Below are 121,062 nucleotides of genomic sequence, written 5' to 3' on the forward strand. Positions count from 1 at the left end.
GGAATTTTCTGAAGAACAGCAGGCAGTTTAACTGTTCAGGACAAATAAGGGACTCATGAACAACTATCACTAAACAAAAAAAAAAAAAAGTAAATCATCATGCAGTGACTAATTATTATAATTATGCGGTCCTAAAGACTTGTTGCTGATTTTATCATTCACCAAGCAAAACCTGAAGTCAGATCACTTTGAAAAGTAAGAATTTATAACAAATTCTTGATCTGAAGTGTGCAATAAAAATAAGCAATAAAATAAGCAATACAAGTGATAGCAAACATTACAAAATGGACAACCTCTGTTAAACTGATATTTCTCTCTCCTTTGACTTATCTGTTGAAAATAAAATAAAATAAAATCTACATTTATTATAAAAAGATTTACTTCATTAAATATTTAAAAATATATTTTATTTTTATTATTATAAATGCTATAAGCTTGTGAATGCTTTAATCATCATTCTTCAAAGCTCATTGCCTTTAAAGAAATCATGACTATAAAATGGGAATGAAGGTGTTCAGAGAAATTATTTGATGCTGGAGTTGCATTTTTCTCGAACAGGCTCTCGCTTCCAACATCATAAAGACTGTAATTTCTGCATAATATACATAGATCACTGTCTTGGTTTTGGTTACACAACAGATTTGTTTCAGGATTTACGTCTTTGAGTGCTTCTGCTTTAGCTCCACTAATAGACATACAATTACAAAATATGCCATCTATAACTCTACTCAGCTCTGAGAGAATAAACAACATATCTAAGACAGACACAGAACTAGAAGAAAAATGAAGCTCAGAGAACTGAAACAAAGCATTAAAACTCAAGTAGAGATCCCTTAAGTCGCTAATGAGCATCCAGAGTCAGTATCAGACAGCACAGCTCGCCCACAGACCGTCTGATGCACTGTACACACAATAACGCTGAAAGTAATTTTAAATGGAAAGCTTTTTGCTGATTGGCTGAATACTACATGTTTTTAAATTGACTAGTGGTGGTTGCCTGAATGCCTAGTCAACTACTTAGTCAGTATTCCAGATTTTAAATCATGCGTTTAAAGGGATAGTTCACCCAAAATTGAAAATTCTCTCATTAATTACTCACCCTCATGTTGTTCTAAACCCGTTAGACCTTCGCTCATCTTCAGATCACAAATTAAGATATTTTTGATGAAATCCGAAAGCTTTCTGACCCTGTATAGACAGCAATGCAACTACCATGTTTAAGGTCCAGAAAGGTAGTAAGGACATCGATAAAATAGTCTATGTGACTTCAGAGGTTGAACCGTAATTTTATTAAGATACGAGAATACTTTTTATGCACAAATAAAACAAAAATAATGATTATATATTTTTATTGATTAAAAATACAATTTCTTGTATTTGCTGTCAGTCTTCGACGCACATTTACAACAGTACCATGCATGCAGGGTCAGAAAGCTCTCGAATGTAATCAAAAACATTTTTTGTGTTTAGAAGATGAATGACGGTCTTACAGGTTTGAGAACGACATGAGGGTGAATAATTAATGATAGAATTTTCAATTCAGGGTGTACTATCCCTTTAACATAGGACATGTTCAAAAACACCTAAGTGGAGCACAACAAAAGGAACAAACAGCTTATAAAATATATTTTAATGCTGTTTTTAAGGATTGTATTTTAAAATGTATTTTAAAAGCTAAAAATGTACAGTTATAAATGGATTACTGTATATTTATAGATTTTTTTTTACATTTTTAAAAAAAAATGAAATTTAAATAAAATATAGAATAAATGTTAGAGAGAGAGAGAAATAAGATATTTAATTTTATATACATTTTTAATTATTTTTTTTAATTTAAATAATTTATTTTATTTTATTTTGTTTTAATTTGTTATGTTATTTTATTTTTATTTATTTATTTATTTATTGATGGAAAACATTTTTTTCTTTTGAGCCACAAAATACCAGGCTGTTGTTGAAAATAAGACTTGTTCTTAAATGACTTACTTGGTTAAATAAAGTTTAATTTAAAAAAAAATAAATAAATAAATAATAATAATAATAATAATAATGCTGTTCATACAATCACTTGCAGACATTGTGCTATTTACATACATGTTGCATAACAGTCGATTATTGTTCCAATTTAAAATTTTACCTGCTTCTAATTGTCATATTAAAAATAAATAAATAAAAACAAACCATCGCCGGTCGTTTTACATGCAAGTCAGATTCTTAAGTGGGCACTTCTTGGCCAGACGAAAGCTGCAAAGTGCACCAGACGTTATGCTGATAGTCAAAGCCTGGCTCTGCGAGACTAATGAGCATCTGTCTGCAGGATACTCTCGAAAGCACGTTTAAATCACACACATACAATGCAAATGGCTCCTGAAGTACCAGACACGGACTCATTACGGAAAATTACCATCAGCTGATCTTTGATCTTTACAAAATCTTCACTTCCTGCATTGGTGAAACGTGAAGACTTTCTTTGCAATGGCATATTTTACTGCTTAAAGCAAATGTAAAAGGTCAGGTTTACTCTACACGCAATTGCTTAACGAACTCGTTAACACGGAATCCGAGATCAAACGACGACCTGGAAGGAAAGAAGTCAAGTGGCTGAAGTTTGGCTACGTAATATGGCGAGATGATGAGATAGCATCCTTTCCCTCAGGTGTCCAAGCTGACTCTGCACCGCGGCCAGGATTTAACGCCACAAGAATCAATGCGGCGTGCCAAATGTATCGCTGGCGATGCGGGCGTGATGTAAGGGCCTGCTCTTCTACCGCCTCCGCCAGCAGGAACGCAGCCAGATTCAGTTAAAGTCATCTAACATGGCCGCCGGTCACTGGGGCAAAGATAATTGTCTTTTTGAGACATGATAAATAAACAAAAAACAAAAAAACAGCTTGGGACGGAAGCAAACTGTCGAGTGAGAGAGAGAATATTTCAACAAAGGGCAAAAGGGAGAGATTTTAAAGCATCTCACGGATTGTCATTCCCTTCCCTCTCATTCGCTATCTCATTCTCTCTCCACCTGCCTTCATTACTCTAATACCACACACACTCCTGCCAAACTGAATGTAGGTCATCTCTGGACGGGCATGTGAAAGTGAATGGTAAATCAAAACAATTTATCAATGTGCAGATCCCTGTGCACTACAGCAGAAATGAGCATGAGTGCAGGGTCACATAACACACCCCTCACATTTAATGCATAATTGCAAATCACACCACACACACAAGCATATGGAAGTAGATTCTACATTTACTAAAAATGTGAGAAGTGCTAGACTGTGCAGAACTCATGTAGCGCTGAAACCTTACTGTAATTGTTAGAATGGCCAAGGATCGGGAATCTCCACTTAAAACTGTCACGCAGACCAAACCGTAAGTCGTAGAGACTTGAAACTTGGAGGGATGGTACTCACACCGCGGACAACATCACCAAGGCTCACCTGACGGGGGTGCTACAGTGATCAAAAATTACGAAAATCACTCATAAATCCCAAACGTGTGAAGTGAAGTGACAACGTATTGTCAAGTATGGTGACCCATACTCAAGACTGGTCCTCTGCATTTAACCCATCACGAGTGCACACACACAGCAGTGAGAAGTGAACACACACACGCACACGCACACACACACACACACCCGGAGCAGTGGGCAGCCATTGCTCCAACGCCCGGGGAGCAATTGGGGTGCTCATGGGCACTTCAGTCATGGTATTGAAGGTGGAAAGAGCACTGCACATTCACAATCCCCACCTTCAATTCCTGCTGGTGTGGGAATCGAATCAGCGACCTTTGGGTTACAAGCCCAACTCTCTAACCATTAGGCCATGACTGCCCCCATTGCAGGCTCAAGTGTCTTATGTCATTGGAATCCTTGAACCAGTCCTAGGGTTTTCACCTGAACCAAACCAATCTGTGAAGGTTCTCTGGAGAGAAGATCAATAATTATTGAAAAACGTAAACTTTCGACCTTCCTCGCAAAGGGACACCACAACGTTCGAAGGGGCAGGCCTGCCTTTACTAAAACAGCTATAACTTTTTGAACGGAATGAGGTATCTTCACCAAACTCATAACGCGCATGTAAGAGCTCAATCTGAGGTCACATGAAAAAAAGCGTGGCCACTTGGTGGCGCCATAAAAGGGAAAAACCATAAAAATGGCTATACCTGCGCAACTATTTGTCCAATCAATGTGGAAATCGCTGAGCATGGTCTTGGTCTAAAGTGACACAAGTGTCTATAAGGCCATTTGCATATCTCAAAAAAAAACATGGCCGCCATTAGCTGATGAAGTTTGAGCACCTATTAAACAAGGTTAACGGAGGCCAATCGGAACAAACCTCGTTGGGACTGTTTGACTCGTGCACTAAAGGTCTGTAAAAAATTTGAAAGCAATCGGCCACTGGGAGGCAGTATCGCATCTTTCAAGCCCATAAACGGGCATAAAACGTTGCACAGTTTTTCACACATACACATGATATTTGTATCAGATGATAGAACTCCTCATTCCGAACAACTTTGCCTCTAAAACCACTGCTGTCAGTTTAATCGTTTGCTAACTAAATGAGAAGATTTAAAAAAAAAAAAAAAAAAAAAACACTTTTGTGAACTATTCCTAGATTTTTCGCTCAATCTGGAAAAAAAACACTGCAGTACAATTCACCCTAGGTTAAAAATGTTGAAATTTACCATTTGGGAAGCTATAACCGGGTCATTTAGAAAAGGGGCCTGTCCAAATTTACCCAAAATCCTATAAAGCCTAAAGGAAAACTCAAAACCTGCTGAGGACATGCGACAGGTGATTCTAAACAAGCATGTATAGTTTTAAGGAGATCGGACACAGCATAATAATTCTATGGTAAATTACCTGGATTTGACAAAAATGTTTTAAGTCATTGATTTAGGTGGTTACAAGCTTGCTAAATATTGTATTATAATATATATTTTTGCGCTTAAATGCCCTAAAGTGTTTGAACCTTGCTAATCGCTGCTTGCAGTTATGTTGCTTATTTCAAATAAATGCTGTCCTTCTGAGCTTTATATTATTCAAAGAATGAGAAAAAAAATGTAGCATAGTTTTCAGAAAAACATTAAGCACACTTTGCTAATCAGAAATGTTTCTTGAGCAGCAAATCAGCATATTAAAATGATTTCTTAAGGATCATGTGACACTGAGGACTGGATTAATGATGCTAAAAATTCAAGTTTGCATCACAGAAATAAATTTAATTTCTATCTATCATCTATCTATCTATCTATCCCAGTTAAAAACGTCTTCAATGTTCTTCAATAAAATCAATAGGTATTAAGATAAATAAAAACGATTTTATGTGTGGATAGCATTTTAATTTCAGATTAGAGGTTAATTTTAATTTGATTAATATATTAATAATAATTCATTAACTTCAATACTTTCATATCATCCCGCAGCCCCCTTGGAAATTTGCTGAGGGCCCGTAGTGGACCCCGGCCCCATGGTTGAGAACCACTGATCTAGTGTTCTCCAAAGAGTGAGGGTTCATGCATAATAAATCTTACTATGCATGAAATGCTTTGAACAGAGACCATTATGTTAATTAATTCCACAAGTCTGCACATTTTTGGCATTTCCTAATTCAAGCGTATTGATTTTGTAATATTTCTTCCTCCTGCACTGAAATCTTCTTCAGGTAAGGCCGTCTCACCACCCCATCTCTCACTTGTGCGCGTGTGAATGGTGAAGGCAGTGCAATTCAAATGCAGAGCGTGTTAGATTTCCTTCTCTCCCTGAAAATCAGCACTGACGTTCACCTCCTCCAGCTAGTGGAGCAATCTATTTTATCCCCCATTCATTTAATTGACTGATTGTCACGTTGTATCACAAGCAAAGCAAGCACAGGGTGATGTAAAGGACAGTGGCCGGACACTGCACCCCTACTCTCACTGCCTCTAATGAGATATTAATGGTCGAAGCCATCAATCGCTGCAGCTCCAGTGTGCTGGGAGACTACAGTGAGCTCCAGCGCTTATGAAACAGTGACCCACAGTGGTAGACGACGGAACTGCAAGCAGATGGACATTTCGAGTGAAATTGGACCTTTGCAGAACAGTGTTTTGCTCTCAAATACAGTTTGAGAGTCCTCTGTACACAGCTAAACTGCACTTTTTGACAATTAGATGCTTTTAAAATATCCACAGAAATGTGAAATTAGCCAAACACCATGTTGAAGATGAAGTTTATGATTATGACAGATTACCTGCCATTGGTTGGTCATACATAATATTTAATTTAATAAACTTTATTTCTATTTGCATATATTTTAAAATGTAATTTATTCCTGTGATCAAAGCTACATTTTCAGCATCATTAATCCAGTCTTCAGTGTCTTACGATACTTCAGAAATCATTCTAATATGCTGATTTGCTGCTTAAGAAAATTTATTGTTATCAATATTTAAAACAGTTGAGTACATTTTTTCAGGATTCTTTGTTTAATAGAAAGATCCAAAGATCAGTATACTATTCAAAAGCCTGGAGTCAGTATATATTTTTTTTATTTTAGAAAGAAATTATAGAAATTAATACTTTTATTTAGCAAGATACTTTAAATTGATCAAAAGAGATGATAAAGACATTTATAATGTTTTTTTGTTTTTTTTTACAATTTATACAAGATTTCTATTTCAGATAAATGCTGTTCTTCTGAACTTTCTATTCATCAAAGAAACCTGAAAAATTCCACTCAGCTGTTTTCAACATAATAATAATAATAATAATAATAATAATAATAATAATAATAATAATACATGTTTTGTGAGCAGCAAATCAGAATATTAGAATGATTTCTGAAGGATCATGACTGGAGTAATGATGCTAAAAATTCAGCTTTGAAATCACAGGAATAAATTACATTTCAAAATATATGCAAATAGAAATCAGTTATTTTAAATAGTAAAAATATTTCATTATTTTACTGTTTTTGATGTACTTTGGATCAAATAAATGCAGGCTTGGTGAGCAGAAGTGACTTCTTTTAAAAACATTAATAATCTTACTGTTCAAAAACCTTTGACAGATAGATAGACAGATAAATTGTTTGTGTTTATTTATTTAATTTTTTTTTTTTGTTTTGTTTGTTTTTTTGTTTTTGTTCACTAAAATTGTTGATATAGCCTAGTATTGATAATATAATCATAATGACAATCTGTATAGTAAAGAATGCAAAATTAAGGCATTTTAACAATGCTAAAACTACTTAATTTCTTTAATACAGAGAAATAATAGATACATACATACCATTTAGGTTATTCCCTTTCATAAAAGCTTGATTTTTCAATGGTAAGGTTTATATTTGCATGAAATTGCTTAGCTTTATTACATTTTTGTCACTGTTTTTTTAATGATAAAATTTCTTGCCCCATTAAAGGCATTAAACTGAGGCGTATCTTGCACAAATATGAAAATAATATTAATATGTACTCACCCTCATGATGCTTCAGTGAAACATAAATTGATAAGTTTCGAATAATGTTTTCGATGTTGTTGCTCAAATAACCACTGAGGAATGTATATTCCGTCAAAAAAACACAAAGAAACAATCATAATACACACAAAACATCCATTAAAACCGAACTTCGTGATGCACACACGCCGTTTCTCGATAATAAACTACATTTCCCATCAGCCCCCTGACCGCGTGACGGTGATCACATGATCCACACGGAAAAAACATGAAAGACTCCGGCGATGTTAATGACAGCAATAAACTGCGAGCAAAGGACCTGGAGCTCCTAACAAAGCGTTCGTAACAGCGAGCAGGAACTGTCATGCTACTTTAGCAACGTTTTATATAAATTTTGAAGATTTTTAAGCTGTGAATGAGATAATGGATGTCATGTATATAGTCGCGTTATTTGCACTGATCACAGCCCAGTGTGTTCGGGCGGTGCCGCCCAACTTTGTGTTGCTGTTCGCCGATGATTTGGGTTACGGTGATCTGGGCTGTTTCGGACACCCGAGCTCTCTCACCCCGAATCTAGACAGACTAGCAGCGAACGGGCTCCGTTTTACCGACTTCTACGTCACGAGTCCCGTGTGCAGCCCCTCCAGGTAAAACCAAAACCATCATTTAGCCTACTAAATCCACCTGTTACCCAGTCTATCAATATCCTTTAATTTATATTCATGCATTCATTTGTACACCTGCTTTTGAGAATCTTTAAATCACCTTACAGCCTCCAAGTATTTGATATAATAACGTTAGAAATTGTACATATTATTTAAAAATAATAATATTATAAAATTATTTTAAAGTGATTATTTTTAATTTATATGTAGTTATTTTAGACTGGTCTGAAGTTGTTGTTTCTTGATTTATTGTCCCATTGATTAGTTTTTATATAATTTAATGTTTTCACTAACTGATTAGATTTGTTAATGTCTTACATATCATAAACTGTGGGCCTACTATTTCTGCAATGATTATACAATTATTATTATTTATTTTTTGTTATTTTATTCTATTATTAATTATTTTAAATATACTACTAGCAGGTCTACTACTACTGTTTATTTGTTTATTTATTAATTAATTCATTTTTAAAATCAGAAAAGCACTGTTCTTGCTTTACTGTCAAATTGATTAGATATCTCTTATATAATCACCCACTTTACATAATAATTGATCATTTAATGTCCACCACAGAAGATGGCGCCAGAATACAGGGTAATATTTATTAGACTCGAAAATAATTTCTGGATAAATTCTAATAATTATTATTTTAAACATACTACTAGCAAGCCTACTACTATTTAAGCTATTATTACCTTTTTTGTTTGTTTGTTTTTTTGCTATCAGAAAAACATTGTCCCTTGATTTATTGTCAAACTGATTAGATATATATAACCACTGACTAGTCCATAATTGATAGTTTAGTATGGAAGAACACAGGGTAAATGTTCATCGACCTTGGGTCAAAAATATCATAAACATACTACTAATAGGTCAACTATTTCTGCAGTATTCAATGTGTTTATTATGAATAGTATGTTGATTTTCTGTAAGCAAGAAATGCTGTACATACCGACATTGATAAACACAATGTGCTCAACTTGACCTATCACTTCCCTTAAAATGAATGAAGCAATTATCTACCAGGTTGGAATATATCCTTTACCTTTTATCACACTAATATGCAGAATACTGTTTTTTGTTTCAGGGCAGCGCTGCTGACAGGTCGCTATCAGACTCGTTCCGGCATCTATCCGGGTGTGCTGTATCCAGGCTCAAAAGGGGGTCTCCCACTTAATGAGACCACTATTGCAGAAGTGCTGAAATCTAAGGGTTACACCACAGCCATAGTGGGAAAATGGCACCTGGGTGTTGGTCTGAATGGCACTTACCTCCCCACTCGACATGGCTTTGACAATTATCTCGGTATCCCGTACTCACACGACCAGGTCATTACGTTTTCTTGTGGTATTTTGATTGTTATCTGGAAATCAGCAAGGAAATTGCATACCAGTATGATAATATGTTATATAATGCACGTGTCATCTAATTTCTGATTTTGTTGCTGTCTCTCATTGCTGTATGTTTCTCTATCAAAAAGGGTCCCTGTCAGAATCTCACATGTTTCCCTCCGGATGTGAAGTGCCATGGATACTGTGATCAGGGCGTTGTAAGCGTACCTCTCATGTTAAATGAGGACATCAAGCAGCAGCCTGCAGACTTCCTGCAGCTTGAGAAAACCTACAATGAATTTGCCTCTCAGTTCATCAGTGTTGCTGTCCAAAACAACCGCCCGTTCTTCCTGTACCATCCTTCACATGTGAGTCAAAACAGCGATCTTAATCAAATCATTTTTGTAATGTTTTATGCAGTTGCTTGCATGTTTCTAAAGAAGTATGAAAAGGAGTATTATTTCAGTATTTCATACTACATAATTTATACAGTATAATGCTTCTTATTGTTTTAAAAATAAGTAAAATATATGGTTATTTGTAATAAATTTAATTCTAACTTTAAGTAAAAAAAGCCTTAAATAATGAGTCAAGAGAGACAACAATTTAAATAAAGAATTTCATTAATTTTTAAATTATTTAATGAAGGCATCCCAAAAAATCTAAATAAAGTTGTCCCAATGAAGTTCCTTACTTAATATCCTAATGATTTTTGGCATACAAGAAAAAATTATAATTTTGACCCATACAGTGTATTTTTGGCTATTGCTACAAATACACCTGTGCTACTTATGACTGGTTTTGTGGTCCTGGGTCACAAACAGATATACAGAACACATAAATAGATAAGTTGTTTAGGAGTATAGGGAGGATTACTTATTTATGTCATTCGCAATGCTTCATGGGAGTGTCTGATTACCTCTTTTGGCACAGTTCCCATTTCCATGGTAACAGTGACTTTTCTGATTGGATGAGGATTGTACCAAAGAGGATATAGTTCTTCACTGAGAATTAACATGACTTAAACTAAACTAAATTATTATTAAATAATAATGAACCAAATAATTAAGATTAATAAATAAATTATTTATTAAATTAATTAATATTTAAATATTAAGATAAATAATAAAGATGAATTTAACTTTAAGTTTTTTTTCCATTTTAAAATCAAAATCAAAAGTGGAAATCACACTGATTTTCTAAAGGTTTCTATAGTGATTAGCGTCATTCTCCTAGTATAAAAAACCCATGCCATCATTTATTTAAAATACATTTATTATACATTAAAATACATTCAATTATACATTTAACATTTTTTGACATATCACATATATTATAATAATTATAATATATATCATAATATAACCTCATTGGATTATCACTTTATTGCACAATGCAAATATCTTAATATTATGCCTAAAATGTGTTTTAGTATGACTATTAATAAGGATTGTATGATCTCTATAAAATCAGTTTTTAAATGCAAGATATTTAAAGTGTAGCTGAAGTATACTTGCAATAGTTCCACGTCAGCATATCTTTAGAAGGACTTCAGCACTTTTTCTTGACAATTAAAGTGCATTAACACAAAATTTAGTTTAGCTAATTCAGCAGACTTTAAGTATACCAGTTAAATATACCAAAAGTACAACTGGAGGATATTTTAAATAAGCACATATTTGTAGTAGACTTAGCACAAAAAATTTTTACTTCCAGAAAATGTTATGATCTCTTAAAAACACACTAGTATGTACGAGTATGTACTGTACTTAATGACTTTTTGCCTGGTCTCTGTCTTTCTAGCACACGCACTACCCTCAGTATGCAGGTGTAGACTATGCAGGGAAGTCTCCTCGTGGGCCGTACGGTGACGCTCTGATGGAGTTTGATGGCACTGTAGGGAAGATAGTGCAAACTCTGGAGCAGACAGGTGTGCTCAACAATACCCTCATCTTCTTCACTGGTGACAACGGGTGAGTTTTTCTCCTTAGTGCACACTTTGATGTGGGTTTCAGTTTTCCTCAACATTTATATTTGCGTGCATTCCCAGGCCAGAGCTCATGCGGCAGTCTCGTGGAGGAAGCGCAGGACTGATGAGATGTGGCAAAGGCACGACTTACGAAGGAGGAATGAGAGAGCCGGCCATCGCATACTGGCCTGGATCTATCCAACCCGGTAAATGGCCCAGCTACAAGAAATATACGTTTCTATGAAATGTAAGACAGTTAATTTATGTTTTCCCATCATTCAAAGGTCTCACCCATGCTCTGGCCAGCTCTTTGGACATTCTGCCAACCTTTGCCAAACTGGCTGGAGCTGCGTTACCTGATGTGCAACTGGATGGGGTCGACATGACAAACATCCTGTTGAATCGCGGACTGGTGAGAGACAAAATCATCAAAACTGAAATATATTTACATATATGGGACGTTAAGATGTCCACATCACAAGAAATTTACAAAAGTGATTTTATGTCCATAGAAAGCACATTAAATGGGTCTACCTATCCGTTAGATTTTGTCAGTAAGATCAACGTCATCAAAACAAACTGCTATACCTATTTCAAGCTTTGCCAATAGAGATACCTAGACACCAGTTTACAATCTGGGATAAACTTATTTCCAGGTTTATTTGGGATGGAAAGAAGCCCAGAATAAGATACACAACACTCCAGTTAGCCAAGCACAAAGGAGGATTGGCCTTGCCGAATCTCAAAAATTACTTTTATGCAGCTCAGTTCCGTCCCCTTTTTCTTTGGTGTAACAACAATTATTTTGCTAGATGGAAGGAAATTGAGACATATATGGTGGGTTATCAGATCCAGTCAGTTCTTGGAGAAAAAGAAATTCCCTCAGTAGTCAAAAGTCAATTGGATTCAATAACCTCTGGAGCAGTGGAGTTTTGGTTTGAATTTGCTAGACAATTTAAATTAAGCAAAGACCAAAAAGTACTTCGATGGATAGTCTTTGATACTCAATTTAAACCAGGTGAAAATGATGCCACATTTAAGCAATGGGCAACAAAAGGCATTAGAGCAATATGTACAGTAGTGGAAAACGAGGAATTACTTACTTTCCAAACACTCAAAGAAAAATTTTCTCTTACTAATCGGGACTTATTTAGGTATATACAATTCAGAGATTACTTTAACAGAGAAATAAAAATGGAAACTTCACACGAAATTAATCCAGTTGTGAAGATTATGATGAATGCATACAAATCAAATAGTAAATGTGTAAAAATAATCTCCATGTTTTACATAAGTATTATGGAAAGTAAGGCCAACTCAACATTATACCTTAAATCAAGGTGAGAAAAAGAATTAAATGTAGAAATTCTACCAGATGTATGGTTTGATATGTGTGAAATCCAACATTCCTCCACAAGCTCGCAACAATTGAGGGTATTCAATTGGAAGAATTTAGTACGATTCTTTATTACACCTAAAATCAGCAGTAAAGCTTCTTCTACACCCCAACAATGCTGGAGACAATGTGGCTACTTAGGAGCACACCATACACACATTTTTTGGAGATGTGAAAAACTGAAACCATTTTGGAAAAATGTACATTTAACCTTAACAAAGGTGCTTGGATATGAGATCCCATTTTCATGCATTGTCTTGTACTTGGGTCATATTTCACTGGTTACACTTCAGGAGGACCGATACCTGGTAAAAACTCTCCTTACAGCAGCAAGGAAAACCATAACCAGAAACTGGTATAAGCCTGATACACCTAAACAGCAACAATGGCTTGATGTAATTCAGGAAATAAGGACGTTGGAACATATGACAGGTGTGATACGTTTGAAGGTGGACTTGTATGCCAAAAGATGGCAAAAATGGAATCTTTACTTCGGCAAACCATAAGGGCACTGGCTCTCAGACTGTACTAGCCAAAGTTTTAGGCATAAATGTCAACTGTGCCTACTCTTTTATACCCAATTGTCTTTTTTTTTGTATGCACCATGTTTATACTACTTCTACAGTATTCTCACCACAGGCTCTGTTTTTTGTTTATTTTATTTATTTATTTTTATTTATTTATTTTTTTTTTAGTTATTTGCTTGTTATTGAAATGGTATGTCATATCTGACTCGAGTTAGCCTTTTCTGCTACTTGGAAAATTGCATTTGATTGTAAACAGTTGTGACGTACTAAAAATGCAATAAAAATTAAAGTGGAAAAAAAAGAAAGCACATTAAATGTAAGTAAAGTGTCTACTTTTAAGGTTTCAAATAAGTTTTTGGAGAATAAAATGTCAAAATTTGGTTGAAATAATGTTAGGTTGTCATTCAGTGTAACAATATTTATGTAAAAATTCAAACAATATGCTTTTTCTGACTTACATATTAAAAAAAATATCTAAAAGAATAAGGGAGCATATTAAATTTTATTGTTTCAAATGAGTAAAAAATTCTTACTTACAAATGGGCAAAACCTAGGATAGTGTCAAATTAAAAATGTAGAATGTAGAATTACAACTATTTAGTATTTGGGGTGAAAGTAATTCGTCTTTTAATGTCATACATTGATTTTTGTTGTAAATCTGCCTGACAAGATTGTTACACTGAATGGCATTTTAGTGGGTGTCTTCTGTAAATAAGAGAAAAATTTATGATATTTATTTTTTGCTCAGAAAAACAAAAGCAAAAATGCAATTAAATTAAACAGAAAACTTTTTTTGGGGGGGGGAAACAACAACAATTTAAAGCACTATTACAGTTATTGTTTTAATGCTTAAACCTTTTTTCGTCTTTAACCCCATATGCATAAATATATACTTGCATTATGGTTTTCAGTTGGTAAGATTTGTAAAACAATTCTGCAATGTTCATTTATTGCATTTATTTTGACAGCAATACAGGAAAAACAGTAATAAAGTGAAATATCAAAATATTAAGAACGACTAAAAAACATTTTGTGCTGCTTAATATTTTTGTGGAAACAAGTTTATATATATATATATATACTTTATTTTTTTTTTTTTTTAAGTCTTTCTGTAAGTGTGCCTACATATATATTCATTAGACATGCATCTTTGATCATCACAGCAACACAGAATCTAATTTTTTAACAGCGTATTGTGCTATTACAGATTTTTACCAAATATCATCATTTATTTTACTTCATTACTTGGTATTTTAACCTGATGCTGTGCTTTAAAAATGCTCTTTGAGACCCTTTTCTACTGTTGCACTATTCTGTCTAGTTTTTTTTTTTTTTTTTTTTTTTTTTTCACTACCTCTGTAAGTGACAAATAAACCTGAAATTGTATGTACTCCTCCAAAATGAGCCACACTGCTGTTTCGTCCAACCAACCTTGTTATTGATGTTTCAGAGCGAAAGACAGACCTTCTTTTACTACCCAACTGAACCAAATGAGAAGAATAGCGTGTTTGCAGTGAGATGGAAAAATTTTAAAGCACATTACTATACACAGGGTAAGTTCACCATTTCTTAGACTATATGTATACTTTCCTATTTATTCTTATATATTCTGTCTTTTTCCGCATAACCCAGGTGCGTTGCACAGTCTTGGCACGCCAGACAGCAACTGCTCATTACTTGCCCTCCTGCGTCATGATCCTCCTTTACTATATAACTTGGATGCAGACCCTGCAGAAAACTATAACCTTAAAGGCGCCGACTGGGACTCTGTGCGCAATCAAATCCAGGCCGTCAAGGAGAAGTTTGAGGCTTCTATGGTGTTTGGAGAGAGTGAGATCGCCAAAGGGAAGGACTCTGCACTCGAGCCCTGCTGCATTCCTAATTGCACCCCTAAACCCAAATGCTGCCAATGCACTTCTGCACTTTAATGGAAGCAGCGGCAGGCCAGCACACTGCCAATTCCCAGCAGCATCACAACAACATGAAATTACAATTCACAAGCCCAATGAAAGACTGATTGTGTTAACAATCTTCCATTGATTTCATTCTCAAAGCAAAATGTGATGATGCCAAGAAGAAAAGAGCAGAGCCATCAGTTGAAAAGCGCCCGGCCGCCCAGCAGACAAGCGTGCTAACTACAAAACAACCTAACATTAACGCCAAGGACTGAAGCAGTGTGCAAATGTGTGCGAGCACAGAAATAGTCATATTGAAGATTAAAGCCACTACTGACACAGCAAAATAGCTTCCAGTATTAAAAAGCATTAAGAAACAACATTAAGAAACAACTTGAAGGACATAAAAGAGATGCACTTACTTCTGAAAAATGAAGATGCCGATGACAATCGCCACAGATATTAAATCTGAGGTGATCCATATCAGGCCATATTCTTCCGCACTCTACAAAACATGTTAAAGCAGCATTTAGCCATTAGATATCAATATAAAAAAAAGCTAATTAGGAGAAAAAAAAACAAGCAGAATCCTAATAAAATAAAAATCGCAATATATATAAAACTGTACACTACTAGTCATAAGTTTTTGAACCGTAAGATTTTGAAATTTTTTTTTTTTTTTTTTTACAGAAGTGTCTTCTGTTCACCAAGCCTGCATTTATTTGATCCAAAGTACAGCAAAAAGTAAAATTCTGAAATATTTTTACTATTTAAAATAACTGTTTTCTATTTGAATATATTTTAAAATGTAATTCATTCTTGTGATTTCAAAGCTACATTTTTAGCATCATTACTCCAGTCACATGATCCTTCAGAAAGCATTGTAATATTCTGATTTGCTGCTCAAAAAAACATTTATTATTATTATTATTATCATTATTATTATGTTAAAAACAGCTGAGTATAATTTTTTTCAGGTTGCTTTGAATAGAAAGTTCAGAAGAACAGCATTTATCTGAAATAGAAATCTTTTGTAACATTACAAATGTCTTTATCATCACTTTTGATTAATTTAAAGCATCCTTGCTAAAGAAAATAATTAATTCCCATTATTTCTTCTCCTAAAAAAAAAAAAATACTGACTCCAAGCTTTTGAATGGTATAGTGTATAAGGTTATAAAAGCTTTTTATTTCAGATAAATGCTGATTGTTGGATCTTTCTATTCATCAAAGAATCCTGGGAAAAAAAAAAAAAAAAAAAAAAAAAAAAAAAAAAAAACTGTACTCAACTGTTTTAAATATTAATAATAATAATAAATGTTTCTTGAACAGCAAATCAGCATATTAGAATGATTTCTAAAGGATCATGTGACACTGAAGACTGGAGTAATGCTGAAAATTTAGCTTTGATCAAAGGAATAATCAGATTTTTAAAATATACAAATCGAAAACAGTTATTTCAAATATTAAAAATATTTCAAAATGTAACTGTTTTGCTGTAATTTGGATAAAATAAATGCAGGCTTTGTAAGCAGAAGAGACTTCTTTAAAAACATTAAAAATCTTACTGTTCAAAAAAACTCTTTTGATTGGTTGTGTATATCTCATAAGTCTAAATGTGTCTAAAAGCACTATTTCCAGGGAATTTTTGAAGTATTTTGAAGCTTTTGGAGCCCACAATCCCTTTCCACTACAGATTTTTCTGATGCAAATGTATGCAACTATTTGCAAAATTAGTTAGTGATCTTGCATCATATATAAAGCATGCCAACATAAAATCTACAGTATTCTGTGGAATGGGTGGTAAAATGTGTAAAAGTGGGCCAAGATTCTCTACATCCTTCTTGGAAGCTGACAGCATAATTGAATTAGCCATTCAATGAACATCCGGCCAACGTGTAGGACTTCATGAATGACAGGCGTTCCAAATCTGGCCTGTGTATTTGAATGTGATTATAGCCGATTGATAAAAAAAAAAAAAAAAAAACTGAAAATTTACTCACCTTGCAAGCTGTCCAGATTGTAGATGAGCTTGTCTCTTCAACACAACAGATTTGTAGAAATTTAGCATTATATCACTTGCCCTCCAATGGATCCTCTGCAGTGAATGGGTGCCGCCAGATTGAGAGTTCAAACAGCTAATAAAAACATCAAAATAATCCGTAAGTAATTTACACGACTCCACTCTATCATTTAACATCTTGTAAAGTGAAAAGTTGCATGTTTGTGGAGTGGGCCCTTACACTTATAGGGCATTGCAAGCCCTCTGAGGCGTAAGCCAGGGCTATTTTTGTAGTCAACAATCTCACGAGAAGCTGTCTTTGACACCATCCGTCACCCACCGAGCGATGCCTCACTACTGATCTCTCACTGACAGTGCGAGAATTTAGAGCAGCGTCTCGCTATGGTAAGAGTGCTTCAGGTGAACGTTGGGCGAGTGAGACAGTCACACCACCTGATGCCTTGGCTCATTCCCATAGATATGGTGTGATGGGACAGCACTCACCACCCAACGTTATCCACCACCACCATCCAAGACAGCAATCCCATGAAAAATTGACTACAGATGCAAAAATCCATTTTTTTTTGTTTATTTTCCATATGACTAGATTTTTTTTATTTTAAAATTGACAAACGGCATTATTTACAGCATTTTAAACGTCAGAAAGCACCGTCAGTTGCAGCGCTCATTATCCCCTAAACAGCATAATTTAAAATTTTTTTTTTATTTTGCATTTTACTAGTTTCTTCACTTGAAAATTGTCAAACGGCATTATTTACGGTGTTTTTAACTGCAGAAAACGCCGTCAGTTGCTGCACTCATTATCCCCTAAACCAGACCTGGGCAAACTCGGTCCTGGAGGGCCGGTGTCCCTGCAGAGTTTAGCTCCAACCCTGATAAAACTCACCTGTTTGTAACTTTCTAGTAAACCTGAAGACACTGATTAGCTTGTTCAGGTGTGTTTAATCAGGGTTGAAGCTAAACTCTGCAGGGACACCGGCCCTCCAGGACCGAGTCTGCCCAGGCCTGCCCTAAACGGCGTAACTTAAATTTATTTTTTTTTTGCATTTTTTTTTTTTTTTTTTTTTTTTTTTTTTTTTTTAAACTGTCAAACAGCGTTATTTACGGCATTTTAAATGACAGAAAGTGACGCCAGTTGCAGCACTCATTATCCCCTAAATGGCGTAACTTAATTTTTTTTTTTTTTTTTATTTTGCATTTAACTAGTTTCTTTATTTGAAAATTGTCAATCGGTGTTATTTACGGTGTTTTAAACTGCAGAAAACGCCGTCAGTTGCGGCATTATCCCTTAAACTACAAAATTATTTTTGTAGTCAACAATCTCACGAGAAGCTGTCTTTGACACCATCCGTCACCCACCGAGCGATGCCTCACTACTGATCTCTCACTGACAGTGCGAGAATTTAGAGCAGCGTCTCGCTATGGTAAGAGTGCTTCAGGTGAACGTTGGGCGAGTGAGACAGTCACACCACCTGATGCCTTGGCTCATTCCCATAGATATGGTGTGATGGGACAGCACTCACCACCCAACGTTATCCACCACCACCATCCAAGACAGCAATCCCATGAGAAATTGACTACAGATGCAAATCCAAAAAAAAAAAATTTTTTTTTGTTTATTTTCCATATGACTTTTTTTTTTTTATTTCAAAATTGTCAAAATGGCGTATTTAATTTAATTTAAATTAGTTTATTCATTTTGCATATTACTAGTTTTCTGTTTTGAAAATTGTCAAACGGCATTATTTACGGTGCTTTAAATGGCAGAAAACGGCATTAGTTGTGGCGCTCATTATCCCTAAACGGCGTAAATTAACTTTATTTTTTATTTTTTTTTTTTATTTTGCATTTTACTAGTTTTATTATTTGAAAATTGTCAAACGGCGTTATTTAATGTCAATTTATTGTCAAACGTCAGAAAGCGCTGTCAGTTGCTGCACTCATTATCCCCTAAACCAGACCTGGGCAAACTCGGTCCTGGAGGGCCGGTGTCCCTGCAGAGTTTAGCTCCAACCCTGATAAAACTCACCTGTTTGTAACTTTCTAGTAAACCTGAAGACACTGATTAGCTTGTTAGCTTGTTCAGGTGAGTTTAATCAGGGTTGAAGCTAAACTCTGCAGGGACACCGGCCCTCCAGGACCGAGTCTGCCCAGGCCTGCCCTAAATGGCGTATTTTTTTAAATTTATTTTTTTTTTTTTTTTTTTTTTTTTTTTTTTTTTTTTTTTTTTTTTAAATTGTCAAACGGCGTTATTTACGGCATTTTAGACAACAGAAAGCGACGTCAGTTGTGGCACTCATTACCCCCTAAATGGCGTAAATTAACTTTTTTTTTTTTTTTTTTGCATTTTACTTTTATTATTTGAAAAAATTTATTTCAAATTGGTGCATTATTTAATGTCAATTTATTGTCAAACGTCAGAAAGCGCCGTCAGTTGCTGCACTCATTATCCCCTAAACCAGACCTGGGCAAACTCGGTCCTGGAGGGCCGGTGTCCCTGCAGAGTTTAGCTCCAACCCTGATAAAACTCACCTGTTTGTAACTTTCTAGTAAACCTTTCTAGTAAACCTGAAGACACTGATTAGCTTGTTCAGGTGTGTTTAATCAGGGTTGAAGCTAAACTCTGCAGGGACACTGGCCCTCCAGGACCGAGTCTGCCCAGGCCTGCCCTAAACGGCGTAACTTAAATATATTTTTTTTTTTTTGCATTTTTTTTTTTTTTTTTTTTTTTTTTTTTTTTTAAAAATTGTCAAACTGCGTTATTTACGGCATTTTAAATGACAGAAAGCGACGTCAGTTGTGGCACTCATTATCCCCTAAACAGCGTAACTTTAATTTTTTTTTTATTTTTGCATTTTTTACTTATTTTTTTTTTGAAAATTGGGTCAAACGGCGTTATTTGCGGCATTTTAAATGACAGAAAGCGACGTCAGTTGCGGCACTCATTATCCCCTAAAAAATTTAATTTTTATTTTATTTTTTTTATTTGAAAATTGTGCGTTATTTAACGGCATTTTAAAGGGGATAATGAGTGCTGCAACTGACAGCGCTCTCTGTCGTACAACACCGTTTAGGGCAGAACTGGGCAAGCTCTATCCTGGAGGGTCGGTGTCTCTGCAGAGTTTAGCTCCAACCCTGATAAAACTCACCTGAACAAGCTAATCAGTGTCTTCAGGTTTACTAGAAAGCTACAAACTGGTGAGTTTTATCAGGGTTGGAGTTAAACTCTGCTGGGACACACCAGCCCTCCAGGATAGAGCTTGCCCATTTTCTGCCCTCATTTTTTTTTTTTTTTTATTTTTTTCAATTTTTTTATTTTTTATTTAAAAATTGTTGTGCGTTATTTACGGCATTTTAAGACAGAGCGCAGTCAGTTGCAGCACTCATTATCCCCTAAATGGGCGCAACTTAATTTTTTTTTTTTTTTTTTTTTTTTTATTTTACTAGTTTTATTTAAAAATTGTCAAACTGCGTTATTTACGGCATTTTAAATGACAGAAAGCGACGTCAGTTGCGGCACTCATTATCCCCTAAATGGCGTAACTTAATTTATTTTTTTTTTATTTTGCATTTTACTTTTTTTATTTGAAAATTGTCAAACGGCGTTATTTACGGCATTTTAAATGACAGAAAGCGACATCAGTTGCGGCACTCATTATCCCCTAAACCAGACCTCAAATTCCTGGAGGAAAATTCATTTAAGTTACGCCGTTTAGGGGATAATGAGTGCCGCAACTGACAGCGCTCTCTGTCGTACAACACCGTTTAGGGCAGAACTGGGCAAGCTCTATCCTGGAGGGCCGGTGTCCCTGCAGAGTTTAACTCCAACCCTGATAAAACTCACCTGAACAAGCTAATCAGTGTCTTCAGGTTTACTAGAAAGCTACAAACTGGTGAGTTTTATCAGGGTTGGAGTTAAACTCTGCAGGGACACCGGCCCTCCAGGATAGAGCTTGCCCAGTTCTGCCCTAAACGGTGTTGTACGACAGAGAGCGCAGTCAGTTGCAGCACTCATTATCCCCTAAACGGCGTAACTCAAATGTTTTTTTTTTTTTTTTTTTTTTGTTTTTTTTTTTTTTTTTTTTTATTTAAAAATTGTCAAACGGCGTTATTTGCGGCATTTTAAACGACAGAAAGCGACGTCAGTTGCGGCACTATTATCCCCTAAACAGCGTAACTTAAATTTTTTTTTTTTATTTTGCATTTAACTAGTTTCTTTATTTGAAAATTGTCAAACGGCGTTATTTACGGCATTTTAAACGATAGAAAGTGCCGCCAGTAGCGGCGCTCATTATCCCATAAACGGTGTTATTCAATTTTTTTTTTTTTTTATTTTGCATCATACTTTTTTTTTTTTTTTTTTATTTGAAAATTGTCAAACAGCGTTATTTACGGTGTTTTAAACCTAATTTAGGCCTTCAGGTTACGTCGGTATTTGGTCATGCAGCAATTTAATTGAGGTTACCACTACTAACGTTACTACTTTTGTTGCGGTTGTTGTTTAACGTTACATTTTCTCACTCACCACAAGACAGGAGCGGCTGACTCTTCTTCTTCCATCAAATCCGCGAATCCGTGAGTTGCTGGCCTCTAGTAGACACTCATCGCACATGGCTTTGTGTACTCATGGTAGTAGCCGCATCGCTTAATCGCTCGTTTGCAGCGTTGATTCGGGCGTATTTCTTCTCTTCTCTATAATCATCGTGTAGCGTGCGGTGGAGAGGAGATTCTCCCAGTCGATACCACTTTTCGTCCCATTGACTTCCATTCAGAAAAGCAAACGCGTGCAAAAGTTTGGCGTTTCGCTGCATTGCACAATTAAAGCTTCCTGAACTCTGACCTGCCAATTCGTATCACGTGAAACCGTGTGACCAATAGCAGATCGATACGTCACCGCGTGACCTCGTAGCTAGGTGTTGGCTAGAAAGAATACAGCTCTTGCTACTGGGCATGCGCACATAAATCTAACGTTATTTTGTCACACTGTACAACAATAATACTTTTTTTTTATTATAGTAAGGGCTACGTTTATGGTTGGGGTAGGTGTAGACGTTATAAAACACAGAACAATTCATTTCATTGTTAGTTTCCGGTCGGAGTTGTACCCCTTGGGAGAAAAGTTTTTTTTTTTTTTTTTTTTTTTTTTTTTTTTTATTAATGCTTGAACAACATGTACAAAAGTGCCAAGGGTATACACAAAAAATATAACAAGTACTTACATGTATTATGAACATAAGTACATAAACTACACAATAATATAAAGAACCAACAAATAAAATGAATAAAAAAAAATAAATACAAGAAAATAAAATACATACAAAAATAAATTAAATAAATTAAAAAAAAAAAAAAAAAAAAAAAAAAAGAAAAAGAAATGACAGGCCTTGCTAAATCACAATAACTTAAATGAATCAAACAAACACAGAGTTTTTATAGCTTTTTTGTTTGTACTCTCCTTAATAGTACTTCTATAAATATCTAATTCTTTAAGTACCACAGAAAAAAGAGGTTTCTGATTGCTAAATTTACAGCGATGAATATGAAACTTAACAAGTATAATCAAGAGATTGATAATGTAAGCCTCATTTTCCAGCTTCTTGTCATAGTTCAAAAAACCAAATATTACATGTTCATAGTAAAAAAAAAAAAAAAGTTGGACAACACTTTGTCATTTATAAATCTAGAAACCTCCCACCATAGCCTCTTTGTATACTGACAATGCCAGAAAATATGAGGTACTGTTTCTGGGTGTGATGTACAAAATGAACAATTTACATCTATTTCTTCAATAAATCTGTTTTAAAAATGCTTAGCAGGGTAAAACTTGTGCAGTATCTTAAATGAAATTTCTTTAATTTTATTTGTAATAAGATATTTATTAGGTAATACCCAGACTTTCCTCCAATCAATATTTCTGATAAACTTAGACCAATAGAAAATAACATGTGGTTTACTAACAATTTCTTTTTGAAATAATGAACGTATAGCCTTATTATTATTAACATAGAACAACACATAGAACAAACATAGACAAACAGAGAACTTACCAGCATAAGTCCCACAAGCGGCGAAGTCTCACCTTTGTCAAACAAGCTCAGTTAACTGAAAATTAAATAAAATTAAATAAAATTTAATTAAATAATAATGCTGCTTGAAATAAAATAACTGGAAAAACAAACAGTTTATTTTAGAGAGTTGCTCATTTTCATTTACTTTACCTTGGTGTACTAAAATAACTACAACTAAAAATTCTAGCATAATTAGCACGTTACTAGCATATTGCTAGCATGCTTCTAGCATGATTAACATGTTTCTGACATGATTCTACCATGATTAGCATGTTCCTAGCATGTTGTTAACATGTTTCTAGCATGATTAACAAGTTACTTGCATGTTGTTAGCATTATTCTATTATGATTAGCATGTTATTTGCATTTTGTTAACATTTTTCTAGCATGATTAGCATGTTACTAGCATGTTAGCATTTTTCTAGCATGGTTAACGTGTTACTAGCTTTATGGAAGCATGTTTCTAACATGATTTTAGCATGATTAGCATGTTGTTAACATGATTTTAACATTATCAGCATGCCACTAGCATGTTGTTAGCATTTGTTAACATGATTAGTTTGTTGCTAGCATGATTCTAACATGATTAGCATGCTACTACCATGTTGCTAGAATGATTAACAAGTTACTAGCATGATGATAGCATGTTTTTAACATGATTAGCATGTTATGATGATTAGTATGTTATTAGCATGTTGCCAACATTTGCTAACATGATTAGTAAGTGCATGTTGATAGCATGATTCTAGCATGATTAACATGTTTCTAGCATGATTAGCAAGTTACTAGCATGCTGTTAGCATTATAAGCATGTTACTAGCATGTTGTTAGCATGATTAGCATGTTGTAGCATGAAAACAGAAAATATTAAAATAATAAAAACTCAAGTAAAAGAAAATAAGTTCAGAATATTAACAGAAACTATAATATTATCTAAAATACATGGAAATAACACGGCTCAGAAACACTTTGGTGACATCAAGCATATAGTATTTTATTCATAAGACCAAATTCATGACAAGGCAGTGAGATTTTTTTTTTCTTTACAATTTTCATTTTTAAAGATACAAGATACATAGTTTTGTCATACTGAAGCTGTTTCCGTTATACAGTGAAGGACTGAATTATGTACGTTTAAGTCCAGAACTTTGTATTTCTTGTAATTGTATTTCAGCTACCCAAGCTTAAGTAATCAAGAAGTATTAGATGCTCTGCCTGAATGTGTTAGGGGTTTCACAGCCAATTTGTCACTACAAATTGCTAAAGTGAAGGCTAAAATATTTAAGATACTCATTTACTGAATGAACACACAAAAGATGTCATGTAACAGTCATAATAACTAAGGATTTCGAGCTCTGATTGAGAGAAATGACTTGGATTTGCTCCTAAATGAGACAAAATTGCTGATCTGACCCATTAAATGCAATGACGAATGAGTTCTTGGGCATTCGGTGCGTTTCTGTTTGTGAATGAAGATCTGAGTGACACGGCGGATCTGTTAGAACGTCAGCGATTGTGTGTTATTCTGCACAAAGTGACCACACATCCAACAACAGATGTATACCAATGTAAAGCAGATAAAGGAAAGATACAAATACTAATTCAAAGCTATTTATATCTTTTCACCCCATCACAGTTGGCTTTTGGTTGTGAGATTGTTATCATCAACATTATTATTATTATTTCTTTTAAATTTACATATTTATCTCAATAACATACTCAACAGAAAGGACACAGCATGGCGATCCTGATTCTAGAATATTTACAGCAATCTAACCAAAAACAAGACACATTTAAAACATAAAACTCCTTCCGTGAGAGTGTCACCGTCACAAATGAACGGGTAACCATGGAAACAGATTGCAGGCTGCTGGAGGATACAATCACGTGTGCAGGGAACGTTGGGCTGCGTTCAAAATAGCATACTAGCATACTATGCATACTAGAATACTGCAGTGCAGTACATGAAATATCAGCTGTGATCTCCTTGATTTATTATTTTGACAGATTTCTGTTTAAAATGCAAAATAACATTTTTATTTCCAAACACGGAGGTTTACGCAGTATGCAGTATGCACAGTATGCAATATTTCATTCCAAACACAGCCAACTATTTATAGATAATAAAACAGGAAATTACCTGACAGAATGCCTGATGTAAATTTAAATATGCCATCTCTTCCTAAATCTGACCAATGCATGTCCTCACATATTATCTTGGATATATCCAGCCATTTAAAATTAAACTCCACACATTTCCTGTAATATTAACTGAATGTGTTCACATCATGATTGTGAGTTGTTGCATGGCCCTGGATTGCATTCATCAGATCAAATGAGGTAAATATTATTATACGTCATTACTTTATGAAGCCAGCAGGGGGATCTGCTCTGTTCAGTCTCAGCAGCGCCGGTCAAGGTCAGGACAAGGGCTAGTTATAAGTCAGAGAGCTGAACAACTGCATCTACCGTTCTGTGACTGACTCAGAGAGACAAAATGATGTCCTGAGCTTATATAATCACATGGCGTCTACATAAATTCACTTATTCATTGCTTCACAGGACAAAATTAAGCTATTTTATTTTTTAATCGCTCTAATATCAAGCAATATTTGTCCTGCAAATGAACCGACTAGTCCACTTGTAAAATATTCCTGCATTCAGGGTGTTCCCAATGAACTGGGACAGTTTTTTAGTCATTTTGCTCACTGCAAGCATTGCATCTCTCTGAAATATCTGCCTAGCTTAAAAGCTAAAAGCGTCAATCCAACCTGACAATCATACAAGACAGCAGACAATGGTAAGTAGAGGGGCTGTCAGGTTTGAGAGCTGGAGAAATATTATTTGACTGAATGCCCAAAGGACCGTGCTATAGCATAGCCAACCGGATGAATTGCACAAAGTCAGTATCTGAGTAATATTTTACCCCAAAATTAAATGTAAAAATATACATTTTCTTGTGCATGAAGCATGACATTTAAGAACATTCCCTCACCTCACCCTCCATTATTGTAAAGCTAAATAAATACATCTATTATTATTATTATTATTAAATATATAACATACAATATATGAATAAATATTGATATAATTATATAATCATTGTAAATTATTTATATATAATTGTAATATTTGCAGCACAGCCCATTGGAAGCCCATTTCCGTCACTGAATATAAAATAACTGCGACTTTATATCTTGCAATTCTGCTTTTTTTTTCTGAAAATTGTAAGATACAGTATGAAGTCAGAATTGTGATATAAACTTCCAATTGCGAGTTATAAAGTCAGAATTTTGAGATTTAAAAAAGTCACAATTGCAAATTTATTGTGCAATTCTGAGAAAATATCACTGCCATTGCAAGTTTATATCCTGCAATTCTGACTTTTCTTGCAATTCTGACTTTATAACTTGCAAGTGCTTATAAGCGCAATTCTGAGGAAAAAAAGTCAGAATTGCCGGTTTATATCTCACAATTATGACTTAATTTCTCAGAATTTCCAGTTTATATCTCACAATTATGACTTAATTTCTCAGAATTTCCAGTTTATATCTCACAATTATGACTTAATTTCTCAGAATTTCCAGTTTATATCTGACTTTATTTCTTGCCATTGCAAGTTTATATCCAGCAGTTCTGACTTTTCTCAAAATTCTGACTTTATAACTCACAATTGCAAGTTTATATCATGCATTTCTGAGGAAAAAAAGTCAGAATTGCCAGTTTATATGTCACCTTTATGACTTCATTCTTCAGAATTTCCAGTTTATATCTCACAATTCTGAGAAAAAAAGTCAGAATTGCAATATGTAAATTCGCAATTGTGAGAACAAATGGTCAGAATTGTCACAATTACCTTTTTTTATTTTTTATTCAGTGGTGGAAACAGCCTTACACATAGCCTTCATTGCATAATGATTTTAAATAAAAATATTGTCAGGATAATTTCATTTAACTGTATTACTGAGAATCATCAATGAAAATCAACTAAAAACAAATAAACCCAAAACTGCATTACTACAATTGTGATGGAAATGTCACAATGGCAATGCAAATAATGAAACTTATACACTTAAACTTAAAAGTGAAACATCTGGATGCATTACAGTAATTGCGGGTGTAAAAACTGAGATGGAAGTAATGTCATAGTTGCAAAAACTCATCATCTTTGCACAAAATATTGTTTATTGTGATTTTGGGGTCAAATATGTTCCAGATATGACTTGATGAGATTCACCAAAGCATCTCTAGATTTATCTACACCCAGCCTGCTGACCTGTAATCCGTTTTTCATTCGCAGACAGATGGCGCGGGATACTTGCATACCGTGATGTAATGAAGCATTTGTATTCACCTACAATCATCCCTATTTGTACAGTATTTACATCGCGGTAAAATCAGAAACGTACAGTAAGCCTTCTACTACGTCGGAACAGACAATCTGTAGACCTATCAACAATTCCAGGTCACGTCCTACTGCCCTGTCCTTTTTAGTACAAACCCAGTACAGCAATGTATCAGAATCGGACAAATACATATTTACAAGCAATCCTGGTCTTCAGATTCAAACCTCTGATCACCTTTCGCTTTTGTTAGATCTCTCGTGTGTGTATGTGTGTTTGTGAGCATAACCCTCAAAGCCATGCAATCAAACATGTGAAGTCGTATTTTGCCTTTTCTACACCAGGACTATATAAAAAAAAAAAAAATCGAACCGATGTGTCCACCCCGGAACCACGCCCCTAATTATATAGTAGAAAAGTTAAATAAACAAGCAATCCATCTCAATGAAGAGAGTAAATTAACTGAGAAACATTGAAATAAATAGACAGACCACTAAGAGCCTATATGCAGAGTATTCAGCTCAGTTCATGTCGAGAGAACGAGAAACTGAGGAAGAGATTAAAGAGATGAGGCCTATGTTACATTTGAGAAGGCTGCCAGGCGCCTCATAGTGGCCAAGCCAGGAACAGACATCTGTCGTGAGGGACAGCAGTTGCCATGGTTACCCTTTTCCTCCTTTACTCAAGGTAGATATCTTCGGTAGGACAGGCGTATTCTAAGTGCTCCTGGTAGTACTCCTGGAATGCCCGTCTGAAACAAGCACAGAGAAATACATGATCAGAACATAAATGTGTAGGGGTGGGAATCTTTTTGTACCTCACATTTCAATTCATATACAGCTGAAGTTAAAAGTTTACATACACCTCGCAGAATCTGCAAAATGTTAGTTATTTTACCAAAATAAGATCATACAAAAATGCATGTTATTTTTATTTAGTACCAACCTGAATAAGATATATCACATTAAAAAGATGTTTACATACAGCCCACAAGAGAAAATAATAGCTGAATTTATAAAAATGACCCGGTCAAAAGTTTACATACACTTAATTCTTAATACTGGGTTTTACCTGAATGATCCAAAGCTGTGTTTTTTTTGTTTTTTGTTTTTTTGTCTAGTGGTAGTTGTTCATGAGTCCCTTGTTTGTCCTGAACAGTTAAATTGCCCACTGCCCTTCTGGTCCTACAAATTCTTTGTTTTTTTTAGCATTTTTGTGAATTTGAACCCTTTCCAACAGTGACTGTATTATTTTGAGATCCATCTTTTCACACTGAGGACAACTGAGGGACTCATATGCAACTATTACAGAAGGTTCAAACACCCACTGATAATCTAGAAGGAAAAAACGATGCATTAAGAGCTGGGGGGGGACTTTTGAATAGAACGAAGATATGTACATTTTTCTTATTTTGCATAAATATATTTTTTTGTATTATTTTATTTAGCACTGCCCTTCAGAAGCTACAGAAGACACTTACATGTTTCACAGAAGATAAAAAAAGTTAAATGTACCCTGATCTTTAAATTCAAAAAGTTTTCACCCCCCAGTTCTGAATGCATTGTGTTTCCTTCTGGAGCAACAGTGAGCATTTGAACCTTCTGTAATAGTTGCATTTGAGTCTCTCAGTTGCCCTCAGTGTGAAAAGATGGATCTAAAAATCATAGAGTCATTGTTGGAAAGGGTTCAAATACAAAGAAATGCCGAAAAACCAAAGAATTTGTGGGACCTGAAAACATTTTCCGAAGAAGAGCAGGCAGTTTAAATGTTCAGGACAAATAAGGGACTCATGAACAACTATCACTAAACAAAAAAAAACAGCTGTGGATCATTCAGGTAACAAAACAGTATTAAGAATAAAGTGTATGTAAACTTTTGAACAGGGTAATTTTTATAAATGCAACTATTATCTTTTGTGGACTATATGTAAACATCTTTTATGTGAAATACCTTATTCAGGTGAGTACTAAATTAAAAATAACATGCATTTTGTATGATCCCTCTTATTTTGGTAAAATTGTGTATGTAAACTTTTGACTTCAGCTGTACATATCCCCCCCCCCCCCAAAAAAAAGCCAAAATTTTCAATTGTATTTTTAATCACATGCATTTTGTATGATTCCTCTTGTTTTGGTAAAATAATTAACATTTTGCGGATTCTGCAAGGTGTATGTTTTGACCTCAACTGTAAATATGAGATTGCTTTTATTTCATAAAAACATACTGCATAATACATAAAAACATGTCATAAAAAAAAATGTCATAAAAACATCTTTAATTTCTGTTCTTTAACTTTTCCCCCTTAATTTCTGTGTTTAATGATAAAGCTAAATAATGTATGTTCATAAGGTCAAATTATGTAATGTGGCAGAGCTAGCTGCATCCTGCTGGGGCCCATAACTCAGGTCTCCTGTCTGCTCCAAAAGAGAGAAGCTTTAATAATTCACACAGCAGTCTGTTCTGTGCTCTGATAATGGAGCGGAGACCGATCACTCTCATTAACTTCCCTTCTCCGCTCTTCTTTTCTCCTTGGCTCGCTATTCTCGGTGTCAAAAGTTCCTTGTAAATGTTATTGTGACTTTAAGAGCATTAGACTCACCCCACACACTCGGCTACATGTCTCATGGAGTCCTGAGAGACGAAGACATGACATGCAAACCTGTTCAGCATCGGGTGCTTGGTGATGAAACCAAAATAACTACAAAAAAACAGAGAGAGAGAGAAGTGTTTTTTTGGACTGCAAAATCTTGCAAAATTGATAAAATGCATAAAGACTTGTTTTTGGCATTTACTAAAAGAAACAGTAAGTGTGAATGTATGTGTGTGTGTTTACCAGTTGTTTTTAGGATGACATCCGCAGAAAGAGATGTTTTTCATCTGGAAGAAGTGACTACATCGGTCAAACTATGAAAAGAAATGAGAAGAGGAATTATAATAAATATCAAAATCCAAGCACAATACTATCCTGAAATTTAGAGTCTCACAATTTATATTTAACATCTATGCATTAAATTTATTTTTATAATTAAAAGCAATGCACATATGTAACCCTGGACCACAAAACCAGTCAGTTTTAACCAATTTTACATCATCATCATGTTGGGATGGGACAATACTTGGCTGAGATACAACTATTTGAAAATCTGGAGTCTGAGGGTGCAAAAAAATCTAAATACTGAGAAAATCACCTTTAAAGTTGTCCAAATAAATATCTTAGCAATGTATATTACTAATTAAAAATTACATTTTGATATATTTATGGTAGGAAATTTACAAAATATCTTCATGGAACATGATCTTTATTTAATATCTGAATGGTTTTTTTGGCATAAAAGAAAAATCAGTAATTTTGACCCACACAATGTATTTTGTGGTCCAGGGTCACATATAGAAATTAACAGTATATCCTTTAATTTTATTTTTAAAAATTATATATATTTTTAATTCAGCTACATTTGATGAAGACTTAGTAGCCAAATAAAAAAATATAAAAAAAACAAAAACAAATAAATATGAAAAAAGTCTATGAGATCACATGACCAGCTAAAAACAGCAAGTTTTTCTTTTACTCCATTATCGAATCTTTAGTTTGCAGAATAAATTCATCATGGCTGACTGCTGATTGCAAAGATTTATACATTTTATAAATTTTCTCTCTTACCTCCCCTGAAAAATCGTACTCGTCATCCAAACTCATGACTAGTTTCACACCCTGCAGGCTTATTTCCAGCTCACAGATAGATGGGGGATGAAGATGCACCGTCCTCTTCCTTGCCATAGCGATCTGAAATCAAAAACAAATGTATTAGTTCTCATTTGCATCATATGATGTAACACTGTGCATTCACTGAGTACTATCTCACACAAGTAAAGCACAAACGGATACATTTCCTGTTTACGGTACCTTTTGCATGGCAGCACACAGGATGCCGTTGCCTTGGTGATACGGAACTTCCACCGAACCCAGGAACTGCACTCGGAAGCTTTCCATCCAAGCAGGGTTCCTCTTCATTGCTATGGAAACACACGTACACAGACAATGCTGACTCAGCAAGTGCTTTAACAAAGAGACCAGATGTGAAGGCCAAGAAAAAAGAAAACAGTCACATATTGCTTACGAGAAGGACTCTTTTACAGAAGTATATACAGCTTAAGTCTAAAGTTAAGAATTTGCATAATTATTTTACCAAAATAAGAGGGATCATACAAAATGCATGTTATTTTCTATTTAGTACTAACCTGAATAAGGTATTTCACATAAATGAGTCCTTTATTTGTCCTGAACATTTAAACTGCCCGCTGTACTTCAGAAAAATCCTTCAGGTCCCACAAATTCTTTGGTTTTTCAGCAATTTTGTGTATTTGCACCCTTTCCAGCAATGACTGGACAATTTTGAGATCCATCTTTTTACACTGAGGACAACAAAGGGACTATTACAGAAGGTTCAAACGCTCACTGATGATCCAGAAGGAAGAAAAATGCATTAAGAGTGGGGTGAAAACTTTTGGAATTCGAAGATCAGGGTAAATTTAACTTATTTTGTCTTCTGGGAAACATGTAAGTAACTTCTGAAGCTTCTGAAGGGCAGTACTAAAGGAAAAAAATATGATGTTTAGGCAAAATAAGAAAAATGTACACCCCCCAGCTCTTAATCCATCGTGTTCCCTTGAACCTTCTGTAATAGATGCAGTTGTCCCTCAGTTGTCCTCAATGTGAAAAGATGGATCTCAAAATCATACAATGATTTCTAGAAAGGGTTCAAATACACAAAAATACTGAAAAACCAAAGAATTTGTGGGACCTGAAGGATTTTTCTGAAAACAGCAGGCTGTTAAACTGTTCAGGACAGACACAGGAGTCATGAACAACAACATATCAATACACAAACAACAACAAAAAAAAACATCTGTGGATCATTCAGGTAACAACACAGTATTAAGAATCAAGTGTATATAAACTTTTGAACACGGTCATTATATGTAAAAATCTTCTATGTGAAATATCTTATTCAGGTCGGTACTAAATAAAAAATAACATTAATTTTGCATGATCCCTCTTATTTTGATAAAATAATTAACATTTTGCAGATTTCTGCAATACTTATTTTCCCTCCAAAAAAACCCAAAATTATAAATTGTATTTTGAAAACACTGTATTCTTGAAATTCTTACCCATAAGGTCTTTTGTTTGGCCAACAACCTCGTGGGCGTAGTATGCTGGGAAAATCCCCCTGGCCCCTGTGCGCATGTTGTACCCACGGTACCAGTAATCATCCTCCTCTTCCTCAACGAATAATGGATCATCAACATCTAACTCCAGCTCATCTGCATGTCGTGGGATGAACCTGCAGCGTGGGCATTAAAACTTGCATTGCTTGCAATAGACGAGCAGTCAATTAAAGGGGACATCGGATGCAAAATTCACTTACATGGTGTTTCAATATAAATGTGTCTTAGAAGTGTATGGACACAATCACCCCACAATGATAAAAATCCATTCACTCCTTTTTAATAATTTCCTTTTGAAAACCTAAACAGTCTCAATTATCAGGCCGTTTTGATTTTCTGCCCCGCCTACGGCCACTGACGGACTGTCTCATATTACAATATCTCCACCCTCAGCCACTTGTACGCTGTCTGCCATTTTCTCTGTGCTTGAGGAGCTGAAGCAACAATGATGTCTCATAACAAATCCAGGTGTTTTGTATTTGGATGTAAAAGTGAACATAAGAGAAACTTTCTCCCGACATCATAGCCACTGAGGACGCACTGGATTAGTTTTGTTTTTGATGGTAACATGCCACCGAATACACAGTAAAAAATGGAGAAGAGGGGCGGGGTGAGCAGTAGCTCATTAGCATTTAAAGAGACATGCACCAAAATGGCTTGCTGTTTTTGACAGTAAAAAAGGGTGTTGTTTTACATGACCAATAAGGAATGTTAACCAAACCATGTTGCAGACATGAACATTTCATGAAGACCCTAAATAATCATACTAATTTGTTGAAAATGGGCATCCGATGTCTCCTTTAACTGTTTTAACAGATACTGGAAAAGAAGATTTCCTTGAGGGTTTGGGACTGGACTTTAAACCAAATTTGGGCTTTTTGATTAGGGCTACTGTAGGTGTTTTTAGATTATAGTGTGGGCAGCATTGCTCACCTGAAGACCGCTCTGTGAGTCTGATCTCTTTCTTCTCCATTTATAGTGCACGAGAAAAGCCCAAAGGACTCTGTGCCTGAAACACACATAATGCAGATGCATTATGTCACTGTATACTCAGATACAAGCCCCAAGGTAGACTCTCTGAGAGTGTGTGTGTGTGTCACAGAGTACTGCAAAACTCATTTAGTAACAGGTCATACAAAATCCTTCATCTTCTGATGTCATCTCATTAGGATTATTAAATATCCTTTCTGTTCAGCAAGACAGGCTCCTGAATTATGTAAAATGATCATCTAAATCTCTTAAACTGTACTAAAAGGGCTCAGAATGGCTCTGTGAATGAGAGCAAATTTAATTTGGTAATGCAGAACAATTTTTGTGTACTAAACATTTATAGTAGCTTTAAAAATGTTGCTTTGTTAGTCATACTAATTTGATCCAGCAAGAGATCAAACAATAACAAAGGATTGATTTTTGGCAGTAAGATATCTTTCAAAGAAATAAAAATGAAAGCATCATTTCATACAGTGAAAGTTAATGGGGTCCAAAAACAACACTGGACCCCAATGACTTTTTGCTTGAACACATTTCATTCTGTTTATAGGTTTGGAATGAAATGAAGGTGAGTAAATGATGACAGAATTTTCATTTTTAGGTGAACTATCCATTAGCTCTATTGTGCACAGTGTTACATTTCACTTACTGGAGGACCGTGACGTGCTGTTGACAAACACATTGAGGAACTTCTTTGAGAAAGGTAAATCCGCCTCAGGGGAGGAGTCTTCTTCAGAGGAGCTTAACAGCAAATTAGGTCTCATGCTTCTTTCCATCTGGCCCTGCCCGTAAATATCTTCATCTTCATCAGCAACTTCTTCATCACAAATAGTAGAGAGTCCATCACTGTCCTCACTAAGAACTGAGGTACAGCGCTTCAGGCTCACCAGCTCAAGCGTTGTGTTTTCATCCACCACTAGGGTGTACTTCATTGAATCGTATGCCAAGGAGTCATCGACGGGCCGCTCAGAGGTTGTGTTCCTCAACTCTCGCACACTCTCGTCAATAGGTGGGGAGCTGTCCAAGTAAGTCTCGTTTCCGTAGGGCGAAGGTACCTTCTGAAGATCATCCAGAAACGGTGAGGTCTCTTGCTCGTCTTCATCATTATCTGTCGAGTACGTAAGACTGAAACAGTGATTGGTCTGTGCTGTTGGGAGGTCCAGCGTAAGGCTGTTTTTGACTTCTGTGATTCGCTGCAAAGTGAGCTGATCGACCCGTGTCTCCCGTCCCTCGTCCTTGTCGCTGATTATGCTCTCGCTCAAGCTGGGAGACTCCAGCTCCTTCATTCTTTCCATCATCAAGTCATTATTTGGCTCCTCCTCTTCTTCTTTCTGCTTGTTTTTTAATGAGTTCTGAGATGGGAAGTCCTCAGATTCGTAATTCTTCATCCTCGTGTCCAATCTCTCGGGTGTTACGTTGCCATATGTGGGGTTGCTCATGTACAGACAAGAGTCTGTTCTCTTGCTTACCTTCTGCCCTTCTTCAGATGCATAGCTGGCTTCTCTCTCCTTCTCTTCATCCATCTCTGACTTTTCAGAGGTCACCTCCTGTGGCTTTTCTTCAGATTTCTGCTTTTGTGAATTGCAGCCATCTGTCTCATTGAAAGTATCCGTTTCCAGGTCCGACGAAGGTGAGATGGTGTCAGAGATCGAGGCTGAGCGTTTGAGGCACTCTTCTGGGCAGCTGATTGGGTAGGAGCCTTCTGAGATCATCCTGTTGACCAGGTTGCTGAGAAGCCAAGGAGAATCCGAGTTTTCACTGAGCTCATCCTCGGACTCTGACTCAGACTCTCCCTCGCTGTTACCATCATAGTCGTCCACAGAGGGCATGAGTTTGGGGCCAACCGGCAAATAGAAAGAGCGTTTGAAGCTCTCAAGACTGTGGTCAGGCTCAATCTTCAACAACAACTGCTGAGAGCCACTATCCTCACAGGGGACGGCAGGGGGAAGAGTCTCATCTGGATCAGCCTGGTGCTCATAACCCTGTTCGTCATCGACATTCTGCAGACCCATCAGAGCTTGGCCGTCATCTAGTTGTAACATGTCAGGGCTGGGATCTAGACCTGGTGAAGGTTCTTGTTTAATTGGCTCAGGTTGGCCCAGAAGAAGAGAAGCTTTTATACCTACAATTCCGCTGTCCTGCTCAGGATCTAGCTCATGGTCCAGTTCTTGGTCTGAGGTTGGAGAGCTGGCTTCTTCAATGGAATTGGTGAGGTGCGAGGAGCGTCCACTGCTGGATTCACTGGTCAAGTCCAGCTCTGTCTCTGAGATGGAGGAAATCATGTTACTAGCAAGTGGACCACATGCAAATGCAGCCTCAAGTTCTCCTTCAATATCAGAGTCTGATCCAGGAGAGCTAAGGTCATCGCTGTGGCGGTCTGACTCTGCATAGCGTTTGGCATTCATATCAGCGATACCAGGATCAGAAGAAGGAGAAGTTGTGTCATTTGCAGCAGCTTGACCCTGATGCATGTTTCGAGGTTCGTCCATAGCTTCAAGGACGTCGGATCGACTGGACGACACGTAGCTGGAGGCAGAAATGGACTCAGTCGGTTCAATGCAGGGGAACTCAACGTACGAAGAGGCCTCAGCGTCCTTGCAGGTTTGATCGTAGGTATCCTTACTCATGAAGTCAATGTCAAACTCTTTGTCCAGCTCTTCATCCGATAGCGGAGTCTCAGCATCGTTACCTAAAGGTGCAGTTGAGGAAAGGCACCTACTGGTGCCATCATTTTCCAGCTCTGGGTCATCAGCGGTCTCCGTGGTCACGGTATAAGTGTCATTGGGTCGAGAGCGGCAAGGTCGACGTTTGGCATGACCATTCAGGTCGTGGTCGACCTCGGTGTCGGAGCACTGGGAAGTGCAGTCATCCACTGAGGGAACAAGCTCACTTAGAGTGGATTCCTCAACATCGGGTTTTACCTCAGTCGTCTCAGACCCGCTTGATGAGTTATGTTGACCAAAGGAGCCTGGTTTGGGAGAAAGAGAAATGGGGTGGAATTGAGATAAGTTGACAGGGATAAGGAAAAGACAAAAATGAGAAGGTAATTTTAACAAAATGAGTAGTAATTGTTTGGCCATACGCAACATGATCAGACTTCATACCGTATTCAGGTCGCTCTCGTCTGTTGCCCTCAAAGTCGTACAGCAGCGGCCTGCCAGGTGACTGATGAAGACCACAATGTCCTGGTGGGTTTGAGGGTGTACCTTTGACAGAGCCAGTGGTGTCAGGAGCCCCCGGGCATGTGGTAGTGACATGGGAACCATCCTCAAGGCAAGAGTGGTTTGGAGACAAACAACCTAAAATATTGAGTAAAATAATTAGAGTTAGTGTAAAGGCAATTTCAAAACACATTTTTAATGTTAGAAATGTATTGCACGTTACAAATACACCCGCCACGTACATTTCGTGACATATCCGATGTGAAATCTCCACTGAGTGACACTAAATGAGTGTTCATTTTTCCCCCAGAACAGATGAACGTACACAAGGTACATTTTATGTGACACTGGTTTTGTACGTCACCACAGTTTTGACTTGAAATGTCTGTTGAGTGGTGCTATAAATCGAATGCTCCATGACGTTTTAAAATAACGTACCTTTTGCACTACACCTAAACCTACCTGGTAGTATGAACAAAAGTGAATGTGACAAAAAAACCTTGCCTTTGTCATGATAATTTACAAAACTAAGAAAAAAAAGCTCAGTCATTCAGAGTGGCGGCACCTTTCCCACCCCCAGCATTTGAAGAGAATTCTGCTCATTTGTTAAAGATTTTAATAACTTCTTTTTATTTACTTTTTTTTTGTTTGTTTGTTTGTTTGGTTTTCAAATTTGGCTGGGTGGTTAATAACACATTTTTCTGTGCTGTAAAAAACTCAGAACATTTTTTTTGAAATCTGTTTGGAAATTTGTTTTGGAATCTTTTATATGTGACCCTGGATCACAAAACCAGTCTTAAGCAGGACAGGTATATTTGTAGCAATAGACAAAAATACATTGTATAGGTCAAAATTATCGATTTTTCTTTTATGCCAAAAAATCATTAGGGTATTACGTAAAGATCATGTTGCATGAAGATATTTTATAAATTTCCTACTGTAAATATATTAAAACAAATTTTTGATTAGTAATATGCATTACTAAGAGCTTCATTTGGACAACTTTAAAGCCAATTTTTCTCAATATTTTTATTTTTTTTGCACCAATTTCAAAAAAATTACCCTTATGACTGGTTTTGTGGTACAAGGACACATATTATTATATACACAGTATATGCACAAAAATTACCCTGTGAAGTCGAGTTTCGAAGAGAATCCTGCCAGCTTGACTTTCGTGGTGACACGTTGCTGTTGTTGTTCAGTGAGTCCTAAGATTAGGACAAAAAGAAGAGCTTAAATACTGACAACATATGTTTATTGATATATTGATTTCAGGTGTGTATAAGGGGTACCTGTGAAACGGGTGCAGTCAGGTTTAAAGTGGTTGGGCGGCTCTTCAGAGTGCCCAGAGTAGGGGAGGGTGGAGGAGATGCTGATGGTGAGGGTGGGGCATCAGGATCTGCATCCTCTTCTTCTTCCTCATCATCATCATCTTCATCATCGATCATCTCAAACTCCTGAAAGTCGTCTTGGAATGAGCAAACTGGGTGGTGGAAATCATTCTTTTCTAGAATTAAGCAGTCCTTTAGAAGGAAGAAGAGGGAAAAGGAATAAATGTACAAATATCTGGTGTAGCACTGTAAAACATTAGCATAAATCAATACTGCAGCCTGAAACGGGTTGACTGAATGAACTAGTGAAGAGCAATTATACACAAAAATTCGATTTCTACAAATATCAGTCAGCATGAACAATCCAACTCAGAGCAAAAGCTTCTCAAATCTATCCGTGCATGATTCAACATAACCTTTTTCTCTACTGATAATGTTGCGTTCCATCCATTAGTTGAGCCATATGTTCACCTTGGACTGGATGAAGACTTGACTGCACGCCAGGCCATAATTTCTGAAACATGTGTTACTGTATATATAGATCGGTGGTTGCAGGAAAAACAAACTCTATCTTGCCGATATGTCAATGACAAATGCAGCATATATTTTATGACTATAATATTGAAATTAACAGTGAGTTTAAAGGTATACACAGTCTCTTCTGCTCACCAAGCCTCTATTTATTTGATCCAAACTACAGCAAAAACAGTACAATTTTGAAATATTTTTTACTATTTAAAATAACGGTTTTCTATATTTCTTTATAAATATATTTAAAATTCCTGTGATTTCAAAGCTGAATTTTTAGCATCATTACTCCAGTCACATGATCCTACAGAAATCATTCTAATATTCTGATTTGCTAATATTCTGATTATTATGTTAAAAACAGCTGATGAGATTTTTTTCAGGTTTCTTTGACCAACAGAACGTTTGCTAAATAAAAGTATTAATTTCTATAATTTCTTTCCCAGATATATATTATCTTTCTATTCATCAAAGAGTCCTGAAAAAAATGTACTCAACTGTTTTGAATATTGATAATAATAATAAATGTTTCTTGAACACCAAATCAAGTGATTTTAGAAATGCAGAAATTAGAGTGTGTTCTGAAGGACCATGTGAAAATTTCGCTTTGATCACAGGAATAAATTACAATTTAAAAGACATTCAAATAGAAAACATTTTTTTTAAATAGTAAAAATATTTCACAATTTTACTGCTTTTGCTGTACTTTGGATCAAATAAATGCAGACTTGGTGAGCAGAACAGACTTCTTAAAAAACATTACAAATTTTGACTGGTAATGTATTTAAAATAAAAAAAAAACAAATAGACATCCTTCAATTTGTAAACATATAATAAAAATATATTTACAGTAATGTGCTTAGTATTGAAGTCTATAGGACAATTATACAAGAGAATTTAAAAGCAGAATTGTGAGACATATTTTTGATAAAGTACTTTCAATTATTTATTTAAAAAAAAATTACAATAATTGCAAGTGCACTACTAGAAGCTTGTTTTTATATTTACCCTGTAATATTCCTTTATTAAACAGTATTCAATGCCCATTTTACTAAAATGTAGGTTGGGACTACAATTTATTGATCAGTAATTGATTGGTTAGTGAAAAGTAGGTGTTACACCAAAACAGAGTCTGATTAATCATTCAAAATGTGTTTTAATAAAGTAAATATGGTGAATTTTGAATTCATTTTGTCTTTAAAAGGGAAAGTGGATAGACTGGACAAAGCTGAGAGAATTGTGTTTTGGGGAAGGGCAGATGATCGATGCTAAAGCTCCTCAGGTTTCAGCACCCTTCCAGGAAAACAAGTCAATGCACTTACATGTAACGTCTGATATTCACCTCAATTAAGAATGCACACACTATAGTTAAAATTCTGTTTGTTGCTTGGCAAATGAGTGTGGGTGATGTCATTAAAAGTCTCACGCTGCATTAGCTTCACAACCAGCTGGCACTGCAGGGACCTGAATCTATACGCCATCTCTATCCAAATCAATACCCCTGACCAGCAACCGTCAAACACGCCATGACCCATAACCACACTTAGGAGAGAGCCATATATGCTGTAACGCTGTATTGATGTAGTTCTAGCTGTATGGCGTGAGTTAGTGTATAAATGCTCTGTTGAAACTCTATCGTTGTAATATTTCCAAGGACGAGGCCTCACCCCTGACCAGCACTGATTTTACATCCCCGCTCAGAGACGGTGTCAGCATTACACCAGCAAAAAGTGTTCTGCTGAGGCAGCCGAACTCACACAGAAGTCATGAATGAATGCAGTGCTCTCGATGCTGACCGCATAGGCAGAGCAAGAGGAGGATAAAGAGGAAAAAAAATAAAAGATGCAGAGACAGAAGGTGAAGGAAACACCATAAGATTGTAAATAGAGAGAAAAGATAAGCTTAAAGAGCATATATACATACAAAAATGTACAGCACACACACACACACGAGTTGTATACTGCAGTAGATGCAGGAAGGAGGTGGGGCAGAGATACCACTGATGTCTCAGACAAGTATCTATACTAATGCAGAGACATTAACTACAGCACTGCACTGCATAATCAAGGGCTTTTGAATAATTTATAAGACAACCTATTCATCAGTTCTCAAAGAGTCAGTCAGTGTTGCCTGATTTATTACCATAAAAAAATACAGTCATTTTTTCCAGGTAACCATATCTTGTTTACTTTAAATAAGATATCAGTAAGTATCAGTAAGATTTATGTTCTTTATGTTCATCAAGACTACATTTATTTGATCACAAATCCAGAAAAAAAGGGTAATATTGTGAAATATTATTTCAGTGTAAAACAACTGTTTGCTATGTGGATATATGTTAAAATGTAATTTATTTCTCTGATGCAAAGCTGAATTTTCAACATCATAACTCCAGTCTTCAGTATCACATGATCCTTTAGAAATCATTCTAATATGCTGATTTATTATCAATGTTGAAAACAATTGTGCTGCTTAATAGTTTTCGGGAATCTGTGATCCATTTATCAGGATTCTTTAATAAATAAAGGTTAAAAAGAACAGCATTTATTTAAACTAGAAATCTTCTGTAACAATATAAACTGCCATTTAAAAATTTGTGGTCAGTTAATATTTATTTATTTTTTTTTTTTTTTTTAAGAAATTCATACTTTTATTCACCAAGAATGTGTGAAATTGATAAAGAAAAAAGTGACAGCAAAGACATTGTTAAAAAATATTTATATTTTGAATAAATGCTGAAAAATATTAAGCAGTTTTTTCCTGTATTTTTGATGCAGCCTTGATGAGCATAAGAGAATTCTTTAAAAAACATTAGAAATCTTACTGATCCCAAACTTTTGAATGGTACTGTATATTAATTATAGTATATTATTATAAATCTTTACAGGGAAGACTACGGTTAGTTTTTACACTTTTTTTACAATTTTTTTTTTTACACCAATAAATATTTATGAAGGTAAGTTTGTGTTTATTTATATATTTATTTGTAAAATCCCATAAGGGAACACCGGAAGAAATTTTCCCCTTTTTTTGCATTTAGTTTAGTTTAGTTTAGGTTTCCGGCATGTCTACCTGCTCAGAAAAGCTAAAAAGAAAATACGCAGCCAGTTTGTTATGCATTGCTGGAGTCTGAAACTGTGCCAACCAGCAAGCTGTTTCAATATGCAGCCAGTTTCTGTGTAGACAGCTAGCTATTTGAATAAGACCACCTCCAAGCCATATATGGAGAGGGGTGGGGTGAGCAGTAGCTCATTATCATTTAAAGAGCCATCCACCAAAACGGCTCGCTGTGAAAAGAGGTGTTTTTGACAAAGTAAAAATGCTGTTGTTTTACATAAAGAATCATGCCAACTTGTAAAAATGGCGTTAAAGTCTTGAATAAAATAAAATAAAATAAAAAATCAAATCATAAAATCAAATAAAACCATGAACATTTTTACTGTCAGTGCTTAGGCAGAAAAAGTATAGTTCACATACAGTACCAGTCAAAAGTTTTTTAACAGCAAGATTTCTAATATTTTTGTAAAGAAGTCTCTTCTGCTCACCAAGCCTGCATTTATTTGATCCAAAGAACAGCAAAAACAGTCAAATTTGTTCTCGAGAAAAAATCCAATAAAACAAGGTGATGAAATGTTACCAGCTAAATATTTCCTCTGTATGCATGAGTTAGAAAGCAGATGTATAAGAAATGCACAAACAAATGTACGTAGAACAACAAACATGTACTGAGTAATCACTCACATACACACACACACACACACACAGTTCCACAAGAAATACATCACACTCTCTTGTCTTTGATCTCTCATTATGAGCAGTTTGGACAGACACTAAGACGGCACATCTCATGCTGCTAATCCCCCATGCAGCTAATCCCCCCCCACACACACAGAGAGAGTCATCAAACACTATAATTGCAGGTTTAACCCTTAAACATGCACTTTAGTCCTACACAGAGGGTAAGACATCACAGCTGACCTTATTTACTTAGTATGAACAAATTATTAGTGCCTGCAATTCTAATATGTATGAATGTATGAATCTCCAACTCATAACTCACAGTCTTTTTGTACCTTAATAAAGGGTGCACAGCTGGGGAACAACTAATGGACAATAATATAACATATTTTATCATAATAATTAACAAATACACGAAGACCCTAATCACATTCACAATGTGCTCTTTCGAAACCAATATCATGCACTTCTTTAATAATAAAATGAATTGCTTTCATCACAACTTGTTCATCACCTACTCTTAAACTCCTTTTATTTTCTTTCTCTGCTGATGTAGTTACATCTACAAAGGTAGTGCCCCACATGATATTAAGATACATATTCTGTTTTATTAAGAAATATGTCACATTACATATGTTGTGAATGCCATTTCATGTTGTTTTTCCAATACTGCACACTACTCTGCTCAGTTACTGTTCATCAACAGCATACTGTAATTTGCAAAACCCCAGAAACCCAAATCTGTTAAATGTACTCTGAGAGCCGGAGCTCTGTGTGACAGGATGAATAATCCATGAAGGAAGTGAGAGAGAGGGTGAGAAAGCTAGAGAGAGAGAGAGAGAGAGAGAGAGAGAGAGTGAGCGTGTTTGGAAGGATGGAATTGTTGGCTGGAAATGATCTGTACAAGACTCATTCTGGAAACGTTAATGTCAAAATGTCACAATAATTCCTGCCTGGCACAATGCACGCAGCCACAAATAGCAAAAATGTATTTATCTATATTTCACAGCTTGTGTGTAGGTGTGTTTTTGTCATGAGATGTGTGATAGGGAATGTCAAAAACTGATTCAAGCTGCAAAAGAAAAATCACACAAATATGAAAACATACTACTGTACTAAATTGTGGGCTTTCTAAAAGATCTAAGAGAAATCGCACAAATAAAACTAATGTTTTCGCATAAGGTATAAAAGGAAAATTGGATAAAAGAGATGAGCAGATGAGTGGTCTGCACTACAAAAGTGAGTGTGATATACAGTATCTCTCACTTTGTAACTGCGGGACTTTAATCTGTTATCAGAGAGGTAGAACACCACCATATTTTTAGATTTTACAAAGGTTTTTTCTTTCAAAAATGATCTGTTACGCAGGTGGTGAAAGCTAAAATAGGGATTTATTATTGTAGCATTAGTGTCATTACAACATTTAGTACAAAAACAATCAAATGAGGTTAAATAAATTACTATAAAATTACTATAAATGACTACATTTTGGAGAAAATTAAAAAGTTTCAGCTCAAAAATATTTATAACACATTCTCTCATTCTGAGAAGAAAAGTCTGAACTGTGAAATATAAACTTACATTTGTAAGGGGGGGAAAAGCCAAAATTGTGAGATAAAAGTCACAGTCAGGTTTTTTTATTTTGCGGCAGAAAAAACATGTGATAGAAACTCTTTGTGAGATTTAAACTAGAAAAAAAAAACTTGCAATTTCTCCTCAGAATTGAACTTCCAGGTTTATTTTTCATAATTCTGAGTTTATATCTTGAAATCCTGAGAAAACATGGAATATAAACTCTTTGTGAGATGCAAACTAGAAATTGCCAAAAAAAGAAAAATAATGCAATTTTCCTCAGAATTGCCAATTTATATGTCACACTGCCAGGTTTATTTTTCATAATTCTGAGATTATATCTTGCAGTTCCGAAAATAAATGGAATATAAACTCTTTGTGAGATGCAACTATAAATTGCAAAAAAAAAAAAAAAAAAAAAAATCAAATTTTTCCTCAGAATTGCCAGTTTATATGTCACACTTTCAGGTTTATTTTTCATAATTCTGAATTTATATCTTGCAATGCTGAGAAAAAAATAAATAAAAAGTCTTTGTGAGATGCAACTATAAATTGCAAAAAAAAAAGAAAAGCACATTTTCTTCTGAATTGCCCATTTATATGTCCACTTCCATTTTTATTTTTCATAATTCTGAATTTATATCTTGCAATTTTGACAAAAAATGGAATATAAACTCTGTGAGGTGCAAACTAGAAATTTCAAGAAAAAATTTTAATTTTTCCTTAGAATTGCCAGTTTATTTGTCGCACTTCCAGATTTATTTTTCATAATTCTGAATTTATATCTTGCAATTCTGAGGGGAAAAAAAGTGAATTTTGAGATCAAAAGTCGCAATTATCTTTTTCATTTTTTTCATCATGTAGCAGAAACAGGCTTCCATTAACCAATTTTCAATGTCAAACAGTATAAATATCCAAATATTTTTTCTATTCCTGTTATGTCAGCAACACAACCAGACGGTAAAAAATGGGCATTGAAATCTGTTCACAAATACACTCTGATAAGCTCCGCCTCCTTAGTTACTGTTGCTAACCTGTCACACATTCCTAGCAATTGCATACAGACACTAAAAAAGGCTACAGGATGCCACAGAAGGCTACGTATGAAAAGTGAAACTGGCCAAATTAGATTTTTGATTCAGAATCAAAGCAAATACAATTAACAAATAACAAAATTCTAAATGATCCATTTTTTAAGGGTTAAAATAATATTGGTAACTATTATTTATTTTTGTAATACATTTCTTTAACTATTCAAATGAAAAACAAAATCAGAAAAGTCAACAGGATGTTTCATTTTTTCCCCAGGAGATTATAAAGCACCTTCAAAATACTAATATGATGTTAATACAACCAATAAAATTGGAAAAATAATTCCAATCCAATAGCTATTGTTCGTATGAACCTTCAAGGTTTCTTATGTAACTGCTCTTTAGCGGCACACTGGAGGCACAGAGGATGTCTTCCGTGATTTTGTAGTCTCTAGTTGCATAGACAAGGGACAGGCCCTTCAAACACGATGCAGTGTTGCTTCCACGTGACATAATCCTGTGGGACAAGCGTTTGTGTATGTGTGTGCTGAATTAGAGCCGCTAACTGTGGCAAAAAAAACAAAAACTGTAGCCTGACACACTGCATGGACTCTGCCGCCCACTTTGAGATCATCCAACCAATCAATAAATGACCAGCCTATGGACTGTCCAATCACCTACCAGAATCAACTAATGAAAGTGCCTACATACTGAAGAATCTGAGGTCACTGCATGCTATGATGCCCACAGACTGCGACTGTGTGGACTGAAGCACTGCATTTAAATCAATCTGACACACCAAAGACACGTGAAATGTTATAATCGAAGCGATACACGCACGTTTGAACATTTTGCAGAAAACGCAGGCAGGAGAAATTAAGAGCAGGGTGAGGGAAGAGGAAGCGGTTTTGTTGTAATAGGACTGGGGTGCAGAAAGCAGAGACGAGAGGTCTGCATAGCAGCAAACTTCACTGGGTCACCAGCCCTTCTACTGCAGCTGTGGCACACCGCCACCGCAATAAAACATTTACAATCCCTCAATGCAGCCAGCACACACATAGTATCAAATGCAAACATTTCCACGATCACACTCCATCCATATTAACACAAAAGGGGAAAGACTTTTACATTTGGGTGGTTTCGCAGTAGTTCAATATAATGTTTTTTCATTCCATTGGATTTGAACACCCAGAATTCAATTCAGGAATGTGTTTTTAAAGGTAAATCCTAGATTTGCGAAGAATATGAGTTGACGTAGCAAGCACAATGCAGAATTGTATAAAAAATCTAAATGTAAGGGAGTAGAATTTAGTGTGGATTTTGCAATTTTGAATTGTAATTTGAAATTTTTTTGGCCTTTTGAAAAACAAAAAAGTGCTACAATTTGATGGTTTATAGCCATTACTGATAGATAGATAGATAGATAGATAGATAGATAGATAGATAGATAGATAGATAGATAGATAGATAGATAGACAGATAATAGATAGATAGATAGATAGATAGATAGATAGACAGATAGATAGATAGATAGATAGATAGATAGATAGATAGATAGATAAAATTAAATAAAATAAAAGGATGCATTAAGAATGGTTTGTACCTTTTCGTAAGGGTCACACATAGTTGAGGCCCATGCCACAATCACAATTGCATTACATTGAATAAAATAGAATAATAAAATAAAATTAAATAAATAAAATAAAATTAAATTAAATTAAATTAAATTAAATTAAAGGATGCATTGTGAATGGTTCATACCTTTTCGTAAGGGTCAGAATCAAAGTTAAGGCCTATGCCACAATCACACAATTGCATTGCATTGAATAATAAAATAAAATAAATAAATAAATAAAATAAATAAATAAATACATACGTACATAAATAAATAAATAAATAAATAAATAAAATAAAATAAAAAGGATGCATTGTGAATGGTTCATACCTTTTCATAAGGGTCAGAATCGTAGTTGAGGCCTATGCCACAATCGTCTGTGATTTCAGACAAATCTTCATCATCAAACTCCTCCAGACTGATGTCATGAGCCGGCCTGCAAACAGAAACAAATAAAATCAGCAAATTATGAACACACCAGCAGTGTTAATTTTGACAGCAAATTTTGATTTAGTTCTAGTCATAGTCTTTGATCTATCCCTATATCTGCTCTTTTACTTCCAGAAGCATTTTTTATGAGATGTGCAGCAAGTGTATGCAAACTTATCAGAGCGTTACAATTTAAATGTGTGCATCTACCATCCCTTCCATGCAGGAAATTCGTTCTGACTGGATCTCTTCCCAATCATCCCTAACATTTGTGTCTCGTTTTTAGTTGTGGACGGAAAAATCAATAGATTTTTGTCATTGTTTTTATCATTCAAAAAGAGTTTTTATTTCTCATTTTCATCTGTGAAAATATGTTGTTGATGAAAATTACTCGTCAATGAAATTAACACTGCACACCAGTTCTCCCACTATTTGAAAAAGTCAAATCAAGATTTTCTTTAAATGTACTGAAATCAGCAGGTTTGTGTGAGGGTTAAAATAGCAACTATGAGATGTGCTGGCTAATATAAGTGTGTGTCCCTGTGGAAGTCTGATCTGAAATATGAGCCGCCAAGACATATCAGCTGATTCCACACACACAGGTCATTAGCTTAAGAAATTCACAAGGTCATTTAGATTTGTACACTCTGTCATATGCACACATTCACAAACACATGCACAGAAGCACAAACATGGCCACCACACCTTTAAACAACATTGTTTCTTTCCTCCACCGTCCCTGTTCATTATTGATAAGTGGGTTAGCATGCTGCTAAATAAGGCCAGCCTCTGTTTTGCCTTATTTGGCTCTGCTTTGGCTCAGCAAAATGCATTAACCCGGATTCTGGTGTATGCTAGCCGCTAACACAGGGACGATTTCATCTCAGCTAAGCTCCACTCGGCTGACAGCAGTGCTGCAATGCAGCTTTTCACAGTCAGAGCGCCACAATCACACAGATCTGTAATGTATGGAGGATCCAAGACAGCACAAGAGAAAAAAGGAGGAGGAGAAAGACATGTTTACTGGCTGCGTTTCTTTGAAATTATTGATATTTTTTAATATAGATCTGGATTCAGAAGCAGAAGGCCTTGTGCAATGCTTTAATTAAATTGTACCTAATAAGTAGTACAGCTATTTATCTACTAATATTGCTAGAAAATGAACTAATATTGTTGACAGAGGATGAAAATTATGACATTTGTTGAAATACGAATTATATAAAGGTTAATTCCGGCTAAAGGTAATCCGATTTAATGAGCACTTAGAAAGTTGCTGCAAAAAATCAATACATCTGTGACCACACATCAGTGAAATTCTCTAAATTATGCAGGACGCTGAATTTAAGGGGTCCACAATGGTCCCCTGACTGTAAAAAAATATAAAACAAAAAAAAGAATAAATGAATAAAATTTATATAATTATAAAATGTAATATTATATGTGACCCTGGACCAAAAAAACAGTCATAAGGGTCAATGTTTTGAAATTGAGATTTATACATTTGAAATCTAAATAAATAGACTTTCCATTTATGCATGGTTTGTTAGGATAGGGCAATATTTGGCCGACATACAACTATTTGAAAATCTGGAATCTGAGGGTGCAAAAAATTGTAAATATTGAGAAAATCACCTTTAAAGTTGTCCAGATGAAGTACTCAGCAATGCATATTACTAATCAAAAACTACGTTTTTGAGAATTTACAAAGTGTCTTTATGGAACATGATCTTTATTTAATATCCTAATGATTTTTGGCATAAAAGAAAAATCGATAATTTTGACGCATACAATGTATTGTTCGCTATTTCTACAAATAAACCCATGCTACTTAAGACTGGTTTTGTGATCCAGGGTCACATATATAAATATTATATTATGTTATATTACAAAATGCATACTACAATATAAATCAATACATTGTTTTCAGCCCATTCTGAGCCTAAAAGCCTAGAATTAATAATTATTTAATAATTAATCAATCAATTAAATAATAAATAAAATAAAAAAATAAAGAGTTCTAGTGAGATATGGTTAGAAACATCATCTTCATACCTAGTTAATGCATGTGCTTGATTATGTCATTTATGAAGAAATAGAACATTTAAATAGAACAATATAATAAAAATTAAGTCAATTTTTTTTCTTTGGTTGGTTGATCCCCGCACGTCCTGATATTGCTAAGTTAGATGTGTTGCTGGGACAACATATTTTGTTGACCCTGAAACAACATTTAAATCCAAAAATGTAATCTTGACCACATCCCTACACCTAAACCTAACCTTACCCATGAGTAATCCCTAAAATCAGAGGAAATGATAGATGAATGACACTGATGTACATGCACCAGACGCTGATCGTAAGCCTTAACTTCACAAAAACTATAAACTGTTTTTTTTTTCAAATCTGACTGGTTAAACCACAATGTTCCAGGGTTAACAAAGATGTTGATCCAGGAACATGTCGCACTTGGTAAAATCAGGTTCTGCGTTGATCCCCTGTGCGTAAGCCTGATTCAATTTGTAAACCAATATCATCTATGCACATCATAAAAACAGCTTCATGTGGGCAAACATGATTTAAACTGTGATGAAATACTTCCTGAACGCAGTATTTGCACATTTGTGTTGTTTTGGTCTTTAAATGTATTCTATGATCATTTCTCTCCTGGCATTCATATCCTTTTTACTCACAAGGCTCATTTAAGTAAATCACGTTCATCAATAATGAGTCATTTTGTTCTAGGCTTCTATGAATGTCCAAGCTATTCCTGGTTTTTGTCTCACAGGTCAAAACTGTTGTACTCATGACTAACAATACTGACAAAAATGTTATCAGCCATCTTCTAAGAACCACAAATCATTTTGTCAACAAAGTATACCTCCAAAACAAACACTAAACCATGCATTGATCTGCACTGAACATATGAAGCCTTGCAAGGACTACAAACTCTTTGGAACGACATGAGGGTGAGGAATAATGACAGAATGTTCATTTTTGGGTGAACTATTCCTTTGAGATTGAACCTTTAACTTAAAAATATGCTTGACATGATATATAGACAGAGAGAGGGGAGAGAGACTCATTTTATTCAGTTAAAAATCATTGTATTTAATAACACTGGATCAACCTGCCAACATATCCAAAAATTGTTCAGTCTCACACAGCTCTGGAAACCTTGTTGCTTCAGTGGCCTGTCTGTCAAATTCTGATGCACTGGACAAGGGAAATCAAGTGTGTAGAATCTCATCATGTGTGCTGACCTGTGTCAGATTCCAGATGAACGGACAGGAGACGGGCTGGTGTAATCAGGGATGCCAGGCTATTGTCAACACAGGCACCTCCCTCCTCATTTTCCCCGAACAGTAAATGGCAACCCTGACTCTACTGGAGCACAACATTATCAGTTCAGAAAGGTCAACTACTACTAACTATTTCTCGCCTCTGAGCAAACAAAGGGTGACAATTTTTTCATGCTTAACAAGCTGCGTTTGCTTTTCTGTGACTTGATCAAGCTTAATTATTACCCAGATGCTCCAAAAAGCCTCAAACTTTCTGAAGAGGGAAATATATAATAATATTATAGGTATGTATTATATAACAATACATACATACATACATACATGTTAATATGATTCAAAGCGGATCCACGTACAGCACTCTTACAATCTCTGAGTTTGGAAAGGCTATTAAAAAGTTCACATGAGCTTCTAGAAAAGGAAAATATTTCTCTAACCTCTGTCAACCTGCCATCCTGATCAGAGAACCATTTATAGGGATTTCAGTGCTATTCCTACATGAGCCTCTAATGACCCTCCCATGAGATGAAACATGGGAGTGCGGAAACAATCCTACATACACGAGAAAAACGTTGAGGATCCAGACAGTTGATTGTGTGCTTTGAAGATGCGTTTTAATGAGCTTCTGTTTAATCACTGAAATATCAGAGGATTTAGAGGAATGTCGCTCCACTGAGCAACTCAACCCAAGTGTGTGTGTGTTATAAGATACAATGCTACTTCAATCTAAGACTAGCTAAGCCAAATTGTGCCTCACACATTTAAACACACAAAAAAAAGAATCTCCAAAAAACAGATCTACAGCAGATCCCTGTCTCCATTTACAGTCCACGCTCAGATCTAAACTCTGGCTTGACAGCAGACGGTATAGGAGCTCCTGGGAGAAGCAGTGCTCTAGACTCAGAACCACTCTGTGATATTAGTTACAGACTCACAGTGATTCATGAATTATGAATGAGTTCACAAAAATCAGATCTAGCAGTAGTGCTAATGATGGGATGCATCTATAAACACATTTAGCTTTGCCTATTAACCTACAGTGGCGAGACATTCAAAGTCAGTTTTACATCATTAAAAGTGTTTTTAAACACACATAAACTCAGTAAAAGGAACCAGAATATTTTAGGGTAGTCTTCAAGTCACCTAGCAACCACCCAAAATGCTGTAACAATGCCCCAGCAACCACCTAAAACACACTAGCAAGTACATTGCTATGTACAATACACCCAGTAAATCTAAATAGCAATGCCCTAGCAACCACCTAGAACACCCTAGTAACTGCATTACTATGCACAAAACACCCAGAATTAAGCAATGACAAAAGACACTAAAACTGCTCAGATCACCCCAGAAACCACATGGCAACACCCTAGAAACCACCAGAACATCCTAGCAACTACACTGAAACATGCAAAAAAAAAACCACTCACAACTACCCTATCAACAACATAGCAATGCTCCATCAAACCACCCAGAACATACTAGCAACTGCAATGCTATGCACAACACTAAGAATGATTTAGCAATGACATAAGACTAAAAACTGCTCAGAGCAACCTAGAAACAACATAGCAACGCCCTAGCAACCACCCAGAACACCCTAGCAACTACACTGAAACATGCCAAAAACACTCATAACTTTAACAATGATATAACACACTAAAACCAGCTAAGCTGCATAACTACTTACAATCACTCTAGCAACAACATAGCAATGCCCTAGCAACCACTCAGAAGACCCTACTAACTTCTGCCTACTAACTTGGTATACATAAAAAAACACCCTAGCAACTTATTTGCAACATGCAAAAAACACTCAGCAACACATTAACAATGACATAACACACAAAAAGGTACATCACTACATTAAAAAGTGCACAACTACATAAAAACATGAAAAAACACTCACAACCACCCTAGCAACACCCTAGCAACTACCCATAACATCCTAGTAACTGCAATGCTATGCACAAAAACACTGCTTTAGCAATGACAAATGACACTAAAAACTGCTCAGAGCACCCTATCAACAACACAGCAATGCCCTAGCAACCACTCAGAACACCTTAGCAACTACATTGCAACATCCAGAAAACACTCAGAATACTTTAACAATGACATAACACACTAAAACCAGCTAAGCTACATCACTACATTAAAACATGCAAAAAACACTCACAACCACCCTAGCAACAACATGGCAATGTCCTAGAAGCCATCCAGAACATACTAGCAACTGCACTGCTATGCACAAAAACACTTAGAATACTTTGGCAATAACAAAAGACACTAAAAACTGCTCAGAGTACCCTAGCAATAACATAGCAACACCCCAGCAACCACCCAGAACACCCTAGCAACTGCATTGCAACATGCAAAAAAAAACCACTCACAACCAGCCTAGCAACAACTTGGCAACACTCTAGCAACCGCCCCAGAACATCCTAGTTATTACACTGCTGTGCACAAAAACATTCAAAATGCTTTGTTAATGGCAAAAGATACTAAAACTGCTCAGAGCACCCTAGCAACAACATAGCAACACCCTAGTAACCTAACAACTGCACAGCAACATTTTTGTAACATCTCAGCATTGTAGCGACAAGTTTTGCATGTGCAAGCACAGCATGTGTTCTGTGATAATAAGAAATGCATTATTTATAGGTAGAAGTTGCTAGTGAATAGGTGAGATCATTAACTGTAAGTCACAGCGACAAAAATATTTAATATGTCCCATCTCCAGATGGGATGTTATTCGCATAATTAATCAAAGATGAAACACCTGTTTTCTCAGTGAACTCCTAACCTCTCCATAGACAGCCTTATCAATCTAGTTAATAAAGAGATTATTTATTCAGATTCTTTATTGATGACCATCTCGATGGCTCCTTATGTTCAACTGTTTCCCAAAGCCCAGTTTTTTGCTCTCTCATCTTCCCCGGCAATCACCAGTTGGCCACTCCAAACCCGTTAATCCTAATTACAAAAGGTGGGGCATGTTTCGGGCCCTGGGGGACGCACATACACTGCCAATCACTGGCTGTTACCATAGTAGCTGCGCTGTGCAAGGGGTGATGTCACACCATTAACAGAACACCACTGAGACACACGGCAGGTTAAGCAGGGTGAGGTCACCTCTGCAGCTGTCACCATGACAACCACATCCCACCAGAGATGGGCTTAATGTGCTGAATCATGTATCTATTCTCCAAGCTGGTTTGTTTTCAAACAATGCTAACTTCGGGACTTTGATTTGGACTCATACAGTGTATTGTTGGCTATTGCTACAAATATACCATTGCTATTTATGACTGGTTTTGTGGTCTTGGGTCACATATAGGCTACTACAGATGTAACTTTCCTTCAAACATGTATTCTTATTCTTTCTAGGAGTGATAAAAAAGTGTGTTTTGTTCTGGTACCAGTTTAGGCCTCTCATGGATAGATAAATAAATATTACACTACAACCGCCAGTTGGTGGTGGCAAGTCCCTCTATTAATGAGTGATTCATTGAATCTTTCATTCAAATGATTCTTTCAAACCCAATGATTCATTTAGAATGACTGTCTTTATGAATGAATCACTGACTCAAATGATTTGCTCAAAAACAGATTAATTCAGGAAACAACGTATTGATCTGAGACACACAAATGTTCAGATTCAGCTTTTAAAAAACTATTTTCGCTGGCAAAACAGAAAAAACAGACACTGTTTGTGTATATAACTCACTCAACATTAACATCTTGTTTGTTGAACTGCTGTATAAAATCACTATCACATTCACATAGGCTGATATTCGCAATTACGAAAATGAACCATGGGTTTTATTATAGTAAAAGTGTGGTAATCATGTTTTTTGGGAAATTGATTACCATTTGTATAACCACAGTTTCACTACAAATACCATGGTCAAACTATGAATACTGCAGCAAAACCACGTACCAAACCAAACTGTAGTAACCATGTTTTTTTGGTTTTATTTGTAGTAAAACCATGTTTTAATTTTCGTAAGTGCAGGAAAATTTTGTTATATTGCTATCTAGCAGGGTTATTTTTTGCGTCATATGAGTTATATACTCAATAACATCAGCTTGAATATCGTTAGAACAACAGTTCAATATTATCAAAGACAATAAATATCAAACACCCCTAGTTCTTGCCTCTAAGTCTAAGAGAATAAATTGAGAACAAGGGACACTAATAAAGCATAACCTCAGGAAACCCTGCATTGACTTACACACAGTACTTGACTGTAAGTGTCTGCATTAATTATGAGGAAAGCAGTAGAAACTGAAAAGACAGAACAGTAAATGAGAAGAGAGAGGGAGAGAGAAATGTGCAAGACATAAAGGTTAGACTAGTCACGGGAGATTTTTCAAAAGCCTGGCTAAATTGGTAGGAAAAGGACAAAGCTGCTGATATATCTATGGCTGGGTGAATATTTATATTTAGAACATGGAACTCTAGAATACCTGACTCTGATTGGTCGACTGACACATTTTGTTATCAAACATTGTACATATATACATATACACATGCTGTACCAGTTAAGTATGAGTTTGATTTGTTTACTTAATGTCAGTGTATGGCCAGAACAACACAGCAGGGTGTCAATTTAAATTGAAGTCATACTACACCATTTAAAGATGTTATATAACAGTTCATGCTTCAAAACCCCTTTCTAATGGCATCATGTGACAACAGATCAGAATTCCTTGTCAACACACTTCTCATTCCATAATTAAATTACATCTTGTGACCCACAGCACTACAGCTGCAAGTTAAATTAGTTAAGGTGAACCTTTACCACAATCAATATTCTAATTAGACACACTGAATAGATCATAGGTGGGTCATCAAACATTCTCATATATGATATGATATGTCATGTGACCACACTGTACCTCTAATTAGCATTTTAATTCTATTTCAAATAAATGAGGTTCTTTTGAACTATTGATAATAATTCATATGGTTTCCTCAAAAATATTAAGCAGCACACCTGTTTCGACTTTGATAAGAAGCAGTAAGATTCTTGCAACCAGCAGTTATATTCCAATTGAAACCAAGCAGATGTTTGCTGCCAAACACAAAACATTCATTTTGAGAAGCCGCTCCGACATGCAGACACACAAACATTTTCACAGTATTTCTGTATTCCAAAGGGAGCAGCTGTAGACTTACATAAACAGCTTAAGGAGAGGCTGCTTTTATGGGTACTCTTTACTGCATTAGTATGTTTGTGTGTAATGCGTGTCTCTTTCTGTCCCTATACAGTGTCTGTTTGAGAAAGCTTTAGGTTCTCTAGCCCTAAGACCACAGTGCATTACCTTAGAGTACTGCTGAGCCATGCGTATCTCTCACACACACACACAATTCTTCCTGGTCAGTGAAAATCCTTTCCATAATTCAGCCCACACATAGTATGAGAAATGGGAAAATCCCTTCTTCTGTGTACTAATGCTTCAGTTTTCTTTTTATGTCTTTTTTCAAAAAAATATATTTAAAAATAAATAAGCTTCATTGTGACAACATCTAAATTAACTGGTTTACAACAGGGTTTCTTAAGTTGCAATTAAAACAAAGCTAATTAGAGACATTTTACAAGAAAACACTATTCCAATCTTACTAGTTATAGCCTATAATTATGTTACTTGCCATTTCTTTTTGTAATTATTTGTGAAATGTACTAATAATTTCTAAGTGAAAATTGTTTTAAACATTGTCCTTTTTTTTCAGAGTTCAAAGTATTTGTGATATCAATCATGCACATTAAACCTGGTACTGATAAACAGAGAGCCAGAGATCGTGCAATGTACAAAGTCTTTTTTTATCATGCCAGTAAAGCTACTTCAGTCTGAAGAGAGAGACAGTTTTTCTCTTCATTAAAACATCATCCTAAGGCATTAGAGAACACAGACTGCAGCCCATTATTTCTACTCTATAAGAGATGACAGGTTTATGGGAGGACAAGGAGAGGATACGAACCCGCATTTCCATTATAAAGTAAACAATCGAGAAAAAGGATTACAGAAATGTGGATTAAAAGCAGAACAGCTAAAGGAAAACCAAGAGAGGTGTATCAATTTGAGCTGACAGCAAACCATCATACTGGCTTTTTTAAGCTGTCAAAGACCTGTTTTGAAATCACTTGGCCTATACCTGCATGGGGCTTTAGGTCGCTTAACCTGAGATCGTCGGACTGTCAGACGTGATGTGACCCGCCAGACTCTTTTGATTCATTCTGCTGGAAGCTTAGGATGTTTTGAATTTTTTAAGCTCTTCTCACATGTACTGAGGGACATTTAGTCTGTCTGTCTGCATGTGTTTGTCAAGACTGAATGTTCCTCGCAAATAAACATCGCCTTCATTTCAGGAATAAAATGTGATACAACAAACACCTTTACACTTACGCACATGATAACAGATTGACAGGAAGACTAGTGTGCCATGGAGAAAATGAAAATTAACTGTCACTCATAGGACGGTTATAACCAACAATTTCCCTTCGTCCTTATAAGTGGTTAAATCTAAACTATATTTCAATTACTGTCACTGCAATTTAATATTTACTTACATCAAGCATATTACCACAAAACAGTCATAAGGGTCAATTTTCAGAAACTGAGATTTATACATCATATAAACCTGGACAAAAAAGCTTTAAATTGGCTGAAATATAACTATTTGAATATCTGAAATCTGAGGGTGCAAAAAAATCATAATATTGATAAAAAAATCCCCTTGAAATTGTCCAAATGAAGTTCTTAGCAATGCATATTGCTAATCAAAAATTATGTTTTGATACATTTACGGTATGAAATTTACAAAATGTCTTCATGAAACATGAACTTTACTTAATATCCTAAAGATTTTTGGCATAAAAGAAAAAATAATTTTGACCCAATGTATTTTTGGCTATTGCTACAATTATACCTATGCTACTTAAGACTGGTTTTGTGGTCCAAGGTCACATATTTTGTTTTAAAAAGCCAACAAAAGTTAATTTAAATTATTTTAATCATTTAAAACAATTGTTTTAAAAAAATAGCTCACCCCAAAATTTTATTTGGTTAAAATGTGTTTACTCTCAGATCATCCAAGAAAACTTCAAATCATTGCTTCTAGCCATAATCGACAATAACACTTCCTCCAAGTCCATCCCCTATTTTCCTCTCACATCAAAATCCACATTTGACATACAACAGTTTTTTTTAAATAGTTTTGGACTATTCTCGCTTGTAAACGGAGCTTGATCTGTGCACATTTCTCTCCTCATTCAGACGAGACGACTGGAGAAAACAATATTATGGATAGAGGACTCATATTTATCTGGAAGCATTTTGCATTTTGATAAAAATATCTTAATAATGGATTTGTTTCAACACACTGCTTTTCACTTTGTAAGATGTTAACTGATGGACTAGAGTAATGTGGATTACTTGTGATGTTTTTATCAGCTGTTTGTATTCTGACGGCACCCATTCACTGCAGAGGATCCACTGGTGAACAAGTGATGTAATGATTAATTTCTCCAAATCTGTTCTGATAAAGAAACAAACTCATCTACAGCTTGGATGGCCTAAGGGTGAGTACATTTTCAGCACATTTATAGCAAATAACAGTAGCTGAAAGCACTTTGCTTGTCTACACCATAAAAACTGTTCTGTCAAATAACCTAAAAATCTAAATTTACAGCTTTTATTCAATTCAAATATATGATTTAATATATCTCAACCTGACTATCGTGTTACTCCAGTGAAAGTCGTTTTAAGAGTCGCAAATGCATTTTTTTACAGTGAAATACAACTGAGGATATATTGTTTTTAGAATGTGATGTCACTCTATTGATTCATTTAAATGACTAATACTCAGTTGTATTAGTTACATTCACATACCAAGAATTAACTATCTACTAGCCAAGTTAGAGCAGTGCACATCAAAACTCGATCTTCATTAACATCTAAACTAAAAATATTAAATTCTTTGCTACTTGACAGACTTGAATTATGGTACAAAATGAAAAAAAAGAATGAGGTAACTCCTTACATCACAGGTCAATACCCATTATTATAGTATTACCAATAACAATGTGCAATTACAAGCAGCTCCACAAACACAATTAAGTACTGTTCATTAGTACTACACAGCACTATATAATTACACAATTATGGGAACACTGTAATGTGTGATCAAAATTTAAAATGCAGTTATGAGCATCACAACAGGGCGTGGGCCTTTCCAGTATATGCCAACTATCTCAGAGAGGATGCGTCAGGCAATGACATGCCAGGAAAAAAAAATCAATCGTCTGTCCTTCATTCAATTTCATGTACATGTTAGCATTGTTCTACAAACACATTAAATCCGTGCCAGAAAAAAAAAAAAAAAAGACAAGAAAAAGGAAACAATAACAAGGGCGTTATTGTTGATGCACATCAACAACACAAGGATGCTGAGCATCACTGCTTGCGGATGCTGATGATGCTGATGCTGATCTCTGGATGTGACATTACAGACACCTAAACAGCGCTGATGGTCACGCATGACCAGCTTATATAAATAAAAACGCCAGAAGAAAAGGAAACCCCGCGCATACTCGAGAGAAATACTGCGTGTCTTACCTGCATCCCGGAGGAGAGAGGGAGTGGAAGGTGGAGAGAGAAAACATCTCTGCCCTGTCCGCCATCTTCTTAGTGACTCAAAAACAGAGACTGCAGATGCAGATGTCCGCAGCCCATCCACAGACGCTGAAGAAGCGGATATTAAATATGATCGCGCTTGATTTTCTCTCCTCTTCGGCCACACTGACTGCTGACGCCCGCTGGGAATCACACCATCAAAACGGTCCGATCGCTGATCCAAAGAAATGAGAGTCAGATATAAAGAACGCACATAGGTGGCGATGTATTGATATATTATCTTCTGTTTCAGTCACACACCTGCTGATGAACCAGTGCGCTGTTTGGCGTGATCTGCGCGCATCTGATGATGCTGATGCTGATGAGGGAGGGGGGCAGAGGCGCGTGCATGGATCTCTTAGAAATAGAACGAGCGGATAGAATGCCAATGAACGTTAAACGGGTCTAGAAGTGGGTGTGGCTAAGAGGTCCAGAGGTTGTCTTTGATTGGTCAAGGTTGATGGTTAATTCCTATCTATCTATCTATCTATCTATCTATCTAGGTTCACAAAATTTGTGTATTTTTCTGTTTAAGAAAAGTAAAGAACATCCTTTCTATATATATATATATATATATATATATAATTATATAATTATATATAATTATTATATATACACTACCGTTCAAAAGTTTGGGGTCAGTAAGACTTGTAATAGTCTTTAAAGAAGTCTATTATGCTCATCAAGGCTGCATTTATTTGATTAAAAATATAGAAAAAAACAGTAATATTGCAAAATGTTTTTACAATATAAAATAATGTTTTTTATTTTAACATACTTTAAAATAGAATTTATTCCTGTGATAAAAAGTTGAATTTTTATCAGCTGTTACTCCAGTCTTAAGTGTCACATGATCCTTCAGAAATCATTCTAATATGCGGATTTATTATTAGAATGATCAATGTTGGATAATATCAACAGTTGTGCTGCCAAATATTTTTTGGAACCTGTGATTTTTTTTTTTTCTCAGGATTCTTTCATGAATAACAAGTTTAAAAAGTACAGTGTTTATTCAAAATATAAATATTTTATAACAATGTAAATTATTTAGTATTAACTTTTAATAAACTTTTAATTATTAACTTAATACATCCTTGGTGAATAAAAGTATTAATTTCTTAAAAAAAAAAAAATGTACTGACCCCAAACTTTTGAACGGTAGTGTAATTATTATTACATATAATTACATTTACAAGCATAAAGGCAATACACAAAATATTGTCAATAACAGCTGTTGCTCAAAAATGACTATAATTCTTGCTTAAAATTAACCCAGAATAGGTTGGAAATTACCATGTTTTAATATGTTCAATAAATTAACATTTATTAAACTTTTAAACTTTGTAGTACACAAACACCTCCAAAAATGTCTTAAGTTTAATGCATCTCAATAGAGGATTTGTTTTTTGAGCCGTCAAGCGCCATCTAGAGGATAAACGGGTTGTGTCTCTTTTAAAACAGTTGGTAGCTAGTTAACTGCTCAATAATCGGCCTCCGAATCCTGTTCGTTCGAGAGCTACGTAAGATTTTGCAGCACGATGTTGCGTGTGGGCAGAACACAGAGCGACTGTAGGGGACTGCAGTTTAAAATCACTAGAAGAAATGGGTGCCCTCTGGCGAAACATGACTGTTCAGTCAATACAGTCACTCACAATATTACCTTACGTGCTTTCAGCTCTCTAAAACCAGTTATGTAATAACTCGCCAGTATTTAACAGCCAAATTATAAGCTTAAGCACAAAAGTATATTAAGTCTCTGAGTAGTAAATTATGAAATAACCACTCAAAAGTACAATGGTAGCTTGAAAATGTCATGATTTTATGGGAATATTTTCTTTAAATTATCTAAGAAAAGTTATTGTAAATTAAAGTTTAGTTAAAAAAATGTATGCACAGAATGTTCCTATGAAAGATTGTACAAATGTAAGACATTTCTTGCAGGAAAAATTGGCAGTAGACTAATTATCAGGTTAATTATCAAGCACAGCATATTTGCTCATATCAATAAACAGGTCTATGTAACAATTATAAAGCATAGTTCATTCAGTTGGATTGTTAACCCTTGTTCTGCTGCAGAGGAGCTGTTCAGTAATTGGTGCTGAAAGCCTTACTAACAGTCAGAGCCACAGTGGTGGGAGTGAATAATGCAGAGAACACAGTGTGCTGCAATTCAAATACGAAGGTCGTTTTAGGACGTGGGGTTTCCTGTACAGACAAAATATTTGCTGACAAAGTGATTTTAAGGTCAGTGTGAATGTGTGTGAGAATAGAGAAAGACAGAGAGGACCTGAGAGACTCAATGCCATATTCCTCACAGTACTTAAATTTCAGCTGTGAATAGCTTTAAGCTGATTAATAAGGTGACGCTTAAGTTTTCATCTGTTTGTTATCACATAAAATATATAAAATATACTTAGAATCATGTAGGTGGTACACTAGAAGGCCTAAAACTTGGCTTTTCTGGTAACTGTGATCAACAATAACAGAGCGTTACCCATACAAGCGCAATCACACAAACACATACTACCCCAAGGTTGCCAGGTTTTAACCACAAAACCTGCCAAAATGAGCCCGTTTTGAAGGAGGTCCCTCTGTAAAAACCCTGCTGAAATTTTTAATGGTTTAATCAGTAAAACCATTACAAACTAGTTATAATGAGATTTGTATTAGTTTTAATGGAAACTGTAATGGGTTTCTACTGGTAGCTAATTGGTCACCTTCTATTGGTGGGTTGTTATAACCACTAAATTCTAATGCAGTATGTCCCAAAACCTTTTTTAATGGTTTTAATGGTTTAAAGTTAATGGTTTGTAATGGTATTTGTAGTGGAAACCATTAGAATGATTCCTATTGTTTTTTTTTTTTTTTTTTTTTTTTTTTTTTTTTGTTTGTTTGTTTGTTTGTTTGTTTTAGCAGGGAATCACGCTCCAGGGACTAAATATCACATTATTTGGGTCCTTCAACCCGCGGACATGGAAAAACAACTGCAGACCTGGCAACACTGCATTACACTAAAATATAGATCCTATAGATTTACTATTCAGTATACAATGAAACATAAGATACCGTTATACTAAATAATTTAAAAAATACTTTTAAAACAAAATTGCACTTTGAAAGTATGCATAGTGCATTATTGTTTTCAACAATAAATCCATTTTATACTTCCAAAAACACATTTTACAATATTTACTATTCTATAGATTTAGTTACTTCAATTAACTAATTAATAGACTTTAATGTAACACTTTACTTTTCAATATACTAACGTCGCACAGTGCTAACCGAACTACACTTCCCAAAGCTCTTTGTAGTCCTAATAGATTTGACCAATCAGCGCTCTGACTTTAAGAGGGCGGTACTAGAAATGCGTTACGTGCCACGGTATCCAAATCTGATTGGTTAAACTAAACGTCAATCTACTTAAGTCAGTCTGCAGTGACTACGCTAGCGGTTACTTCACAAGGAAGTAGTGGACGTTAAAGTAGGAAGATATTTAATTAACAGCCTTTACAGTTTGCCGATACGTCTGCGTATTTAATGTAACAGATAAGCAAAGCTCATGTGAAAAAAATAGGTAGTAATTTTTCCGATATTTTTAACCCAACGGTCTCTTTTCTCGCCGTAAACGGTGTTCTGTTATCTCAAGCGATTAGATATTTTATTGTGCGTTGGCGATAGTGATGCATGTGCGTTCATTCAGGCTCAATTAAATGCTGCTTCTGGGGCGGATTGGTGTTCTTACTTATAGCGGTTCGGTTCTCTCACTCTCTTTAAGGAAGCGTTGGATTTCTAGCTCGTAAGATTATGAATTCGGATCAGAAAGAGAAGTGCATGAGTAATGGAGCTGGGACTGTAAGCAGATGCGCTAAGGATGACGCGGATTCAGACAGACCTGCTGGCGGAGACTCGCTGATGGTGGCCGAAGAGAGACATCCGAGATCTACCAGTCCCCGCGGTGTAAACGGGGATGATGACTCTGAAGCGGAGTCCCACCAGGACGGCCGTAACGTGGATGTGGACCCGGATACTAGACGTAGGGCGTTCAGCTGGTGCCGTGACTTTCTGTCCGGATCGTGGAAGGATATATCAGAGCATGACTTTCAGATAAATATAGTCAGGTGATTAAACTTTGGGAAAATATCTTAGTGATATTTACTGATATTTCTAATGCTCACCACTTATTTGATCCAAAAAACAGTAAAATCAGTAATATTGTGAAATATATTTACTATTTAAACAAACTGCTTTCTATTTGAATATATTTTTAAAAACTGTAATTTATTCCGTGATCACAGCTATTTTTTTTTGTTTGTTTTTTTATTTTTTGCATCATTACTCCAGTCTTCAGTATCACATGATCCTTCAGAAATCATTCTAATATGTTGATTTGCTGTTTAAGAAGCATTTTTATTGTTATTATTATAAATATTTAAAACAGTTGAGTACATTTTGTTCAGGACTCTTTGATGAATAGAAAGATCCAAAGATCAGCATTATAATAAATAATACTTTTATATAGCAAGGATGCTTTAAATTAGTCAAAAGTGATGATAAAGACAATTGTAATATTACAAAAGATTTCTATTTCAGGTAAATGTTGTTCTTCTGAACTTTCTATTCATCAAAGAAACCTGGAAAAAAAAAAGTCTACTCCGCTGTTTTCAACATAATGATAATAGTAAATGTTTTTTAAGCAGCAAATCAGAATATTAGAAAGATTTCTGAAGGATCATGTGACTGGAGTAATAATGCTAAAAGTTCACAGGATTCAATTAAATTTTAAAATATATTCAAATGGAAAATAGTTATTTGAAATACTAAAAATATTTAAAAAAAAAAAAAATTACAGTTTTTTTTCTGTACTTTGGATGAAATAAATGCAGGCTTGGTGAGCAGAAGAGACTTCTTTAAAAATATTAAAAATCTTACTGTTAAAAAGCTTTTGAGTGGTAGTGTATATGTACATATATGTATAAAGTACAATACTTTTTGTTTTTTTTGTGCCTGTAGTGGAGGACTCAGTAACCTGCTGTACATGTGCAGTTTACCCGATAATGTTCAGCCTGCCGGAGTCGAACCTCGACGAGTTCTGCTCCGGATCTACGGGGCCATTCTACAGGTGTGTCACCCTGACCATATTCAATTTTAAGTATACCAAATATGCTGTTGCAAAAGCTGATAAGCTGATAATAGTCTATATCTTGGACAAGATGTTCATTGCCCAGTGCTGTTGAATTCCTACTGCACATAATAATCTAATCAAGCTTTGCTCTGTTTGCTCAAATGCATCAGTTTCTTTGTTCACACACACAGGGAGTGGAATCTCTTGTTTTGGAAAGTGTGATGTTTGCCATTTTAGCAGAGAGAGAGTTGGGCCCACATCTCTATGGCATTTTCCCAGAAGGCCGACTAGAGCAGTACATGCCTGTGAGTCCTAAATCAAAATCTCAGATCCTAGAAACAAACCTTTAAACACAGTTATGTGTTTAGTACTTGAATGATGCAGCCAAGCTAAGGAGAGTTTTGCATGCCTTAATCATAGATAAAATATTTTCCATTCCATGCATAATCTAAGAGTGATAATCAGATCTGTTTCTCTTCCACAGAGCAATCGTTTGCGTACAGAGCAGTTGGGGTTCCCAGAGATCTCAGCTGAAATAGCCAGTAAAATGGCACGATTTCATGGGATGGAGATGCCATTCAACAAGGAACCCAAATGGCTGTTTGGAACCATTAACCGGTAAAACTATAGTCCTACAGTTATAGAAACACTCACTACCTGTGTATTTTTTTTAAATGCATGCTTCTATCCCAGAACATGCAGACTGCTATTCATACCTGAAAACTGCAACTATCAAAAAATTAGCTAATGTTACTGAACCAATGAGTTTGGCTGTTTGTAGTAGCTGTTTTAAACAGACATATGTTGTTGCAGTTGTAACACAGAAATTACAAGCCGTTAATTACTTTGTTTACCTCAAGAGTAACAGTGTGTCCTAGATAACAGAATTAGTGTATTAGTGTAGCTAGTGTAAGAAATCGGCCTTTAATATGTTTTTGTCATTATATTTAAATTAAGCACACAGTGGTTTATAATGTTTGCGATGTATACGGATGTTGGCATCAGTGTTGAAATGACTGTTTGTGTTTATTCTTCTAAACAGGTATATGGAACAAGTTAAAACTATAAAATTTGTGCGTGAAGCTCACATCAAGAAATTTAATAAGTTAATGAAGTATGATCTTCCTGGAGAACTTGAGAATCTAAGGTGAGAATAGATGAAATTTCAATAAAAAAGCTGAAAGGCCAAGGTCACTGACAAAGTTTGGGGTTGGCAGGAAAGGCTACATGTATTTGATTAAAAATACAGTAAAACTGTAATATAATAAAATATCAATACAATTTAAAATAACTGTTTTCTATTTGAATATATTATAAAATGTAATGTATTCCTGTGATGCAAAGCTGAATTTTCAGCATCATTAGTCCAGTGTCACAGTGTCACAGTTGTGTTGCTTAATATTTTCAAGATTTAATGAATAGAAACTTCAGAAGAACAGCATTGCTTTTATAAAATCATAAATGTCTTTACTGTCATTTTTGATCAATTTTATGCATCCTTACTGAATGCAAGTATTAATTTCTTTCAAAGAAAAAATCTTACTGACGCCAACACTGTTGAACAGTAGTGTAAGTTTGTACACCAACACCCCTTAGCTCAGTTTCAGGCCCCACTGATTAGGCACGCTTACAGGAAGCTGCATTCTGTACATACTCAGCTTGCTTGGTCAATCACTCACACACACATATATGCGAATGTGAAACTTTTCTCTGAATAAAATGCTTGTCTACTGTTGTGTGTGTGCCTGTCAATTTCTGCACTTTTTGTTCAATAGGCTTTTAAACTGAAAACAATCATTTTAAAAGCAGGTTTATAAGAGCAATATGACAAAGTACTGTAGCACTTAATCGTGTGCCGTCTCTCTTTCTGTCAGGTCACTGCTGGCAGCTACTCCCTCTCCAGTTGTGTTCTGCCATAATGACGTACAGGAAGGTAAAAGATCTCACATTCGCATTCATGCACGCATACCAGAGTCCAGCCAGCTGCCTAATCTGGTGATCTGATACGGGTCTGTCAGTCACTGTTGTGTGTTGTACCATTATGCAACATATCTGCCCTTTCACCTATAAAATCATACTTTGTTCTTTAGGTAATATCCTCATGTTGGATGGCCGAGAGAATTCATCTGACAAACTAATGCTTATTGATTTTGAGTACAGCAGCTATAACTACAGGTAAAATTGCTCTATATAAATACATGTGCTTAGCATTGTTTTTTTTTTATGATAAATGCAGCTCTGATTAACTTTTTAATTTGATGTGCTGTGAATGCAGAGGCTTTGATTTTGGGAATCATTTCTGTGAATGGATATATGACTACACATATGACCAATGGCCCTTCTACAAGGCAAAGGTGGAGAATTACCCTAACAGACAACAGCAGGTGAGTCACAACACACTAAAGCCTATCATTAATGGTCTTAATGATACACCAGATGAGACAAGGAGAAAACAATCGTAACAAAGGTCAATTTATAAATGGTCAACTAAAAGATTATTTGGATATTGCGTTGTACAAAAAGCTTTAGGAATAAATCATCATAAGTAATATTAAGGGCATTATAAAGTGATTACGAATTAAAGCAGTATTTCAATTGAAAATTGAAAACACAATTTCCAGGATGAAGAGATAAAAGGTGAAATTATTAAATTCACTGAGGAATAAATAATGGTGGTACAAAAAGGTGAATAAAACCCTGAAACCTTCAAATCATTAAAATATGCCAGAATAATAATCTAATATATATAATAATATTACTATTAGTTTTTTTTTAATACACTTAATAAATTATCTGTGGCATTAGTTTGTGTTTGGTATTTGTGACTCTGGACCACAAAACTAGTCATAAGGGGCAATTGTTTGAAATTGAGATTTATACATCATCTGAAAGTTGAATAAATAAGCTTTCCATTGTTGGGATAAGACACTATTTGGCCAAGATACAACTATTTGAAAATCTGGAATCTGAGGGTGCAAAAAAAATCAAAATACTGAGAAAATTGCATTTAAATCGTCCAGATGAAGTTCTTAGCAATGCACATTACTAATTAAAAATTAAGTTTTGATATATTTACTGTAGGAAATTTACAAAATATCTTCATGGAACAAGATCTTTACTTAATATCCTAATGATTTTTTGGCATAAAAGGAAAAAAGGTTCATTTTGACCCGTACAATGTATAGACTGGTTATTGCTACAAATATACATGTGCTGCTTATGACTGGTTTTGTGGTCCAGGGTCACATTTGTCTAAGAAATTTATTTTTGTCATATAGTTGTAAGAGATAATTTGTGTTGGATATCAAGTATATGTAGTTTGGTGATGCTGTCATCTAGTGGAAAGTTTTGGAACTGATGTTACAAAAAGTGTGTCAAAGGTTATCACAGTAACTTTCATAGAGGTCAGCAGCCTGACTGATACAATGTTAATATTTAACAGCATTAGAAATAAGTTATTAGAAATGAGTCAAAGGGCAATGGACAATATCAACCCTTTTCAAATATCTAAACAAATTATATTCTTTTGAGCCTATTTGCGGTTTGTTTTTCAGTTACATTTTATCAGACACTATCTGTCAGAAAGGGGAGGCGCTGCACCTGCAGACCAAGCCAGGATAGAAGAGGACATGCTCATCGAGGCAAACCGGTATGAATCAGACTTTTATTGACATAACATGGGAATAGGGCCACTCTGTACCATTTGATAAATTTTCACCTTTACCTAGTAACCTTTCTATCTGTTTGTCTCAAAATCACACAAACAGGTTTGCCCTTGCGTCTCATTTCCTCTGGGGTTTGTGGTCCATTATTCAAGCCAAGATCTCCAAAATCGAGTTTGGATACATGGTAACTAAAAAAAAGTATCATAACAAAAATGAATTTTAATCCTTGTATGATGACTTTTTTTTTTTACGACCGTCATTGCTTGATAACTAATCAAAGTAGTTGCATGTCAGTGATAGCCAGCGCAGTATATGTTTATATATGTTCATATAAAATTTGTAGCTCATTGTGCTATTTGTCAGTTACCCATGATGAATATGCCTAAATTCTGAGAGCTCAGTCAAACAGCATCATAGTTATGTATACAGTAAACTTAAGTATGTATACAGAACAAATCTCGTCTGGTCATCACTGATCTGAAGACATGTAAAACCTCATTTCTGTCTCCATCTCTTTTGTTTTTTCTCCAGGACTATGCACAGCACAGGTTTGACACATATTTCAAACAGAAGAAGCTAATTTCCTAAAATGCTCTTGCAGCATGTGCTTCAGGATATCTTTTTGCATCACCTGTTGTTTAGGTATTGATTTTTGTTTTTAAAAACCATTCAAGAAAGGGCACAGCACAAAACAGTTAGGACTGTTAAAGAAAACAGTTCATCCTGGGGAACATTAATCTTGAAAGTCATGAAAACGTCCAAAGATACCCTGCCTTAAATTCACATTTGTAGGGCTTCTTATCCTTTCCAAAAAAATTAAAAAGTACAAAGTTAAAAATTATTTGCAACTAGAGGGGGAATTTTTTTTTTTTTTTTTTTTTTTTTTTTTTGCTTGAAACCTAGATTCAGTTTATGTACTGTTCGTACCTTTTCATTGTATAAGGAAAACTGTAAAATTCATTTACATTTCAATTTTTGGAATATTTAATGTGTTTACATTTGATCTAACTTGCGTGTGGTGAACATTATCTATTAATTCTATCAAGAATCATTTCATCCATCATGGGTGACCACAGGGTCCAAATGATGTCTCTTCATTTTTGTGTCCTAGTTTCATATACTATATTTGTTTGTCCTGTCATCTGAAAACAAAAACAGCATAGCTTATTTTTCCTCCCCCACAGTTAAAATGCTAAATTATATTGCATCCTTCCTATATTACATACTGTGAAATACATTGCACATTTTTTAACCTCAGGATGTTAATTAGTTTCACAATGGCACATAAATAACTCTGGTTTTGTTTGATTTTTAATGGCTGTATTTCATTTAACTTCCAGTTGGAAAAAGTACTAACAATTGGAAATAATGTTTCCAAAACTATGCTTTTCTGTGTTTTACGTTTTGACCAGTCTTTGCTCTGCCATATTGATATGTAACAGTAATTATTACTACAGTCTACAGTCATCTTCTATACATTTGTATATAGGTTTAAATACGGTCTGAACTGCACACTAAGGAACCTCAAGAACAGATGCTTAAGTACTAAACAGACAAATGCCTTTGTCCCATTTCTAAGCACCTAGTTTTGGTTTCATGTAACTGTTGATGTGGTTTTCTGTTTTAATTGTTTTATGCTTATTTATATTTTTTATTTGTCCAAAGCAAGTACACTGTACTTTTTTCAGTTCAACCAAATGGTAAATCCATCTCTGTATGAGTCTTCAATTGAGATGTGGCAGAAGAAGAACAGTACAAATGAAGGACAGTAGCATTATGCAGTGAATTAGTGGGATCATCATCTTAAGGATCATGGTACATTGTTGAAATCATATTGGGAGATTTAAATTGTCAAACTGATGCTCTTGTATTTGTCCCTGTTCAAGGGCAAAGGGGAAACTGAGGGACCATGAACGTTTTAGGCTAGGCCAGTTTAACATGCTCCCAATATCACTGTTGGTATTGAATCTGTGATTCTTAATATTGAGTTGAGAAGCAATGGCACTGTTAGAACCAATGTTAACTTCTATAATTACTTTGGTTTAATTTAAGTTATACTGTAGATTTGTCTCTGGTATGTTTCCTTTTGTTCCTTTCCGATGCAAGTATCCATTCATTTTGCTCATTAAAAAAATCATGCTGATATTGGTGTAAATGCAGTTTTTGAATATTTATTAGTAATTTGAAGGTTAAACATCTGAGCTGTTAGTATTTAGTTTATGAATTCAATTCCAAGTCATGGTGACCAGTAGAGATGTAGAGATTGTTTTGGGTTTGATAATATCATGTTTGACAATATATTTTATGTAAGATAATGCACTATTTAAAACACTACCAGTTCAAAAATTAAGTTTAGGAATGGTTTAAACACATAAATTCATATATTGTATACTGTAATCGAGCATCATCAGTTCCCAATGTGGTTCAAGTGTTGTGTAATTCAGTAGACTGAACAGAGTGGCCCACCATATTTTGTTTCCTGTTCCAGCGATTCCCTAAAATAGCTTTGCTGCCATTGCTCTGGCACACAGACGCCATATTGAGCCTTGAAAACAACCATGCATGATCTACCAAAAAAACAGGCTGAATTTATCCTCCATCCACCATGGAATGACATGGCCTTGGCTGGGATTGTGAGTCAGGCTTTTTTTTAGGCATGATTGTCTAGAACAGTTTCAAATGCAACTTTTTGCAGCTGAAGAAGCATACAAAAAGTAAGTCCCACAACTACTAAAGTATTCTATCTAAATGTGAACATGGCTAATCTATGGCAGGTTATGGTTGTGGGTTTAATGTATTTTTGCACATGGTTAAAAAGAAGTTTAGAACAGATACAGAGATGTTTGAGCTTCAAAAGTAGTTTAAACTGGATTGAGTTCAGGCAGGCAGATTCTGATGCTGTACAAGAGGATTCTGATAACCTACAGTCAGACACCTGGAGAACAAATCAAGAGTACAGAACCTATCGGCACCAGAGCAACGGACCAATGGTAATGGTGCAAACCAGCACACATACTTTCTATGTGAGTATCTATCTACACAGGCATGCGCATAAACTTTGGCACACAAACACATGATGTCATGCCTACTGGCACTTGCTTCCAGGTGGATCTGGAGAAGCTTGCAGACTGCAGCGAGTATTTCAAAGCTCTGTCCCATTCCTGCATGAGAGAGACGTCTGAACGGTTGGTGCACCTTGAACACGTTCCCTCTCAAGTCTTCCACAGCCTTCTACAGTTCTGCTTCCTACAGCGATTCTGCGTTCCTGAAGACCTCCTTGTGGAACACCTACGGGTGAGCACCTACCTGTTGGCATCCAGGTTCACCAATCATCTACTAATTGCCCTCTCTCAGGCCCTAACAGAGCGTACTTGCTTGGGCTATCTACAGCTGGCTGAGGAACTCTGCAGTGAGGAGCTCCAAGAGACTGTGCTGACCTACCTGAGCAAGTATCTTCTGGAGCATCCACACCTGAGCAAGGGCTTGAATCCGCACCTTAAAGTGGAACTTCTCAGATTAAGGTCAAAGGGAACTCCACACCTATGCTGCTTGAGGAAGGAGAACTTGACCTCGAGGAATGACCCGGAAACAGATGCCGCTCGAAAGCTCTTTAGACTGGAAGAAGATGGGGACGAAGGGAAATGGAGTTCTTGCACAGATCTGCCTTTTTGTGCAGATAAGTGGTGCTTCACCACAGCGGTTCTTTATAATTACCTCTATCTCATAGGAGGTTATAGACACCGTGTGAAGAAGGGTTACGAGTTCAAGATGGCTTCCTTCCGCTACAACCCTTTGACCAATCAATGGGTATCGACAGCTCCTCTAATTAAGGTATGAACATTATGATAAAGGTCAATATTTAAGGTTTCAAGCTGGTCATTAGCTGGTTCAAGATGGTTTGAATAGATGCCCAGCTGAATTACAAGCAGATGGGTACCTAACTCTGTTGCAAAACCATCTTGGTCAAGCTGGTTGGGTCTAGTAGACCTTTGAACGGTAACAAACCAGTTCATCGTGTTCCAAACTGATGACCTATAATAGTATAACTTGGAACATATTGTCCTTCAAGGTCTCATTCCCAAAACCCATGTTTCCCAGCTTTATAAGTATCAGATGTCCAGGAATAAAGGTCAAAGATTAAATGTGACTGTCCATGATCTCTCTCAGCACAGGCGTCACTTCAGTGCAGCGGTGTGTGAGGGGAAAATCTTTGCTGTGGGCGGCTGGTATCTTGACTCCCTCGTGACTCCTGACTCCAGCACAGGTGTCTACACCGCTGTGGAGAAGTACGATCCGTGGATGGACACCTGGGAATTTGTTTCATCTCTCCCTTTGACAGACTTCCAGTTCAGCCTGTCCCTTTCCCATGATTCCCCACTCACAACCAGTCTGGGACATTGCCTATATGTACTGGGGAACATCCAGAGAACTGGAGAGAAATTGGTGCTGCGCTATGATACTAGACAAGGTATAATTTGGTGAGATGTAGCCTAGTGATTAATGATTTAAAGTGGTAACCAAAAGGTTGTAGGTTCAGACAACATTAAGGGTTGATCCAAAAGCTGTTGACACTGAGTTCCTTGATCAAGATGTAAGGTTGCTCAAGGGTGACTATTAGCTGCTGGCTTCAAAGTATGAACTAACAGCGCTGTGAGGTACATTAAAGTGAAACTTCCAGTAGATGTCTCCAGCTACCCCTTTTCCACCAGCATGAACAGAGTACTAGTCTAGAGCCAGTGCTATTGCCGATTAAGAGTTGGTTTGACTGATGAGCCTTCTAAGAACTGGTTTGCCTTTCCACAGGCTAAAGAACCACCACAGAGTCAGGTCTTACATCACTGAATAAGTTTCATCTTTCCCAGCAACATGGCGAATCCAACATGTTTGTTTAGCTGCTATTTCAAAAATGGCGGTCAAATGTTTCTTGTTGGTCACAGTAACCCCGTCCTCAGCCCCTGATGCAAGTGGTTCCTTCTTCTAGACCAGCAATGTTTTTTTGGTTCCAAGCTGGTGCTTTGGGTGTCGAAAGACAAAGAACCAATTTGAAATTAGGCTCTAGCTCCAAACCAGCACTCAAACTGCCTTGGTGTAAAAGGGGTACATGAGCCGCTGCCATTGAGTTCCTTGATCAAGATTTAAGGTTGCTCAAGGGTGACTATTAGCCTCTAGCTTCATATATGAACTAACATTGTTGTGAGGTACATTAAAGTAAAACTTCCAGCAGATGTCTTCAGATACCCCTTTTCCACCAGCATGAACCACGTACTAGTTCAGAGCCAGTGCTATTGCCGATTCTGAGTTAGTTCGACCGGCAAGCCTTCTAAGAACCGGTTTGCCTTTCCACTGGCTAAAGAGCCACCACAGAGCCAGGTCTGGCTTTAAAATATGAACTAAGCATGTTGTGAATTAATTGAAGCAAAACATCCAGCATACACTCTTAAAAATAAAGTTCTTAAAAGAACTGTTTTGAAGAACATTTAAAAAAATCTAAAGAATCTTTTCTGCATTTAACAGGTTCCATGGATGTTCAAGGTTCTTCATAGAACCATCAATGCCAATAAAGAATATCTATTTTTAAGAGTGTACAGTGTGTATCCAGAGAGAAGTCATTTGCATGGGTAAATCATTCACAAGATGAATAAGATTCCATTTCATGCCACAATTCTCTCTCTTCCTCTCAGACTGCTGGTGTGAACTGCTCCCAACTCTAACCCGCTCCAGTGCTGAACTCCCCATCTTGCACTTCCTGGGTGCCGCCAATAGTCAGTTGATTGTAATTGGTGGGAACAATTCGGAAACGATGGTGACATCTTTCTGCGTGGACTCTCAGAAATGGGGCCGTATCAGAGCAATGGAAAAGACTACTTTAATTGGCCAGGGCACCGTTCTGCATAACGAGGTCTACATGTCAGGGCTGAAGGACAATTCTGTAATTAAACTGAACCTGCATTCACTCTCCCTCTGTCCTTTTCCTTCACTTCCTGTCAGCACCTGCTACGAGAGCCTTTTCCACCTCTACTTCTGACTTCTGTCTTTTTCTTCTTGTTTATTTGCAACAAAATGTAACAAAATGTTTCTCATAAATAAATGCATCAACTTGTCTAAAGTAAAGCATTTTGTGAGAACCTGTTAGTGTGGCATAATTACCTTTTTTGTGCATAACTCATTCAGAAATGTTTATGCTACAGACATGAATGACTCCACAAATCTTGAAGGTGATTACTTAAGTAATCAGAATTATTTAACCTTACAATAAAACGGGAGGAAAAAAAAAACTTGCATTGAATGAGGAACCAAGCCATATCTATGCTCTTGGCAGCAAGTTTCAGACAGGTGAACACCGCTCACATTTTCTCTAGAAAATACACAAATCCAATTCTCTGCTAGTGTCCATCAAGTTCCATATTATGTAATATAAAAACCATGTCTTTAAGAAGCTTCACCTATTACATAACACTCACAAGCTTCATTTCAAAGATATTTTACAAAGACATCCCTACATGTACACAAAGCCTCTCATTCTCATACAACTATTGTAAGAATCCTCTGGCGTGCAGCCGTGGGATATTTCCAGCTGCTCTGTTAAGATTTGGGCCTGCGTTTGATCATACAGTGTGTTCCGACTGTATTGCCACCAGTTTAACTCTGCCCTGAGAGTATCCAGTTTCACATACACAGAACGAGAGCCAGCATTTATGAGGGCCACTATGCAACAGGTAGTTTAAAGCGTACAAGAAGAAAGCAAACACTCACAGAAAACAGGCAACTCGCAGAATAAAGGAAAACAGAGAGGGAGGGAGAAGAGAAAGTTTGAGTAGAAGAGGAGATAACTAGTCACTGAGCTACAGAGTGCATGAAGAGTCGACTGAAGGGCACAAGAGTGAAGAACAGTCTGCTTAGGACATTCCAGCCCTGCTGAAAGAAAATTGAATCTTTTTATCCATCAAGTTTCATCTTGAAGTGTTTTACTGTTGCATTGCAGGTAATGTAAATTCATTATATTTCTTATCAAAATCCTTTTGAGACAGTGAATCATTCTGTTTGATAATCTTTCAGGATTAAGCTAAACTGAGTTTGTGTAGCCTGTCTGGCTGTCTCTGTAAAATTGTACAGCTTTATTGCATTTTTCATCTAAGTGCTTCCAAGTATGAATGATTATTTTGGTGATCACAAATACTTTCTTTGTAGTAAATATTTAAGCACTGTTAAAGTTTTACTAAAGTACAATTTTTAAATATGCTTTTCATTGTCATTTTTATTTCAACACATACTGGTGTTTGAAATTGACATATTGTTCCAGTTTCAATATTACTGCTATTATATGATCAACAAAATGTACCATTCACAAATATAGCGATGTCTATGTCAAATTGAATATAAAAAGTGTATTTTTAGCATACAATGTGCATATTCTATTTAAAAGAAATGTCCTCATATACGCAGTCATGCGTCAGATGTCACGTGTGTTTTGGCCAGTGTCACTAAAACTTCATCACACAAGAGCCCAGCCCTCCCAGATGTCCTACTACGTTATTTCTGACTGTTCAACTTTGCCCCACTTCCTCTGGCTGCAGTCATATGACATGGAAAAAGAAACATAAGCTTGACAGCATCACTGCATAACTGAACTCTGTGACTTTAAAGCGAAACATGTGCTTTGTAGGTCCCATATATAAGTTTCTAATAAATGCATTTTTTGTCATTTATCAGAATGTTATAACCTGGGAAATCTTATAATCTTATAGGAAACTCAGTAAAGCATACTCTCCCTGAAGCAGTTTGAGGTGAAATGGCACAGTGCTGATTGATCTTAATAAATCTCCAGTTCATAAACTTCATAAGATATTTCCAGATTTAGGTGTGCCAGGTTTCAACCTCAAGCCTTCAATAAGAACATACATTCTCTGGATTTTAAGCAATTCAAGACTTTTTTACTTAATATTAATTTAGCTGATGCTTGTATGTACACAGACTTAAAATACATTGATCACAGAAACATTCAACCTGAGGTTAAGTGTCTCAAATAGCACAATGGTGATAATCCATCGGTTATCCCTAGCATAACCTTTCACTTACTACCCCAGATCTTTCCACTAGCCTACACCAACTGAGCTGAAATGGCATGTAAACATGGCATAAACTCAGTGTTTGCAAAATATACTTTATTACTTTATTATCTAAATCCTCAGGCTGTGCTTTAAGCCTGTACAATGGCAGAGGCTCATCAGGCGGTGGCATTTCAGTTCACGGTCACACCTGATGGCATTGACCTACAGCTGAGCCGCGAGGTTCTCAAACACATCTACCTATCTGGAGTAACATCATGGAAGAAACGTGCCATCCGCTTCAAGGTGAATCAATCAATCTATCTATCTATCTATCTATTTATCTATCTAATGAAAATATTTTATTTTATTTTGAGCAGAACGGTGTTCTCACAGGTGTGTACCCCGCCAGTCCCTCCAGCTGGTTAATTGTAGTTATTGCGATAATGAGCACCATGTATGCCAGGATCGACCCCTCCATGGGCATGATTGACAGGATCAAGACATCTCTTCCTGTGAGGTAACTTTCTAAAACATTCATGGAAACTTCTGGTATGACCATGATGGTTATATATATGCACAGATCCATAAATCAAATCCAGAGTTATACATGATTAAAACAGCTTTGAAACAAATAGTCTTTGTGTTTTAATCATGACGGCATTGTGCAGATTGCATGCATATTTGTATTTTTTTAATAACTTTTTTAAAAATAAATTTTAATTTTAATTTTAATGTGACCCCGGACCACAAAACCAGTCTTAAGTAGCACAGGTATATTTGTAGCAATAGCCAACAGTACATGGGGTTCAAAATTACAGATTTTTCTTTTATGCCAAAAATCATTAGCACATTAAGTAAAGATCATGTTCCATGAAGATATTTAGTAAATTTCCTAGTGTAAATATATCAAAACGTAATTTTTGATTAGTAACATGCATTGCTAAGAACTTTATTTGGACAACATTAAAGGTGATTTTATCAATATTTAGATTTTTTGCACACTCAGATTCCAGATTTTCAAATTGTTGTATCTCAGCCAAATATTGTCCTATCCTAACAAACCATACATCAATGGAACAGCTTAATTATTATTATTCAGCTTTCAAATGATGTATAAATCTTAGTTTCAAAAACCTGACCCTTATGACTGGTTTTGTGGTCCAGGGTCACATATATAACTTTTTAATAATATTTAAAATAATATTTTTTTCCATGTAGTGAGTTTATGACCGTTCAGACTCAAACGGTGTTGAGTGCCATCCTGTTTGCCACAGGCCTGTGGTTATCATTCATCTTTCTGCTGCGGTATATACTGAAAGCTCTCCTGTCCTATCACGGCTGGATCTTTGAGTCACATGGCAAAATGAGCTTCTCTACTAAAGTCTGGCTGGTGCGTCTCCCATGAAATAAAATGTATGTATAGTGCAGTTTAAAAAGTGGCTAGTTTTATGAATTATTCTGTCTGTTTTAGAGTCTCGTGAAGCTGTTGTCAGGTCGGCGGCCATTGCTGTACAGCTTTCAGGCATCTCTGCCCCATCTGCCGGTACCAAGCATAGATGACACAATCAGCAGGGTAAAATATCATCAGCAGTTATGAATATATAATTTTATCAGGAGTGCTGGTCACGTTATACCCATTAATCTAAAGATAAGAATTTATGTTATTTTTTTATTTTAATTTTTTATTTTAATTAATTTTTTGTTGTTGTTGTTGTTGTTGTTTTTGTTTTTCGTTGCACTGTGGGATTAAAAGCACCATAAATTCAATTAAAAGGTTTTTTTTCTTTTTATTTTGGGATTTGGAGCACTACACTGCACTCTACTTCAGCTGTTTTCTTTTATATTATTTCTTTTCTTCATTGTTTTAGTACCTTGAATCAGTTCGACCACTTCTGGATGATGAACAATATAAACAGATGGAGACTGTTGCTAATGACTTCAAAAAGGACCCTGCACCCAAACTCCAAAAACACCTCAAACTCAAATCCTGGTGGGCCACAAATTATGTAAGTGACTTATGTAACTCTGTAATCTTCTACATGAGTGGACTAAAAATCAGTAGAAAACCTTTTATAATTGCTGGCAAACTAACAGGTATGTCATTGTTTTTACTAACAGGTGAGTGACTGGTGGGAGGAGTATATCTACTTGAGAGGACGGGACCCCATCATGGTCAACAGCAACTTTTACACAATGGTGAGCAGACTCTTAGGCAATTAGTCTTTAACCTATCAGACCTATCAAGCACTGAGTAGGTTCCCCATAAAATGGCTTGGAATGCAGTTTTTTCCTGTGTTGACATGCTTACTATTGAAACAGGGAGTTTATTTTTAAATAGTCATCGTTTATTTAAATCAATCATTTTAGGTTAAATTCTCTTCTCTGAAGATAAAAAATCTGTAGATTTTGAATTATTTATGTTTGCTGAAAGTTCATTTTGTTAGTTTTAAGCAGTAAACTAGCATAAAATGAAATAAAAGCCACAAAAGTCCACTTTTGATTTCTGAATTCATTTTAAAGTTAAAAACCTGAAAGGTCACAGAACAATAAACAGTGACTTAAACAGGTATTTAAAATAAAATTTCAAGATAAACAATCAATCAACTGAATATGAACTAAAATTAAAACAGGTCCAATAGTGCCACCAGCTGACTAACTCTGGAAAACAGCAGTTGACCCCCATAATTCACAGCTACATTTTTTTCAAATAGCCTTATTTATTAAAGCTTTTTCCATTACTTTCTTTTCATCTGTTAGGATTTGCTCTATGTGATCCCCACACACAGACAGGCTGCACGAGCAGCAAACGTAGTTCATGCCATGCTGCAGTATCGGCGTAAACTGGAGCGAGGAGAACTTACCCCGGTATCAAATAGTTTTTTCATTCACAACATTGAATTACCATGCAAAATTTAAATAGAGGTCAGTTTCCCATCATGCTGTCTGTTCTCTTTTCTCAGCTGAGAGCTCTTGGGATTGTCCCAATGTGCTCTTTTCAATATGAGAGAATGTTCAACACCACCCGTATACCTGGCATTGAGACTGGTAATGACATTTTTCACTGATTTACTATTTGACGAAAGGCCTACAGGTTCATGGATGCGTATTTCAAACCACACACTGATTTGTTCATGCTCAGATTTCGTGCAGCATCTAAAGGACAGGAAGCATTTGGTTGTGTACCATCAGGGCCGTTTCTTTAAGGTGTGGCTGTACTATGGTGGTCGCCACCTTTGGCCCTCAGAGCTTGAGCTGCAGTTTCAACGTATCCTGGATGACAAGTCTGAATCTCAACCTGGAGAGATCAAGCTTCCTGCACTGACTGCTGGAAACAGGTAAAGACAACCTGTAGACCTATGACTGTTTGAACAATATGACTTTCTTTCGTGGAACCCACAAGAAGAAAGAATGTTGGAAACCAAACCATTTTAGTTGCCATTGACTTCCACTGTATGGACAAAAAATACAATGGAAGTCAATGGATACTGAAACGGTTTTCAAAAACCGTCTTGCTTGTGTTGCACAAAAGAAAGTAATACATGTTTGGAACGGACAAGGGTGAATAAATGCTGAATGTAATCTTCCCCTTTGACACACATCCAGGGTTCCCTGGGCCAGGGCCCGTTTGAAGTACTTCAGTGAGGGTGTCAACCGGGCGTCTCTGGAGACCATTGAAACAGCTGCATTTTTTCTGACCCTGGACGATGAAGCACATGGATACGATCCAGAGAACATACGGTCCCTAGACCTCTACGCCAAATCATTACTGCATGGAAAGTGCTATGACAGGTAGGAACCAGTGGTATTTCGGTATTATTTATACATTATTTATTAATTTTCTAGAATATAATTGAATTAGCTTTTATTTTTGTTTTCAGTTTTTAATAATGTTTTATTGATTTTCTTATGTGCTTTATTTATTTATTTATTTGCAATTTTTAATATTTATATTTAGGAATTTTAGCAGTTTAGTACTAGATTTTTCATCTATTTTTTCATTTTAGCTTTATTTCAAATAATATTTTTTTCATAGTTTTGGATTTATTTAAAGTCTCATTAGCAGATCATTCTTTTTGGTGACCATAACCAGTTGCACATCTACACACTGAAACATTTTCTCTCACCTGTCAGGTGGTTTGATAAATCCTTCACTTTGATAGTCTACAAGAATGGTAAAATTGGCGTCAACACTGAGCATTCATGGGCTGACTCCCCTATCATCGGACAAATGTGGGAGGTAAACAACCAATAATAATAACTCTAAATACATTTGTTTTTAAATCACACTGTTGGGCTGTAAGAAATAACATCTATTTTAACTTTTTATTTAGTATGTTTTAGCAACAGACTGTTTTCACCTTGGATATACGGCGGAGGGACATTGCAAAGGAGATGTCAACAAAAGCCTGGCACCCCCTACCAGACTACAGTGGGACATCCCAAAAGCAGTATGAACTAACCCATACATCTTAGTTATCTGACATGGGTTTATATAAAATTGTAAAAAAAATTCTAATTAGGTGTTTTATGTACATCCTGACAACTCTAAAATCATTTCTACATCGACAACTGATTAAAGTTCCTTGTCTCTCTCAGTGCCAGGAGATTACTGAAGGTTCCTACATGATTGCAAAGGGAATTGCCGACGATGTGGATTTCCACGGCTGCTTGTTTAATGAGTTTGGGAAGGGCCTGATAAAGAAATGCAGAACAAGTCCCGATGCATTTATCCAGCTGGCACTGCAACTAGCTCATTACAGGGTACAAGCCACACATATTTACATAAAATCCCTCTGCAAAAAATGTGTCTGTATATTGTGAACAAACCATTTAATGAAGTTTGTCGGAGCAGGACAAGGGTGAATTCTGTCTGACTTACGAATCATCTATGACGCGCATGTTCCGCGAGGGCCGGACGGAAACCGTACGCTCGTGCACCTCTGAGTCCACGGCATTTGTAAGAGCAATGGAGGACGAAAACACCACGGTGAGAGCAATACATTTACAGACCCAACACAGGGGTCAGCACTATTTGAGTATAAGCTTTGAAAATCTGTACTAATTTTAACCTTTTTTCAAGCTTATATTGACCTGTCTGCTTTTTTTCTTGTTTACCAGAATGAGCAAAGGTTATTGCTCTTTAAGAAAGCTGCGGATAAACATCAAAACATGTACCGCCTGGCCATGACAGGAGCTGGGATCGACCGGCATCTCTTTTGCCTCTACATTGTGTCCAAAGTAATGAACATTGACTCACCCTTCCTCAAACAGGTGTGTAAAAGTCTGTTTACTGAGTATCCACCCTATTCTTTAACGCAGAAATAAGCATATGGGCGAGACTTCCGGTTCATTAGCCACTGTAGGAAATAACGAGAATAATAACAACATGCAGCAAATGGTAAAACTTTGTATTACAAGCCTGTTTAATACATTAAAACAATATGGTAAGACACACCAATTTGCAGTATCAAGCAGCAGAACGAGCTGTTTTGTATAGCTAAAAATAGCTGGACGTGGATGAGACCGGAAGCCAGACCCATAAAATTCAAGGGAAAAATAAGGTGGTATGTATGACATACCTGTTCAGTTTTGCTTAAGTCTCAAGGACATCTTCTTTTGACAGGTTTTGTCAGAGCCCTGGCGTCTCTCCACCAGTCAGACCCCTCAGCAGCAGCTCAATCTCATCGACATGCAGAAGTTTCCCAGATATGTGGGAGCTGGAGGCGGCTTTGGGCCTGTGAGTTTTCGCAGGCCCCTCGTGTTATTGCAACGAGTTTAATAAATAATAAACCTGATATTTGATCATTTTTAACTTAAAACTCTTTATATGCAGGTTGCTGATGACGGTTATGGTGTTTCTTACATCATTGTCGGCGAGAATCTCATTACATTCCACATTTCCAGCAAGTTCTCCAGCCCTGAGACGGTAAAATAATTTTAAGCGTTGGCATTTTTCTTAAGAGCCACTTTGTCAATACAATAAATACTTACAAATAAACTAAGGACATACGTTGTTCAGATATTGACCCTTGTTATGTTCTCACCAAGAACAATAACTATATTAGCGTCCACTAACGGACGCTACATAAACTGTTTAAATAACGCGCGCTTTTCATTTACGTTTCGTAAATCTAATTTCCACGCGCGCTTTACAATAGGAAGATTTTAATTGGCTGCCACCTATTTTATCGTTCATCAGATGGTAAAAAAGGCAATTCGGTTCAAACATTTGATTTATCATTTGAGAATTTTTAAAATCTCATTTTTTGAAAACAGTATATATATTTTTAATTTCTTATTTAATGTTTATTAATTTTTTAATTTTTATTATTATGGTTAGACTGATAAAGAAAGCTAAATATCAACACGATTTGTCATTTTTTTTTGTTATGGTTAATGCTTCATCAAATGAGGGAATTCAATTACAGTTTATTTGATTCATCAATTGAGCATTTATTATTTGGTCATTTAAAGGATTAGTTCTCTTCCAGAATTTAAAAAAATCTGTTAATTTACTCACCCCAATGTCCCAAGATGTTCATGTCTTTTCTTCTTCACTCGCAAAGAAATTATGTTTTTTGAGGAAAACATTCCAGGATTTTCCTCCATATAGTGGACATCACTGGGAGCCAGTGGTTTAACTTCCAAATTGCAGTTTTAATGCAGCTTCAAATGGTTCTAAACAATTCCAGCCGAGGAATAAGGGTCTTTAAAAAAATGATATACTTTTTAATCACAAATGCTCACATTGCTCTAAGATGCGCATGCGCATCTTCATGCATTATGTAAACACGTTGGAAAAGTCATGCGTGGTTAGTTTTAGTAACTGTGTACTTCGGTTCAAAAAGGTAGGGTAGGGCAAAAAATTCCATCTCATTTTCTCCTCCAACTTCGTTGTTTTACCTCATCTTGTAAAGGGCGTTTGACTTTCTTTGCACGTTTGTAAACACTGGGTTGGTACTTCCTCCCACATCACATGTGCATGCATATGTAATGCGTGAGGTTGAGCAAGTGCAAGATGAGCATTTGTGGTTAAAAAGTATATAAATTAATATTCTTCTTAAAAAATGACTGATCATTTTGCTACATAAGATCATTATTCCTCGGCTGGGATCATGCAGGGCCCTTTGAAGCTGCACTGAAACTGCAGTTTGGACCACTGACGTTCACTATATGGAGAAAAATCCTCCTCAAAAACCTTAATTTCTTTTCGACTGAAGAAAAAGACATGAAACACCTTGGATGACATCGGGGTGAGTAAATTATTAGGAAATTTCCATTGTGCAAGTGAATTAATCCTTTAAGGAATTTAGTTTTATGAAAAAACGTATAGTTCTTGGTCCAAACCATCCTTTTTAATGTAACCGTAATATAATATAACCGTAAATTCAGATGCTGACCAAATGAGGAAAAAAATACAATGATCAAGTTTATCCAAAAGTTTATACAAAAAGGAAAATACCGTATTTATTTATTCAACCTCAGATCTTTCTAGACTCATGACTTCTGTGAAACAACAAAAAATGTTAAAGAAAATTCTGGATTAAATGTTAATCACTTAAAATCATTATTTTAAATCGTACTGATTTAGTATCACTATATTACACTTTTGAATCTGTTCCTTTTCTTAGACCAGTGGTCTCAAACTCAATTCCTGGAGGGCCACAGCTCTGCACATTTTCGGTCCAGCCCTAATCAAACACACCTGATCCAGCTAATCAAGGTCTTCAGGATTACTAGAAACTCCAATCAGGTGTGAGTTGGAGCTGGTTGGAGCCAAACTCTGCAGAGCTGCGGCCCTCCAGGAATTGAGTTTGAGACCTCTGTCTTAGACTGTCTTTTCCTTTCTGTCTTCAGGACTCGTTCCGCTTTGGGCAAAACATCAGACAAGCCATGCTGGACATAAGAGCTCTATTCAACCTGAAAGAGAAGAAGATGTGACTCCTAAAAACAGAAAGCTTCAACCTCAAAGCTGGCCCAAACTGAAAGCACCAGTTTAACAATAATAATCTGAATAAACACTACAAATACGAACCAGTAGTTTATGTTAGTATTAGAAATACCTGTAAATATATTTTAGATATTTATAGCAAAAACATGCTTAGTGAATCAGTGCACTTAGATATTTTAGAGCAAAAGGGATTTATGCTGGGGAAAAGCATGTGTAAAAAGAATGACTGTATGTAATTGTAAATATTTTAGAATGTAGTCTTTGGCAAATGAATGTAAATATTTAATTTGTGCATATTTAATTCTAAAATGTTGAATTTACTCTGCACTTAATTAAACTGAAAAACTGTACACAAAAATGTGGATCTTATACATCACAAACAATCATACACATTTTCCAGGACTTAAAAAAAAAAAAAAAAGAACTGAGATTTATTGGACTGGTTTTCAAGGCATATATATATAATGATTAGCAAATATGACAGAGCGAGAAAGTATGACCTTTGTACAGAATATAAAAACAGCTCTACCACAGAACAGAACTAATGATGTTCATGTGAAACAGTGAATATCACACAATATAAACTGCATCTCCAACGTTTAGCACATTCTTTGAGAAACAGCGTTTCCCAAAATACGAGGACTTGATTTATTAGAGAGGTATTACCTTGGATTCCTTCAGTCCAACGTTTCCACCGAACAGCGAGGGAGGGTTATTTTATCCGACGTAATACAAAAGTAAAAAAGCAATCCTTTCCCGACTCTTCCTCGTCACTGCAGCTTCATTAACTATTGTTCGAGGCAAAGATTACGACGTGAACTACCGCATGGGTTGTGCATACTAAGAGGAAAGGCTAAAACACACCATGGCTAAGTATGAATCCGCAGGTGATGTGTGAGCAGAAGAAATCTGGAAGTAATCAACAGTATCAGATCAGAATTATACTATTAATTATTCGTTCTACTTGGAAGCTGCCTCACAATCAGGTGCATGTTCGGTTAATGTAACAGAAAACTATAGACATAAAAAGGCAATTGAATTTTCTTTGTTAAATGTTCTTCTGCTTTATAACCGTGTCCATGTTGAGGAATCTGCCTGAAGGCCAAGGTGGGCAGATGTTTTATATATCATTACGCTGATATATCTTCAGGTGAGGCTAGAGTACTCCAGCCGATCTGGCCGCTCAGGGGTCACGGGGTCAGGTTTAAGACGTGGCTCCCGGGGTGGTGTTGACGTTCTGTGTGGCCACTTGCGGTGCGACTTCAATGATGCGGGGTTTGTCGATGATGCGCGCCGTACGGTTGCCTTTCTCCACGATGCCGATGATCCACGCCTGGTGACCCTCGCCATACTTGGGAGATTTGATCTCGGCACAAAAACGGGCTGCTTGCTCACGTGGGAGACAGATCAGCAAACCTCCTATAGAAAGACAGCAAAAGAAACATGTAAGATTCATATCCAAATGTTTTCACACTGAAAACATTTTTCCCTAGCAGCCATAGCATGAAATTTTTTTCAAATAAACAGATCTTTTCATTAAAGAATTAAAAAAATATATATAAATAAAAAAAAAAAAAAAAAAAAAAAAAAAAATTAAGCAGAAAAACTGTTTTCAACTCCATAATAATAAAAAATGTTTCTATAGCAGCAGAATGATTGAAGGATCATGTGACACTGAAGACTGAAGTAATGATGCTGCAAATTCAGCTTTGCATCAAAGAAATATATTATATTTTAAAATATATTCAAATAGAAAATATTATGTTAATTTCCAATAGTATTTCAAAATATTGCAGTTTTTACTTTGATTAAATACATGCAACCTTGTTGAAGCATAAAAAACTTCTATCAAAAAAAAATCTTGCAGACCTATTTTTATTATTATCATTGTTTTTTGTTTATATATTAAATGCTATTAAAAGTTTTTTTATTCAATTAGAAATTAAATTATAGTTTATTATTTTTCATTTATTATTATTTCATTATACAGTTTTCATCATGTATAAAATGTAATGAAAATGTATTTTAAATAAATATTATTTGATTATTTTTCATTTATTATTATTTCCTTATACAGTTGAGCATGTATAAAATGCAAAATGAAGAAAATATTTTAAAAAACATTTTTAAAAAGCATTTTCTTGTAATCACATTAATTTAAAAAAATAAATAATTGATTACTTTTTTTATTTCAGTTTTTCTCATATAAAAAGCATATGTTTTATTCAATTAGAATTATAGTTTAGTATTTTTTATTTATTATTTCATTATACAGTTTTTTATCACGTATAAAATATAAAAACATGGAAAATTCATTTAAAATAAAACCCATTTTAAAGAACATTTTATTTTTCTACATTCATTTTTTTGATTGGTTTAATTTTTTTTTAATTGTTTACCATTTTTGTTTTTCATACATAAAATGCATAATGTTTTTATTACACTAGAATATAAATTATATTTATTTTGGTTTTATTTATTTATTATTTCACATTATGGACGCCCATTTCTGCCAATGAATAAAAAAATAAATAAATAAACGGTTATTGTGACTTTTTGTTTCACAATTCTTTTTTTCTTAAAATTGTATATATGAGATATAAACTGAAAAAGTCAGAATTCTGAGTTTATATCTCGCAATTATTTGTCAGAATTGCGACTTTATAACTCACAATTGTGAGTTTGTATCACACAATTTTGAGAAAAAAGTCAGAACTACGAAATGTAAATCGCAATTGCAAAAAAAAAAAAAAAAAAAAAAAAAAAAGTCAGAATTGTGAAATAAAAAGTCACAATTACCTTTTTTCATGTTTTATTTAGTGGCGGAACGGGCTTCCATTCCATACAGTTTTCATTATGGTGTATGAAATTCATAAAATAAATAGCATTTTTAACAAAGGTGTATCACAAGTCTGATCTTATACCTGAAGTCTCTGGGCAGGTGCCGTGCATAAGGCCAAACATGTTCCCACAAGCTTTGCTGACGGCGGCCATCTTGGCGAGAACGGGCAAGTTGTGAATAACGAAGGACACCTCTGTACGCTGCTGCCGGGCCAGATTCTGAGCGTGACCCAGGATCCCAAACCCTGTGATGTCAGTCGCTGCGTGTGCATTGAAGGTGTGCATCAGCCCGGCCGCTGGACGGAGAGACACAGATAAAGAAAAGGTCAAACGTTTACTGGAACCTGTTATTTCTGAGCCGCACACACGTGCATTACATACTGACCTGTTCTGTTGAGTCGAGCCATGTTCAGCATGGCCTCCTGATAAGCCAGTTCAACATCCTCCTGAGTGACCACCAACTTTATCTTATTCCATTTCTCTGGCTGAGACCAAAACAAAGATGGCAAGCAGTTAGACTCTGTCCAAGATGAAATATGATACAACAAATGTCTGAAACACTCACAATATCCAGCCACTGGTGCACTGCGACCGCCACTTGTGTTCCTAGAGGCTTGGTAAGAACCAGCACGTCCCCTGGTACTGCATTATCTGGCCTATAAACACACACATGCACAAAATTACATTATTGGACAGACATACTGGTTGAGCATGTGGAAACAACTTGCACAAGTACATAAAATGACTTACATAATGAACTCATTAGGTTGGCACACAGTTGTAGCCACGCCTCCCAGCACTATCCAAGGATTGACAACAGTCTGACCTCCTGTAACAGAGGTTCCCGCCTCCTCGGATGCATCCTTAAACCCCTGGATGATCAGAGGCATGACCTTATCACGCTCCTATAAAACACACACAAAAGTAATGTGATTTCGTTTTGGATGCCTATATCAACACTTTTTTTTAACTAAACATTTGAAATATTAGTATAATAGAAAAAGAGACATGCAAACTAAACATATTTGATATACCAGGCTTTTATTGCTCATATAGTTTAATACAGTGAGAATATAGAGCTCATACGCCTCCAGTCAAAAGATTTTTAATGTTTTTTAAAGAAGTCTCTTCTGCTCACTAAGCCTGCATTTATTTGATCCAACATACAGCAAAAACAGTAAAAATTTGAAATATTTTTAAAATGTAAAATAACTGTTTTCTATTTGAATGCATTTTAAAATGCAATTTATTCCTGTAATTTCAAAGCTGAATTTTTAGCATCATTACTCCAGTCACATGATCCCTCAGAAATCATTGTAATATTCTTATCTGCTGTTCAAGAAACATGTATTATTATGTTGAAAGCAGCTGAGTAGATTTTATTCAGGTTTCTTTGAATAATAGAAAGTTCAGATGAACAGCATTTATCTTAAATCCTTTCTAATAATATAAATGTCTTTATTATCCTTGCTAAATAAAAACATTGATTTCTAGAATTTCTTTCAAAAAAAAATTTTTTTTAATTATACTGACTCCACGCTTTTGAGTGGTATAGTGTATAATGTTACAAAAGCTTTTTATTTCAGATAAACGCTGATCAAAGAATCCTGAAAAAAAATTGTACAACAAAAAACAGCATATTAGAATGATTTCTGAAAAATCATGTGCCACTGAAGACTGGAGTAATGATGCTGAAAATTCAACTTTGCATCACAGGAACAAAATTACATTTTAAAATAATATATTCAAATAGAAAGCAGTTATTCAAAATATTTCACAATATTACTGCTTTTGCTGTATTTTGGATCAGGCTTGCTGAGCAGAAGAGACTTCTTAAACATTAAAAAACAAAAACATTAAAAATCTTACTGTTCAAAAACTTTTGACTGGTAGTGTACTTGAGGAAAACAAACTCAGTTTTATTCAGAGGCCTAAAGTGAACAGAAATATGCAATTTGGTGCAGTTTCTGATATTTATATGGCCAAAAAGTAAGATGAAATTCTGATAGTGTATAATGTAGATCAGTGAGATCTTTATAACAGCAGACTACTAACATAAAATGCATATACTTCACCCAAAAACTCATTTACTCACAGGTGAAATGAAGACTGCTTTTAGTTTTAAGGTGAACTTTGCATTTAATTAGCACTAAAGGCTGTTTCCTCTGTCTCACCTTCTCTGTGAGTTTGTTGCTGACACCAAGAAGCATCAGCATGTTATCGCACTCCGTCACCCCCATGGCGTACAGGTCACTCAGCACATTGGCACAAGCAATTCTCCCCTAGAAACCAAGAGAATGCAAAGAGAAAATAAAATCATCAGGTTGTGACAAATTTTCAGTTTATGATGGATTTGATCTTCGATAGCATTCTAAAGCGAGTATTTACCATCATATATGGGTCGTCCACTATGGGGTAGATATAATCTGTGGTCTGCACAAGTGACAAGCCTCCATGTCTCAGCGGAATTACACAGGTGTCCATACCAATGCCTGTTTTAAATAAACACTGTTATTTTAAACCATTTTAAGGTCATTCCATGTCAATCAACCAAATTTCAGAAATTTTCCCAAGCTCAAATTTGTCAAGATTTTTTCTGAAGACAGTTATAAACATGTATAGCGATGAAATCCAAAATTTTACAAGTCATGAATGTGTATTTACTACTAATCCACTATCAAAAATGTCACCTGAGATTCAGAGCCAAATTACAAGTGGGGTATAAATTACTTTTGAATGATATCAGCATCATTATATTATTTTTACACAGAGATTGGTCAAATCTATTAATAAAATCGGGTTGACTTTGGCAATCTTTGTTGCATTATATGCCAATGGTGGCCGTTCAAAACTGGGTAAAGGCACTTCAATTTTTTTTTCTCCAAAGTTTGCAGGTCTGAAGGTCAAGAAGTATAAAAGATCTCTAACGGCCCTTTTAGATTTTGCCTTTTCCTAAACTTATTGTTTGGTATCTTTATTTTTAAGTCTCTATCTGTTTACAATCCACCGATACTGGAACCACAATATCGCTCCAGGAGTAAATGGTTAAATTGCACACATTTTCAGTGGTCAAAAACCAAATGTAAAAAGCATTCAGCTGATACTTTTTTCTTTCAAAGAGGAATGTCTGAAGAACATATAATGTTGAAACTAGAAATATATCTTGTGTTCTTCTATCAAAACAATTGCATAGCTCATACCTGTTTCACTGCCATATATATTATTTTTCCAAAGTTTGCATGCCTGTAACTCAAGCAGTATTAAAGATATCTCAATATGATTTTATATTCTGTTAATAACAAACTTTTCGAATGGAATCATCATTTTAAAGTCCCAGAGAAATTGGTATCTCAATGTGGCTTCATGTCAAATTGCTGAAAGTTTTCAGTGGTCACAAACCAAGTGATATTTACTTTGTATACAGCTGATACTTATTGCATTTAAAGCGAAATGCCTGAAGAATAAATCTGAAGAATTTGTTTGTGCAAATACAAGGTCAGTTTTCCACAAATTAAATGAAGGTTTAAAAACTTTAAAAAAAAAATCTTAAAAACCTTCATTTCCAACTGTGTGTATGTAGTTATGTACCTAGTCTGGGCATTACAGCCCCGAGGAACTGCTCATCCTCCTGATAATGGTTTTCCTGCAGGGATTCTAGTAGTTTCTGGAGCACATCTTGAGGGACTTTGCAGCCCGTTCCCTTGAGCTCTGTGAAGCGTGTTAGTCTGAAGTTCTTGTCGAGGTCATAACTCTCCGGGTTAAAAGATTCCCGCACCGACATGTTTAAAAAATATCACTGGCACACAAGACGGCCAACACACCACCTTCACTATGGTAAAGACAATCTGAAGAAAAAATTAAACATTAAAACATTAAAGTGTGTAAAGAGACATAAAATGACTATATGTAACCATGCAAACAACATGAAACAAGTCATAATAATAATAATAAATACAGCATAAATATTGTTTCACCCCAAACATAAATCAAAACAATGCATGTTTTGTTCAAAAAATTTTGCACTGATGCTCAGAGGTGATCCTCCCCTTTAAATACATCAGCTCTGTTCAAAGCTCTTACTGAGTTGAATTCACTGTCCAGCCTCCTTTGTTTACATGGCAACATGTTTCAGTTTTAACTGTCCTGCTCATTACAACATATAGAGCAAAACACTCAAACATACGTATATAACGCATTCTGCTCTTTATTCAAACTTTATTTCCTATGGTTATTAATGTGTTACTTGAAAACATTCATGTAATTCATTTCTATGAGCAAACATGTGGGTTTCGGCTTCTTGGAATTGTATAGTTCGAACCGCACTCTCTGTCCAAGACAGATTCTTCTTAGTGATTCGGTTCGTTTGAACAGCTCGCTTAAGTGAGCCGGTTGAAAAACGACTTAACGACTCCCAAAAGGTATCTGCACAAAACAAGTTATATTACATGTATAATGGTGGTTCAGACACAAGCTAATACAGTAAAGACAATTAGAACATCAGAACACAATTTAAAAAATTAATACTCGAATGAGTTTCATCCATTTTTGGTTAAAAATACAATAAGATGTTATTTTTAATGAGCTGCATTTATGAATTCAAAGATTTAAAATATATATATATTAATATCACTTAAAATGTATTTATAAACAAGCGCTTGCAATGAGGTTCGAACGAGTCATTAAAAAGAATCATGTCAAACGATTCCCTCGAGATTCACTAAAACTGCTGCACACTCCGATCCGAAGCAACGCCTCCCTCTGCTTGCTTACATTTCATCGCATGTAACATACGGTCTAACTTATGCATTCTAAACAGAAAACGTTAATAAAGTAAAATGAATGAAATTAACAAAAGGAGCAACCAGACCGAAGTGTTTATAAAAATGTCGGCGGTGGAAAAAATTAACCCTTAAAGCGCCCGCGCCATGATTGCAGTGTGCACAACACAGTAATAATATAAAATTAAAATTATTTAGTGCACTTTACACAAATTCCGCAGATTATGTCTTCTACTGGGATAATTAAGATAGCTCTCCTCACAAGTAATGCATTGTGGCACAGTTATATTCGTGTCCCATTTCCCCTTTAATTGTGCTGTTCAGTTTGTGCTTACCGGTTTCGCTCGATACAAGAGACGCGACGCTCCCGCAATGCACCGCGCGCAGAAAGGGCGCCTGGAAAATGTGCCTGAATAGACTGCCACTGAATTCAATACCCTTTTTCTTGATGAACAGCGGCGTATTCATGATGCGTACCAGATTATAATAACAGCGCAGGTGATAAAATGTCCCTTCCGAACACTAACGCGTGTTAAAAAGAGTTCTAAGGAGATATCTGAATTAAAAAGTCGAAATTCTAGAGGGGTCCTTCTTTCCCGCGTGACGTCACCACCTCCCCTTTAAAGGCGATTTGAGTGTGGCAACAAAAAATGTCCACAGTAGTTTGTACCTTTAAACTTACTGTGGTCTTGCTAGTTTTATAAGGATTTGCCTTATTTTTTCCTTGCTTTGTTGGCATGTTATTTTTGGTTATTATATTGATGTTTTAGTGTATATTTTATTTAGTTTTTTTGTAAATTCATTTACATGCAAATATACTCACTTTAAGCCCCTTTTCACAGTTTTATAAAAGATATTAAACAATATAGATACAAACTCAAAAAGCAAGAAAAATCTTAAAAATGTGTTAAACTTTTTCTGTTCTTTAAGTATTTCGTGTCTTCTAAGTGTTTATCAGTCTGAGGTAAAAAAAAAAAAAAAAAAATTTAATTTTTTTTTTTTTTTTTTTTTTTTAATATGGACACTTTACTGTAAGTGTAAAGTTTGTAAAGTTTGTTAGTTAATGCAAAATGGTTTATAGTTTTAATATAGAAACGTGGAACATTCATTCATTGATATGTTTAAGGTTAGAAATGTTCATTTAAATGTAGAAAAGTAATTGTAAATGTAAAAATATTGTTGTAATGGTTCTGTTTACCTACTAATTTTATGACAAATTGAATTACCACTAGTTTGATGAAGGATTCAAAGACAATAATGAAATATAGCTGCAAGCAGCAGTTACCAGGGATTAAGCATGCACATAAGGAAAAAAACATTATATATTATTTAGCAAGCCTGTAACCACCTAAATCAATGATTAAAAAAGCATTTTTGCCAATCCAGGTCATTTACCATAGAAATATGTTTAATGTTTATGACAGTTATGTGATCCGATCTCCCTAAAACTTTGCATGCTTGTTTAGAATCACTTGTCGCACGTGCTCACCAGGTTTTGTGAAGTTTTGAGTTTTCGTTTAAGATTTATAGGCCTTTGGGTATATTTGGCCACGCCCCTTGTCTAAACGACACCATTATAGCTTTAGTAAATTCCAACATTTATTTATTTATTTATTTATTTTATTATTATTTTTTTTTGATAATTACTGAGTGTCCAGAGAATTGCACTGCAGTATTTTTATCCAGATTGACCAGAAAACCTAGGACTAGTTCGCGAAAGTAGGTTTTTTACATATTCACAATAATTTAACAAACGAGTTGACTGACAGCAGTCGTTCTAGAGGCAAACCCTGGTGAAAAAAACAGCATATGCTGGTAGGTATGTTTTGATGCTGGAATGCTGGTTAGGTAGGTTTTGATGCTGGTTTAAGCTGGTCCTTTGCTGGTCATGTTGCTGGTCAAGGACCAGCATAAACCAGCAAAGGACCAGCTTAAACCAGCATCAAAACCTACCTAACCAGCATATGCTGGTTTTTTAACCAGGAAATCATTTGGAAAGAGGAGATGGTGTGACACGAATATTGTGCGTTCGTGTGAAACCGTTTATGACCTTGAAAAATGTGACATCTACCCCTAGTGGCCAATTTCTTTCCAAATTCTCACAGACCTTTAGGGCAGCGAGTCAAACAGGCCCACTGAGTTTTGTTTCCGATTGACCTCTGTTAAGCTTGTCTAACAGGTGCTAAAAAGTTCATTGGCCAGTGGTGGCCATGTTTTTTTTAGATATGCAAATGTACTTATAGCAGCTTGTGGAACTTTGGACCAAGGTCAAGCACAGTGATTTTCATGTCGAGAGGACAAACAGTTGCGTGGTTATGGCCGTTTTTATAGTTTTTTTTCCCTTATAGCGCCACCAAGTGGCCAAGCTCCACAACTTTTTTTATGTGACCTCAGATTGAGCTCTTACATATGCATTGTGAGTTTGGTGAAGATATCTCATTCCGTTCAAAAGTTATAGTCGTTTTAGTAAAGGCAGCCCTGCCCCTTTCAAACGTTTTGGCACCCCTTTGCAACGGAGAGTCGAAAGTTTTTTTTAAAATAATTGTTAATACTCTCACCAGAGAAAATTCCTGTACCGATTTGGTTCCGTTCAGGCGAAAAACCTAGGGGTAGTTGCAGTAGGTTTTTCAAAAATTGCAAAATACCCGAAACTTTCAAGGATTCCAACAACATGACACTTGAGCCTACGACTAGCGGTTTAGGAGTTATGAGCAATTTTGTACTTGTTTTTATTTTTGGGCTTTTGTTACTTTATTATATAGATAGGACTGTGGAGAAATGACAGGAAAGTATTAGGTAGAGAGAAAGAAGCGGGATCGGCAAAGGACCTCGAGACGGGATTCGAACTCGGGTCATCGTGAGCGCAGTTGCGCTGTATATGTCGCCGCACTAACCACAAGGATATTGTGCCGTCCGATTTTGTACTTTTTCATCGCTGTAGTGCCCCCATCAGGCCGATTGGTGCGAGCCTTGGTGATGTTGTAGACGGTGTGAGTACATACCATCCCTCCAAGTTTCAAATCTCTGACTTACAATGTGGTCTGCATAATCATCCTTGGCCATTCTAGCTATTACAATAGGGTTTCAGCCCACGCCAAGTAATCAACAGAACAGATAAATAAAAAAAAAGTCAACAAGGCCAATAAGCACCAAGTAAGACACAGCCATATTTATTTGACGTCTCAGACCAAACAAGTTTCCACTAATAAACATAAAATTCAGCTTTTTTAAAACAAGGATATTAAAAAGGAGGCATAGACACAACATCTGTGCTCTTAAAGGAATATTTCCGGTTAAGCTCTGTCGACAGCATCAGCAACATTCATTTTGACTCACATCTCAGTTCATAGAAGCAAACATCAGTTTGGGTTGACAGTTATGCACTTACAGCGGAAGGGCAGGTGTACAATGTAAGTGCATTTCTGTATGTGCGTTTTTAGGATTGCTTTTACAAACCGACACATGAATGGAGCCCCAAATGCCGTGCAAACAGCTTAACCAGTATTTAACCCGGATATCAACATGAATAGTTATTCAAGCATTTGACCGTGAGGTAAAAACCCTTTGTTACACAGACGCAGGACAATGTTCAAATTCACTCATTTGTACACATTCAATAAACACTAAATCCTCTTACACAGGAAGTCAAACAGTTACAGGTCTACATAACCAGTCTGCCAGATTATATAACCAACAACACATTAGTAAGACTATGTGCAGCGAATATGACATTAAGTACTGTTAATATAGAAAATGCCACATAATTCACCAGAAAGTGTCAATAAACAGCACAATTGTGAAATGACATCAGTTTGTTGCTTGGCATGGCAGAGTGAATTAAAGGCACAGTCATGTTTTCTCAGCAGTCCTGCTGATACTTGTTGGTGAAGCATTTGGATGAAGCTGAGAAACTACAAACACTTCCATATATTCATAGAACTGACAACTAATGACGTCTGGGACAGCCAAATGAGAGTACTTGTTATAAAAGTGTGTCCGTAGCTGTCTGGAATGTAAATTGATCAAAACGTCGCCGTTTTCTTCCACACAAACTTTCTGTCTGCTGACCGTGAGAATTTCAAAGCCGCGTCTCTCCGTACGTGCTACAGTCTAGACGGGCGAAACAATTAAAAATGACTCTTTTGCGGGGGTCGGAGGTTGCATTTTGTTGAAAACAATCTCTTCTCAGGCAGTGTCCATAGCAACTAGACATTCTGTTCTCTCATAAGCAGCACCTGCGGTACAGAAGAAAGGCTTACTTAAAAACAATGCTGCTTTTTGAGAGTGAAATATTAAAGATGTGCATCGCAGTACCATTATGAGTCACAGTTTCCACTTTGTCAACAGTTTGCTGACATTTCTCTGAAAAATAACAGAGAATTACTAGTGGGAATCAAGTTATTTAGCATATTATTTAGAGTATATACAACACTAAACAATTTCAGTATTGCAATATCATGAGGTGAAGGACACTCATCAATCTGATGTGCTTTCATTCATGCCATATGTGTGGGTTTGAGTCAGTGTGTCTGAGTACCTGTTTTGTGCTGAGTATCACTATTGTCTGAGGTTGTCTCTGCTGCAAATTTTACAGATAAATCAAATAAATGATGACATTGAAGCATTTGGTGCATTAACATTTAAATGATCGATTAATTGTTATAAAAGTACTCATTTAGCAAAGCATCAATCATGAAGCAAGAGCAAATCCTTGGTAATGTACAGCAGCTGCTATTTTTCTTTCTTTGTCACTTGCCCTGCGCGTATTTCTCTTTCTGTCATGTTCTCACCTCTTTTTAAGCGTCGACGGGCAAGTTTGATCTGGTCTTGCAGAATCTGGACCCAGTCTCTGGGGCCGGGAAGCTTCTCAATGCCATTGGCTGTGCAATACTTTTCTGTGAACACTATATTTGTACACATACATGTAAAAAATACAGATTTAAAAATGTATATAAAATGGACAATTGCACAATTGATTACAAAGGAATGCAAGAAACACAAATAATAATATGTATAATAATAATAATAATAATAATAATAATAAATATTTACAATAATAACAATAATAATAATAATAATAAATTAATATTTATAATAAATATATAATAAAAATAAAAATTCTAATTAATTACAAATAAATGCAAGTTCACAAATAATAAATATTTCTAATAATAATAATAATAATAATACATATTTATAATAAATGTATAATAATACATTTCACAATTAATTACAAAAAATGCAAGTAACACTAATAATACATATAACAATAATAATGAATATTTATAATAGCAAATGATAAATTAATATTTATAATATATAATAAATAATAAATTTCATAATTACAAAGTGCAAGCACACAAATAATAAATATTTATAATAATAAATAATAATAAACAAATATTTATAATAAATCTATAATTAATAATAAATTTCACTTTCACAATTAATTACAAAGAAATACAAGTAACACAAATAATAATAAATATTTATAATACTACTACCACTACTAATAAATATTTATAATTATAATAATAATTTTTACAATTACAAAGAAATGCAAGCATCACAAATAATAATACATATTTATTCTAATAAATAATAATAATAAATAAATAAATAAAATAAATATTTATAATAAATATACAATAAATAATTAGCTTCACAATTAATTACAAACAAATGCAAGTAACACAAATAATAATAAATAAACATTTATTTAAATATAAAATAAATAATAAATTTCACAATTAATTACTAAGAAATGCAAGTAAAAGAAATAATATTAAATATTTATAATAAATAAATATTTATAATGAATATATAATAAACAACATTTCACAAAATTATGTACAAAGAAATGCAAGTACACAAATAATAAATGTAATAAATGTGTATAAATAAAAAACATTTATATATTATATATATTCATTATTATAATATATTAAAACTAAATGCTCCATGGTTTTTACTCAAATCTAGCATAATTTGTTTGAACATTTTATCTTGAGATTTATTACTTAAAAAATAACCATCTTCCTGTAAAATGTTTTGAATGAACAATAACAAAAAAACCACCACATTGATATTTTATTATCTAATGCAATAGCATTTTCAAATGTGGCATTTTTAAGTATCTAAATACTTTTTAGGACCACTATTTGTATGACATTGATCAACATCAGGCAAAAAATTAGAATAGTTCTGCTCTATACTGATGTTGTGTGTGTTCTGGCCTGGGTTAATTTTGTTCACAAACCTTTAATGGCTCCGACTATGTTTTGATCGAGTCCTTTCCTGGTGTCGTTCAGGCCTCTCTTCCTTTTGCCGTTGGGCAGTGAGTTTGCCAGCGTGGTATCATCAAAGAACGCACACACCAGTTTCCTGAAGAGCAGGCTGCCAGAGCGAGTGTAGTTCAGTAAGATAGAGTCCAACTGTGCTTTAGGAATAAATACGTCATAATCCTCAGCCAACTGCACCTCCGGCTGGGAGAGACAGACGGGCGGGATATTAATAAAAGGAATTAATACACACTCATGCACTTAGGAATTAACACATACATTGACACACAAACTGTAATCATCACAAAATTTCACTTTTAATCAGGTGAGACAAAACTAGACCTTATTAATAATACTTTCTGAGACATGTACTCATACATACACACTCTTGCCAGAATAAACACATAACCTAGACAACTGTGAAACCATATTTATGTACTCAACCCCTTCTGTTGTTTCTAACTCTGATGAGAGAGGAAGACACGGCCAGCTATCAGTTTGATGGGCGCAAACATGGTCCAAAATAAGAACTTGCCAAGAGTGAAAATGTGATTTGGCAAGTAAATAAAACAAAGTTACTGGCTAGCTGAATGCTTCTTTTCAAATAATTTAATCATGCAAGCTTTTAAATCAGTCTATGAACTAGACAATATTAAAATTGGAGATATGTATATCAGTGTTGTGCGGCGGTGTTCTGAAATGAGGAGGCAAAGTCCTCAAAGTTGTTGTTGTTGTTTTTTTTTAATCAAATGTAAATTCATGTCCCAGTCATATTATCTTGGTTAAATAAACATCCTTCACACTATCAGAAAAATCTATTTTACACTACAAGTCAAAAGTTTTTGAACAGTCTCTTCTGCTCACCAAGCCTGCATTTATTTGATCCAAAGTACAGCAAAAACTGTAAAATTTTAAAATACCTTTTTATTATTTAAAATAACTGTTTTTTATTTGAATATATTTTAAAATGTAATTTATTCCTGTGATTTCAAAGCTGATTTTTAGCATCATTTCTCCAGTCACATGATCCTTCAGAAATCATTCTAATATTTTGATTTGCTGCTCAAAAAACATTAATTATTATGAAAACAGCTGAGTAGAATTTTTTTTCAGGTTTCTTTGATGAATAGAAAGTTCAGAGAAATAGCATTTATCTTAAATAGAAATCTTTTGTAACATTATAAATGTCTTTATCATCACTTTTGATTAATTTAAAGCATCCTTGCTAAATAAAATTATTAATTTCTATCATTTCTATATAAAAATACTGACTCTAAGCTTTTGAATGGTATAGTGTATAAAGCTCTTTATTTCAGATAAATGCTGATCTTTGGATCTTTCTATTCATCAAAGAATCCTAAAAATGTACTAAACGGTTTTAAATATTGATGATAATAAAAATAAAAACATGTTTCTTCAACAGCAAATCAGCTTATTAGAATGATTTCTAATGGATCATGTGACACTGAAGAGTAATGATGCTGAAAATTTTGATTAAATTTAGCAATTATGAATCTCCTCGAGTTAGTATTTTTAAGCATTTTACATTTATTAAAAAAATGATTTTAGGCAGTAACAGCTTAAACAATATATTTGTGAATTTACGTTCAGCTTTTGTTTTTTTACTTGCCAACTTTTAACTATATTTAAATTTTTCCAATCATTAGTCATCAAAGCTTGGTAAATCGCGGAGCTCACACTCACAGAAAAAAAGGCGGGATTTATCGCATCAACCAATCACAGACGAACACAACCAGTCATATCCAATCATATCGCGATGTCTGTTAAAACTCAGTGGGCTCAACTGGACAATGTTTCTTTAGAAAAACGAGCGATTTATACACTTTTTAGTGTAAATCAAATGTAAAAGTAAATTTAAGTCCCAGTCACTTATTTTTGTAAAATAAACATTACTTACACAGAAAAAGAAAATGATTTACTTTAAAGTTCATCAAACTGATTATTCACTAAAAACTCCCACAGATCACGTTTTCAGTCCATTTTAAGTCTTATTTTGATGTAACAAAGTGGTTATATCTAAATGTGTGAGTTGTTTACTTACTTTTTTTATTAGTCTTTCCATTAACGCCATTATATTCAGACTGGTTTGTGAACGCACACAAACCCAAGAGGCGGGATTTATCGCATCAACCAATCACAGACGAACCTAACCAGTCATATCCAATCATATCGCGATGTCTGTTAAAACTCAATGAACTCAGGCACATGGGTATGGGGTTCCATTTGTGCCATCTGGATTTGCTGCACGTCTATTAGTGGAATTACGGTACGGAGACAAGACGCGGCCAAAAACCTACGAACATCTATATTTCAGTGGTTAAAATTTAAATGTGCTAGAAAACAGGGAAAAAGTATTTACAAAAACGTATATATATATTGTTCATTATAGAAGATACAATTATATTACTTTCGAATACATTATACTGTAAAATTTTCTAAGACAGTAATAAGAAACTTTTAATAAGAAATTTTAATAATGCATGTAGAAAAAAAGGAGCAAACATTCAGTGTTAGAATGTATTTTAACAAACTTTATTTTTTCAGAAAACTTTACAGTATAATGTATTCGAAAGTAATGTAATTGTATCTTCTCTAATGAACAATATATATATATACGTTTGGAAAAAAATTTTCCCTGTTTTCTAGCACATTTAAATTTTAACCGCTGAAATATAGATGTTCGTCAGCTTTTTGACCGCTTCTTGTCTCCGTACCGTAATTCCACTAATAGACATGCAGCAGTTCCAGATGGCGGCTGGTGTTCGCAGATGGCGGCTCACTTGACCGCGGTGAACAGGACGACAGTTAGGATGACAGAACAGGTCGACGGAACAAAATGACAACAGGAAGAAAAAGACGACAGGACGACAGATTAAGACGACGTCAACAGACAACATGCATCGTCAACATATACTGATTTACCTGAATAATTAGGCAATAACTGTAGACAAAGACAAATGTGTAGTACAAAGCACAAAGCTGTCGCCTCTTTTTTGGCACAAAAATGGAACCCCATACATGGGCAACTTTACCAGCTGGTGGACAATGTTTCTTCAGGAAAACGAACGATTTATACAGTTTTTAATGTTATATTTTGTAATATTGCCGTTGTTTAATTTTTGTTACCACGATTTTTCTTATTTAATATTTTGCCTCCTCGGAGTAAAAGTACCTAATAAATAAATAAATAAATTTTATTTTTATTTTATTTTTATTTTTTTGGTATTCTCTGTACCTCTGTGGTGCTTTGGCCTCTGTTGACACTGTAGTGAGTGGGAGGAGTCTTGACAGTGGAAATGGGATCTGGTATAAATGTTGTTACTGTTGGGGGCGTGTCCTTGCTGGACTGATTACACTCTAAAACAGCGTCAGCCTCAGCGGGTGGCGACGGAGGTGTGGTTCTTTTAGTGGGCGTGGCTAGAACTGTCACTCTGTGACCCGGCCTCCTCTTTCGGGTCCTCCTCCTGGAGATGGAGGTTCGGGACGAGAGCAAGACCTGCGAGCCCTGTTTGTCCTGGGATCCTGAGAGTGCAGCAGAACACGGGTCAATGAGACCACACATGAGTTGAGAGGAATTTGAGGGCAGTTCTGTTTGATTTACCTCTCTGAGTTTGTATTAGTTTCCTCATGGTACGTAACTCCAGCAGAATGGCCTGCAGGGTGCTTTTGCAGTTGCACATACAGCAGCTGGGCTCAGTTGCCATGGCAGCAGGCGCAGGGGGCAAGGCCATGTCTGAATCAGAAAACACATGCATCGTCAACACAACGGCCATCACCGATGATGTCTAACACCCAGAGGCTCCAAGCACCCGGCACAAAAGCTGTCTGACTTACTGACTCCAGTGTGTGTGCGTGTCTGACTGACAGTAAGAGAGTTATTGTGTCTTTTCGTGTGTGTATACAGAAGGAAGACGTTACGTGTTTGCTGTTTTATCCAAAGCTGTCTAGACACTTGCTGCTGCAGTGCCAGACAGCACATCTTTCTGTAGCCCACAGTCACATAATACAAGTTTCCTTGGAGAGAAGCCCAAAGGGGTTCAAGTAATATCGTCCTGTGTTTCTATGTAAAGTCACTTCAAGCAGAAGCATGGCTTTGCTGAGGTTAATATCAAAAAGAAAGAAAGAAAGAAACAGCAGAGCCACTAAAGGCACCCAACCTCATGATAAACTGCAGTAACTAGCGGTAAAGAGATCTAAAATAAAATAAAATAAAATAAAGTGCTAAACTAAGTTATACAATAACATAAAATAAAAAATACATGTACTAAAATAATAGTAAAAAAAATAAAATGGCACTAAACTAAGAAATAAAATAAAATAAAATAAATGTATAAAAAAAAGTGCTAAACCAAAGGATTACAATAAAATAAACAAAATGTAAAAACATGTACTAAAATAATAATAATAATTATTATTATTATTATTATTATAAATAGCACTAAACTATGTAATAAATAAAATAAAATAAAATAAAATAAGTGAACAAACAGAAAAATGCAGTGGCCCAAATTTGTCATACCTAAAAATAAATTTAAATTAAATTAAATTAATGTACTAAAATAATAAATAAAATAAATTTAAAAATTGCTGTACTGTCATAAAAAAAACATAAATAAAATAAAAAACAAATGTACTAAAACAAAAATAAATTTAAAAAAATACTAAACTTAGTAATAAAAAATAAAATAAAATAAAATAAAAAGTACTAAACTGAGTGAACAAGCAGAAAAATACAGTGGCCCAAATTTGTCATACCTACAAATAAAAAAAAATAAATAAAATAAAAAACAAATGTACTAAAATAAAAATAAATAAAATAAAATAAAACTAAAAATAATAAAAATAAAATAAAAAAAATAAAATAAAATAAAATAAAATAAAAAGTGCTAAACTGAGTGAAAAAGCAGAAAAATACAGTGGCCCAAATTTGTCATACCTAAAAATAAAATTAAACAAAATAATAAAATAAAAAGCGCCAAACTAACTGAACAAACAGAAAAATTCAGTGGCCCAAATTTGTCATACATAAAATAAAATAAAATAAAATAAAATAAGCTAAGTGAACCTCCGGTGAATTTGTCATAAATACACTGTCTCAATTTCACTGAATATAAAATAAAAGCATTTCTGTAGCTCAAAATATTAGAGCACAAGCATAGCACTGCCAAGGTCATGGATTCAATTTCCAAAAAGCGAATGAACTAAGAAAATGTTTATCTTAAATGCAATGGAAGTCGCTTTGGATAAAAGCGTCTGCATATTAAAAGAATATGCCAGGCGGGCTCGGCGCCCGCCTACCTCCACTCACTCTGAGATCCGCCAGTGAGCGACGCCTCATTGTACCATCACAAAGAGGCACAAAATCCCTTTTCCAGAACATTCTCTTACACCATTCCTGGCTGGTGGAATGATCTTCCCACCGCTATCCGGAATGCCAATTCCCTAACAACTTTCAAGCGACTGCTGAAAACTCACCTCTTTCGAAACTATTTGAAAAAAGAAAGAAACTTTATTCTACTCTTTTCCCTGTCTAGCTTGTACTTATCTGAACAATGCCTGTTTTATGGTATTATGAGCACTTCCTAAGTCGTTTTGCCTCTTTAGGACAACTTAGCTTGACGTATTCCCCACTTGTAAGTCGCTTTGGATAAAAGCGTCTGCTAAATGAATAAATGTAAATGTAAATAAATGTAAAGAAAAACCTTCTGAGAAATGTTTGCTTGAAAAGTGTGCTTGTGCTGTTTTTTTTTTTAAATAAATGCCACTTATTTTGAAAAATTGTCATCTAATGCAAAGCATTTGTCATTGTACACAAATTCATACATTGTCAAGTGTGACTTTAAATATGTTTTGGGGCCACTGCATATAAACATAATCATACCTAAACATGCTTTGGTTAGCATTTGACAGATTTTCATTATTTAGAGACTCACCACTAGTTTTCGAGTGGTTGAGCATCCTCTGTGTTTTGGAGCGGGTGCCGTACTGCCCGTGAGCCATCAGGACCGAGCTCCAGCCGTACTGGAGATGTTCAGGAGCTGGGCTCTGTGCCACAGGCAGGCTAAGAGCCTCCTCCTGAGGCTCCTGTTTAAGGGTCTCACCCTCTCTTCCAACGCGCTGATACACTCGTCCCGTCTTGTCGCTCAGCAAGCGCATCATGCCAGTTATCTGCTTCTTTATCTCCATCCCTTCATCACCTAACCAGACTGAGAAACACAGTTAACACACAAAGCCAGCATGCACAGAAAGTGTGTTAGAATGAACGACAGCTACCTTCAGTCTCAGAAGCATCCAAAGCGTCTCCTTCAGTGTCATTCTGGTCAACATCATCCATTTCATGGCTAAAATCTAAAAAACACATCGTTGTGAGGTCATGACACAATTTATTAATTTAGAAATGCACTTTTTAAATTAAGGCACAAAAATGTATATGTGACCCTGGACCACAAAACCAGTTGGAACTAGCCAACAATACATTGTATGGGACAAAATTATATTTTTTATTTATTTTTCTATTATTTTTCTTTTAGGCCAAAAATCATTAGGATATTATGTAAAGACCATGTTCCATGAAGGTATTTTGTAAATTTTTTTGCAAAAAATGGAGAAATTAATACTTTTATTTAGGATGGGTGCTTTAAATTGATCAAAAGTGATGATAAAATGGTGACACTGAAGACTAGAGTAATGATGCTAAAAATTCAGCTTTGATCACAGGAATAAATTACATTTTTAAATATATTTAAATAGAAAACAGCTATTTTAAATGGTAATTTTTTTTTTTTTTTTTTTTTTTTTTTTTTTTTTTTTTTTTTTTTACAAATTTTATTGTTTTTGCTGTAATCAAAACTTTGGATCAAGTAAATGCTTCTTAAAAAACATTAAAAAATGTACTGTTCAAAAACATTTGACTGGTAGTGTATATAAATAAATGAAATCTAAAATTGATCAATTTTAAAAATAAACCTAAAATATACGTTAAAAAAAATTAATTTGTAAACGACCACTGTTGAATTAACAAGCATTATGGACCAAATACATAAAAATAAACACAAAATATTACCTAAAATAAATAAATGAATATTTGTAGTAATAGCCAACAATACATTGTATGGGACAAAATTATATTTTGTGTTTATTTTTCTATTATTTTTCTTTCAGGCCAAAAATCATTAGGATATTATGTAAAGACCATGTTCCATGAAGGTATTTCGTAAATTTTCTACCATAAATATAAAAATTTTGATAAGTAATATGCATTGCTAAGAACTTCATTTGGAGGACTTTAAAGGTGATTTCCTCAATATTTAGATTTTTTTTTGCAAAAAATGGAGAAATTAATACTTTTATTTAGGATGGATGCTTTAAATTAATCAAAAGTGATGATAAAGTGGTGACACTGAAGACTGGAGTAATGATGCTAAAAATTCAGCTTTGATCACAGGAATAAATTACATTTTTAAATATATTTAAATAGAAAACAGCTATTTAAAATGGTAAAAAATATATATATATATATATATATATATATATATATATATATTTACAAATGTTATTGTTTTTGCGGTAATCAAAACTTTGGATTAAGTAAATACTTCTTAAAAAAACATAAAAAAATGTACTGTTCAAAAACATTTGACTGGTAGTGTATATAAATAAAAGAAATGAAATCTAAAATGTATCAATTTAAAATAAACCTAAAATATATGTAAAAAAAAAAAAAAAAAAAATTGTAAACGACCGCTGTTGAATTAACAAGCATTATGGACTAAATACATAAAAATAAACACAAAATATTACCTAAAATAAATAAATGAATATTTGTAGCAATAGCCAACAATACATTGCATGGGTCAAAATTATCGGGTCTAAAAAAATAAATTATATTTTTTTAGGATATTAAGTAAAGATCATGTTCCATGAAGATATTTTGTAAAATTAGTAATATTCTTTGCTAAGAACTTCATTTGGACAACTTTAAAGGCGAATTTTCTCTTTTTTTGTTTTTTTTTTTTTTTTCCAGATTCCAGATGTTCAAATAGTTATCTCGGTCAAATATTGTCCTATTCTAACAAATCATACATCAGTAAAAATCTTATTTATTCAGCTTTCAGATGATGTATAACTCTCAATTTCAAAAAAATGAAACCTTATGGCTGGTTTTGTGGTCCAGGGTCCAGGACGCTGCTTGACATGTTGTGATGTCACTCATAACAGCAGCTGTATGCGTGACGTCTGTGCGGTGCAGATGTGATGAAGTGATGCTGCAGGACCACCTGTAGGCTGCGTGACTGTGAAGAGCTTCATCTAGACCTTCATCACATTCACGCAGCAGACAGAGCTTTCCGATATTCCATCACACTTGAAGAAGTGCACAAGGACAGACTAAACGCACTGGAAGACGAAAATGTTCAAACATACGTTAAAATGTAACAAACAATCCGAACGCTTCGAACGGAATGACGCGTCTGACATTGTGATGATGCGAGCAGGACAATGAGGGAATGATACATTGTATCACAGACAGGTGCATTCCAGAGTGCTGACGTAACGCCTCCGATGCGCTCTATTGTCCGCTGTCATCTACAGGAGCGTATGTCTGCTTACCTGCATCATTCACCAGTTTAAAGCTCTGCGATTTCCTGCTCCGCTTCCTCTCCACAAACTCCATTTTAAGGGCAGAGCGGTGAAGAGGCAGAATCCAGCCCAGTTCATCAGCACACAGGCTCTTTAATCACTGACAAACTCATTAAGTCCGGCTGATGATGAGTGAAGCGAACCTGAGCTTTAATAATAAGCGCGGGTCTCTCTGGACCGATGATGATGATGGTGGTGGTGGTGGTGAGGAGGAGGAGGATGATGGACAGAACGCGTTTACATTCTCCTGCGGGGCTGCTCGTTTATGATGTAAATAAATAAACCTCTTAATTCTTTCAGAATTCGTCACGTCTATTCCTTTGCGCCACCTGATGGTCGCTAATATTTGTGGGGCGCCGAGATGAGGGTCCAGATTTACATTGGACAGACTGGAGGAAAATGACTCAGGCACTGGCATTCTGTTGTCAGGAGGAGAAGAAACTTTCCTGTCAGTTTTGTGACTATACTTTCACAAAGAAGTAATGCGTTGAAAAGCGCAAACTTTTTTTTCCCCTCTTGTTTAATCATGAATGTTTAGACTGTCTGTGTCTTTGAATATTCTGGTTTATAAAATACACTACCAGTCAAACGTTTTTAAACAGTAAGATTTCCAATGTTTTTTTTTTTTTTAAAGAAGTCTCTTCTGCTCACCAAGCCTGCATTTATTTCATCTCAAATACAGCAAAAGCGGTAATATTGTGAAATATTTGTACTATTTCAAATAACTGCTTTCTATTTTAATATATTTAAAAATGTAATTTATTCCTGTGACCAAAGCTAAATTTTCAGCATCATTAATCCAGTCTTCAGTGTCACATGATCCTTCAGAAATCAATATGCTGATTTGCGGTTCAAGAAACTTTTTTTTTAATTATTATTAGCAATTATTAAAACAGCTGTGTACATTTTTTCAGGACTCTTTGATGAATAGAAAGATCAAAAGATCAGCATTTATCTGAAATAAATCATTTTGTAACATTATACACTATACCATTCAAAAGTTTGGCGTCAGTATAATTAAAAAAATGTTTTTGGAAGAAACAATAGAAATTAATACTTTTATTTAGCAAGGATTCTTTATATTGGTGAAAAGTGATGATAAATACATTTTTAATGTTACATAATATTTCCATTTTGGATGAATGCTGTTCTTCTGAACTTTCTATTCATCAAAGAAACCTGAAAAAAAAATCTACTCATCTGCTTTCAACATAATAATAATAATAAATGTTTTTTTTTTTAACAGCAAATCTGAGTATTATTAAATATTAAAAAAACATATTAAATATAAAAAAGGAAAACACAATATTAAAAAAACATTTTAAAAAATAATAAAATAAAAATAATTGTACTAAAATAATAATAATAAATAAATAAATAAAAAGTACTAAACTAAGTGAACAAACTGAAAAATACAGTGGCCCAAATGTGTCATACCTAAAAATAAAATAAAATAAATGTACTAAAATAATAAATAAAATACATTTAAATAAATTTATCAGATTTCTGAAGGATCATGTGACTGGAGCAGTAATGCTAAAAAAATCAGCTTTGAAATCACAGGAATGAATTTTAAGTTATATTCAAATAGACAGTTACTTTAAATAGTAAAACTATTCAAATGGTACTATTTTTGCTCTACTAAACGCAGGCTTGGTGAGCAGAAAAGACTTTAAAAAAATAATCTTTTTTTTTTTAATGTTTAAAATTATTTACCCTGTAGTTAGTATAGGCTATATCAATAAATAAAATGAAATCTAAAATGTATGAATTTAAAATACAAAAAAAAAAAACACAATATGATCTAAAATACATAAATTAATTACTTTAAATGATTAAAATATCACTGCAACTGATAAGCTATTCTTACTATAAAAATACAATATAAGCCTATGTTTAATATATGATATATATAGTTTTAAAAAGATACAAACACAAACTGTGTTCTTTTTTTCTTGTAATTTATATTTCGAATACAGAGATGAAGTCTACAGTTAAAAGCGCCTCCAAAACTTTTTTCAATGTCAGCCTTGCATCCACTAGATGGCAGTAATAAGTCAGATTGCTCTTAGCAGCCGACTACAACGAGAAACGGCGAACGGAAGTGTCTAAACTGCTTCCCGTTGGATGTTTATGTAAAAAAGACGCACATTTTCTGATCAGGAGTTATTGTTATTTTTCTGAGTAATGGACATCCTCAAAGCGGAGATCGCGAGGAAAAGAAAACTCATAGAGGAGAAAGAGTTGGTAGATGTGAGTAGCGACTGTTCTAGAATACTAGTGCAGAACTGTTTACGCTTTACTTCGATGTGTTTCTTACAGCTGTTTTAATGCTTGTGCTTTTGTGGGCTGATATCTGTGTTTGTGTAATGCTGTGCTCTTGTTGTTTCTTCAGGATTCAAAGAAATACTTCAAACGGGCTGATCTTGCGCGTAAGGAAGAGGAGGATTATTACAGGAGATGTGGATACAAGGTATAAACTCCAGCTGTAAATATATAGACAACATTACGTCATGATACATTTATTCTTTTACACATTAGTTACCTCTGTTTTCCCATTCCATTAGGTTAAACACAGCTGCTAAAACACATTTAACCACACTGTATTTGTAATGTAATCCGTTTACATACATTTTAGACCAGGAATTTTCAATCTTAGCTGCCACGGACCCCCAAATATGATCTTTCTAACTTGTAAAGGGCAACTACAACTATAGAGGGTTTGCCCTTACTTACCCGGATGTGCGGCCATAGTGGCAATACTCGGATGTAAACAAACGTTAATGTACTACTGAATATGTTTTTCTGCTAATTTATGCTGTCTACACCATGGAATAAACGTGTGTTGAACGTGTATAAGCTGCTAAATTATATAGAGACAGACTTAGTCAGCTGGAAAGGGCACAGTATTTTGACAAACTAAAGTTAATAGAAGGTAAAGATACATGTGAGCAGTATTAAGTAAGATGTTAGTTTAATATTTTACCTGTGTGACAGGAAATTATAAGAACAAACACGAATGTTGTCAAGATTCTGGTTGTTGTCAAATCCTGGTTCAGTGTGGCCAACCACAAACGCCTTTTCTTCCTCAGACAGGTTTTTGCGCTCTGCTCCTTGATTTGTTATATCTTTTGGAAGTCTGTAGTTCTTCAAATATTTTTCGTGGTCCGAACGATTAGTACAGCCCAAACCGGACAATAATTGATAATTTTCAGCAGAAATAGTAAGCAAAAGATGTGTTTTCCTTTGGTTCAGTGCTGCCAATATGGCCAATTGATGTTTGTATGTAAAATATTAATTTGTACTGTTACATTACATTTTTTTTTTCTATTACTCTATATAGTAATGTACTGTTAGAGATAATTTTAAAAAACATTTTATTTATTGTGTTAATGTATTATTTTTATTCATTCTAATCTGTTTGTCTTAGTACATTTAATTTTTTGACCGTGTTTTTCTCTACATTTTACATTTACTACCTTACAGCCCATTTGGGGTTTCCAGACCTCAGTTTTAGATGACATACAGGGACCACCTACTTGTCTGTCAGTCATCCACTGTGGCTTTAAAAGAAATGAACTGTCCCATTAATAATTTGTCTTCCATCCCATTTTCACACACTCACTTGCTAAAAAATTCACCCTCAAGCTATCAAAGATGTAGATGAGTTTGTTTCTTCATCAGAACAGATTTGGAGAAAGTTAGCATTACATCACTTGCTCTGCAGTGAATGGGTGCCGTCACAATTAGAGTCCAGACACTGATTAAAAAAAAAACAAAACATCACAATAATCCACAAGTAACACCACTCCAATCCATCAATTAACAATGTGTGAACTGAAAAGCTGTGTGTTTGTAAGAAACAAATGCAACATTAAGACATTTTTCACTTCAAAGTTATGAGTCAAATTTGAGTCATCTACATTTTATTGTCTATGATTAGAGTCACTTCTGGCCAAAATATGAATCCATAATACCAGTTCTTCCACTTTACAAGACATGAATGGATGGACTAGAGTGGTGTGGATTATTTGTGGGTTATTGTGATGTTTTTATCAGCTGTTTGGACTCTCATTCTGACGGCACCCGTTCGCTGCAGAAGTTCCATTGATAAGCAAAAAAAATAAATCTACTGAAGAAACAAACTCATCTACATCTTTGATGGCCTTACGCAGTTTCATTTTTGGGGTGAACTATTCCTTTCAAAAAGCTCTTTATCTCAAGTTTTCTTCTCATCCTGGAGTGGTGTCTTCTGTCTGCTGTGTATCTCTTCTCACATTCTCTTTCCTGCTGTCTGTGTGTGTTCTGTGAGTGTAGGTTTCTAATGAGCAGCCTGTGCGACAGGTAGGGCTCAGGCAGACAGAATGCATGCTGCCAGACGGGTGTTTGACCGGGTTTCAGCATGACTGAAGAACATTTGTGTGTTTAAATGCCTTTGCTCCCAGTGTAGCACAAAGCTGGAAGCAGCACTATCTGAATTCTCAGCCCAGCCGAATAATGATCACAGTAAAATCGGTGCCCTTATGTGACAGAGATGCCCACCCAGGAGCAAAGCACAAGTTGTTTGAATTCTAGATGCCTTGCCTGCTATCTCATTTGTGCAATGCTCTTTTGTTATTTGGTTTTGATCTTGCATGCATGGTGTGTTCAATTAAAACCGATGTCAAGATACAGCTTCAGTGTCAGAGCATGGCGGATTAATTGATATATGCGGTTCTTTGCTGTTCACCCATTGCATCTTGGGAGAATTATGTGTGCGCATATTTACATAAGATTAGATGAGGATTTAATCGCATTTTAAAAATGCATAGCTGCATGATTGTATGGAGAAGCATTTGTTTTTGGTATTTTATTCTGGAAAATCTATGATATTTATTTGTTTATTATTTTGCAAGCAGCCCTCCTTAATCTTACACTTCTGTTCTTTGCATTGATATCAGAATTGTGTAACAGTCTTAAAGTCATTTAAAATATGATTTTTTTTTTTTTTTTTTTTGTTTCTTTTTTTATCAAGCTGGACAAGACCGAGGAGGAGGCGCCTCCATCTACATCATCCAATCCTGTGTTAGAACTGGAGCTCACAGAGGAGAAGCTGCCAATGACGCTCTCTCGACAAGAGGTGGGTCAGCCAATCAGAGCTCACCTGATAAGTTGTTTTTGTTCTTGGATGAATATTAAATCTTGTGGCTGTGTGCAGGTGATCAGACGTCTGAGGGAACGTGGCGAGCCGATCCGTCTGTTTGGCGAATCCGATTATGATGCTTTCCAGAGACTCCGGAAGATTGAAATTCTAGCACCAGAAGTAAACAAGGTAAGACCCACAACTCGTGTCATATAGTGTTTGATTATCTACTGGGAATATTTTGAATTTCTCTGCAAGAAAAGTTCTTTCAAGATGGACTTGTGCTAAATTTGACACACTTTTTAAGACTTACCTTGTCTATGTGTATAGGGTTTGAGGAATGATCTAAAGGCTGCCATGGATAAGATCGATCAGCAGTATCTGAATGAGATCGTCGGTGGAGCAGAGGGCACTGAACTGGATACACAACATGATCTCAAAGTGCATGAAGAAAATACCACCATTGAGGAGCTAGAGGTAAACCCACATACACAGAACCCACAAATTTAAAGGTATACCCAAAAATTTTATTTCTCTCATGTTGTTCCAAACACCTTCAGAACACAAATTAAGATATTTTTAATAAAAATCCGAGAGCTTTCTGACCTTGCACAGACAGCAACTCAACAAAAGTATTCTCGTAGCTTCATAACATTACGGCTGAACCACTAATGTCACATGGACTACTTTAACGATGCCCTTATTACCTTTATGCGCCTTGAACACGGTAGTTGCATTGCTGTCTATGCAGGGTCAGAAAGCACTTGGATTTCATTAAAAATATCTTGTGTTCCGAAGATGAACAGGTCTTACAAGTTTGAAACGACATGAGGGTGAATAATTAATAACAGAATTTTCATTTTTTGTGTGAACTATCCCTTAAACTATGCTGCCTTGACATTGCAAACTGATACTTGATATCACTACTTTAATTTATTGTAATTAGAAACGCACTGGTTTGTAGCACAAATATTTTTACCATTTACTGCACTTTACCTTTAGTGGCTAACGAATCAAAAGTCATGCACATTCACAGAAAACGCCAGTGTTGCCAAGTCTGCTGTTTTTCTGTGGAACTGGGCTACTTTAACACTGTTGCCGCAGGTTGTTTTTCATGTCCGCGGGGCTGAAGCAACCCCAATAATGTAATATTTCGCTAATTTTACCAGGGCAATCCCGCCAAAAACTTGTACTTTATCCTCCGGAATGTGGTTTTTAATGGGGAACCCACCTGAAAACACAATTGGGTTACTTTTGAGTAGCAATTGGATGGGTTTTGTTGTGAAAACCTGGCAACCCTGGAAAAAACATCAATTCCAGAATCTGTACTAATATGCCTGATTAAAAGTACTTCTATCATGGTCCCACTAGGTGGCACTATAATCTTACATCTGAAATTGAATGTTCTTACTAACTGGAATAACAGTGTTTCCCAAACTAGGGTTTGTGCGTTGATGAACTTACAAGTAAATCTTTAGGTCAAAGGGGTTCGGCTGATTAAAAAAAGTTTGGGAAACCCTGAATTAGACTGTCAACAATGGTACAACTGGCTGTCACAATTTTCTTGATTCAATAAATGGTATAAAATAACAAAAAAATATATGATGCTCTGTAACTGTTACATTCATGTTTAATAACCTCTATTAAACAGGCTCTGGGAGCGTCTCTTGGCACTGGTGATGATTTTAGAGACATGGACATCATAAATAAAGTTTTAAGGGTATGTTGTTGTTTTTTAAATTTTGCTTTGATTTTTATTTATTTATTTAAATCCCCTTTGTAGTGTTTAAATCTTTACTTACTTTTAATACTAATGCATTTAGACAATATATTAATTATCTGTGACCCTGGACCACAAAACCAGTCATAGGGGACAACTGTTTAAAATTGAGATTTGTACATCACCTGAAAGCTACATAAATAAGCTTTCCATTGATTTATGGTTTGTAGGACAATTTTTGGCTGAAATACACCTATTTCAAAATCTGGAATCTGAGCTTGCAAAAAAATCAAGACACTGAGAAAATCACCTTTAAAGTGTCCAACTGAAGTTCTTAGCAATTCACATTACTAATTAAAAATTAAGTTTTGATATATTTACAGTAGGAAATTCACAAAATATCTTAATGGAATATGGTCTTTACTTAATATCCTAATGATTATCCTAACGATAATTTTGACCCATACAATATATTTTTGGCTATTGCTACAAATATACCCTTGCTACTTATGACTGGTTTTGTGGTCCAGGGTCACATTAAATTTTTTTAAAAACATTAATTAATGATTAAATGAGCATCTGATGGAAGCAGAAAAAGCATAACCATTTTATTTTGTCTGCTTGTATGTGTATTTTATGTATTGTGTTTCAAATTGTGTATAAAAAGGACTTTTTAAAGACTATTATTATTATTTTCATTATAGTTTTTGCTGGGTGTGTGGGCTAAAGATCTAAACAGCCGAGAGGACCACGTGAAGCGCAGTGTCCAGGGCAAACTCGCCAGTGCCACCCAAAAGCAGACTGAATCTTACTTGGAACCTCTTTTCAGAAAACTGCGCAAGAAGGTATGCTGTTCTACAAGTTTTTTTTATACAGTATTTTTAGATAGAGACCGACAGGCTCATTGTGTCTTCTATATATAGAATTTGCCAGCAGATATTAAGGAGTCCATCACAGACATCATAAAGTTCATGCTGGAGAGAGAATATGTTAAGGTATGTTTTACTAATTGCAATACTTACTTTGAATTGGTATATTTGTGAGGAAACCAGACTAACACTCTGTGTACATGCAGGCAAATGATGCTTATCTGCAGATGGCTATTGGAAATGCTCCATGGCCCATTGGTGTGACCATGGTGGGTATCCACGCTCGTACTGGACGTGAAAAGATCTTCTCCAAACACGTCGCTCATGTGCTCAACGACGAGACCCAGAGGAAATACATTCAGGTCTGAAATGACAGTATGAATAGAAGTATGTTATAGAGAGCGTTGTAGTGTTTAACAGATCAGTGATTGTCATTTTTGTACTTTCAGGGGCTGAAAAGATTAATGACAATCTGTCAGAAACATTTCCCAACGGATCCCTCAAAGTGTGTGGAGTACAATGCTCTGTGACGTACAAATCACAGCATTCAAAATGTATGGCTGTCTCTCATTCTCTCATGTTGTAAATACCTTTTTGACTGTAAATATACACCAATCTTGAGAATATGTGGATCTCTACAGTGTGTGTTTTTTTTAAAATAAATTCTGATGTTACTGTGGGACACAAGAGTGATCTTTTCATCACATTACTTACTGTGTGCTTGATGTACTTGGATTTTATTGTGTCATAGTTACTGAGATGAACACTACAGAAAGTGTAAATTCATGAACAACCCATGAAATGTAGGTCTGTCCCTTAAAAGACAGGAAATATTCCTTTTAAGGATGAATATGTAGAAGACTTACAATATGAGTCACTGTCAAAACAAAAGTCTCATCTCATGACTTTATCTGTCCTCCTGAGATGACTTAAAGGAAGTTTTGAGTCATAGGAAGAGTGACTGACTTCCTCACAATGGGACCAAATCAGATTTAGCCAAATAACTTGAGATTTCCTGCTGACTGAGATTTCAGGTCTGGGAAGTCTGATTCATTTTAGTGATTCAGTTGACAGATTCACTTTTAAGGAGTCGATAGAAAATTTTCTTAAAAGTGAGGGAACTGCAGGGGGTTTGCAAATGAAAAGCTAATAAACAACTAGTTGTAAAAAGTAATGAATTTCTTATGGTTATGGCTTATAATTCACACTGTAGTTTCACTCTCAAATGGACTAATCCCTTAACTAGTCTCTAGAGATATAATTTAAGATTATTCACTAGATTTATGGTTTTGCATTGTGTTATTACAAAGAGGCAAACGAGAGCATTTTATTATTTATCCACCTTATTTTTCCCATTTGTAAATTTCATGGGTCTGGTTTCCAGTCTCATCCGCATCCAGCTATTGTTAGCTGTACAAAACAGCTCATTTTGCAGCTTGACAAATTGTGTCTTACCATATTATTTTAATGTATTTGCTTAATTATGAACACACTGGTTTGTCGTGCAAACAGTTTTACCGTTTACTGCACGTTGTTATTCTACTAGTTATTTCCCTATAGCGGAAGTCTCGCCCCTTAGGCTTACTTTCGAGTCGAAGAATAGGGTGAATACAAAATTATTTTGATGTGATTTAGCGTTTCTCGGTTAAAAACAACAATGTTGTAATGCCACATCAAAGAAAAATATGGTATTTTGTGATGATGATATTTAAAATACTATATATAGCAAATGTACTTCTTTATCCACAAAAACCTACAAAAAAAATGTGCAAAACATGCAATTAGCTAATCGAGATGCAGCATTTCTAAGTAATATTCTTATGTTTTTCTCAGTATTAAGTCGTTGCTGTTATCATAATTACCTCTATATGTTCACTGTTTAAAATGTTGCAAAATATATTCATAACCTCAGGTGTCATGACCCTAATATTGGCAGAGCTGGAGCAGATCTCTCTGCGGGCTGTGAAGAAACCCCAGACTCCAGCTCCCATCACCCCTTGCTGCAGTTTCCACGGTGATGAAAGAGTTGCGATCATAAACACACCAATCCCAAACTCCCAGGACACACACGATATACGTCCCTTCCTTCACACAGCATTCCAACACGCTCGCCGTTCTCACGGCTTGTGGGAGAAACGCACACATACACACACTTTCATCACATGAGAGAATAACGGCTTCCAGCTGCTGTGGAAAGCTGTAACAGAATAGCTGCTCTGCTCCAGACCCTGCAGGGTTCATACAGAAATATTATTCTGGAAGAATGGGCTGTCTTAGCATGGGACAGCGAGTGTGTGAATATTTATTCGTCACATGAATTATTAGCGACTACATATGCTGGAATTTAAAGGCGTAGAAGTAGAAGCCGTCGATATATTTGGTTGCTAGTCTGTTCAACAATACAACAGACAAGTTAATATTGTTTAACTTACATTTTAGCCATTTAAAATGGATCCAAACGGCGTTTTAAAGTCCGGATCAATGGTCGTGCACCTCCTAAAAGAAAATTGATAATTTTTTGACCCATTTTTGGCTATTTTGTGGTCCAGGGTCACATATGGTAAGACACCAATTTGAAATATCAAGCCGCAAAAAGAGCAGTTTTGTACAGCTAAAAATAGCTGGATCAGGAAAAAAATAAGGTGGATATTTGAACAGTGATTTTAAATGAATCGTTTGAATCAATGATTCAATGACTCATAAAAACAGTTACCACTGATCTATAATAGATAATAGAGCATAACAGAATATAGTGAGTCATTTCTATAGATTATTGATAGCTACTTGTTTCATTTTTGAATGAATTCATATTTAGATTTGAATGGATGATTTACTTCACTGACTTACATTTTAGCCATTTAAAATGGGTCCAAACGGCGTTTTAAAATCCGGATCAACGGTCGTCCACCTCCAAGCATCACTTGAATGAATCAGTGATTCAACATTTCGAACGAATCGGTTCAGTGGATGATTCAGTCGACGTTCTCTGAAAGTTTCTGAAAGAAAAGGTGCTTTTAAACTAACAGTTGATTGGATAATTAAATTTGTGCGTTCAAAATTTGTGCTTTCTTAGCATGGGATAGCGAGTGTGTGAATATTTATGCGTCACATGAATTATTGGCGACTACATATGCTGGAATTTAAAGGCGTAGAAGTAGAAGCCGTCAATATATTTGGTTGCTAGTCTGTTCAACAATACAACAGACAAGTTAATATTGTTTAACTTACATTTTAGCCATTTAAAATGGGTCCAAACGGCGTTTTAAAGTCCGGATCAACGGTCGTGCACCTCCACGCATCACCTGAATGAATCAGTGATTCAACATTTCGAACGAATCGGTTCAGTGGATGATTCAGTCGACGTTCTCTGAAAGTTCCTGAAAGAAAAAGTGCTTTTTGAACTAACAGTTGATTGGATGATTAAATTTGTGCAAAATTGTATTTTCACGACATGTCAGGCACTGAAATGCCACTGAACCGACCGAAACTCGCATTTTTGCTGATTAGTGCTGCTGAAAATGTCAATTATTGTCATGTTTTGAACTGTAACTACTGTACGGGAAAAATATTTGGAGTGCTATAGACTGCCAAAAGTTATAACAAATCAAGGAGAAGAGTGCAAAAAACTGAGGAACGAAAGTCGTTTGTGGTTGGCCAAACTGAACCAGGAATTCCAGGGCAAGAATCTTGACAACATTCTGTTTGTTCTTATTATTTCCGTTCAGGCAGGTGAAATATTAGGTAAGTATCTTAGTAAATACTGCTCATACGTACCTTATCTTTATGATTTAGCAGCTTCCACACTTTTTTAGACAGCATAAATAAGCAAAACATATTCAGTAGTATATTAAACGTTGTTGTTTATATTGAGTATGGCCAATATGGCCGCACATCCGGGTAACTGACCAAATCGTGACGTGAGTTCAAATCCCATGGAAGTATCCAACTTAGATGTATAAAATCCTATGGGCGAGACTTTCAGTTCATTAGCCGCTATAGTGAAATAACGAGAAGAATAACAATGTGCAGTTAACGAAACCGGTTTGCATTACAAACCAGTGTGTTCATAATTAAGATAATGCATTACAATAAAATGTGACCCAGGACCACAAAACCAGTCATAAGGGTTCATTTATAAATAATATTTCCATTGTTGTATGGTTTGTTAGGATAAGACAATATTTGGCCGAGATACAATAATTTAAGTATCTGAAATCTGAGGGTGCAAAAAAAATCTGTAATCTCTAAATATTGAGAAAAAATCATTTAAAGTTGTCCAAATTAATTTCTTAGCAATGCATTGAAAAAATAACGTTTTGATGTATTTACAATAGGAAATTTACAAAATCTCTTAATGGAACATGATCCTGACTTGCTATACACCAATTTGAAATATCAAGCACAAAACGAGCAGTTTTGTACAGCTAAAAATAGCTGGATGCAGAAAAAAATAAGGTGGATATTTGAAGTGATTTTAAATGAATCATTTGAATCAATGATTCAATGACTCATAAAAAGAGTTACCACTGATCTATAATAGAGTATAGTGAGTCATTTCTATAGATTATTGATAACTACTTGTTTCATTTTTGAATGAATTCATGTTTAGATTTGAATGGATGATTCACTGACTCAGTCAGAGAGTCACCACCTACAGGTGTAATGATGCTCCTTGCAGAAAGAATCAATGAAAAAACCCTAGTTATTTATGAATTTACTTTGAGTTACATCAAAGAGACATTGTTTTGGCATGTTGTGCTAGCTTGGACAAGGTTTGGTTTCCCTTAAAAGTGTCTTACGCAAAGGCACAACTTTATTGGTTCATGAATCATTTCTTGTGGAGAACGAACCACCTACCTTCTGGTTTCAAGCCTAGATCTTTCAATACTACATCCCACCACTCTTTGAACTGACAGCAGTGGTGCTTTCTACCGCCTCTAGTGTTTATTTTGGCCTGTAGTCAGTTGTGACCCTGCCAAATTTGAACAATTCTCCAAAATAACTCTAAATGCCTTGACCCTCCATACTAAGTGTCACGGTGGGTGATGCCCTATGAAGTCAAGCTTTCATGTTCACTGAACACAACATTCCTCAGGGTTCCTCAAGCCCTTCACACACAGCAGGGGAATGTCATGGATTCAGCGTTGAAAATATTTCATTCAACAAAGTGTCCACTGAGCTTAACAGGAAATGGAAGATTTCTATAAACACAGTGTCTCTTGTTGTTCACATTCCAGCTGCAGTAGGTACAATAGACTCAGCTGCCCCAAAACACATCTCGCGCTTGACCGCGAGCACAATAACAGCGGCCACATCTCCACTGTTTGGTTTTCCAATGTTGTGTTCCTGTTGCCGGGGGGAGACCCCAAGCCATTGTCCCAGGCACAAACATCCTCACACGCTTCCTGTGGGATGATGGCACAAAATCTGTGAGTCACATTAGCACAGTATTCAAGTGGGGAGTTGATTAGAATCTTAGCAGGCATTGCATAACGGAAGTGGGAATTACTTGCATGCCTGTAATTGGAGTTAAAAGTAACAGTCATCATTTACTCACCGTCATGACGTTCCAAACATGATTCCCTTTCTTCCGTACAACATAAATGGGAAAATATATTTGGAAAATGAAACAATGGAAGCTCAGAAGTGCCAAAAAAGGGCAAAATAGCACCACAAGAATAGTCCATAACATTTTTGTTATTGTTAGTGAAATAATCTGTTTCCATGAGCATCTACAAAAAGAGTCTGACAGTAGGTGTGGAACGAATGAGTAAATGTTCAACAGCTGCAGCAGACTCATATATATAAACAAATACGCACACATCCACTGGGAAATTACAGGGTAAAATGCTTTAAGCTTAAGTCATCAGCAGGTGCTATTAAAGCTGGAGGGTGCAATTTTGAGCGCACGTTGTGATGTGCATTTATAATATGTGATTCCTAATTCCTTTAAATGTTAAACTGTGTGGTGGATGTTAATGTTTTAATGTCAACATCAAACATTTGTTCTCAAAAATTCAGTTTACAATTTATAAATTGCCTTTGTGCTTGTCAAATGTCACTGTTCAACCATAACTAAAATATCTTTGAATATAATATTCAAATAAAAAACTAAATCTAAAAACTATTTGTAATAATTGTTTGAGCGGCCAAGCATCAGCAATCTCTACCTAAAAACTTATAAGGCAGATCAAATCGCAAGTCGTAGAGACTTGGAGGGATGTTAGTAATCTCACTGTCCTCGTCACAAAGGCTCGCCCCAATTGGCCTAAAGGGGGCGCTACAGCGATCAAAACTACAAAATTGCTCTTTACTCCTAAACCGTTCGTCGCAGGCTCACATGTTTTATGTCTTTGGAGTCTTTGGTTCACGACAGATAAAACACACACCTAAGATTCATCCCTCACCAAACGCAAAATTTTCGGGTACTTAGCATTTTTTCAAAAAACTACTTTTGCAAACTAGTCCTAGGTTTTTCGACCAATTGGAACCAAGTAGTGCAGGAAGATTCTCTGGAGAGGGGATATCAATAATTATCAAAAAAACCCTCACTGTCACAAAGGGGCACCAATACGTTTGAAAGGGGCAGGGCCGCCTTTAATAAAATGGCTATAAATTTTTGTACGCAATGAGATATCTTTGCCAAGCTGAATCTGAGTTCACATGAAAAAAAGTTGCGGAGCTTGGCCACTTGGTGGTGCTATAAGAGGGGAAAAACTGCCATAACTATGCAATCCTTTGT

The 121,062-nt window shown here is 35.4% G+C and overlaps 8 protein-coding genes and 1 long non-coding RNA gene across 19 annotated transcripts; 5 read left to right on the forward strand and 4 right to left on the reverse strand.

The window, feature by feature from the left end:
* The first annotated feature begins 7,692 nt into the window (after window positions 1–7,692).
* arsa (arylsulfatase A) lies at window positions 7,693–15,398 on the forward strand. Its single transcript, XM_051135675.1, has 8 exons — window positions 7,693–8,086; window positions 9,196–9,436; window positions 9,589–9,807; window positions 11,243–11,412; window positions 11,490–11,614; window positions 11,693–11,820; window positions 14,782–14,884; window positions 14,964–15,398. The coding sequence occupies exons 1-8, from the start codon at window positions 7,863–7,865 to the stop codon at window positions 15,257–15,259; spliced, it is 1,506 nt and encodes a 501-aa protein (XP_050991632.1). The 5' UTR covers window positions 7,693–7,862; the 3' UTR covers window positions 15,260–15,398.
* LOC127181125 (uncharacterized) lies at window positions 11,523–22,083 on the reverse strand. Its single transcript, XR_007829732.1, has 4 exons — window positions 21,775–22,083; window positions 17,230–17,364; window positions 15,649–15,731; window positions 11,523–11,627 (listed from the first exon to the last, which is right to left on the reverse strand). It is a non-coding gene; the product is annotated as an uncharacterized LOC127181125 (long non-coding RNA).
* A 2,202-nt stretch (window positions 22,084–24,285) lies between these two features.
* On the reverse strand, window positions 24,286–59,621 carry mapk8ip2 (mitogen-activated protein kinase 8 interacting protein 2). 2 transcript variants are annotated; one of them, XM_051135202.1, is made up of 14 exons: window positions 59,524–59,621; window positions 59,206–59,437; window positions 47,186–47,291; window positions 38,333–38,563; window positions 38,170–38,248; window positions 36,984–37,178; window positions 34,529–36,847; window positions 33,823–33,898; window positions 32,833–33,005; window positions 31,565–31,674; window positions 31,322–31,444; window positions 30,494–30,564; window positions 30,260–30,358; window positions 24,286–28,411 (listed from the first exon to the last, which is right to left on the reverse strand). In XM_051135202.1, exons 2-14 carry the CDS (start codon window positions 59,268–59,270, stop codon window positions 28,339–28,341), a joined length of 3,720 nt encoding a protein of 1,239 aa, XP_050991159.1. In that variant the 5' UTR covers window positions 59,271–59,437; window positions 59,524–59,621; the 3' UTR covers window positions 24,286–28,338. The 2 variants fall into 2 exon arrangements, with proteins under 2 accessions (XP_050991159.1, XP_050991158.1); XM_051135201.1 differs by having other exon boundaries at window positions 59,206–59,608.
* A 3,063-nt stretch (window positions 59,622–62,684) lies between these two features.
* chkb (choline kinase beta) lies at window positions 62,685–70,207 on the forward strand. 3 transcript variants are annotated; one of them, XM_051135213.1, is made up of 12 exons: window positions 62,685–62,746; window positions 63,041–63,383; window positions 64,276–64,384; window positions 64,579–64,692; window positions 64,872–65,005; window positions 65,430–65,534; window positions 66,262–66,320; window positions 66,478–66,562; window positions 66,663–66,771; window positions 67,942–68,036; window positions 68,155–68,236; window positions 68,584–70,207. In XM_051135213.1, the coding sequence occupies exons 2-12, from the start codon at window positions 63,070–63,072 to the stop codon at window positions 68,638–68,640; spliced, it is 1,263 nt and encodes a 420-aa protein (XP_050991170.1). In that variant the 5' UTR covers window positions 62,685–62,746; window positions 63,041–63,069; the 3' UTR covers window positions 68,641–70,207. The 3 variants fall into 3 exon arrangements, with proteins under 3 accessions (XP_050991170.1, XP_050991169.1, XP_050991168.1); XM_051135212.1 differs by having other exon boundaries at window positions 62,701–62,839; XM_051135211.1 differs by having other exon boundaries at window positions 62,701–63,383.
* A 127-nt stretch (window positions 70,208–70,334) lies between these two features.
* On the forward strand, window positions 70,335–74,185 carry LOC127180870 (kelch-like protein 9). 3 transcript variants are annotated; one of them, XM_051135206.1, is made up of 5 exons: window positions 70,335–71,075; window positions 71,158–71,346; window positions 71,407–71,883; window positions 72,220–72,520; window positions 73,734–74,185. In XM_051135206.1, exons 1-5 carry the CDS (start codon window positions 70,809–70,811, stop codon window positions 74,075–74,077), a joined length of 1,578 nt encoding a protein of 525 aa, XP_050991163.1. In that variant the 5' UTR covers window positions 70,335–70,808; the 3' UTR covers window positions 74,078–74,185. The 3 variants fall into 3 exon arrangements, with proteins under 3 accessions (XP_050991163.1, XP_050991164.1, XP_050991162.1); XM_051135207.1 differs by having other exon boundaries at window positions 71,443–71,883; XM_051135205.1 differs by having other exon boundaries at window positions 71,158–71,883.
* A 511-nt stretch (window positions 74,186–74,696) lies between these two features.
* cpt1b (carnitine palmitoyltransferase 1B (muscle)) lies at window positions 74,697–84,340 on the forward strand. The gene is given in 20 exon segments (XM_051135204.1): window positions 74,697–75,034; window positions 76,242–76,403; window positions 76,478–76,617; window positions 77,319–77,490; window positions 77,572–77,673; window positions 77,969–78,106; window positions 78,219–78,296; window positions 78,858–78,965; window positions 79,061–79,145; window positions 79,240–79,435; window positions 79,704–79,889; window positions 80,232–80,337; window positions 80,432–80,548; window positions 80,697–80,861; window positions 80,953–81,087; window positions 81,219–81,371; window positions 81,724–81,837; window positions 81,934–82,026; window positions 83,958–84,003; window positions 84,006–84,340. Coding segments are annotated over 19 exon segments (2,370 nt in total). The 5' UTR covers window positions 74,697–75,034; window positions 76,242–76,262; the 3' UTR covers window positions 84,101–84,340.
* Window positions 84,341–84,458: 118 nt separating this feature from the next.
* Window positions 84,459–92,102, reverse strand: sephs1 (selenophosphate synthetase 1). Of its 4 annotated transcripts, none has more exons than XM_051135214.1 (9): window positions 92,006–92,102; window positions 90,481–90,737; window positions 89,281–89,384; window positions 89,067–89,174; window positions 87,643–87,797; window positions 87,458–87,548; window positions 87,278–87,377; window positions 86,976–87,188; window positions 84,459–85,470 (listed from the first exon to the last, which is right to left on the reverse strand). In XM_051135214.1, exons 2-9 carry the CDS (start codon window positions 90,671–90,673, stop codon window positions 85,256–85,258), a joined length of 1,179 nt encoding a protein of 392 aa, XP_050991171.1. In that variant the 5' UTR covers window positions 90,674–90,737; window positions 92,006–92,102; the 3' UTR covers window positions 84,459–85,255. The 4 variants fall into 4 exon arrangements, with proteins under 4 accessions (XP_050991171.1, XP_050991172.1, XP_050991174.1 ...); XM_051135215.1 differs by lacking the exon at window positions 92,006–92,102 and adding an exon at window positions 91,879–91,964; XM_051135217.1 differs by lacking the exon at window positions 92,006–92,102 and adding an exon at window positions 91,933–91,951.
* A 2,723-nt stretch (window positions 92,103–94,825) lies between these two features.
* Window positions 94,826–106,932, reverse strand: bend7 (BEN domain containing 7). Of its 2 annotated transcripts, none has more exons than XM_051135209.1 (10): window positions 106,580–106,932; window positions 104,246–104,320; window positions 103,906–104,178; window positions 101,574–101,705; window positions 101,208–101,494; window positions 97,930–98,155; window positions 96,461–96,574; window positions 96,208–96,249; window positions 95,985–96,032; window positions 94,826–95,905 (listed from the first exon to the last, which is right to left on the reverse strand). In XM_051135209.1, the coding sequence occupies exons 1-10, from the start codon at window positions 106,641–106,643 to the stop codon at window positions 95,856–95,858; spliced, it is 1,311 nt and encodes a 436-aa protein (XP_050991166.1). In that variant the 5' UTR covers window positions 106,644–106,932; the 3' UTR covers window positions 94,826–95,855. The 2 variants fall into 2 exon arrangements, with proteins under 2 accessions (XP_050991166.1, XP_050991167.1); XM_051135210.1 differs by lacking the exon at window positions 106,580–106,932 and adding an exon at window positions 106,122–106,432.
* Window positions 106,933–108,691: 1,759 nt separating this feature from the next.
* Window positions 108,692–114,946, forward strand: prpf18 (PRP18 pre-mRNA processing factor 18 homolog (yeast)). Of its 2 annotated transcripts, XM_051135219.1 has the most exons (11): window positions 108,692–108,862; window positions 109,005–109,082; window positions 110,927–110,953; window positions 111,624–111,728; window positions 111,807–111,920; window positions 112,062–112,208; window positions 113,383–113,451; window positions 114,156–114,296; window positions 114,375–114,446; window positions 114,527–114,682; window positions 114,770–114,946. In XM_051135219.1, the coding sequence occupies exons 1-11, from the start codon at window positions 108,797–108,799 to the stop codon at window positions 114,848–114,850; spliced, it is 1,056 nt and encodes a 351-aa protein (XP_050991176.1). In that variant the 5' UTR covers window positions 108,692–108,796; the 3' UTR covers window positions 114,851–114,946. The 2 variants fall into 2 exon arrangements, with proteins under 2 accessions (XP_050991176.1, XP_050991177.1); XM_051135220.1 differs by lacking the exon at window positions 110,927–110,953 and having other exon boundaries at window positions 108,694–108,862.
* The last annotated feature ends 6,116 nt before the right edge of the window (window positions 114,947–121,062 follow it).

This window comes from Labeo rohita, chromosome 18, assembly GCF_022985175.1.
Source record: "Labeo rohita strain BAU-BD-2019 chromosome 18, IGBB_LRoh.1.0, whole genome shotgun sequence".
In the NCBI taxonomy this organism is placed as follows: domain Eukaryota; kingdom Metazoa; phylum Chordata; class Actinopteri; order Cypriniformes; family Cyprinidae; genus Labeo; species Labeo rohita.

Bases quoted from the DNA above. Each gene is read 5' to 3' on its own strand.
- chkb (XM_051135213.1), top strand. From the start codon at position 63,070: ATGAATTCGGATCAGAAAGAGAAGTGCATGAGTAATGGAGCTGGGACT. The intron at 64,385-64,578 runs GTGTGTCACCCT...TCACACACACAG, and splicing joins TCTACGGGGCCATTCTACAG to GGAGTGGAATCTCTTGTTTT. The intron at 66,772-67,941 runs GTGAGTCACAAC...TTTGTTTTTCAG, and splicing joins ACCCTAACAGACAACAGCAG to TTACATTTTATCAGACACTA.
- prpf18 (XM_051135219.1), top strand. From the start codon at position 108,797: ATGGACATCCTCAAAGCGGAGATCGCGAGGAAAAGAAAACTCATAGAG. The intron at 109,083-110,926 runs GTATAAACTCCA...CTGTGAGTGTAG, and splicing joins ACAGGAGATGTGGATACAAG to GTTTCTAATGAGCAGCCTGT. The intron at 111,921-112,061 runs GTAAGACCCACA...CTATGTGTATAG, and splicing joins TAGCACCAGAAGTAAACAAG to GGTTTGAGGAATGATCTAAA.
- arsa (XM_051135675.1), top strand. From the start codon at position 7,863: ATGGATGTCATGTATATAGTCGCGTTATTTGCACTGATCACAGCCCAG. The intron at 9,808-11,242 runs GTGAGTCAAAAC...CTGTCTTTCTAG, and splicing joins TCCTGTACCATCCTTCACAT to CACACGCACTACCCTCAGTA. The intron at 14,885-14,963 runs GTAAGTTCACCA...CGCATAACCCAG, and splicing joins AGCACATTACTATACACAGG to GTGCGTTGCACAGTCTTGGC.
- LOC127180870 (XM_051135205.1), top strand. From the start codon at position 70,809: ATGGCTAATCTATGGCAGGTTATGGTTGTGGGTTTAATGTATTTTTGC. The intron at 71,076-71,157 runs GTGAGTATCTAT...ACTTGCTTCCAG, and splicing joins CCAGCACACATACTTTCTAT to GTGGATCTGGAGAAGCTTGC. The intron at 72,521-73,733 runs GTATAATTTGGT...TCTTCCTCTCAG, and splicing joins GCGCTATGATACTAGACAAG to ACTGCTGGTGTGAACTGCTC.
- bend7 (XM_051135209.1), bottom strand. From the start codon at position 106,643: ATGGAGTTTGTGGAGAGGAAGCGGAGCAGGAAATCGCAGAGCTTTAAA. The intron at 104,321-106,579 runs GTAAGCAGACAT...TGTGTTTTTTAG, and splicing joins TAAACTGGTGAATGATGCAG to ATTTTAGCCATGAAATGGAT. The intron at 96,033-96,207 runs GTACTCAGACAC...GTTATTTTTCAG, and splicing joins TGATACTCAGCACAAAACAG to AGAAATGTCAGCAAACTGTT.
- sephs1 (XM_051135214.1), bottom strand. From the start codon at position 90,673: ATGTCGGTGCGGGAATCTTTTAACCCGGAGAGTTATGACCTCGACAAG. The intron at 89,385-90,480 runs GTACATAACTAC...TATTTAAAACAG, and splicing joins GGCTGTAATGCCCAGACTAG to GCATTGGTATGGACACCTGT. The intron at 89,175-89,280 runs GTAAATACTCGC...CTTGGTTTCTAG, and splicing joins TGGACGACCCATATATGATG to GGGAGAATTGCTTGTGCCAA.
- mapk8ip2 (XM_051135202.1), bottom strand. From the start codon at position 59,270: ATGGCGGACAGGGCAGAGATGTTTTCTCTCTCCACCTTCCACTCCCTC. The intron at 38,249-38,332 runs GTACCCCTTATA...TCCTAATCTTAG, and splicing joins TGACTGCACCCGTTTCACAG to GACTCACTGAACAACAACAG. The intron at 28,412-30,259 runs GTGAGTCTAATG...TGCTTGTTTCAG, and splicing joins CATGTAGCCGAGTGTGTGGG to ACGGGCATTCCAGGAGTACT.